At 38.5% G+C, this 137495-nt stretch overlaps 5 protein-coding genes across 6 annotated transcripts; 2 read left to right on the forward strand and 3 right to left on the reverse strand.

Annotated features, from left to right (window-relative positions):
* Positions 1-38555: 38555 nt before the first annotated feature.
* Positions 38556-39916, reverse strand: LOC128856118 (superoxide dismutase [Cu-Zn]). The gene is made up of 3 exons (XM_054091516.1): positions 39299-39916; positions 39016-39234; positions 38556-38964 (listed from the first exon to the last, which is right to left on the reverse strand). The coding sequence occupies exons 1-3, from the start codon at positions 39554-39556 to the stop codon at positions 38653-38655; spliced, it is 789 nt and encodes a 262-aa protein (XP_053947491.1). The 5' UTR covers positions 39557-39916; the 3' UTR covers positions 38556-38652.
* Positions 39917-46284: 6368 nt separating this feature from the next.
* On the forward strand, positions 46285-58431 carry LOC128861130 (sodium-coupled monocarboxylate transporter 1). Its single transcript, XM_054099048.1, has 16 exons — positions 46285-46832; positions 51796-51955; positions 54432-54497; positions 54590-54641; positions 54716-54783; positions 54863-55017; positions 55085-55715; positions 55783-55961; positions 56025-56271; positions 56488-56553; positions 56624-56675; positions 56741-56808; positions 56873-57027; positions 57152-57401; positions 57466-58019; positions 58076-58431. The coding sequence occupies exons 1-16, from the start codon at positions 46537-46539 to the stop codon at positions 58347-58349; spliced, it is 3273 nt and encodes a 1090-aa protein (XP_053955023.1). The 5' UTR covers positions 46285-46536; the 3' UTR covers positions 58350-58431.
* Positions 58432-62225: 3794 nt separating this feature from the next.
* Positions 62226-64229, forward strand: LOC128856123 (uncharacterized). Its single transcript, XM_054091530.1, has 3 exons — positions 62226-62951; positions 63025-63148; positions 63208-64229. The coding sequence occupies exons 1-3, from the start codon at positions 62493-62495 to the stop codon at positions 63810-63812; spliced, it is 1188 nt and encodes a 395-aa protein (XP_053947505.1). The 5' UTR covers positions 62226-62492; the 3' UTR covers positions 63813-64229.
* A 5708-nt stretch (positions 64230-69937) lies between these two features.
* LOC128861424 (cardioacceleratory peptide receptor) lies at positions 69938-108471 on the reverse strand. Its single transcript, XM_054099564.1, has 5 exons — positions 107564-108471; positions 72957-73092; positions 72656-72853; positions 72040-72586; positions 69938-71954 (listed from the first exon to the last, which is right to left on the reverse strand). Exons 1-5 carry the CDS (start codon positions 108392-108394, stop codon positions 71732-71734), a joined length of 1935 nt encoding a protein of 644 aa, XP_053955539.1. The 5' UTR covers positions 108395-108471; the 3' UTR covers positions 69938-71731.
* A 23493-nt stretch (positions 108472-131964) lies between these two features.
* On the reverse strand, positions 131965-133998 carry LOC128856131 (uncharacterized). Of its 2 annotated transcripts, none has more exons than XM_054091539.1 (3): positions 133124-133998; positions 132948-133071; positions 131965-132891 (listed from the first exon to the last, which is right to left on the reverse strand). In XM_054091539.1, the coding sequence occupies exons 1-3, from the start codon at positions 133724-133726 to the stop codon at positions 132311-132313; spliced, it is 1308 nt and encodes a 435-aa protein (XP_053947514.1). In that variant the 5' UTR covers positions 133727-133998; the 3' UTR covers positions 131965-132310. The 2 variants fall into 2 exon arrangements, with proteins under 2 accessions (XP_053947514.1, XP_053947513.1); XM_054091538.1 differs by having other exon boundaries at positions 131966-132894.
* Between the last annotated feature and the right edge of the window lie 3497 nt (positions 133999-137495).

A 137495-nucleotide genomic window follows, 5' to 3' on the forward strand; every position in this document is an offset into this window, starting at 1 on the left:
ACACTCTCAACACATTGTATTGTGCTTTTGTTAGATCAAAATTAGAGTATGCCGCTGTTATTTGGAGACCGTACCAAATAGGTCTGTCTAATCGGATTGAGAGAGTTCAGAAAGTCTTTCTTCGTTTTGCGCTCCGATCTTTAAACTTTTCTGAACCTGTACCATCGTACCGCTCTCGATGTTTATTGATTGACTTAAAACCACTTGATAGCAGACGATCTATTCTATCGTGCTCATTTATTATTCGTATCATTCCTGGATCTATTGATTGTCCTTCTCTTTTAAGTAAAATTCAATTTAATACACCGAATATGAGGCTTCGAAAGTACGAAACCTTTAAAATTGGCTTCTCGAGAACCAACTGCGGGGTGAATGCTTCGATTCCTAGGGCATGTGCAGATTTAGATATGTTTTTCAATTCTTATGGTGCTGATTTTACATGGCCGTATGGCATCTTAGTCAATCATCTTAAATCGTTCTTTTCTTAGTAATTACTAAACTATTGTACATTATCAATATAGTCTGTAAGAATGTATCCATTCAAAGACAATAAATAAATAAATAAATAAATAAATAAAATAAAAAAATAATAAAAGGCGTAATTTTGGCTAGCGACTCCAGTATACTCAAGCAAAAAGAATATACCTACGGCTTGTCAGAAAAAATGGTAAGAAGATGCTCCATGGTTGTGACAATATCTTTTTATAGTACGAAAATACAAGCTCGTATATGTATGTGTAAATAGTATAATGATAATAAGGTAACAGTAATTTAACTTTATACACACCATATGTGAATTTTCAATGCGGAACTGTGGAAAAGAAAAACGAATATAACAGTCAAACCAAGCAGGTGCTGCTAAAAGGAATTTTTGGTAGCGATATGCACATCTAGCATCCCCTCTAAGGATTTTAACAAAAACGATGATAAGCGAATTGGACTGAAGTCCTCCGGTTTCGTATGTGTGGTTTTCGCTCCTTTGGGAATGAATACCACTTTTACTTCTGCCTATTTCTTGGGGATATAATTGAGTCGTATCGCTGCCTCAAAAATTAAGGCGAGTGTAGGTGTAATCACATCTTTTGTATGTTGCAAATCAGCGGTGATGAATCCATCTGGTCCTGGTGATTTTTAAGGTTTGAAGTTGTAAATGGCAAATTTTATGTTACCCTCCGTTATAAAACCTATTGGGGGACTCTCGTGTAAACTATAGGGTGAGTTCTACTATCGTTGCACAGACTACGTGGAAAGTGTGTCTGCATTAGTAATTCTAGTGTTTCTTCACTGCTGGTTGTCCAGTCGCCATTCTCTTTTATGAGGTAGTTAGGGTCGCTGAGACCTGTTGATACTACTTTCCGGAGTCTATTGGTCTCCGAAACAATCTCTATCTTTTGACAGAAGTCTCTCCAAGACGCTGTTTTTGCTGACCAATTTGTATTCTCCATTGCTCAAACCGCAAACCCGATCTTTTACGACCCCTGGTTCTTGGATGAGCATGATATCCTTCTTTCTCTTGTGAAGAATCTTACTGTGGTGAAGATTGATTTGTACAATCCTCACCATCGCTCGTGTTCGTTATTGAAGGCAACCAGCCACGGCTTGGTCTTCGTTTTCTTCATCGACACATCTTAAGGCCTGTACGAATTTTGAAAGCATTGTTAGATTATACATTGAGAGTTTAACGGCATATTTTAAACACAGCAAATACTTTTTATGCGCATATTTTTGGTTGCTCTGGTTATAAGTAAGTAACTTTTCAAAGGCACCGCAAATGTGATAAATCCAAAGAATACAAAAACTCTTCATCAACTTCTGGAAACGGATTCGTACTCCAAGTTAATATGCAAAATTGTGTATTGGGGTTGCAAAATATGTGCTTAAATGATATGAGTTTCAAATATTTCTATTCTTTGCCTTTAAATTTAAAAACTGGGTGCAACGACTTTTCCCTCTAGGCTAGCGTTAGAGAATATACTTACATGCATACATATGCACACTTGTATTTATGTTTATTCAAATAAATTCTGTATTAGTTGAGCGTCTCAGGAAAAACAAAAAGGCACATAATAGCCGCCCTTGTATTCTCATACCGACATATGCACATGTTAGATAACTCTGATGAATTTAATATTAATTTTTTTGCAAAGTTTTTTTGTCTGCTGTCAGTCGGAGCTTTCGAAACAATTCTCACCACATTCTGTTGATCTATTTAGACATTTTTTCGTTGGTTTTCCTTATTGTTTTTGCTATTGTTGCAACTGCAATGATTAATGGAAACTGAACTTAATAGGCAGTCTCCGACACTTCCACATGATTGCATTTTGTAATTTTCGCATATATATTTTATTTTTGCAAATTGTCTTCCTTCCCTTTGCGTGCTATGCACATTGAGTTCAATCACTCCTTTGACGCACATTTTCACGTATGTGTGAGTTTGACTCTATTTTATATCTATACTTGTGCATACATGTATGTGTGCATTCACTAGTTTTCGCATTTTATAACAATTTCGTAACAATGCACTGCTTGTGATTTATTGTCTGAAATGTTTCGCGCACAATAGTGACAAGTTTTCACTGACTTCTGGAGAATTTACCAGCTCAGCTTTTGCGGGCTGCCAGAAGCACTTGACTCAATACTTCATTCTGCTATGCTGCTACCGAGTAGACTAAAATGGTAGCAGAAATATTATAAATGAAGCTGCACATATGGATATTTAAACGGGAATACATACAAACATACGCACAAACATATAACAATTGGCAAACTGTACGCCTCATTTGGCTTAGGTCAAACTTAAAGAAGTCCGAATTTTCGCTTATAACTTCACAATTCACCATATTGTATTATAAATGAAGCTGCACATATGGATATTTAAACGGGAATACATACAAACATACGCACAAACATATAACAATTGGCAAACTGTACGTCTCATTTGGCTTAGGTCAAACTTAAAGAAGTCCGAATTTTCGCTTATAACTTCACAATTCACCATATTGTAGTTGTTTACCAACTATTGCAAATTGCTAATAAGTATTTGGTGAAACTGACGAGACCTGATTTAAACATGTATGTGTATATGCACATATTTAGCCATGCAAAATGTCGGAAAATGTGCTATATCAGTGAAACAGATTTGAAGATATTTACGGACCAGTCATTCGCAGTGCTGCTCAGTGATGGTTGAATGAATACTGATTAACCCTAGAACACACACCCCGAAAATACCACGTAAACACACACCCGGGATACGTTTGTACCCGGGACCTTATTTTGCGGTTTTTTTAATGCTTATTCAACCGATTTCTATGATTTTTTTTGAAATGTATATTTTAATATATAACAAGTATTTTGTCTTTTGTTTCATTCGAATATTCCTACTGGTTCCAGCGATATGGGTAAATAAAGTCAGGACACGCAACAGTGGATTTTTGTTTTTGTTGTTGTCCTGATAAATGCAAAACAAAATAATATAATTTATAATAATATACTTGTAGAGTAACAACGAATACACATTTTGGTTTTTATTTCATTGAAATATTCTACCTGGTTCAAAAGATATGTGCAAGATATGGGTGCGTAGGTAGCAAATACACTGGTATAACTGGTTTTTGTATTTTATATGCAGCTGCAAGGGTTGTTTTCACACGAGGTGTTGTTATAAATGCTGCCTGTTGATATTTTCATTATTGTTTTGGTGCTCAAAAGTGTAAGAAGTGAAAATATAAGAAAATAAATATAACTGAAACTATAAATAACTGGATACGAAATGACTTCAAGAAGAAACGAATATTTATCAAGTGCAGCATATAGAAGGTAAAAAATGTAAAATAAGCAACAATGTAAACATATACTAATTTTTTTTATTATGCAGGCTAACTGAGGAACAGCGAGAATCATATATACAATCTTTATTTGATGAAATTTGTGACGATGACGCTCCCTATGACTTTGACTCAGAAGATGAAGAAGAAATTCAATTCAATGACATTGAAATTGCTGATGACGATGCTGAAGTTTCGCAAAGTGCCGCAGAAGTATTACCTGATTATGCGGACTATGAGGATGATGAAGAAGACGATGAAGAAGAAGAAGTAGAAGAAAATAATAATGCTAGTGGTGAAAAATTTGTTGCACGTGATGGTACTGGGTGGATAAAAGAACCAAATGTAAGTCGTCAGGTACTCAGACAAAATATTATAAGAGAACGTTCTGGACCAGCTAGATGCACCGAAATGTTGTCAATAGAGCAAACATTCAAATGTTTCATGAACGTTGAAATGGCTGATATAATTATGCGCCACACAAATAAGTTAGCAAAAGAAACTTATAATGCTTACAACAATGCGCATCCAAACACAACTCCTAAGTCATGGACGCCTGTGTCAATAACAGAGCTGTATGCATTTTTTGGCATACTTATTATGACTGGTGCGAACCATAGCAATGGAGAACATGTTCGAGATTTATGGAGCGTCAAAAACTATCCTTTATATCGCGCCACAATGGGAGTCAACCGTTTCTGTTCGATATTGCGGTTCCTAAGATTTGACGATAAAAACACTCGTGCAACACGCTTACTAACTGATAAAGCAGCACCGATCAGTGAGTTGTGGACGATGATGAACAATAATCTTGCTGCACATTACAAGCCCAGCTCATGCTTGACGATTGATGAACAATTATTTCCTTACCGTGAACGCACACGGTTTACGCAGTACATACCGTCAAAACCTGCTAAATATGGTGTCAAGGTTTGGTGGATTTGCGATGCCTCAAATGCATATCCACTGCCACTGGCCAAGCAGAAACTGGTAGGGAAACGAACCAAGGCGAACGAGTGGTGAAGGATTTGTCTGCCAAATACCAAGGAAGTGGCCGAAACATTACAATGGACAATTTTTTTACGACCTTGCCAGTTGCAGAACTGCTTCTCACCAGGAAACTCACGATCGTTGGAACTTTGCGCAAATACAAATCATATATTCCTTAAGAAATGAAGCAGAACAAAACAGGATAATTGGTTCAACGACATTTGGCTTCAAAAATAATGTGACAATGTGCTCTTATGTTCCCAAAAAAAATAAAGCAGTAATTTTGCTTTCGACCATGCATAATGATGCTGAAATAGCTGACAGTGGGAAACCTGAAATAATTGAATATTATAATCGTACCAAAGGTGGTGTTGATCGAATGGACCAAATGTTTGCGGAATATCCAACACAAAGGCAAACAAAACGATGGCCACTAGCGATGTTCTTCAACATGTTGGACATTACAGCTCTTGCAGCCTACATTGTCAACGATTTGAATAACCCTATGTTGCCTTGGAGAACAAACAACAAGCGTAAGCAGACCCTGTGCAGCTTGGCTGAAGCATTGTGTATGCCCATTATTGAAGCCAGAGCCATAAATCGTCAAGTGACGCGAAATTTTTCGACTAAAATTGCTATTGAAGCATTTTTCAACCGACCGCTGGAATCAATGGTGTCAACAGCAGCATCAACATCTGCCGCAGCGCGTACGCCAAAACCTGTGTCCGGGGATCTTGCTATTTATGTTACGCACAAGAGGAAAAACGCCGTAGAAAAATCAAAAAAAAGCTGTGCGCCAAATGTAAAAAGCCAATGTGTCTTGAACATTCGGTCACATCAACAAATTGCTCTATTTGCCATGATTTTCCTTAGATATAAGATGCATTTTTATAATTTTTATAATAAAAGACAATAAAATAATGTGTGAAATGAATATTTTTAATTTTTCAAATAAAAAAATAATATAAAAAATGGTTTTTTTTTATTATTATGAGGATTTTTACTATTGTGTGTGTTTACGTATATAATGTGTTTGGAAGGCTGTAGCTCCTGAACCAATGGTCCGATCTGGTTCAAATTTTGAATCTGAACTCAAAACTAAATAATCTTCCTAGATCCGAAGTTAGCGGTATAGAGGTATAGCGGTTCAAAAGTTACAACACTTCAAAGTTGAAGTGGATACATTTGTACCCGGGTGTGTGTTCTAGGGTTAAGTATGTATTAAACTTTCCTTCGATTGCAAATATCAGAATTGCTCATACTTGTAGTAGTGCGCAGGGAAGTGATTGCTCGCTTAATAAATGAAAGCATGCGAAGAAGAAGAAAACTGGCAATACAGTAGACGAGACGAAAACAAGTCTTGCTTTTGGCGATCGAATGTTTATTTTTCCGAATATTTTCCTAAAGTGTGTATGGGTAGCGAAAGTTTCCTAAAGAATTGTAGAAAATGTTGATTATTGCTGTGGATAATAATAGGTCTATTTATAAGTTCGTGCGGTTTTACAACAGATGGCGTAACTTGATTATTATTCCATCGATCCACATTTCCAAACATTCATTGGAGAGCTACTGTCGTAAGGCACAAACGTCAGTATAAGTTTTTTATTTGAAGCGTAAACAACAATATTTTTACCACACTTGAAAATGTCGAATTTCGTGCCAAATAATGTGTTTTTGCGGGGAATTCTTCTTCATTATTTTAATATGAAGAAAAAAGCAGCCGAAAGTCATCGTATCTTGGTGGAAGTTTATGGTGAGCATGCTCTATCTGAGCGAACGTGCCAGAAGTGGTTTGCACGCTTTAAAAGTGGTGATTTTGGCTTGGAAGGCGAAGAACGCGAGGGTGCGCCGCCAAAGTTCATGGATACCGAATTGGAGGAATTGCTCGATCAAGATCCGGCTCAAACGCAAGAAGAGGTTGCAAAAACTTTGGGAGTTGATCAATCAACCATTTCCAAACGTTTAAAAGCCATGGGAATGATCCGAAAGGTAGGCCATTGGGTGCCGTATGAATTGAAGCCAAGAGACGTTGAACGCCGTTTTATGGCATGCGAACAACTGCTTCAACGGCACAAAAGAAAGGGTTTTTTGCATCGAATTGTGACTGGCGATGAAAAGTGGGTCCATTACGACAATCCAAAACGTCGGGCAACGTATGGATACCCTGGCCATGCTTCAACATCGACGTCGGCGCAGAATATTCATGGCCTGAAGGTTATGCTGTGTATCTGGTGGGACCAGCTGGGTGTTGTGTATTATGAGCTACTGAAACCGAATGAAACGATTACGGGGGATGTCTACCGACGACAATTGATGCGTTTGAGCCGAGCACTGCGAGAAAAACGGCCGCAATACGCCGATAGACACGACAAAGTTATTTTGCAACATGACAATGCTCGGCCACATGTTGCACAAGTGGTCAAAACATACTTAGAAACGCTCAAATGGGATGTCCTACCCCACCCGCCGTATAGTCCAGACCTTGCGCCATCCGATTACTATCTCTTCCGATCGATGCAACATGGCCTGGCTGACCAGCACTTCCGTAATTACGATGAAGTCAAAAAATGGATCGATTCGTGGATTGCGGCAAAACCGACCGAATTTTTCACAAAGGGAATCCGTGAATTGCCAGAAAGATGGGAAAAAGTAGTAGTAAGCGATGGACAATATTTTGAATATTAAATTTGTAACCATTTTACGTCAATAAAGTTTCAAATTTCGAAAAAAAACCGCACGAACTTATCCATAGTCCTATTAAGTTATTTTAAAAACTCATTTTTAATAAATGCGAACGCGTGTTAAGGCAAACGATTGTATAAAGTAATAATATTATAATAACCTCTCACTCAAAATGTATAGAATTTATGTAATTTATTGCGTATTAGATTACCGCCGCAGGACGCTTGTGCGAGGCACTATGGCATGAGATCGATACCCAGTGCGGATACTAAACATCAAAAGTTTTTCTAACAGCGGCCGTCTGTGCAGACAAGACAAGCAAGCCTTGGAGTGTTTTATTGCGTTGAGGGAGGCTATCACTAACAGCCGCTTGTAGGCCGCTGTAGGTTGTTCGTAGAACAACACTACGACACACAACACAAATTAGAAACAAAACTTGGCCTAAACACCTTTCAACGCTGTATCCGACAAGCTTTTCATATTATTGCGTAGTTTAGTAGTTATTCACAAAGGTATATATAATTTGTAATAAACAGATGAGAGGCCTAAAGGCCTTTAAAAATTAAGGTCCGTGAACTATTTTTGTTGCGTTTTCAGTGTAATTCTTTATGTCTAATATCTAAAATAACTTTGCTCACGCAATGGAATCAGGATAGATATGAAAATATGCATTAGACACCTTGACAGACATTTGCTTGTGCTTATTTCAATTGACGACTTTTATTTTTTACTGGAACAAAAACTTTTCTCCGTTTGTTATTGCTCAAAATGTTTTTCTATGCTGTGCTCAACAAAGAGAAGTAAACCTACGTCTGCATTGAGCAGGACAATGACACAGAAGGTGCAATATTGTCTATTCCTCTTCCTCATCTAGACAACTTCTGCAGAAGTCATGTGTTTCCACATCCATCCTCTGGACGTGCCTACCTCTTAGGCAGTGCGCCGTTATGACTGAAATCTGTGTACTAAGACTGTGTTTATTTGGCTTAGCAGAATGGTTGCGATTGGCGTTGAGAGTCGGTCACAATTGTGGGGCGATTCTATAGGTGGTTTCATTACTCCATCTTTCGTTCGCTGGTCCTACGATTTTCTCAAAGATAAGTAGCTAACATGTTTGTAAAGTATGCCTTTGTCATTGTCTATGTAAACTATCTTTTTCTGCTCAATTTAATTTTGTGATAACGATATTTTTGTAGTATGTTAGTTGGTTGGTTAAAGTGGTGATTCTTCCAGAATCCAACTAGCGCTTTCGCACCATTTTGTTACCACATCCTCGTTACCAACTTGTTTAGCGGTTATTTACAGCATAATTATATTCAGTCTGTGCGGTTTAAGAACCTTATTAAGTTGTTGACGTCTAAGCCTGACAGTTGTTCGAAACTTTCGAAGAGGGGGGTGGCCCAGGGTTAACATTCTGTCCTTCCATAGGGCAGGGCATTCACAGAGGAAATGGAAGATTGTTTCCTTTTCCTCCGGTTGTTTACAACTGTTACAGTATGCATTGTGAGCCATTTTGGCTGCTTGTTCTCCGATAGACCAAAAGCCAGTTATGTCTGTTGTTAGTCTCCAGGCATCCCGTCGTTTCATGTTTATCAATGTTGACAATTGCTTAAGGTTGTAGGTCGGCCATAACGTTCCGCTGATTTTGAATTTCGTTTGGTCTCTCCATCTACAATCTGCGATTCGGAGGTATTTTAAGGAAATTGCACTCTTGACTGTACCTAGTGGGGTGAATACCGATTGTGGAAGAGCCACTTTATCTGGTTTTTCGTTAACTTCATTGTTCCGATGTCCCGGGACTAAGATTAAAGGAACTTTATGGTTTCCACTTAAGATGGTGAGGCTATTCCATCTTTGTTCCACCACTTTAGAGGTTGTTGTAGCTGAAGCCGGTACCTTCATTGCAGCTTGGCTATCCGAAAGAATGGCGATATTGCCATTAAAAGAGAAGTCTCGATTAGAAGTCTGCAGGCTTCCCCAATTGCCAATATTTCCTGTGATAATATATATATACCAGCTCCAACATCACAGTCCTTTTTACTGCCATCTGCATAGACTATAGTGTCGAAGTTGTTTTGAGAGAATCCCTTAATCCATTCTTCCTTAGATGGAAAGAGAGTGGTAAAATTCCTATTGAATGTTACCGTCGGGACGATGTAATCAGTCCTCACCGAGGTTAACTGAGTTTGTCTGAATAATAGACTGGCATGACCGTACGTTTTTTCTTTCCAGCGACCCGCTTCATTTAACCTAAATGTATTCATAGTTGCCGTCTTCTTAATATGTAGGTCTATTGGAATAACGTGTGTCAGTGCATTGAGAGCCATTCTAGGATATCTTTGTATTCTGCCGAGTAATTTGGTATTGTACTCTCTCCCTAGAGCGTTCCACCAAACTACCGAACCATACCATAAAATAGGTCGTATAACCGCCTTCTACAGCCATAATGTATGATATGCTTAGCTTGAAGATTAACTGTGCGTAGAAAATAAATCTAATGATCCCAGAAATATGCGGTCTAAAAGTAAATAAAAGTAAAAAAAATACATAAAAACAGAATAGCTTGTGAAATGTCTTGTACATGTTTTGCAGTACGTATTGGTATACACTGTAATGAGGTAATGACGATGAATTCGATTATAAGGCTTAATACAAAACAAAAAACTCATATAGGAATTGAATTTGCACTAAAAAGGCTTTGTTTGCCCTCTTTTTCCTACCTCGCTTCCAGATACCTTCAACGTGCATACCTACAAATATAATATTAAAGAAAACGTATGAGCTCAAACCCATATTCTAGAAGTGTACAAATATTTTGAGGTGAACGTATAACCGAACTTTTCAAAACTTCCAAGCAAATAAGTTTTCATTTACAGCAGGCAAAAGGAACTGTCACATAATTCCACCAAGGCAAAATAAAGATAGTGGACATAAGTTGGGAAAAAGAATTAACAAGACACCATTCCCTTTGGTCCGTTTTTACATTCATATATACGTGTAAGTACATATGTATTAGGGTGTCCGTTACTTACCAATTTGATTATTTTTTTTGCGACGCCCCCTAAACTTTTAGTTTTCCGTCTAAGAAAAATTATCAGATCAAAATCAGCTCTTAATATTCAGAATAAACCTTGCCCCAAACACGATATATTATATTTGCCATATAAATTACAAGGGATTTTGCTACTTTTTGGAATAAACTTTTTTTTTCTCTGGTATGCTAATTTACAGCTATGAAAAACACATATTCTGATGGCAATTTTAACTCTCTACAAAAAAGATCTTTTTTTTCGATAAATTGACTCCTTTAAAAGTTAATCGAAGTTAAAGTTGAACTGTGTGTAAATTTCAGACATTTTCACTTTTGCAGCGAAATTATTATTGTTGTAGTAAACTTCTCACGTTTATATAAAAAAAAAATCAATGGACCAGAGCCAAGTAAAAATTATTCAAACATTTTTCCATTTATAGTATCTAATCAACTAATATTTCTGAAAAAAATCATCAATTTTTGTCCATTGCTATGAAATGTCTTTTTCAATTATTTTTAAAAGCATTTCTGCCAACATATGGTTGTCTTTTTCTTGCACATGCGCCCTCAAGCATATTTAGTACTTTACACACAGTTCAACTTTAACTTCGATTAACTTTTAAAGGAGTCAATTTATCGAAAAATTTTAAAAGATCTTTTGTAGAGAGTTAAAATTGCCATCAGAATATGTGTTTTTCAGAGCTGTAAATTAGCATACTAGAGAAAAAAAAGTTTATTCCAAAAAGTAGCAAAATCCCTTGTAATTTATATGGCAAATATAATATATCGTGTTTGGGGCAAGGTTTATTCTGAATATTAAGAGCTGATTTTGATCTGATAATTTTTCTTAGACGGAAAACTAAAAGCTTAGGGGGCGTCGCCAGAAAAATAATCAAATTGGTAAATAACGGACACCCTAATATGTATGTATGTTGATCCATTTGCTGAAGTAGTGCAGCAGTGACATTCGTGGCATGCGACACTCAATTATTGTATTTGTGGGCGTCGGAATAATATAAAAGCCGAAAGGAAGGCCTTAGGGGTAAACGGAGCCAGTCAATTGCGCCGCGCTTGTCTTTTTCTTAAAATATTCTTTTATTATGAATTGAGTCAGCAAAATTTTCCAGATAATATAAAAAGCACTACAAAGAAATTAATGAAGGTGACAGGAAGATTGTATACAAAGAAGAAACTGGGGTACAATGATGTTGTAGAAAATGCGCTGGTGAATCGATATATTGTACATACGTACGTACGTATGTATGTATATGCGCCCTTTTGACATTTTCTTTTCAAAAAATTCAATAAAAATATTGTATATATTCAGGGATATATTTGGAATTAAAATATTCAAGTAATCAGAGTTCACTTACATACATATATATTTGAATGTATACACACATACATCGAGGACACTGTACCCGAAACAAGAGAGCGTACAAAGAGCGTACAAGAGTATTAATGTTCTTGTATGCCACTTCCTTTCGTAAGAACCTTAAAATTATTCATTATTATTCGATGGACAGCTGGATGGAAACGAAAATTCCTTTTATGGGGAAAACGGGTATAATTGTGAGTGGTCTTGGTAAACAGGGACCTCATATATGAGCTTATATCAGTCTCTGTCGTTGTGCAGTGGTTTGGGAGTAGGATTTCTCACAAGGGTATTCAATCTGTCCTTGGCCACTCTCATCATCCCTGACAAGTGGAAAGCAGGGAGAGTGGTCCTACTACTGAAACCTGGGAAACCCACCAACCAAGGGGAATCTTATAGCCCGATAACTCTCCTTTCCCCACTAGTGAAGACACTTGGAGCCCTGCTACTCCCACTCTTTACGAAACATCTGGCCCCAGCCCCACATCAGCATGGTTTCCGACAAGTGCATAGCACCACCACTGCAATCACCGTCATAAACGCCCAGGTAAACCGCGGGCTTAACCAAAACCGCCCCTGCGAGAGGACTGTCCTAGTAGCGTTGGGCTTGTAGAAGGCTTTCGACACAGTCTGCCATTCCACGCTACTAGAGGACATTTATCAGTCGACACTCCCGCCAGGGCTGAAGAGGTGGTCCCCCAACTATCTGAGCGGTCGTCACTCGTCAGTGATTTTTCGTGACCATACATCTAAACAGAGGCAGATTAAGCAAGGTGCTCCGCAGAGTGGTGTCCGTTCACCCTTGCTGTTCAACTTCTATGACTCGAAACTCCCCCAACCTCCAGAGGGAGTCTCCCTGGTCTCATACTCTGACAACTGCACGATAATGGCTTCGGGCAATGACATCGATGGCCTGTGCTCCAAAGTGAACAACTAGCTCACTGACCTTTCTCGCTTTTTCACTGCAAGGAATCTTCAACTTTCCCCCACTAAGTCCACGGCGACCCTCTTTACCAGCTACACAAAGGAGGTCAAACTGCTTCTCAAGGTAAAAGTCGTTGACACACCAATTCCGACGGTAAACAATCCCAAAATTTTGGGTGTAACCTTCGACAGTTTGCTCTCCTTCTCTGCACACACAACAACCGCAATTGCCACTAAAGTCCAAAATCGCAAAAGGTCCTCAAATCGCTTGCCGGAGGACTTGGGTCAAAGGCAAACAATTGTTGCTATCGACATTTAATGCAATTGGCCGTCCGGTTCTGAACTATGCTGCGCCTGTCTGGTCGCCTAGATCCAGTGACAGTGACCAGTGGATAAAGCTCCAGACATGCCAAAACACTGCCATTCGGACAGCGACGGGCTGCCTCCTGATGTCCTCAATACAACACCTTCACACCGAGGCTAATATGCTACCTGCTATGGAGCATAACAAACTGCTCAGGAAGCAGTTCCTGTTAGGGTGATACCGTGGGTTTCAACCTTGTAGACACCTGCTTGAGCCAGAGCCGCCTCCCAGGCACGTTCGGAGACACCTACTACACTACACCGACGAGATCCAGGGCAAAACAAACTCCTACTGGACCAGACAGTGTTTAGACAGACATTAAACGACATTCACCGGGAGACCGTCACCACCTTTTTAAGCTCCCGTCCAGTGAATGCCGTAATCGAGTCCAACCACCACCTATAGCAGATGAAGAGCTCCAGCTTCCCCAGACACTGGCACAATTACGTTATGGATATTGTAGCAGGTTAAACTCCTACTTATCCAGAATTGACCCCGACATACCAAACATGTGTCCGGCATGTGAAGGCACCCCGCACAACACTAACCACCTTTTCACATGCCCTTTAAAACCCACTCACCTAACACACCTCTCCCTCTGGACTCAACCTGTCGAAACAGCATGTTTCCTGGGCCTCACTTTAGATGAGTCTTACGAAGATGACCGATGATATACTCTACACAGACGGGGCTTCTATTATTGCTACAACAACAACAACCGCAAAGGGTTAAACAAATACAGTTGAGTTTATGCCTGAGAGTAAGTCCCGTTAAAGATCTTTGCATCACTCGTTTTTAAAATTTGAGATAGTACTTTTTGCATTAAATCACACACTTACATGAAATTGGGTGGTGCTATGCTTGTTTTACAATTTTTTTTATATAAAACCATTTCTGTTCTTAAGATCCTTTCCTACACGAAATTTAGTAAATTTTTCTGCACTAGTAAATAAATGCCACGTTACGGGCATATTAAATGCTTCATGTTGTTGATGAAGTTCAGCAGTTGTTTAATATGAAGGCCTGCTATATCAGCAGGCGTAGGAAAGAAATGGAAGCCAAGATGATAGTGAGGTGATTTATCCTCCATGCAGCTGACTCAAAAAGGACTCGAAATAATGCCGAGGCTCACAGCATACAAACCTCGCAGACAGTGCCCGATGCGTGGATGCGTTTACAATCCACGAAATTCTTGCTGAGATTTTGTTAAGTTCAGAAGATCACTCGAGCGTTTCCGATCTACACGTGGAGGAGTTATAGTTTTAAATAAGCTTTGCGTCAGTGACAACAAAATCTCAGGTTGCAAACGTCCGATTCAAGTAATACTAAGTCGAAATCTTAAATTGTAAGCAAAGTCTTTTAAATACAGTGTTTTTCAATTGTCTTTCAATATTGTAGGCTATTATTGTATATTTGTGACATACTCGGAAAATTTATGGGTTATACACGCATTAAGACTTAAATAATTTTATGGTAATGTGCAGATTCTATCAAAGTAGTTGCTATACACCATTGGCAATAACCGATTTGTGTTTTTATTCTAATTTTTTGCAGTCAAGGCCAAATCTGTGGTTAAATAATCCATCTAAATTTGAGTATTTTTGTACAGAATTAAGTACAATATTTTGTTTACCAAAACTATAAAATGCTGAGCCAGAGATTCTCAATGGATATTTTGGTACACATCCTCATGTTATCCTGTAGCCATGCATACTTACGTAAATGTACATACATATATATGTATGTATGTGTGTATATACAACTGTGTAGTAGTACTTTGTGTTTTATGGAAACAATAGCAGTTTTATTAAAGGGGAGGATCCTCAAAATGTGAGTATTATAAAAGTGTCAATACTTCCCTTAAAAACAGTTTTTATTACATAACTGCCTGCATTTAGAAAAACTGAGTGGCCGTTGCATGGCCTCCATTCTGATTAATATAAACAAACATATTTATACGCGCACAAGTACTTACTTTCAGTAGATTAACGTTATACATACCTACTAATTTGAATATTCGATATGCTAACTAGTTTTGGAGTTTTTGTTTTGAATGATTTAATTAATTCCAATTTGTCAGCCTAATCTGTGCGCGCTCTCCGCTCAAAAAGTAACGGTATATTGCCAATATTTTTTTATTAAATACATTCACAAGTTTAATTTGCATACGCCGTACAGCGAAAGTGGTAAAAAAATGGCTTCTACTTTTGGTCATAAATTCTAATAAAAACATCTAAAGTTTTGGGCTTCATTCAGGGATTTCGAAGTTCAATCCGAATACAAAATTTCGTTTCCATTTGGATAACAACTTTGTTTGCCTACAAAAAGACTGCCTACTAAAATCGCTGGATCCTCTTATATGCATAAATACACACAAAGGTTTGTGGTTTGCTGTCAGAACTCGTTAAATCAAAGCTTAGCATTTTGGGAGTATCTCAAGGGTTATTCCCATTCAGTGGAAAAGTGTACATGGAGTATTGTCAAACAAAATACTGTTAAAACATTAAGTAAAGCAGTACAATGTGAATTAACATATTCGGTTGGCTTTGTATTTCTTTTGTCTAGTAGAAATATACATACATACATACATTTATAAGTAATATTTATTCATATGCAAAGGCGTATGCGAGTACACAAACAGAAATTCGTTTTTATGTTTTCCATGCCGTGCAGCGGTGATTAAAATAATTGTTTTTGGGCAACAGGATATATCTGATAAGGGAATCGCGCGCAATAAAAGAATACAACAAATATAATTATAACTTTCATACAATTGGCTAACATTCACCAGCAAATACATACATACGCACGTATGCTTATTTACATAGGTGTAGCAAAAGGCGTAGTCCAGTGGTCGCCAACCTTTTCCATGTGTTGAGCTACTTTCAAGATTTTGAAATAAACAGCGAGCTACTTGAACAAGCCAACATAAATTAAATAATACACAGTTATATTCGACATACAATACATGTATTTATTTTACTATTGTAATATACGTTCTATATATAATAAACTTATGACTTATAGTGCTTATACTTATGCATAACTACATCCATGTTCACACCTATCAATCGTAACAAAATTTTTTGCAGTCATAATGGCAAATCACAAGCGACTTAAAAAACAACAAAACAGTAATAGTACATTATTATATAAATAAAATATGGGCAGATAAAAAGAGCATATTTAATGAGAAGGTTGACATTCTGACTCATCTATAATTTTTTTAATATTTGCAGTATAATTTGATACAGTCATTCGAATACAGTTATCCAAATGTATATCTGTAAGACGATTGCTGTATTTATTTTTAATAAATTTCATATTGGAAAAAGAAGATTCACACAAATAAGTTGAACTGAATAACGGTTTCACTTTCAACGCAACACGACATAAAACTGAATACTTATCTTTACTTACTAAAGTCCATATACATTTTGTATTTGAACCTAAAGATTTTAAAGTCAAGTCACTTTGAAAAGCAATCAGTTCCATTTCTGTCACAGCAATGTCTTCGCCAAAGTTGTACATAACACAAGTTGCAAACTGTTGTATATCAATGTCCATGAAGGGTGAAACAACAAATTGCGTCACTAAAGCAATTTTGCTGAAATCCTTGAAACGATTTTTGAAGTTTTCCTTCAAGTTAGAAACTATTTCCATATGATATTTACTGTCATAGGGCTCTAATAGATTTTTGGATATCTTTTCGGAAAGAATAGGAAAATGCTTAGTATCGCGGTTTTTTAGGTTTTGTTCCTAAAATTCAAGTTTTGTAATAAATGCATTTATATTAGAAATCAATTCCGCTAATTCTTTATCCCTGCCTTGAAGCTACAAGGTAAGCTGATTTAATTTCTCTGTAATGTCCACAAGAAAACCAAAATCTCTGAGCCAAGTCGAATTTTCCAGTTCAGGAATCGGTTCATCGCGTTCTTTGAAAAATTGGAGTATAGCAGGCAGGACATCATTGAAACGTTTGAGCACTCGTCCTCTGCTTAACCATCGCATTTCAGAGTGAAGAAGTAGCTCTCCGTATTGACAGTCAATTTCATCAGCGAAGGTTTTAAATAATCTTCTTTGTAACGCTTGAGCTCTAATCTTGTTCACAATTTTCACCACCAGTTTCATAACGTTGTTCAAGTTTAGAAAATTTCCACATAATGCTTGCTGATGTATAATACAGAGGTAACTAAGAAATTGTGGAAAACTTTCATCCTTATGACATAGCGCCACGAGCCCCTTATCACAACCCACCATAGCTGGAGCACCGTCAGTTGTCAGGCCTACCATTTTTGATATTGGAATTTTCTCAGAAGAGATGAGATTTTTTAAATGAGAAAACAGCTCTAGCCCAGTAGTATGTCCTTTGAATGGAATAAACTTCAAAAGATCTTCTTTAATTGTAAAATCACTAAAAGCCATCCTGACAAATATGGCCATCTGTGAGGTGTCAACTACATCTGTTGATTCATCCAGTTGCAGTGAAAAATAAATACAGTTATCTAAGTCACTTCTTAACTGTAAAAAAATATCATTGCTTTCTCACCTCATCACTGTATTAACAGAAAGTTGCATAGATTTTATAGCAGACACTATTTCGTCTTTATTTCTAAAGTTGGCGAATAAAGATGATGTTTTATGATTTCCCCGTCTTCATAAGGTTTTTTCTTTTGTGCAATTATCTGGGAAACACGATAAGATGCTTCAGTTGCAGCCTTATTTTTGTCGATGGTTTTCAAAAATATTGACTGTTGTCCAATCAACTGGATTTTTAAATGTTTCAGTTTTTCTTTTCTGGTGGCAGAATTTAACGGGAATGCCTTCTCAAAATTCGAATGTATAGTTTTATGATGCCTCTCAATATTTCCTTGTTTAGGAACTGACACAGATGTATTACATAACAAACAAACACTTTTGCCTTTAACTTCTGTGAAGAAGTATTGTTCTTCCCATTCCGAATGGAAATGGTATGTCTTCGCCTTCTTACTACTGCTTGCCATAATGTTTCGAACTCTAACCCAACCGCTGCACGCAGAACGTTGATAATGCCGTTCAGTATTAAACTGAGCGCAATGTCGACGTGCATTGCGTATATATAAAGCCAAAAAATTCTCGAACACGCTAATCGGTTCCAGCCGATCCTAGAACGGAGACGCGACTTCGCATCGTGTTTGTCGGCGCGAAATCGCTTACCGCAGTGTTGCCGCTGTTTATCTATTTATTATGAAAATTTCTGAAATTTGCTAATACTGGTATGATTTTCAGACTTTTGGATTTTTTGCAACGTGAGCATCGCGAGCTACCAGAATTGCATTTGCGAGCTACCGGTAGCTCGCGATCGACGGGTTGGCGACCACTGGCATAGTCATTTACTCGCACCTATAGAGTTTTCCAATGTGTCCTAAAATGATGATTACAAAACTAAAAGACAGTGAATCATTACCAAGGACTATCTTAGGAATTTCCCTTCTATACTTTTCCATTAACTTCATTGTGGCACTGCTTTTAATTAAATTGGACGCCTTAAAGTGCTGCTGGAACACACTTGAACTCGCTCTCTTGTTCTTTAAATGTATTTAAATGTATGGACGCGAATGTACTTTTATTTAATTTGTGAGTCTCGTGGGATAATGTGCATATGTATGTATACACACACACATACTCCTATCAATATTTGGTCGTTTTAAATTCTCAACTATGTATAACAGAAAGTAATAATTTACGTACATGCGTGTGCAGCAAAAGGAAAACTCGTTTATGATTAGTTTTGGCATTTCCATTTAATTGAAATGCAAAATATGAAATTTATCATCTCTGGATATCGTTGTACTATAATCAACAAAGCTGAAGTAAATCATACAAAAAATGCCTGTAAACTCGAGATAAGGTGTTTGTTTATTCTCAATTAATATGCACTGTAATTTTCAAAGTAAACAGGGCTTTCTAAAAATGGACATTGAAAATTACAAGCGCCAAAAGATGGATCCGTGAGTGATGCTGTCGAAATATCTTTGCGTTGAATACCAAATTTGTTTAGTTCAAGAAGGTCTGATGGTTTCGTAAAACAGTCAAAATAATAATAATAAAATGAACTGTCAAAGAACACAATAATACTCGTAGATTAAAATGACTACAAAATTATAAAGTATAATACACACATACATATGTACATTTTTCCTTTAATTTTATTTATATCAGTAGTGGAGAGAAAGATGGCCGCCGTAGCGGAATGGGCGTGGCTACCATTCGGAATTCAGAGAGAACGTAGGTTCGAATCTCGGTCAAACACCAAAATGAAGACGAAGTTTTTTCTATAACGGTCGCCCCTCGGTAGTCAATGGCAAGCATCCAGGTGTATTTCTGCTATAAAAAAAAACTCCTCATAAAAAATATCTGCCGTTCGGAGTCGGCTTGAAACTGTAGGTCCATCCATTTGTGGAACAACATCCAGACACACACTACAAATAAGAGGAGGAGCTCGGCCAAACACCCAAAAAGGGTGTACGGGCCTATTATTTATTACTATTTTTTTACCAAATTCCAGGAGCTTTTCATAAGCGGTTTCAGATATGCTTTGTATTTTTCTATGGGCAGTGCCACGCTCCCTTCTCCGATACAGCGGCATTAATACTTGAATAATTTATGATCGGGGCATTTACACGTTCAAGTTTTGCCTTTCGAATTGACAGCTAGCAATTAGGTAGCCAATTTCATTTTCAAGATGACGTCATTGGGAAGGACGGTAAACTCTCGCTCTACTGAGAGTGAGAGTGATGCTTGTCAAAGCTGTTTATCGCGCTGAAAGAAAAATTGTATACAAGCAGATAGTGAATTTGCACAACTGTGAGTATATTGGAAATTGAAAGACAACTGCCTGAAAACCTGCCCGTTTAAAACTGAAGTTATTGAAGGGCACTTGACTGATGGAAATGCGTCTGAGGGCATTCAAATGTATATACAACATGTGTATGCAGATGTGAAGGTATAAGTATATGTGCTTGTTTTTAGATAATTTTGCAAATCCCTCTCAATATTTATTTAACCAAATGTTATTAGCACATGCGAACATTGTCATTACAACCGCAAATAACTGTATTATTTCTAAAGCAATATGTATTAGATGTAAAGCGATCAATAATGACATTTGCATATATTAATGTAAATACTTGCACAAGTCTACACACATAAACACCCCCCAAAAGGCAAATATTTGTCATGCCGGAATCGACGTACATACATGGCTTCGGCAGTGTGAGCCTTCTTTCCTGTCACATAATACTTAAAAATGAAGAGTTCTGACGAGTATCTATTCCGAAATGATTTGAATCTTTATGCTAATATTTAGAATCTTGTAATGCATACCTTTTTCCATCTACCGAAAACACTTTGTACTTCCAAATGGAATAAATTTCTCATGCCTACAACCTTTTCCCTAAGCTGTAACATTTGTTTTTAGAATTTACTGTCACATGAACACACACACATATGTGTGCATACCTACATATGTATGTATGTAAGTACATACAGAGACAGAAAACTCCGTCGGGAATCGTAGTCAAATACTAAAATAGCAAATTTCGCCCCACTCATTACGGTTAACTTTTAACTGATTGTAAAATCGTATTGGGCTCAATCAAATTAAATAAATGGTAGTTTTTCCATATATTTTCATATAATTTTTCATATACATACATACATAAATTCATATGTACGTACGCGGACAAAAAGTTTTAGAATTATGAAGGCTCTTCAACTTTTCATAAAATTATTAGTAATTGGTAAAATTATGGGTAGTTGATTGCATCTACATTGATTTCACCAAGGCCTTTGACGCTGTGTCACTACCTAGAATTCTTTTGTGTAAACTGGGCTCCTTTGGCTTTCACTCAATTTTTTTTTATGGTTAAAATCTAAGTGGAAGGAATGGTCCTGTTACAATTGAGGGTAAATCTTCTCCCCCTTTCATTGCTACCTCTGGGGTACTTCAGGGTATTATGGACTCCCTACTATTCCTCTTATTTATAATTGATATTAGTAGATGATTTTTGCCAGGCAGCTATTATATACAGATGACTTAAAAATATTTGCCTCAATAAGAAACCCAGAGGATGTGCTTAGGCGTCAGACTGACCTTAATGAACTTGTTTCTTGGTGAGCAAATTCATGTATATCTTTAAATTAAATTAATGTCGTGATATTTTACAACCATCGTATCATATTCTAATAATGTCCTCCAATCGATGGATGAGATTAAAGACGTTGGAGTAATTTTTTACTCTAATTTTTCATTCTCAAGTCATACAGTAACAGTTAAAATTCCTCGGACCTTTACACGATGAAATTACTGTTTACCGTTCTAGGTTGGAATATGCTTCATTTATTTGTAGACCTTATCATCAAACCTTAACACCTGTTTGCCACTCACTTTTTTATAAGTGATAAGAGAGCAAGAACATACATACAAATGCATAATTATGCCAGCAGCATTTTTCATAAAACTGAAAATTATAGTTGACGGATCGTTTATTTCAATTAATCCCGCGAACACTCAGTGGCATGAAAATGTGAGGATTGAAATGAAAATGTATCTAAAAGCATAAATGCCAACTGCTTTCGCGACTAAGTATAAAAAAAAAAAAATAAATAATTAGCGCGTACACTTCTGTTAGGTGTTTGGCCGAGCCCCTCCACCTATTTGTGGTGTGCGTCTTGATGTTGTTCCTCAAACTCTAATACACCTCACACTAAAATATAAAATATGCTGTTATAGAAACTTACAACTTTTTCAAATTATTAAAAAAAAATAATGAATCTTCAGAAGAACAAAATTATGAAAAATGCCTGAAAATTAATTAAGTAGAAATGTGACTTCATTGTACAACGTCAATACAGTTCCTAGTTCCAGTTATCTGGGCAAAACATGGAACTTGAATTAATTTCTTTTTAACAAATAATTATTTTTCAAATATTTCTTATACAGAAACTTACCTTTACGTTATTGGGTTAATTTATTGCTTTTACGAGCTCAAAAGGATTAATTAAAATTTGTTAAATCAAAACTAGCCCCGCCAAATTCAAATGGTTATCCGTTATTCTAAATGGAATATGAAAAGGCAACGATATCTTTAAGTTGAAAAATCGATAGAATAGTCATATTTCAAATAAGTTGGTTTTAAATTAAATAGGAAAAAGTATAAGCAGCTCACTTGGTGTGGCCTTAGCTCAGGGTGTATCCCATTGCCTTCGTATGTGGGGGGACACGTGGACTCTAGTCCAGCTTAAGTTTAATAACACACATATACGACAGCTCTGAGATAGACAATTTAGAATACGTATTTAATTATATAATTTGAAATTCCATTGCTCCAAAATATTTTTGACGTCCAAATGTTCACGCAATATTGGATGAATAATGCCCAAGTATGCCTCACGGTGTTTCTACGAAAAAGTTTCGCCCTTCTATGACGTTGTTTCTTTTGAGGTGGCACTAGTCGTTGAAAGTCCAAAAGTATGAGACTTGTCTTACAACTCACCCACTAAAAACCCATCCACAGCTCCGCTTCCCTCCCGCCCTCACTTCACAAGAGCACTTCTATGGTGTACGAATTGCTCAATGTTGCACTCAACGCTGTAAACAGGTATGTTTTTTCAGGCCAAGTGAGAAAACTTGCCTCCTTTGCCTTCATTGAGTGCGGCATTTAGAATCGTACGAAGAATATCCCCGCCGGACTACAATTATTTTAGAAGCGAACACGAAACAAGTAGAAGGAAGTGAAGATCTGGTAATATCAGTTCACGAGTTAATAGACACCCGAAAATATTCACGGTTTAATTTCAGTTTTTACATGGATGAATTCTTCAAAAAAATACAAAAACGTGTGCAAGGAAAAATGTTCTCGGTACAAACTTGAAAGAAATTGCAGAAAAGAAAATAGAGGATGCACCATAGGCAATTCAAAATGGTTGGACTGATAAAACGTGGACAAAAAAAATGTCTACAAGTGGTGTATTAGAGTGGCAGCTTTTATGCTAATTGTCACTCAGACAACACCTCCACCAGCACCACGATTATTGTTAAAACTTTCAAACTTTCATAAGAAATCCATTCTTTTTGCGTAACATTTTTGCGCAAATGGTTCAAAACTGTTTTATGGTAGATCTTTACCTCCTGGGCGATGCTACGACTATACAATGTGCATCATCAAGAATGCCTGAACGGAATTGCACCAATTAGCTGTTACAGTATCGGCGCCATAAAAACCATTCACAATTTCAGCGCCATTATCAAAGAAAAACTGTAAAATATACCAAATTTCCTCTTTGTTGGCTTCCATTGTTAACACCCTGTAACTTTACAACTGAATGGAACAAACAAAAAACAGCAAACAGTTTTCTTAGTGTGAAAGTGTGACAACGAGCATTTTTATTTTATTTGTTTGATCTACTATGAGATATCGATCACTAGAGGCATCTACCGAGAAAATAATGGATTTTTTTCCCCCAAACTAATATTTGCACTACTTTTGTCATATCTCAAACTTAAGTATCAACCCGCGCATTTGACTAATTTCTTTGATTCAAACAAACCGTTCAAAATCATTTAAATTATTTTATTAAATTCTATCCCGTTGAAGAAAAGAAAAATATAATAGCAGCGATTAAATTTTCAATAAAGTTAAGAAGGACCGGCCGCCGTAGCCGAAGGGGTCGGTGCATGACTAGCACTCGGCAGTATGTAGGTTCGAATCTCCGTGCATGAAACACCAAAATGATAGAAAAAGCTTTTTCTAATAGCTGTCACCTCTCGGCAGGCAATGGCAAACCTCCGAGTATATTTCTGCCATAGAAAGGAGCATAAAAAATATTTGCCGTTCGGAGTCGGCTTAAAGCTGTGTCAAGACTTCTTCTTCTTCTTAATTGGCGCTATAACCGCTTACGCGATTTTGGCCGAGTTTAACAAAGCGCGCCAGTCGTTTCTTTCTCGTGCTAACCGGCGCCAGTTGGACACACCAAGTGAAGCCAAGTCCTTCTCCACCTGATCCTTCCAACGCAGAGGAGGCCTTCCTCTTCCTCTGCTACCACCAGCTGGTACCGCATCGAATACTTTCAAAGCCGGAGCGTTTGTATCCATTTGGACGACATGACCCAGCCAACGTAGCCGCTGGATTTTTATTCGCTGCGCTATGTCTATGTCGTCGTAAAGCTCATACAGCTCATCGTTCCATCGTCTGCGATATTCGCCGTTGCCAATGTGCAAAGGTCCAAAAATCTTACGCAGAATCTTTCTCTCGAACACTCCAAGCGTCGCTTCATCGTATGTTGTCATCGTCCAAGCTTCTGCGCCATACGTTAGGACGGGCATGATGAGAGTCTTGTAGAGTGTTAGTTTTTTTTCGACGAGAGAGGACTTTACTGGTCAGTTGCCTACTTAGTCCAAAGTAGCACTTGTTGGCAAGAGAGATTCTACGTTGGATTTCAAGGCTGACATTGGTATCGGTGTTAATGCTGGTTCCTAAATAAACGAAGTCTTTTACAACCTCGAAGTTATAACTGTCAACAGTGACGTGGGTGCCGATACGCGAGTGCGCCGACTGTTTGTTTGAAGACAGGAGGTACTTCGTTTTGTCCTCGTTCACCACCAGACCTATTCGCTTTGCCTCTTTATCCAGTTTGGAGAAGGCAGAACTAACAGCACGATTGTTAAGGCCGATGATGTCGATATCATCGGCATACCCCAACAATTGTACGCTCTTATAAAATATTGTGCCTGAGCGATTAAGTTCTGCGGCTCGTACGATGCTCTCCAACATCAGGTTAAAAAATTCACACGACAGCGAGTCACCTTGTCTGAAACCTCGTTTGGTATCAAAGGGCTCGGAGAGGTCCTTCCCAATTCTGACGGCGCTGCTGGTGTTGAGCAACGTCATCTTACATAGCCTTATTAGTTTTGCGAGGATACCAAATTCAGACATCGCGGCATACAGGTAACTCCTTTTCGTACTGTCGAATGCAGCTTTGAAGTCGACAAAAAGATGGTGTGTGTCGATTCTCCTTTCATGGTTATTTTCCAAGATTTGGCGTATTGTGACGCACACCACAAATAAGAGGAGGAGCTCGGCCAAACACACAAAAAAGGTGCAAGCGCCAATTAATTATTTAGTTTTTAAGAAGTTTTCATAAAGATTCGTTTAACATTAGCCAAACTATACAACATAAGTACTAATATGTGTAATGAAATGCCAATTCGCGATTGTATATTATATATTTTGTGTTAATAAGAAGTCCCGAAAGCCTCATAAGCAAACAGAATTTTTTGCCAATAATATGAAGAACTCATAAGTGGCGCAATTATCCCCTTGCTTCGAGCTTAGTTTTGAATGAGGATATGTGCGCTTACTTAAATTGGTAAATGGATAAGGGCATGCATGTGTGGGTGGAGTATATAATAATTAACAGATTTTCGCATTCGCACAAGGCGAACAGAAATCACACTCTCGTGCAATCCCCATTAGGTCGTAATTCATAATTTCGAGGAAGATAACACATTTTTGCCAGCTAACTCATTGTCTTACTTTTCCGGTTTCTCTTTATATTCGAACTTGTATTTAAAAGTTACTTGAGCTTATAAATTAATCCAAAAGATGCTAAAACTCGGATGATCTTTAACATTGCGATTGATAAGCATTTTATGGCAAACCTATGGTGGCGCATTTTAATATTGTTAGCTGTACATTTTGAAATTCACAAAAGCCATGGTGAAATAAGGCTTGCTGACTTCTAAAACTACATTTCATATATTATACATACATACATATGTATTTATGCGGAAAAAGGTGCACACATACATACGTAAGTGTGGATGGGTATATTTGCATTTCAACTCTGAGAGGTTTAAAAGTAAACACAGAAATAGAAAAACGAAACCCCTTTGTACGTGATTTGCCTGCCAAATGCGTGACTACATAATTGCCATATGAATACATACGCACATACATACATACAAACCGTATTAAGATAACGAAGAAAAACTGAAATGTGGAATCTCAAACCGTCGGTTACGAAATGGTTTCGTAATGAACTCGCAAACGACAATTCGCATGCGAGAACGCTTGCCTAACGAAGCTGCAAAACTTCTACTCTACTCTTCCCTACCGAGAGGCCCGTGGTTGTAACTTCTTTGGTATGAAATAAATAGACCCTCGTAAATGTGAAAATGAGGTAACAGTTGACCCATTTAAATATGTTAATTTTTTAAGTTCGGCTTCCACATTGAAACATTTTATATTTTGATGCTTAAAATATTCTACATAAAACCAGACAAAAACAAAATCATTACCAGGTGCCGGCATCACGAAAAATAACGTTCTAGTAGTTTAAATATTGCATGCCTGGAAGTTTTCACCGAAAGTCGTGTGGGAATGCAGGTGTTGTGTATAAATCAATCAAATAAAGTTTTATATTTGAACTTTACCTAATTTAGCTTTACGAGGTGAATTTTTTCTTGTGTATGTACGCACTAATGTTTCTGTATTTATACTCGTGATTGTTTGCCCATTATAAGCACAGGTTTATGGTATTAGATTTGTACGTACATACATACATACATATGCACACATGTAAGTGATTGTGAGGAGTGCGTGAAAGTAGTACTTGTGTTCTTAAGTTGTGACAGTTATGAAGTTGTGAGCAATTTGTGACTGATTGCCCCCGTTAATTCGCACGTCAGCCGGCATGCGTATGCCCACCAAGGTCGGAAGATGTAAGTGGCATTTAGAAAAACACGACACCCAGTAGTAGGTGGGTGAAAGTATTTAAGCTGTGCACTGCAAAAATCGATGAATTTTTGTCGATGACGCAATGGGGGAAAAATAAAACAACTCGCGAAGAGTTTCTTTAGCAAAACAAGTTTGGATGTGATTTGTATAACAATTTTTAAAATCCAAATCACTTCATAAACGTATTAATCACAACGCATTGAACATCAGGGTTTTTTTTTATTTCTAAACCGTAACAGATGAAAGTTACCAATGAGTGTAGTGAATGCGGGATGCTGGTTTCTAGCTGAGCTGCATATAAACGAAAGTTTGTATATATTTGTATTGTATTGTATTAGTTTTTTTTCTCAATTTTGTATGAATGGACTATGGGGCAAAATTAATCACCCTATCGCAAGATTTATAATTTTTGCAAATGGCATCGTTCGTCAATCGATTTGGAGCTTGCGAAATAAACAGCTGCAGTGCACAAACAGACAAGCCATCGAGCGCGTAAAGGTCAAAATAAAGTTTTCCATCACTCAAAATCTTTTTTTTTCTTATTTAGTAAAAGCGCTATTCAAAAACAAAACTGAAGACTAATTTTTCGTCACGGGCTTTCACAAAAAGTCTGTACAAGCAATTTCTTTGTCTGTTCGTAGAACCATACCCAACTGCCCTGAAACTGGTTGTACAGTATTTTTGATAATAATAGCATTAAGCCGGTACAACTTCGCAGAAGGAAGAACGTTCTTTCGCAAGAGCAATAAAAAAAAATTCAAAATTTTCAACAATAATTTCGTGCCAATTCATTTAATATTGACACTTTCGGTATATTTCGGTATTGAAGAAAACATGAATGGACATTTAACGTTGGCAATATCATTAACTATATTTGTATATATGTATGTATATATGTATTTACACGACCTTCCTACTCCTTGTCCGTTTACGTCAAATACAAAGTGTGGGAAAATTTAAAAGTTGATTATCTCTTTTAGCTTTAAAAAAACTTGTTTTTTATAATTAATGTCTTTGTTACCATGGACTGAGCTTAATTTTTACAAATAATTTATTCTTCTGTATTACAATTAAATATGGTATACTTTAAAAGTCCCGCTCAAGAATACGAATTTTTACAAATAATTATAAATTCGCAGAATTAGTTTTTACTTTGCCCCTTTGCCCCCTTAAGAAAAAAAAACTATCAACATGGCCTGAGCCATTCCAAACTAAAATATTTCGCATGACTTGGTCTTCGGAGCATGTATGTATGTACATATATGTTGACCCCACATGGAAAGGGAAAACTCATTCATCATCTGTTTACTTGCGAGCGGTCACAAACTGCTCACACAACAGCTAAGACTTTGAAGTGAATAAAGAACACTTCCAAAGAAAATATAAATGCAACTAAAATTTGACGAGTCGTATGTAAAGAGTACGCAAACTCAGTTGTCCTAGGTTTAAGGAATAGAAGAGAAAAATAAAAAAGAGAACAAGAGCATTTTCCACTGTAAAGCTCACTGTGACCTGAGTTGTGCACGAAAATTTCCATTAATTGCCTGGAAGAAATTAGCACAAAGAGAGTCGCTTGCTTTTTCCAGCGCTTTTTCGTTTGCTCATTTGCTCTACATGCGAGAGTACACATATCGCCATGCACACAAACATGCACAAAGCAGAGCCTGCATGCAATAATGCGCGCAATATTGGGTTGTTAACACAAGTGCTCTCTCCTAGTTCGCTCCGTGGTTCTCTGCGTTTCTCTTTTTATGTTTTCTTTGAAGCTCCTCCAATGCCCTATGTTTAGAATCAGAAAGTATTTCTTTGAGGGTGTTTTAGCCTTTTTCAAAACAGGGTAACACAGGAAAGCTCGTTGCCGCTCAAAGTGTCCACCTTCTGTGGCATCCAGCTCCGAACGCCAACTCAAAACGATGGCTCCTTCTGCCCGGGTAAGCGGTGGCGCTCGCAACAGAACTGAAATTTAATTACAATCGATTAACACTTAAAATCGACAACCAATTTATATTTAGGCAAATTAGTTTGTTTAGGTCTGGGCTTGGTAAGCTAAGGCGCAATTATGTCCGATGCCCTGATTTGTTTAATTGTATGCATCTATGTGTGCTGGTAGACCTGATTATTCTGCGAATCTAGAAATAGTTGGTTTTAGTTGACTATAAAGTGCTACGAATTTTTCCATTCGATGTTGTTACTATTTTAAGGTGTCTAGCTTTAGGACTCAAATATTAGAGAGGACATTGAACGCTGCTTGTACCCTTTACTACCTATTAGCTACAACTCTCATCACAGCTCTTATTTCTTAGCTTTTGTAAACATATGTACATATGTATGTATGTACAGGAATGTAGGCATCATTAGAGCTTCTTTGAAGTAGACGCTGCAGGCCACTTCTGAGTTGCCATATACATCGAAGCTTCGGTCGTCACTTGATGAATATTTTGCAACACACAGCCTTCTGCACACAGGTGAACTGGTGAGTCTACCGCAGCTAAATGCACGTCAGTATACTTATATATGTATGTACATACGTACATATGTTGCAGTTCAAGAGGTCAAACTGCCCTGTAGGAAAGGTTCATGTATGGTCACTTCGCCTGGAATATTTTTCCTTTAGGAACTGAATACTGCAGGTTACGGAAGCAAATAGGCCGTCATCCTTCGTTAACCGAAAAACGTGCGTTCTTATTCAAAGCTTTCTGATGTTTTAGTCTTTTTATGAATAATACAATATATATTTCTTTTAATTTTGATTTTAAATTAACCAAACATAAAAACAAAATCCATTGTGAACAGGTTCTTTTTAGTACGGATTTGAATCAGGTAATCGCCAAAACGAAATAAGTTGGCGTTGATGTACAAAAAATAAGAATGCTGTTCCAGGGTTAATAAAATGTGGATGCTATACAGATATTATACAAAATATAATATCATATTGGACCACAACCATCCAATGTATATAGCCAAACTCTTATATTTCATATGCAGATAGCTTGAAGCGATTTTATTTGTATAATTTGCCGACCTTCTTTAGAAGAAAAACAAATAAAAATTGTTTGCCTTGACTTAAGGCATGATTAGGTTAGATTAGCAAAGGGCTTTTTCTACTCAGTTTTTGGGAACACACGAAAAGTAGGTTGCACAGGAACTTTTAAGTTTTCTGTTTTTCTGGAAATTTCTACCAAGCTATTCAAGTCTTGCACTGTGACATTATTAGGTTAAGTTAAGCCCAAGGCAGAGGTGCCATAACCTTAACTTAATGTCATGATTTAGTGTCGGCAAAATAAATTAACATCAGATTCACTTTTCGCCTTTTACATTTCCTCATCTTGCGTATTTACCGTCGGCATTTTGCATGTACTCGTACGTATTCTTAACCTTTGGAATTCAAAAACAATATACATTCATAGGCGCGGTCTATGGTACAAGAAAAACAATTCCATTCATAAGTGCAAGCTCACATTCATTCATAAAACGAGTACACAACATCTCCTCCTGAATGCCTGAGGCGTCAAGATGCCAATTTCTCTCAACGATGACAAAAATTCGAAATCTAAAATTGAAGAAATCATTGACGGGCACTGCCAATATTTGGTGAATCGTGAATTTTTGTCATGTCGAATGCGCCCAGTCCCGTATATTTCTTGAGCATTTTTAACGAATTGCATTATTTTTGCTGTGGCAAGTGCGCCAAATTTAACCCACTTTAACCAGAAAAAATCATGATTCCATAAGCTTCGCAGAGAAATATTGAAATTCATTTTCTCGAGAAGCGATGGGCAGTCAATCAAATCAAAAACGAAAGTGAGGGAAAGAATATCTTTCCAATATCAAGCTTTCTGGACATGTTCAAGCCTACTGATATGACAGGCATAATACGGTCTCCAAATAAAGAGGGCGTATTCCAGCTTCGAAAAACCAGAGAGGTACATACATATATAGAGCAACTTTAGATTATAAGGATTAGTGCATACATATGCAACCTTTGATATTAATTTGATTTGGTTGATGGAATTTAATATTGTAACGGAAGAACGATTATTACTTTTCATTAAATAGGTTTGTATTGAGAATATTTTTTATTTCATTGAATATATAATGAATAATGTTATAACTTTAAAAAATTAAGTATTATTAAATGTATTAAAGTTGTAGATATAAAAAACACTAAAAATTCTTCTTATCTAATGTAGGAAATCATATTGATAATCAAATATATAACTAACAATGGAGTATAAAAAATTATTTGTAACATCAAATGTAATTTTATTTCAGCTCTACCTCTGTTATTTTCCATCTCTTGCTTTTAAATGGTGGTGAACATTAACAAAAAGTTGCTGAGGTGTATTTCTTCTGGACAAGCTTGTAAAATAAAATATCCCATTAAAAGCTCAGAAATGTGTACAGATGGCGCTGAGAGCACATTGGCAAGGTCAGCAACCAAAGCATTCATCCGCTAGGTGGCGGCGACGAACTTAGGCAAATCTACGGTAAATTGAAATTCGTTAGTTATATCGCAGAACTTAACCGCCGAGGAATAGCGTCTTGGTGAGATACACGGATTGGTACGTAAAGCATTTCGTTCACATTCCGAAAAACGTACATTTGCCAGAAAAAGTATCCGTACACAAAGAAATGAAAGCAACATATTAAGAAATTGATTGTAAAAAACTAAATAAAATATTTAAAACTTTTATGAGAAATGTTTAGTCAGCAATTTCTATACATTTTTTCCTAAGTACATCTTTAAAAATTAGATTTTATCAAACAAAAACAAAAAACTTCACTTCGACGAAACAGAAAAAAGATTGGTACATTGCAATATTTGCATAACAAAAAAAAATGTGTTAGTAACCTTTCCGCCTGGGGGCCTCCGCAGGCCGATTTGGCATGGAATGGACCAATTTAGAAGTTTCCCTTTGGTAATTTTACTCCATGTATTAATTATTACGTTTTTAAGCATTTTCTTGGAATTTATGCTGTGCTGATGGATACTGCGCTCCAGTAAATCCCACAAATGCTCAATGGGATTGAGGTGTGGGGATTGGCAGAGCTTAAGGGGTTATATACCTTAAAATCAAAATAAATTTTATTTCTTTATCGTAAAGTACAATCCCTTGAGAACATTTTCCAAAAATTTCATAGAGATCTGAGCAATAGATCGAAAGTTACAGCGTTTTAAATTGTGCGTCGTCACGTCCTGAGCGTACGGCCTCATGCGGCGCTTGAAACTTTAAACGCGATTATCTCAAAAACGTGTTTTTCCAAAAATGCTTTTGCGGTGGACGCGATTGCAAAAAAAGTATTCAACCGATTTTTATAATTTTTTTTTTAAATTGTTCGTAATTGATGTCGCCTCTTAGTGAACTATCAACTTTTTATGTATAAATTTTTATTTTGCAGATATGAATTTTTTAATGCCAATTTTAGGACTGTAGAAGTGGAGTTTTTTAAAAACATGTTCCTATTTTCACAAAAATCAAAATATTTAATATATTGATCGTTCACTAAGAAGATATAACCCTATACTAATGAAATCTTTTCGATTTTTTGATTTCAGTTGACTTGGTGGACTTGAATCGCGTCCACCGCAAGCCTCTTCCAAAAAAAGGGTCTTGGGGGAAAACGCCATAACTCCGCCATTTTTAAATATTTTTACACAAACAAAGCCTTTTTTTTTTTCTTTAAACATTGTAATATCCAATAATAAAAACTTTTATACAATAAAATTATTGCTACATATCTTTAAAAAAAACCCAACTTTCGCTAATTTCACCGGACCACAAGGTATATAACCCCTTAACATTATATGCCGAATGCTTGGGATCATCATCATGCTGAAAGCGGAAATATCCACCAAGCTCAAACTTTTGAAGGTACCGCTGTACGCTCTTACGCCACACTAGTTTTCTTCCTTTAATGCCAAATATGCAATATTTGCTTTCATCCAAAAATATAACACGTTTCCAAAATCAAAATGCTGGAGGCTTGTTAACATATTCGTTTGCAAAATCCATGCATTTTTTCTGTAGATTTCGGATATGTACGGTTTTTGACGTGCTAAAGTCCGCCATACCCACCATTTTTAAGTATATTACGTACAGTATCGTCGTGCACATGCTTGCCAAAGGAATTTGAAATGTTTTTTTTTTTCATATTTGAGAAGCCGTAATTCGGGGATTATTTTTCACTGATTCGTTTTTCACATACGGTCAGCTTGGTAGGTCGACCAGAACGTGGCTTTGACACAATTGAACCAGTTGTACTACATGTTTGCTCGACAAACTGCATAGAAGACTGATTGGCCTTCATTTCTAAGTTTCGGGATAATTTTTCTCTCGCCAACGCTAATTTCCTTAGTTTTGAGGGCCATGGTTATTTCTGGTACAAAAAAACCTTGAAAATAACTCCAAAGCAAAATCAATTACAAACTGAAATAAAACCGTTATTGCGTATTAATATGCCACTGCATACTGCGGGAAATTCCTGTTTTCATGTGTATGGAAACTTTCTCTGCTTCGTTGAAATGAAATTTTTTGTTTTCCATATGAAAAAATTAATTTACTTAGTACTTAGGTAAAAATGTATAGAAATTGTAGAAAAATTACTAAGCACTTCTTACAAAAGTTTAAAATGTTTCAGTTTTTTTACAATGAATTTCTTAATTTGTTGCTTTCATTTCTTTGTGTACGGATACTTTTTCTGGCAAGTGTATAAATATTTCTAAGAATGGCTTGAAATAATTCATTTAAACATAAGATAAAACCAAGAATAGAAATTGAAAAGTGAATGTTTTAAAAAATACCTGAGCAAAGTTCATAAATTAAACCTTTTATGTTAATATTCTTGGACAAAAACAGTATACGATACCATAGATCGGCACTTTGCATTACTAGTAAAATTATCTAAATTTTTTCAGTAATCACTGATAATCTACCGATCGCTTTAACTAAAGTCAAGTGCTGCGGGAATACTCTAGTTTCTCTACTTTTCACTTGTTAACCATTACACTATAAAACAGAAATAAATTACACAAAATTTTCGACGAAGACCGAACCGTTCTTAAGTAAATGAAGGCATTGTAATGAAAGTGATCAGGGAAAATATAGTACCGCAAAAAGTACCCTTATGGGCACCGTAATCGATAAAAGATGCCCATATATGGTAGCCAACGCATCGTTCTTAAGTATTTTTCACCGGCTGTAAGCATAAATGTACATATGTACAAGATTCAGTATATTTACACGTGGATATAGGTACAGTGCACTCGCGATAACTCGAACTAATTAAAACAGGCGCTGTTCGATTTATCGAATTTGTTCGACTTATCAATTGAGTGTGCTATGTTAAAAAAACAGTCATCGATATCGATTTTTCGATCGATTGTTGAAAATGGAAGCCAGTAGAAAATTTCTGTAGTATAGTTTCGTTATACGAATCACATTTTGGTCCATTGGCTGGATCAATGGTGTCACATTCGGCGGCATTCCATAAAATTAAACCATCCTCGGACTTTAATTCGATTTCGTTGGGATGTGATGGGGCATTATCAATTAGAAGAAGAGCCTTCTCAGGTAGTCCCCCATCTTTCAAATATTTTCTTACCTAAATATTAAAGTCATTTAACTTGGTTAAAAAAATTGTTTTAATGAATCTGGATTTTACCTGCGGCACGAACGAATTATGAAACCAGTCTTTGAAAATCGCCGAAGTCATCCAGGCTGATTTGGAATTTTTGTACTCCACCGGACAGTTAAAATTTTTGAAAACACGAGGATTTCTTGCTTTGTCAATAACGAGAAGTTTAAGCTTATGGTTGCCGGTAGCGTTAGTGCAAGCCATAAATTGCCTTATCTTTCTTTTTTATAAGACTTATGGTGGACTTGGCTACCCCATATTCCTTCGCTAGAGAAGTAACACTACGTCCACGTTTAATTTTGTTAAGGACTTCAGCCCTCTCTTTTAATGTTAAACACTTCAACCTTTTACAATCCATTACTCACGTGCACTGATACACTACAAATGACAAATTTAAAGCAATTTGGTCAATGCAAGATGTTGTTCCCAGAAAACTAACGGGATATTAACGCCGAAATATTCATATGGACTATACACTAGTATACATATAATTTATATACATATACTATTACATATGTATCTATGTACAAAATGTACATGTTTGAAAAGAATGTGTGTACAAATAAATTTGTTTTTTTGTTCGAGTTATAGCGCTTTCTTATTGTTCGAGTTACAAAGAAGTCAATAGGGGAAAAAATGTGTTCGAGTTAGCACGTCGTTCGACTTAGCGGCTATTCGAGTTACCGCGAGTGCACTGTATTTATTTTGAATACATAAATGAAATTTCAAATCGTTCTTGATTAACATCGAAATTTATTTAATTAATAAAAGTACTTGTACTTTCATTTATATGCCTTTAACCGATCTGGAAATATGTATGCGCAGCCAGTGCCTATAAGCGGAATTTTCATATAAGTACTTCCTGCCTGTAAGCATCGAAATTTGTGCTTTTCAGATAGTGCTTATATCCAAGTAATGCTGTATTTGTAAAGCGCTTAATAAATAGTGCAGTGCCCATGTATGATTCACACAAACATACGTACTATGCATGAATATATGAATGGCGTGCCCAAAATCGCACGACAAAAGCATACTACTGTGTGTTTGTGCATGTGAATATGTGTGTGTGTGTGACATTAAAAGAGTTATCATTCATAAAGCCAATTGGTAGGAATCAAATCAGGAACTATTTGCTTTACATATGGACGCCCACACGAAAACACTCGGCTATGACGCTCTGCACTCATTCATGAGGATTCTTTCTTTCTGTTGTACAATAAAAATGACGTCTTTCTTGGTTTTGCATTAACTTGACGGGTCAGTTAATACTTTGAATACTCTTGAATATGTATTTATATATGTATAAACATACATATATACTCACATACATACATGCATACGTTGCGATTTCTGCCCTCTCCGTGAGATTCAAAGCGTACGGTGAACTCGACATGTTTCAGAAACGCTCATATATTTACATACATACATATATATTTTACGATACATTTTATTTTAGTGAGTCGTCGCTGTTCATATAAGTTTGCCAACCGGGTTGCTAAGTTTGCGAGTAGTGAGCAAAACAATTTGAATCCAACGTTGCACTACTTTATTTTCATTTTGACGAACTGTAAAAGTATGCTGGAGGGTCAAGAGACAAACGTTCCGCTCCTTATCACATGTCGCTCAAAATTTTATGTAATTCTATTCCTCTTTATTGGCGCGATAACAGCTTAAACGCCCCAGACCTTTCTTTCTCGTGCTAACCGACGCCAATTGGACACACCAAGTAAAGCCAAGTCCTTCTCTACCTGATCTTTTCAACGCAGAGGAGGCCTTCCTCTTCCTCTGCTACCACTAGCTGGTACCGCATCAAATACTTTCAAAGCCGGAACGTTTGTACCAATTTGGACGACATGACCCAACCATCGTATCCGCTGGATCTTTATTCGCTGCACTATATCTATATCGTCGTAACCCTCATACAGCTCATCGTTCCATCGCCTGCGATATTCGCCGGGCATGAAAATATGATTAGCTTGAAAGTATGCAATATATAATAAAAAACATACCTTCTTATTTTTGGCAGATTGGCAGAAACCTCTAAACAAAGTCACTTGCTCTTCGCTAAAGTGTCGTGGCTTCCATGTACAAATTTTTCGGTTGTCGAGCAGCGGAATTCAATAGCGAGCAGAGAGCGGCAATAATAAATAGTGTTTAAGTTCTTTGCTCCAGGTTCCAGCAGGTTGGATTCTAGGACAGTTGGACTATACAGATATTATATAAATACTTTCGAAAATAAGATAAGCTCCGTCCTGTGAGAGCTAACAGATATGTAGCTCATATCAACAGCCCATTTGACAACCAAGTTTGTGCTTCCCTATATCAGATCAGAAGAATTGTTCAAAAACCCTCTCTTAAAAATAAGCATCAGGTGATCCAGCTCTTCCAGAAAGGTTGTTTGATTTCTGTTAAATCGATTTCGGACCCATTTTTTCCGCCTCCGGCAGAACGTTATTAAAGAACCTTATCCCTCATATTAACAAAGGGGCCTACTGAAAAGTCTTTCCGAAAATAAATATTCTTGCTTTTAACAAATGGGGTCAGAGCAGATCTTTCTGATCTGCTGAGACTGTAAAAGCTGGCCTCAAGGAATCCTTTTTTTATATAAAATTCAAGGTCTGAAAAGCTCTCACCCGTCTTGGTTATAAAGGTCACTCTTACTTTTCTCCAAAGTCAGGGATGTTGTCCATTTAGGGCCAAACTAACGGCAATACACCAACAGTAAGACATTGTTCAATCCTGGTGACTAGAAGGTCCTATGAGACTCAGGAACTAGCTTGGGTCTCTCAAAATCATTAACATCTCTCTGGGTTTCCTTCATTACGGTTAGGAAAATTCTGCGTAAGATTTTTGGACCTTTGAGATTCTGCGTAAGATTTTTGGACCTTTGCATGTTGGCAACAGCGAATATCGCAGACGATGGAAAGATGAGCTGTATGAGCTTTACGACGACATAGACATAGCGCAGCGAATAAAGATCCAGCGGCTACGTTGGCTGGGTCATGTCGTCCGAATGGATACAAACGCTCCGGCTTTGAAAGTATTCGATGCGGTACCAGCTGGTGGTAGCAGAGGAAGAGGGCGGCCTCCTCTGCGTTGGAAAGATCAGGTGGAGAAGGACTTGGCTTCACTTGGTGTGTCCAACTGGCGCCGGTTAGCACGAGAAAGAAACGACTGGCGCGCTTTGTTAAACTCGGCCACAATCGCGTAAGCGGTTATAGCGCCAATTAAGAAGAAGGTTAGGAAAATTTGAACGATGGCCGACGCTATAAGCTCCTATTCTACCCTGAACTTCGCTAAATGCCTTTCAGGGTTCTAGGAACTGTTCCTCCTCTTCGAATTTCTGCCAGCCGCGCTTAGCATCTCTCTATATATTAAAGCTCGGTGTCGAGCTATGAATTGTGATAGTAAACCTTTGAATGGATGTAGTGTATTATCCTACTTTCTCATTCCGTTGTCATTTTAATAATCAAATATATGTATTTTGTTCAGCCTGATTGCTGAATCTATCCCAAAGAGAATCCTGGAAAGACTTTTGTGGAAATATTGAAGAAAACTCTGAAGGAAATCGATTACAGAAAATATTACCGAAAAGTCCATCCGCCTTGCTTAAATTACTTTTAAAAGCCAAATGGCGTTTGGATCTCTTGCTTGGCGCCCTAATGAATTACCTGGATACACAGAGAACCTTGGCTCCGACACTCTTAACTTGGGCACCTGGAAACTTAAAGTTTTTTCAATACGTGCGAGTTGAATCGACAATGTTAATGCTCCTGTTCCATTACTTCAAGAGGCATTTTAGTCCCCCGAATCAAGTGCGATACCAAATGTCCGGCTAAAGAATGTCGCTTCAGTAGCATCTACCTGAAAATCGTAACGAATATTTTTTTTTGAAGAAGAAACACTCCATTTTAATTACAAATTTTACTTTAAATCATCAAGAAATACAAAATCACAACAAAAGCTTGCAAAGATTGTTTTTATTTACACTCTCACACCCATTTTGTGTTATTTTTATATCTTTAGACAATTAAGCTGATTTTTCTTTACATCTGTGGTGGCGTTGTTGGCGTCGTTGTGGGCGTCTTTGTGGCCGATGTTGTGCTTGTAATACTTATAACGCCACATGCAATCGCCGGGCCCACAGAGTTCTCCTCATTCTGATAGGCCAGGGGATCAGGCAAGGCTTGCAGTGAACTGGAGAATACTTCCGCATTAAGTGCCGTATTTAAATCGATAGGCTTCTCGTGAACAACAATCGAACGCCCTATTATCCCATTGAAACCGAACAAATTCAGATATACACTGCGAAAAGCCGCCGATATGCTACCATCCTCTTTGGTTTCAATGTTGCCGATCTGTAAGGCAATATTAAATGTGGAATTCATATCACATAAATTTGTGCTCACGAAATTATTAGGAAATTGTCCGCCGGTGGATTTACAGCCCTCGCTTATGTCCCCATATGTATGTATATGCAGCGCATGTTTGCCTGGTGCCAATCCAGTAATGTTAATTGTCACTTTGAGATCGCTATTGTAGGGCATTTGCTGAAATGTAATCATTCCGCTTACGGCGGATTCACCTTCTATTGAAATTTTTGCGGATGCTTGCCAATGTGTTACAACCTGTATTAAAATCTATTTATGAATAAATTTTCTAAATTTTCGCAAAAGGATTTGTACTACTCACGCTGACATAATTGTATCCAAAATACAGTGGATGATGAATCAATTCGCCACCCAGAGGCACCGTCATTCGCTCAAAACGTTTTACCTGAGTACCTGAGACAACCTTCACCACCTCTGCAGCCGCTTTATTAGAGTACGAATTATTGATAGTGGGACGTGCCCGGATTTCTGTTGCTTGATTGGACGCAACTGCGAAGGGGTTGACGCAGATTGTGAACAGTAAAAAAATGTGCCAAAGTAGTCGAATGATGTGTGCCATATTATACAAAATTGTTTAATTAATTTTGACAAGCTAGCAAGCAACCGGTGTGTAAAATTGCCGACTAACAACTGAATTGACAAACATTAAACTTTAAACTAGTACGTCCATCAATGATGATGACTTCGACACGGTTTTCACGCTGATTGATTCAGTTAAATGCAGCAGGGGGTATTTGTTTTCAGACCGCCGATTTAACAGAAGGCAGTTCCCTACATAAATATGTACATTCATACATACATATGTATGGGAGGTTAGTGTGTAAAAAAATATAAATATTTTTTTATACCTAATGATTGCAGAAATGTGGTGCGTTCTGCGACACGAATGGCCTATTGTTTGTTTGACACGCAACGTTTGTCAGGCTTGCACAGATACTACTTTATGTGTACGCAAATATTTGCAGGCACTACTATTTATTTTAGATTAGTATGAGTACGGCTATAAATATGTGGATTTCAATAAAGCATTTGGCATACGTCACTAGAACAGTGGCCGGCTCAGTTCTCTTTTTGTTAAATTTAATGCAAATCCATTTGGTTTTAAATGCTTTTTTATAATGCTTTGATAATTGAAATGCCTAAATAAAAAGCGAAAGTAAGTGTTTTACTGGCTCAGAGGAGAACTACACTGCGAGATGAAGAGAGTTTGTTAAATGTTAAATGAGAGAGAGAGAGAAAAGCTTGACACTACAGTATGTTTTCAATTGAAAGAAATATTGTGGGTATTTATTGTACAATACAACAAAAACGAAATACTGAAAGTTGTTTGCTGTGAAAAAGATTTTGAAATGCCTTTATAGAAAAATTACTGTTGCGTATTCTTTTAATTATACAAATACTCATTAAAAGAATACTCAACAGTAATTTTTCTATAAAGGCATTTTCAAAATCTTTTAATTATACAAATACTCATTTAAAGCTGATGCCCTAGCCGCTAATGCTTTTTATTTCATTGTGATTGTAATTCATTACTGTTCCAATTTTTAAATAAAAAAAAAAAAAATACGCATTTTTGCTATGCATCTGAAGCACAGTTGTGCAGTCACCTGCTGACATATAAACAATTAAAAAGAGAAAGAATTCGTCTTGACAACTGCATGTGAGCTGGAGTGTAAAATGTTTGCTTCTGCATTAAAATAATAATTCAATATGCAGTCGAACTTCCATAACTCGAACTAAATCGAGTGGCAATAGGTTTCGAAGCAATATTCACTCAATTTTAGTTCCATAACTCGAACTTCCCTAACTCGAAATTCTCCATAACGCGAATCAACATTCTTATTGAAAGAATGCTTGTCTAAAATATTAAACAAAAATAATATTCTATAACTCTTCATCTATCTTCAAAAGTCGAACATTTTCTTTCAATAATACTGATTCGCGTTAGAGAAATTTGACTGCATATTCATTTAGTAATATTTTTACGTCAACAATACTCAGCGAAGAGCTACACGTTTTTAATTTTAGCCTACAAATGTTAGATAAAATGTTTTCAAATGAAACTCTGAGCAAATACTATGAAACGGGTTTCACATTTTTAGTGATTGGCTTACAGGGTTAATTATTTACGAACTTCAAATGTAAGAGACATTGGACTAAAACTCTATTTCTGTGTGTATTTTCTGTCGACTGTAAGGAAAGCTCACTGCTGCTATATTCTCTTCGTTTGTATGTTAAGCCTTTATCAACAGTTGTTGCGCAACATGTGGATTGTTATCAACAATTAGCTTCATATGTAACTACATACATATGGTCAGGCAAACATATTGTACATAAACACTTATTTAATGACATATATTGTACAAAAGTGTGCATTAAAAAATATTCAGTATACAATATATAAATTTCTGTTGATATTAACGGATTCAGTATACAACATATAAATTTGTGTTGATATTAACGTAATAATAGGCTCGCATGTAATTAGATTATCTACTTTTTCGAGCTTAACACCCAATCCGTAATTAAAATGCATACTCGTATATAATAATCTCAGTTATAAAATAAACAAGTTTTTGCTGTGCAACCCTGTGTTTTCTGTGTTATCGGTAATTATTATTTGGCGTTTTGACTTCAGAAACACACATACATATGAACAATTTTTATAATTGTTTCTCTTGTAAATATATTCTTCTGCAGCTATTGCCAATTTGTTCTTAAATGTTCAAAATTGTGAAACTTTACGAAGCCTTAAAGACCCGCCATTCGATTCTCCAAATAAAACCTGGACTGGAAAATTGTATAAATAAGTAAGTAAAATTAAATTAAAATGCCTTGTGTGTTTGAATATCCTTCTAGAATTTGTTTTATTTCAAATGCATTGGGGAAATTCGATCAATCTCCTGGGATTTTATCGCTTCGGGAAGCAATGCCTCATATAAACACTTACTTCTATGCATACACGAGTATGCAGATGGAGACTAAGACTTTCCCTACAAAGCCGTTTCAGTAACTGGCAGCTGGATTGGCAAGCGCTATGCCAATTATTAATGCGAACACAGATAGCCATTTCCATAGAATTTCACATCAAACCATCCTTACTACCTAAACGGCATATAAGATACTAAATACATTTATTACAGTAGCGAGCTTGGTGGTCATCTGTACACACAAACATATGTGAAAAATAATGCATATTGTAATGATAATCCTTAAACATATAGTGCTGATCTGCATGCCTCCCACTTAATACAACAAAGAATACCTAAGTGTTTTACATTTGATTGCCAGATAAGCGATGTGAAGATAAGACCTGCTACTCTATTTTATTGTTCAAAGAAAAATTGTGTTTTTATTAAAAAACAATCTGATTAACGTCATTAAGTCATTTGCCAGCTGATAAGGGGCCACATACGCATATGAGATAAGCTGCAGCTCAAAGCAACGATAACCAGACTAGACGATATAAATAAAATAATTCTTAGATGATAATTTGCCCTTCGGGGGCGGCGTAAAACTGCACAAATTTGGGCTAAACTCTTTTGCATTTATGTATTTATTTTAATTAGCATTAATTTGATTTAATAAAAGAAATATATTTTATTGGGTTTTTTGCGTACAATCGATAAATGATTAGATTTAAAATTCCATGTTGCGTATTGTCCCAACCTTGTCATTTATGTTACGGAAGTTGCAAGAACGCATTTGGCAGTTTGCTGGTGACACCAATAACAGAATTAAATTGGAATGCTTTTGCAGTACTTAACGTCAAGTACATTTTAAGTGTCGAGTGGAATGCCAACACCACCGCTGTGAACGCATTAAGGGGTTATATACCTTGTGTTTTTCAAAAAAATCAAAATAAATTTTATTTCTTTATCGTAAAATACAATCCCTTGAGAACATTTTCCAAAAATTTCATAGAGATCTGAGCAATAGATCGAAAGTTACAGCGTTTTAAATTGTGCGTCGTCACGTCCTGAGCGTACGGCCTCATGCGGCGCTTGAAACTTTAAACGCGATTATCTCAAAAACGTGTTTTTCCAAAAATGCTTTTGCGGTGGACGCGATTGCAAAAAAAGTATTCAACCGATTTTTATAATTTTTTTTTTAAATTGTTCGTAATTGATGTCGCCTCTTAGTGAACTATCAACTTTTTATGTATAAATTTTTATTTTGCAGATATGAATTTTTTAATGCCAATTTTAGGACTGTAGAAGTGGAGTTTTTTAAAAACATGTTCCTATTTTCACAAAAATCAAAATATTTAATATATTGATCGTTCACTAAGAAGATATAACCCTATACTAATGAAATCTTTTCAATTTTTTGATTTCAGTTGACTTGGTGGACTTGAATCGCGTCCACCGCAAGCCTCTTCCAAAAAAAGGATCTTGGGGGAAAACGCCATAACTCCGCCATTTTTAAATATTTTTACACAAACAAAGCCTTTTTTTTTCTTTAAACATTGTAATATCCAATAATAAAAACTTTTATACAATAAAATTATTGCTACATATCTTTAAAAAAAAACCCAACTTTCGCTAATTTCACCGGACCACAAGGTATATAACCCCTTAATAGAAGTGTGGGGCTGTGATTCTGAGAGAGGCGAAAGTCTCAACCACACGATGAGCTCGCTTGGCATTCTTCCGCGGATGACTACGATATGGTGTCATGCTATGGTACATACATACCATTCAATATGTACAATATCATTCGGTATATGCCCAAGTAAGCTAACTTGTTTTCAGTACAAATACAAAAATTAGAAAAAATGCAGAGCTTCCATGGCTTAAACTTCGTTTTACATTTAAAATTGTATTGAATGTGTAATGTCAACATTTATATCTATAAATACATATATAATTGGCGCGTACACCCTTTTTTTGGGTGTTTGGCCGAGCTCCTCCTCCTATTTGTGGTGTGCGAATGGAGGGACCTACATGGCTGGAATACACTCGGAAGTTTGCCATTGCTTGCCGAGGGGCGACCGCTATTAAAAAAATGTTTTTTTTAATTTTGGTGTTTCACCGAGATTCGAACCTGCGTTCTCTCTGTGAATTCCGAATGGTAGTAACGCATCAACCCATTCGGCTGCGGCGGCCGCGGCATTTGGTACGACAATATCTGATTAGGCGTCCCTTGTAGTGTTTGCGAGAAAGATTCTGCGGAAGACTTTTGCATGCACGTTGGCGACGGCGAATATCGCAGGCGATGGAACGATGAGCTGTATGAGATTTATGACGAAATAGATGCAAACAGGTGCTAACAGAGGAAGGTAAGGGCCTTCTATGCGTTGGAAAGATCAGGTGGACAAGGACTCGGTTTCACTTGGTATGCCCAACTGGCGTCGGTTAACACGAGAAAGAAAGGACTGGGACGCTTTTTTAAACTTGGTCGAAATCACGTAAGCAGTTATCGCGCCAATCAAGCAGAAGCGTGAGTTCCATTATAAAGGATGGTTAAATTTTAAGGGCCGAAGTTGAATGTAAACCATACCTAAATTTCAAGTTTTTTTCTGCATTTCATTTGGCATTTTTCAATTTCAGACTAACTCAATTTGAACCATTGAAAGATACGCAATCAAGCAATGCGTTAAAGTTATTCAGGTTTATTATGAAAACGGGCGTTCAAATCAAAATGCATATCGCGCACTTCGTGAAGAAAATCATCTTCAGTGATGAGGCATATTTTCACCTCAGTGGATTCGTCAATAAGCAGAATTGCCGCATTTGGGCGAATGATAAACCAATGCACCCACAAAGAGTGACTGTTTGGTGCGGTTTGTGGGCTGGCGGCATCATTGGGCCGTAATTTTTCCAAAATGAGGCCGGTCAGGTAGTTACTGTGAATAGTGTTCGCTACATAAAGTACATAAAACATAAACATACAGGGTTTCCGGTGTAATGATAAAAGTTTATTTCAATAATCAAGAAGACAAGTGCGGATTTTATTTTGTAAAAATTATTTCTTCTAAATGTTGACCGTTACGTCGGTCAGACTCTTTGAATTTGGTCTTCATAATCCATTTACCTCGCGAAAGATATTTTTTTAGTGCTGAGATGATCGCCGATTTTGTTTCATAGACTTTACTTTTGAGGTAGCCCCCAAAAAAAAGTCCATAGGGGTAAGATTGCGTGACCTGTGTGGCCAGGATACGATATGCCCTCGATACGTCTTATCAGCTTGTTAGGGAAAAAATCATGCAGTATTACCATGGTTTCTCTGGGTCCCGGTCAAGGGCTCTTTGCCACCGAACTTGTTACCTGATACCTTCGCACACATGAACGAATCAAATCTTCACCTGGGGCATCACGTAAACGTCGAATTTCGTAAAGTGAACAAAATCTACGACGAGCAGGTACACTCGAATAATTGGCCTTGAAATACGTTTCGATTGCGAATGTGCGTTATTCACCCGTCCACTGCGACACCGTGATAACCAGCACGAATAACAAAGCGAACACCTCCCCTTTTCGCTCATACATGCAGTGGTTAGGTGAAACTTTAAAAATTAAGATTCTGGCTCCGGGCACTCATACATCTTAGTTCTTAAGCTTAGTTTAGTTTTTAGTGCTAGGCTCCCAAGCAACGTTCGTGCTTTCAATAAAATGCTGAATGAAACATTCAAAATGGCGTTTCATTAACTTAAAATCATAACTCGTGTATGCGCGCACCATTTGATGGAAATGCACCAATGGCATAGTTCTTACAAACTTAACCGTAATCTATTAATTTAATTAGTTGATATTTTTTGTGTACGATGACTTGGAAAAAATTGTAAATGCAACTCCCATTAAATATCTTGTTTAATTATATTAATCAAATTTTACAATTTGCAATTTAACACGAAATTAAAAAAAATTTTTTTGCATGCCATTTGTATACGTAGCTGCTATCCGTATTTGGATAGCAATTTACAGTTGGTGTTTCTGCTTCTGGTAGTGAGAAAACCAAGCGTCATGCGAGTGTCCACACAAGCATTCTCAGTTGTCGAATGACGTACTTCCATACCCGGCAGCAGCCACAGCGGGTTAAAGCACACACGAGGAGTGCATTGACAAACATTCGGTGTAATAAAGCGCCTTTATGCGAGTAGTAACCAGAACACGGGAGTGATGGTTTGTCGTACTCAATGCGATTGAAATCGTTAAATCTTTTGTAGTTTGTTTTATCACAATTAATTTATATGTGCCATATTATGTGCATATACAAATGCACCTAAAAATAAATAAGCTAATTATTTTTTAGATCAACCTACATCTTTGTTCCTTAGTTAGTTACGCTGTCGGCGATTTAGTTTATGCTGTACATTCCTTTGGGTTGGGTGCGTCTTATGCGTACCACATAAATTTTTGTCAAATTATAAGCACATTAAATCGAAAAGCATATAAAAATTGTATTCAGTTTAGTGAGAATGCCTGAGACATATTCAACTCAGACATCAGTGTGAAGTGAAGGCACAGAAGAATTTGAAATACCACTGCAACTCTCGGTTCATACACCTTAAGCGTCGATCGCAAAGCAGCTAAAATTATGGATGCAACAGAATCAATATTATCCACATACGACACAAAAGATGACATATCGACGACAGTACATCCCATGAATGTGGCGGAACTAAGCTCCTCACTACAGCGATTCGGCATCGTTGACTATTTTGTGTTTGTGCTTATGTTGGCGGTGTGTGCTGTGATTGGATTCTATTTCGGGTTTATCGAGAAGAAAAGGAAAACTGGCTCAGAACAGCGTAGAGGATCGGAGGCATTAGACTACTTGGTGGGTGGCAGGAAAATGAAAGTGCTTCCAGTGTCTTTGTCGCTAGTCGCCAGGTAATACCCTACTCTATAGGCACAAACTAACATCCACAAACGTTTGGAATGTAGATATTTGCTGAAAGTTAACACCTATTAACATTTATTAATACAGTTAATATTAAAGGAAATAAAAAATGAAAAGTTTTGTTTATCGATTTGAATAGAATACTCGTAGAATAGAATAGAATAGAACAGATCGACGAGGAAAAGCTAAATATGGATTAATTTTGGTATCTAAAAACAATACCTTTGCCAATTTACATCAATCCCTTCGGCTACGGCGGCCGTCACATAGCAGAAAATATGTATTTGAGAAAGTTGGTTCAGAGATTAAGTGACCGCCAATATAAATGTGGTATTATTTTTCCCATAAAATGCCATTAATATTAAAATATTTATAACACATTTATAACATATTCATGGAGTTGCGTCTTCTTTTCCAAACTGTTGTATTCCAACCAGTCAAAAGTGCAGCATTTTCTACACTACACAAAAAGGGAGGATGCCGCCGCTGCCCGCTGATTTTAGTCTATATTTTATATCGAAGTGAATCCTTCAGTTTTATTATATTATATTCGAAATAAATACATTAGGCGGGGTAAATTTTTTCCCACCTCCTTTCTAACACTTACAGATCCTATTCGGGTGATCTATTTAGAGGTAACGGATTTTAAATTGAAATAAAACTACGAGAATTCGAATTGATTACACAATTTTTATTATTTTTGTGTAGAATCATTCATGACATTTATTTTTAATCTAAGATAAGTCCTAAACCTTATTTTAGTTTAACTGCGACGTAATTCGGCCATCCGTAAACACCAATTTTGAGTGACTCGCTACTCGCTGGAGAACTTCCGTCGGTATCTCGCCAATGACTATAGTAATTTTGGCTTCCAATGCTTCAATCGAAGCTAGTTTATCCACAAATAAAAGTCTCTTCAACGCAAATACGTCAATTTTGTTTATTGACGTAGCCATTAAGCCAAAAATGAGCCTCATCGCTGAACTCAATAAGTTGGCCTGAGTGTGCGATGTACGATATAGGATTTTTGTAATACAGTTGTACGATTTGTAAACGTTGTTAAGGTGTAAACCTTTTCATGATCAATGTCAATGAATATGAAAAGAGTTACGTATTTACTTTGACAATAGTCACGCGTGATCTGTCCAAAAAACCCAATTGCGAAAAGTACCTAAAATCTGATCACCCTTTACAAAAATTATAAATTATAATTATTAAATTATAATTTAAAAGTCTAGGCCTTGCTCTAAAGTCGATTTCTTGGAAGACGAATTGAGTTTTTCCAAAACAGTTACTTTATTTTTCGCGATTTTGACAAGTCTGACGTCAGACCCCTTACCAATACAAAACAAATAGCAATTACAATTTTCTTGAAAATTCAGTGATTGGCTTGGTAATATTGTGACTTGTGGGGTTTAAATTAAACCAACTAACTAAAACGAAGTGACATGTGTTAAACTGTTTTTTGGGGAAGACTCCGTGGCAAGAAAGTGTGAGTGTGCGTATAATTTCTTGTGTTTGGTTATTTCCACTGCTTTCGCCTACTTTTCCTCTTCACCAACAAGTAATCCCCCATCCTTTTGTTTGTTTATTCATGGGCTCTGACGACACATCGAATTCGGAAGGTGCAACCTGGTATTCTATCAACCTTGGATTTCTAGCAAAGCAAATTTTAACAGAGGCTATCTTCAGTTAATAATAACTAAAGTATTATGCATGTTGTTTTTATAATGGAAACTTGTACCAGGGTATCCCAAAATGGTGCTACAAAGGAAATTATTGTAATTGTTTAATATTCTAATAAGAAGACCGCGTAGATTTTTCTTTATGTGGAAACTAAACTAAAACTTGCAAAGAAATAAAAAAAACAATTCAATTTTACAATATGTCACAAATTTGCTTAAAAAGTTTTTTTACAATTAACAACGTATTTACAATTATTTTGATTTAAGCTCCTTTTTATTTTCAACATGAGGGTTTTTTTCTATTTTCAATCTTTATAGCCATCTATCTCTCATCCTCCCTATTTTCTTATAAAAAAATATAGTTTCTTTCAAAATTTGGGCGCTGGAAATTTATTTTAGTATGTTGAATGTTTTAGTATTTTTTTAAAGAACACTGTGTTGTTGCGTATAACTTGACCCGACCTTTTCCCATAAGAAGTAAGCAACTTTTTCGCAAAATTTTGGTAAAGTCGCCGTGCAATGAGGAGACAATTTTGCTTCGAGAAAGAAAACACTATTAGTTTAATAAAAACTTATTGATATTTCTATATATAAAAGAAACAAATTCTATTAAATAAAATGTTTTCGGTCCGTGGCAAGCAAAAGAGATTGGAAAAAACATATTTTATAAAACTTATAGAAACATATAATCAAATTTTACAGACTTAAGCTATTAAGTCATACGACCACTGAATTTATTAAATCTTCCATTGCACACATTTGATAAGCGGATGGCCTGGATCGAGCTCAAGAGTGCTTTTTAATATTTAACAAAATTGTTTACAGAAAAATGCATTCAGCTATTATTATTATTAGTTTTTATTTGGAATTGGAACTAAAAATTCGCACAAGAACAAGAAATAATTCTGAAGCCACCGCTAACTAATCTGCACTAATAGGTTCAGAATCAACATCTCTAATTAAATATCGGTACTTCTGATTACATTTTTTTTAAATAATCACGTTTGTAACGTAATTTCGTTTTATTTGTTTTATAAGAAATTAAATAACACGGAATGTAATTGATAAAAAATGTCGTGGTTATCCCAATGTCTGCACAGATAGAGTCCCAATTCGTGTACATGAAAAACGCGAAATACCAAATGTGTTTGTATAATTTCGAATTCCCAACACGTCGCAAAAATTTGATTGCTTCTTCTATGCACATCCGATAAATATACATACATATATATATATGTACGCGAGGAGCAATGGAAGAAGGCCGCAAATTTTCATAAACCCAAAAGCGAAAGAGAAATTTAAATTGCGCCTGCTAACAGAGGTGGCGATGCTAATGGCTGGTGAGTATTGGTGGGTGATTTTAAAAATATCAAATTGCGTGAAATTGTTCAGACTTAGTTAAGATCAACGTACGCCAAATAAATTCAATTGAGTTTGTGTTGCTCATAAACGCTTTAAATATCGGTATATTACCCAAAGGTGCCCTTGCCAAGTGTGATTTTGCATGGTATATCAGCTAACAGTTTGAAGATAGCAGTTCGACGAATCGATAATAACATCGGCATGACTCACCTATTTGATATTTTTCATATAAATGTACAAATATGAATTACTCTCTATGGACTTTTTCAAAGCGTGCTAGATTTTATATGTACGAGGACTCTTATGCAATATTCGATTTGTCGAATTCATAAGCCAGACAGAAGCGGATTATACTCGTATTGTATGCAAATTTTAATAAAAGAATTATCTTCAGAAAATGCTTAAAGCGTTATTTGTGCATGGATATAAATACACACGTATGTATGTACATATGTACATATATGTTCGTATATACTTGTATATTTACTTAGTGATGTTAGTATGCTGTTATTTGCGTAGACATACATACACATTGCAATTTGTTCATTCACAACACATTGCAATTCGCGGTTTCAATTGAAATTCCACAGGAAGCTTTGCGAAAGCACAAAGTTGTCAATTGATTCTACTCACTAAACAATTCCCAATTTAACTTCAATCATCGTACATCGAACTAAACACATTAGACCGTTTAACCATCCCTTTTCAACTTACCGCACGTATCTTTTATACTTAGAGCAGTCCCAAAACGCCCATCCGTCCATCGAATTCAAGGTCAACTCACCGGTTTAATGGAATTTATTGTACATTTCGAATGTCTGCTGCTATTTTTGTCCTGCCACCTTGATCAAAAAGTTCCCGGAATTTATTCAGAGAATTCAAAAACCAAGTTTATTCCTCAAAAGTGTGTTACCGCTTTCAAAGTACTCCACATCAACTGCAATGCATTTATGCCAGCGCTTGATTCTGCTCTTGAAACATTTGTGGAACTTTATTTTCGGTATAGCCATCAGAGCCGTCTTCGGATTTTCCATTACTTCCTTTCAGCTGTTAAAACGTGTCGTCTATAGTAGGTGCCATACCGGGTGAATCCGATGGCTGTTAGATGATATTCGCTTCATTCTTGGTCAAAAATTCGCGGATAATGCCGGTATTTTGCAGAGCACTGTGAGTCGGTGCGTTATCATAGTGCAAAATGCACGAGTTATTTTCCCACAAGTCCTTTCGATATTGGCAAATTGCTTCACGCAAACGTCTCGTAACGCCAAAGTAATAGTCGTTATTAACTGTCTAGCCTGGCAAAATTTCGTGGTGTACAATACCGTTGTAACCCATACAAACTGTGAGTATCGCTTTGTTTTTTGAATGACAAGGACGTTTTTTTTGGTCTTGGTTCATTCAGAGTTCTCCACTCACTCGTTTGATGTCTAGTAATGATGCGAAATAGAAATGCGATGAAATAGAACTCAAATCAGTCGACTTAGAGCGTCACCCGGCGGTTATTCCGGGAGCTTTTTGATCAGGGTGGTGCATACATATGTATGCACAGTCGTGTGTAAACTTAGTCTGCTACTTTTTAAGAGAATAACAATAATAACGAAATGCCTAACGGCCCAACGGCAGAGCGTAATGCGTTTGCTGTAGACATCGTTTTCGTTGCGGTCTTTGATTACCACCAGACTGATTTGCACAAAGTTTTAAGATGTTTATATTTTATATTATATATTAGTCCTAATAATAAACTTTGGCTTGGCGGTGTAAATGATTGCTTCAAAATGTAAGAACATCTGCAAAAACACATTACTACAACTTAATTTAGCCATGTGGCAATAAGGCGATGTGTGTAGCTCGAATTGTAAGTGCACGCTTAGATGTTTCACTTTAACACCAAATTTTGTAATTTTAGCTTTGTCTCAGGAATTTCGCTGCTTGGAACATCAACCGAAATATATGTATATGGCACTCAGTACGCCTTCATTCTCTTCACATTGCTGATATCCGGAATAATTTCGTGGTATGTGTTCCTGCCGGTATTTTGCAATCTCCAACTAACTTCAACGTATGAGGTAAGTTTTCATCTAGAAACACGAAATTTCATTAGGCTTCATAGAAACATCATCTGAAAATATCTTAAAGGAAAAATTCATTTTAATTTTCTAACTAAATAACTTTAAAAGAGAACACTTTCAGAATGAGCTTTAATTTATCTTATACAGTTAAATATCATTGGCAGAACCGTTTCTTTACAGTAATTTTTCAAACTATGTCAAATGGTCTTTCAAGGTGGCCGGCTGTGAATCATTAGATTATCTAACCTCAATCCTTGTTTTTCAACAAGCGACTTTCGAGTGATTTCTTGAACCACCCAATAGTGTGGCCTACTGTGACAATTTTATACACCACCGTTCCTATGAAAACATTTCTAATGTTAATAAAGCAAAATATGTTTGTTGCTGTACACAGCATTTACGTCTAAGTTTTAAGTAATAAAGTTATCAATGCTTATGAGTTTCCATGTTATAACACATGGGCTGAAAAGTCTCGGGCCTGACAAAGAAAATACTTTTTTTGTCCAAAATTAGCTTTATTCATCAACGTAACTTCCATCAAGACAGGCCTCAGTTTCAGCGACAACCTCTTCATTCGATCGAAATTTCTTACCGGTGAGCATTGTTTTATGTCTGCGAACAGCCAGTAGTTGCTGGGAGCCAAATCTGGAGATCTGGCATTGTTCAAAATCATCAAGACTTTCTTGTATTTGGTCCACAGTGAGCAAACACGGCACCCACTTTGAACCGAGCTTTCTCATAATCAAATGCTAATCCAATATAAAGCCAATATCTTCTCGATGCCAGCTAATAGACCTCTCACAATAGGTTCGTTCCGCCCATTTGCGCAACGTATTTGACAGACGTGACGTATAAAACGTACGTTGTGCTACAATGACGGTACTGCCGCATACAAACACAGAAAAAAAAATTGTGAAATTTTCAAATTATTTTCATTGTGTATAAATCGATTTTTGTCAAGCTGTGTAGTCAAGCTTTTATCGAAAAGAGAAGGGACAATTCCAATGACTCAATTAATTTAATTTCCATTTATTTTCTCCATTTAATTTGATATAATAAAAGGTACAGTCTATAAAAATTTGCGCGATGCAAAATTGTTCTAAAGTTGTCATTTTCGCCGCACTTGCCTACCGCATAAGTAGAAAGTTGTCAGTTTTTGCGCGTTCCAGCACGGCGTACGGCATGTAAGTGGCGCTTTCGACTCAAATACAAATAACACTGTGCGACAGTGATTTTATACTTTTATGGAGACCTAGTACAACTTGTAGGTACAGTAAAACTAAGAAAAATGGTATAGGAGAAATTTCCAATACACCCCCAAAATCTCGTTTTATGGCCATAAAACCGTTTTTCAGTAGGTTGATGTGAAGAATCACTCCTAACTTCGCCAATTTCCATCCGATTTCGAATTTGTTTATTTAGTTCGAAAAAACAAAAACAAACCTTTTTGACAGTGTGTTGACAATTTTTCTGAAATGACAACTGACGAGTTGTAAAAAAAAAAAAAAAATCTTAAAACTCAGACAACTCTATTAATTTTAATTTAATTACAGTCAAATATAGCTCATTCGTCGTAAAATTAAATTTGCTATAACAGTAGTGTACTAAAAAAAATCCTCAATATCGGATAATATCGTAAAAATTATGTCATAGTTGAAAAAATAGAGAAAAAATAAAAAAATTCCAAATACTTCCGCCTACAGTCTCGTCAGTTGCCATTTCAGAAAAATTGTCAACACGCTGTCAAAAAGGCTTGTTTTTGTTTTTTCGAACTAAAAAAACAAATTCGAGATCGGATGGAAATTGGCGAAGTTAGGACTGAAAAACGGTTTTATGGCCATAAAACGAGATTTTGGGGGTGTATTGGAAATTTCTCCTATACCATTTTGTTTACTTTTTCTATAGCCACGAGTTGTGCTAGGTCTCCATAAAAGTATATTTAATTTTTTTTTTGTCACACAGTGTAATTTATTTTGGTGTCAATCAAATCCGTTGGCGTAACAAACGAAACGGACCCATTGTGACAGGCCTATAACTCACGCAACTTCACTTTTCGGCCATTTAAAACGATTTTGGGGATTTTGTGGGCTTTTTTGAGGTTTTCTTTTGAAGTCAGCAAACCATTGTTTTATTGTTGTTTTCGATGAAAGTATTGCTTTACTTGAACGGTATTTTTCCCATCAAGAAGCATTGCAAAATAACAAAAGCAGCGTCACTCTTAGCACAATAACTCAGGAACTAATTAATAGAATATCCTGAAATTTTAACAACTGTTTTTTCAAAGTCAGGGGAATCAATAAGGTGGTGAATGCAATAAAACTAGTGCCATCTATGAGTTAGGGACTTTTAAGCCCATGTTTTACCTGAAATAATACTAATTCAACTCTCTTCCCGTCGTATAATAAATCAACTGATGCTTTTTTATTGTCGATTTAGACAAAATTTTTGAATACCAATTACATACATTTTACAGTATCTGGAAATACGCTTTGATAAAAGTGTTCGTTTGCTTGGCTCTGTGCTCTTCAGTATTGGAACGGTAAGTGCCCCCAAACTCTGGAACCCAGGGTTGGATTTTTCATTCTACGTCTCTCTTATACATTTCTCCTTCCTCATTTTTTACACCCGTAGATATTCTGGTTACCTATTGTCATTTATGTTCCTGCATTGGCTTTCAATCAAGGTGAGTTCCGCCACCTAGATCCTAAGCCCAGCCCTACATGATAAGCACCGCAACTATTTTTCGTGTTATTGCAGTTACGGGTGTGAATATCCATGTTGTTACCCCTGTGGTGTGTGTTGTTTGTATTTTTTACACGTGTGTGGTAGGTAGTAAGAAATAAGGCTTGATAAGCTCATCCAATTCAAGAGGTTATGTTAATTTTCATGATTTAATTGACTTAGGGTGGGTTGAAAGCTGTAGTGTGGACGGATGTCCTCCAAACAGTGGTTATGGTGGGATCCATAATATTGGTAATCATAAAGGGCACTGCAGATGTTGGAGGGTTAGCTATAGTTTGGCAACGCAACCTAGAAGGAAGTCGTATAGAAGTTCCTGAGTAAGTGTTCTGACTCATGATTGATGAAATTTATCTCTATGTATTTCTATTCCGGCAAAAAATTTAGAATGACTTGGGATCCTGCAGTTCGAGTATCAATGCTATCAATTCTCGTAGGATCTACTTTGTACTATACACAAAATACAGCTGGAAATCAAGTAATTATGCAACGATATCTCTCTCTTCCTGGAATGAAGGAGGTTAAAGGAGCATTGATATGGTTTAACATTGGTATAATTGTGCTTACTGGCGCTTGTTTTTATAATGGATTACTAATCTATGCCACTTACCACGATTGCGATCCATTAAGTACAAAGTTAGCTAAAGCGAAGGATCAGTTGGTGCCGCTTTTGGTAATGGATACTTTAGGGGTATTTCCTGGAATGCCAGGACTATTTGTGGCGGGAGTTTTCAGTGCTGCACTTAGTTCACTGTCGACTGGTCTGAATTCATTAGCGGCAGTTATACTTGAGGACTACATTAAACCCTTTAGAAAAACTCCTTTGACCGAACGCCAAATTGCATTTGTCATGCGGCTTTCAGTGGTGTTGATGGGAGTCCTGTGTGTGATTTTAGTTTTTGTTGTTGAGCGGATGGGAACAGTATTGCAATTAACAATGACTCTCGCATCGATAACTAGTGGCCCATTGCTAGGCCTTTTTATTATTGGATTGATGCTGCCTTGGATCAATGGAAAGGTAGTAGAATTTTTTCATATTAATATCGTCTCATTAACTGTTTTGCCGTATATCTGTATATTCGTAGAGTGCATTGGTGGGAAGTATTGCATCGACCTGCGTAGTTACCTGGATCTGCCTCCGGGCTCAATTAGCAATCGCCGAAGGCGAGATACAATACGCTGAAAAGCCAGTCGCCACAGATGGTTGTAAATATATTTTTGACAATTCCAAAATGCCTACGAATACAGGACCTATTGAAAAGGGGCAAGTTTTGTTGTAAAATTGTTGAAATTGTACCATTACCATTAAAAAAATATTCTATTTTAGCTCAATGAGTACGTTGCAATATATTTACCATATGACCTTTATGCTTTATGTGGCAGTAGGTGCTCTCCTGACGATCATATGTGCTTGTTTGGTTACACCCTTTTTAGGACACAATGACCCCAGAAAAATGAAAGATGAACTTTTTTCTCCATTTTTGAGAAAATTCCTAAGACGCGCAAAGTATCTTAAAGTGCAGCAGCCAAACGAAGAGATTCCTATAAATATTTTGAAAATTAAGAGTTCTCTTTAAAAATAGAATAGTAAAAAAATGAATTTTGAAAAAACTGGTTTTGAACTTAATAAGCTTATTTTTTAATAAAGTGCTTCCGTACATATATTTTTGTAAAATAATGATAAATCAAAAAAAAGAAAATGGCCTACTACTTCTTTCTTAAAATATAAGTAGCTGCTTCCAGTATTAAGTAATATTTATAATTTCTTATTACTTTCAATTCTGCACTAGTACTTTGAAATGCGGTTTGGCCGTGAGGTGCGCTATTTTGGATCCGTCTTATTTATCGTAGGAATGGTGAGTTAGTAAACGTTTTAGCTTCAATTTTGTGCTTCTCATAATTATGGATTAATTTCGTCTACCGTAGGTACTTTGGTTGCCTGTTGCCGTGTATGTGCCAGCATTGACTTTTAATCAAGGTGAGACTAGACTGAAAAAATTTCCAAAAAAATAATTATAAATTCTTAATTCATTACTTTTTCAGTATCTGGCGTCGATACGCATATTATAACGCCGATAGTGTGTCTGATTTGCACCTTTTACACTTGTGTGGTGAGTTCTTACCTGATAACGGTTTAAATTTTCCTTCACCTAACCAGCCTCATATTCTGTGAAGGGCGGTTTGAAAGCCGTAATCTGGACAGACGTTATACAGAGCTTTATTATGTACGGATCAATACTGGCTATTTGCATTAAAGGAACCCTCGACATTGGCGGCTTGGACGTGGTTTGGCAACGCAATATTGAAAGCGGTCGCTTAAATGCACCAGAGTAAGTGAAAAAGCATTCCTTAATATTCTAAAAATTATCGCCTTGTTTGTTAGAATTAAGAATATACATCCATACGCATCATAATTTTTTGAAGCACTTCTTAATTGACTCTCCAATGAAATAGCTGGACCTGGGATCCTACAGTACGTTTGTCAATGTTGGCTGTATTTGTTGGCGGTTCGCTTCATAAGATCCAATCCTCTGCGGTCAATCAGATTTGCATTCAACGCTACCTTTCCTTACCATCCTTCAAAGCAGCAAAGCAGACAGTGGTTTTGTTCAATATTTTGTTAATATTTTTGATGCTGTTTTGTTGTTATATGGGATTATTAGCCTTTGCCAGCTACTACGATTGTGATCCACTTAGTACAAAGGTTAGTACCTTATGGAGATTGGCATTAGAATGTCTGCCTTGTTAATGTTCCTTTTGAATTATAGCTCGCATCAGCAAGCGATCAGCTGCCCACTTTGCTGGTAATGAAGACGGTCGGAGATATACCAGGGTTACCGGGCCTATTCGTGGCGGGAGTTTTCAGTGCTGCATTAAGCTCTTTATCTACTGGTTTAAATTCTTTGGCGTGCGTTATTTCTCAAGATGTCATTGGTTCATTTCTGAAGAGTCCGCTAAACGAACGCCAGACGGCAACACTATTGCGCTTGATCGTGTTTGTGTTTGGTGTCTCCTGTATAGGGTTGGTGTATGTTGTTGAGAAGCTTGGTATGGTTTTACAATTAGCCACAATGACGGGTGCTGTAACTATGGGCCCACTCCTAGCTGTATATACTATGGGAGTTGTAGTGCCGTGGATCAATGGAAGGAGCGCCCTCACAGGATGTGCGGCAGGGTTTCTTGTTCTAAGTTGGATATGTGCTAATGCACAGATCGCCCAAATGAAGGGCGAAATTGCATATCCTAAAATGCCTGTCTCCGTAGATGGGTGCAAATATCAATTTGACAATGAAACGGCTTGGCACATTATCCATGACTACAAGTGAGTTGTTCACTCTGCAATTAATGAGACTGTAATAGCTGTAATTGAATTTGCAGGCCATCCACTGCGGATCAGCGAAATATATTTCACCTGTCCTTCTTATGGTATTCTGCCTTAGGTGCAGGCATCTCGATTGTCGTAGCAGCCATTGCAACCCGAATATTTGGCACAACAAATTTGGACGAACTGGATCCAGCTTTGGTCTCGCCTTTTATGCGACGTTTCTTACCAGAGCGGCAGCAAAAAGAATATTTTAGTGTTAGCTTAGAAGACTTTTTTAATGATAAATGTGGAAATGAGCTTTGCCAAAATAGTGCAGACAAAAAATAGTTTCAGTTTGTTTCATTAAATTTACGTCTGAAATCATTTTTCTTCTATTAATTAAATAAAAATTATGCTAATTTTAGCTTACGACGTTGACGATATGTGAATGAGGTTTGGTTTTTATTATTGAAGCCTTATATGCAACTTTAGCGGCAGAGTACTGTTGTTACTCTTGTTTGTGGTAGCCCGATAAGCAGCCCGAACAATGTATGTATGATAACAAAGAACTCCTAAAATAATGACAATTTTAAAGAGACTTTGGCCTCCATTGATTGCAGTCTGTTCATTCTACATACATTATTATGGTGAGCACCAAGACAGATTCCTGCTCGGATACCACCCAAGGTGTGATGACATTTGGTTATTTGGTGGAGTTTTAGATAAAAGGCCTCAACGATAGAGGGAGCGATCCAATCAGCTTTTTTATAGATGTTTGCATTTTTATTAAGTTCTTCAAAGTGCTCCTCCTGGTAGGCTGCTACTAGCTCTCTTAACATGAATTACTACTTCAAATCACCGCATGACGAACATAAGAAATTATTAAGAGACGCAGTCATACTTACATATAAGTATATGTACATATGTATGTATACATTTTGGATGCTTTAATATTCCAGTTATCCTAGGCACGGGCTCGCCTAATATAACACGGAGCGTCTGTTTTATACAATGCTAGGTGTACTCACAACCATAATTGGGCCTCTGACACAACAGGCAAATCAGCGATCTGGAACTGTGGAACAAATAGATCTCAACTGATGAGCGTGAAGGGAGCCCGCGGATTTGTACGTGCGCGCGTTGAGGGTACATACATTTACAGCTGCTATCTACCTCCCAGCTTAACCCTGCTGGAAGCAACAGGTATCCTAGAGAACCTCGCCCAGGATGTAAAGGAGCATAAACCTGTCATCGTAGCCGGTGATTTCAACGCTTGGGCTGTTAACTGGGGATGTCCACGGACAAACCCTAGAGGTCAAGCCCTTCTAGAAGCGTTTTCCATGCTAGATATAGCCTTGATGAATATAGGAAATCAACAGACGTACCAAAAAGCGGGAACGGGATCTATAATCGACCTGTTCTAGTCTTGTTCGCTACACGAAATGGTTCCTCAGCCAGCATTACACCCGGAGCGATCACCTCGCAATAATCTGTGAAATAAGGCGGCATGGCGAAGAAAGGTTCCCAAATAACTACGAAACGAGGTATAAAGTCAAAACAATGGAGGCTGAGGTTATTGAGATCATGCTCGCAGATGTAACTCTTACGGGGGATGCATCTGAAAAGACTACGCAAACCATGAAACACTTAACGGAAGCATGCGATGCAGCCATGTCCAAAACTAGGCCCAACAGGCACAACAGCGAACCTGTCTACAGGTGGACAGCAGACATTGCAGAATTACGCAGCGAATGTAAAAGAGCCAGGCGAGCCTACCAAAGATCCAGGGGTAGGGACAGTTTCCGAGAAAACCAGATCCAATATAAGCAAAGAAGAAAAGCGCTAAAAAAGGCAATTAAAAATAGTAAACGCCGGTGTTTCCTCCAGCTATGCGACGATTCCGATAATGATCCTTGGGGCCTTGGATACAGGCTTGTTATGAAAAAACTGAAAGTATTTAAGCCACTTCCAACAACATGCCCAGCTACTCTACGTAATGTGGTAGAAACACTGTTCCCCGTGCAAGACACTATACGAGACTACGAATTGGTAAGACTCGGTGAAGGCGACCAAAATGTGCAGTTAACAAACAAAGAAGAACTCCTGATGAGCATAAAACGGATAAAAAATAATAAAGCTCCAGGCCCGGATGGAATCCCCAACGAGGCCTTAAAAGTAGCAATCCACAGTCGTACCGACATTTTTGTAGATCTCTACAATACATGTCTAAAGGAAGGTACATTTCCAACCCAGTGGAAGCTGCAGAAACTGGTTTTAATTCCAAAAGGATCTAAGCTTGCGGAAGATCCTTCAGGCTACCGCCCCCTGTGCATGCTCGACACCGCAGGGAAAATCCTGGAACGCCTGATCGCAAAGCGCCTGGAGGCTGCTATAGAGGATGTAGGCGGCTTATCACCCCGACAATTTGGATTCCGGAAAGCCCGTTCAACCACTGATGCTGTATCTGCAGTCAAAACCATTGTACAGAAGGCGATTGAAGGTACTCGATGGCTATACGGTACCAAGGAGTACTGCTTAATTGCGACGCTGGACGTTAAGAATGCCTTCAATACGGGGAATTGGAGCAAAATTCTAATCGCGCTGGATAGTTTCCACATTCCAATGTACATTCGTAGGATTGTCGCCAGTTACCTTTCCGACAGAACCCTGCGTTATAAAACCGATGCTGGTGTAAAAGAGTACAAAATAACTGGCGGAGTTCCACAAGGCTCAGTCCTCGGCCCTTTGTTATGGAACGTTATGTACGATGGAGTTCTGCGTCTCAATCTACCTCTAGGGTCACAAATTGTAGGATTTGCTGACGACATAGCTGTTGTGGTCGTGGCTAAATCACTCCATCAAGCCGAAGAAGCATGCACCCAAGCTGTTGGCATGGTAAAGGAATGGTTGTGCAACAGTGGTCTAACTCTTGCGGACCATTAAACCGAATTAGTACTAATTAGCAGCAGGTAGGTTGTGGAGTCGGCCAACATAATGGTGGGCGATCATGGCATAAGATCGAAGCCATTCATTAAGTACCTGGGAGTAATAATCGACTGTAGGCTTAATTTCAAGGAGCACTTGGCGTACGCGAGCAGCAGGGCAGCAGAAGCAGTAACTGCGCTAACACGAATAATGATGAACATCAGAGGTCCTAGGCAAAACTGTAGGAGACTACTCAACTCTGTTGTCTCATCGATTATGCTGTATGCAGCTCCAGCATTTGCGGAAGCCACAAATTGCACCTCATATGTGAAGTGCATGAAATCAGTGTACCGATTAAGTGCCCTCAGAGTGTGCTGCGCGTTTCGCACGGTATCGGAAGACGTCATTATGGTTATAGCAGGAACAGAGTATGCTGAAATATACCAAAAAAAAAGCTACTTCAGAACGGGTGATAATACGCAAGATAGCAAGAGAGCGTAGCTTGCGTTCATGGCAGGAGAAATGGAGCTTGTCCCCCAACGGACGCTGGACGTACCGTTTGATTCCCACAATTTCCAAATGGGTTAACCGTGAACATGGACAGTTAGATTACTACCTGACCCAAATACTGACGGGACATGGGTGCTTTAAATCCTACTTATATAGGTTTAAGCAAGAAGACGACCCGTACTGTTCTCATTGTGCACCAGCTGTAGAAGACGCAGAACATGTTTTCTTTGTCTGTCCGCGATTTGTGTTCGAAAGGGAGGAATTAAGCACTAGGGTAGGGAAGCCAATTTCGGCTGATAACCTAGTGGATATTATGTTAGAGTCAGAAGAATATTGGTCCGCTGTATGTAATATGGCAAAAATAGTAATCTCCAAACTGCGTCGCGCTGAACAACAGCCCAGATCTTCATGAAGAGGCAATAGGCCGCTCCCCCTCCCGTGAAGTACTACTTAACGGTTGTCCCGCGAGAGGGAAACAGAACTGGGGTGGGGTTTTAGTGGGTGAGCCGAAAGACAAGTTTCACACTTTTCGGCTTTCAATGCTTTGTGCCACCTCCATAAAAAAAAAAAAAAAAAAAAAACAACCATAATTAACAGAGGTTTGCATAATACAGATCACTGATAGAAATTACATACTTTATCGATATTTTAAAGCTTCATGCCTGCAGAAGGCTTTAAACCCAGCACCTACTGTTGATGTGCCACTCACTCGCACTCGGCTATGGTCATTATCAAGTTTGTTTATATTTTTATTCACCTGGTTTCTGCCGAATGCTTCATGGCCAAACATCAGTCTCTGTTTCATTGGAAGTTGTTGTCAGTACTTAACTAACAAAATATTTTCTGTTTTATCCATAGTCGCAGCTTACTGTCAATGTAAAATGTCTAAATCAGTTTTGGATTATTAAAACTTTCTTGTGAAAATATACCAAATATTTCGATACTTTGCTTTCGAGCCTCCTTAGTCAGGACTCACGTTTCTCCGCCAACAACCGAAATTGCAAACTGTCTAATCCAAATAAAATATAAGTGTACAAATTTGAATATTCAAAAATAATGAGTTGTTTCGCGCGTCAATCGGAATGTGGCTGCTGTTCGTCTTGCAACGTTCATCGAAATCGGCCTGGCAGCGATTGTTTTCCCACGCGATTGGTTCCAGATATGCAGATCCCCTCCAAAAAACCCAAGTGTAGATCGTCCCCGATCAAGCCTACGATATCTAAGACCAATAACAAACGGGCACCGCAACTCAAAAATGAAAAGCGGATAAATTTTCCATTTGACAGCGAGCACAGCATAGATTCTAAAGGAAAACAAAAATGCCAGTGTGATCCGAAACAGACAAAAAACAAGCAAAATTTCCAATACCAGGATTTAAAGAAGCGTATGGAGGTAATAAGCGAGGAAGCAGAAAACGATTCTGATGGCGACGAACAATTTGGGAGTAAAAGCGTCCAAAACTCGTGCGCCGACTTCCTCAATATTGTGCATGACACTGTGCTGGAGACGGTGCAGGTAAGAGGGAATATTGGGCTGCAGATGCCTAATCCTTGCATAATACCCAACTTTTGTCTGCTTCACCTTGCAGAGCTCCGTCGAAGGCATGATGCGTAATTATTTTGCGCAAACCGCGGAAAAGATCGAAACGTTGTGTTCGCAGATGATGAGAAATGAATGCTTGCTAAGCAAAATGTATTTGGATGTTCTAGATAGTGAGCCCCAGCATTCTATTAACTTGAGATAGAAATTATATTTCGACGTTCTCTTGCAGAACTGGAACAGCAGAACGAAAAAAGTTTGCAGCAGTTTAAATGTTTGTGCCAGTTTATTGTCGAAACGCAGAAAGAAGCCAGCGAGGAGCGCGTACAGAATCAGAAATGCTGTTGTCCGAATTGTGGAACCACCGAGGAGGTTTTTGTATCATTGGCTAGAGAAAAGGCGTTGTCGGGGGGGCGTCATCTCTCCGACAAAGGTGCTGGTAATGGCTATCGCAACTTCAGCCGTAACGGGGGTGGCAATGTGCGAAGTGAACAAAATCTAAGGCATCATCGAGACTTTGATAACGAACCAAAAACTCATCTCTCTCTTACAAGCTGCACAAATTCATTATCACAACTCAAGTCTAAAACGGGTGTTATGCCAACTAGTTGTACTAGTATGAGCAATAAAGATATTCCTCGAAATATAAGGCGGTTAAGTACATATTCAGATTCGGGTCAATTTTGGAACTGCAATAACCGCCGAAGTCCTCAACAATCAAGGGTCGATGAAAATTGCAAAATATATCAAAATGAAAATCGAATGGAAGAGGGCAAATACGGCAATGTGAAAAGGGAACTGAGCGACACAATAGTGTCAAAGAGGGTGCAAATGTAAAAGCAATATAAGATTTTTCTTTGTGGTTGTGTTATCAAAGATACAGACCTTTTCTCAAGTTACTTTTTTGAGCAGCTTACTTGAGCAAAAGTCCGCGCCTTTCGATTTGGTGAAAGAAACACATAATTTTAAACCCTGAAATTTAATAAAGGTTGAAATATTCGCCTTTATGCAAAGTAGGGGCTGCTGCTTCTAAGCCTTAAGAGATGAAAATGTCCAAAAAGTCCAACTTATACCCTCATACTTGCGCTTGTACGACATTTTTATCCATTACGGTTTAGAAAAAAAGATGCTGATCCTTACATAAATGCATTTATGAAGCCCGTAAATATTAAACTACGCCAAGCCCGAAAATATAAATAAAGATTCGTCCTCTGTATTTCTACAAATTGATAAAGTGGACTTCATTTTCGATTTTTGCAATAAGAAACTATTTGATTTCTATTCCTGCGCTAACCAATTTGGCTTTTAATTTGAAAGTTAACAGCATTTGTATACACAGATTATGTTTTTAAAGCTCTATTCAAATCTGAATGAAGGAAGGTTTTTCATTTGTTACGCAATTTATAAAGCAGCTCAAGGTATTGCACAGCGCCGGTGTACACCAGCTTTCGACTTTAAATTAATGTGCCAACATTTGCTACGAAACGTACCATCGCAAAGGCCAAGCATCCAAGTTGGTACTGTTTAATGGCTCAGGGCAGTAGATTCTATGAAGTGAACATTTGCTAATTGCACCGGCATTACTGAGTTTTTTCTTGTTATTTTTGAATTTATCACGAATTTTCGAAACAATATTCTCTCTGATTTTCGGATAGTGACGTGAAACTGGTGCAAGTTTCAATACAAGGCAATGCAATTATTAACAGTCGGCTAATTTATTTAGCGCTTAATATAGGGTTTTCCAAACAGAGGTGTTATTTTGATATTCGGATCGGATGTTTATTTCATTATAAAGAGGAAGGTATGCCGTTAGTGGAAAATAACATCAGGCAAATGACCACCACGAACACGCTTACAGAACAATATCCTTTTCCATAAACGAATTGCATAGTGGTTGCCCTATGCCCTCGACCGCCTTATGAATTTCATCTTTGAGGTCTTGAATCGACCCTGGGCTGTTGGCGTAGACCTTCTCTTTCACATGGCCCCAAGGAAAAAAATCACAAGGTGTTAAATCACAAGAACTCGGTGGTCAATTGTGATCGCCTTTTCGAGAGATAACACGGGTCGGAAACTTTTCCCGTAAAAGATCAATGGTTTCGTTGCTTGTGTGGCACGTAGCGCTGTCTTGTTGAAAATAAACGTTATCCAGATCAATACCATCCAATTCTGGCCATAAAAAATCGTTAATCATCTCTCGATAGCGATAGATAACACCTGTTATTGGAAAACCCTCTATTACGTTTCTTTTTTTTAAAGAACACGTAACAAAATGGGCTTATTCTTGCCACTCAATAATTGCTGCTCAGATACTCACTTGCGTAGCGAACAAATGTGGTGAAGCGAACGGTTTGGCGAATACTCCCAAAATTAGCATCATGAGTGGTGAATGAACTTATCGCTGGGCTCATGTCGTTGCCATTTAAGAAAACGAATTAGTTCATCCTCATTTGACATTTGTGTCATTTATACATAAAAATTTGTATACTTATACGAATTGACATTTCAACAGCGGAAATATTTTATAACGGCGATCTTCCGACCGCAGTGTAAGTATTTAGTGCAGATAACCGATTCAAAGAACCACGAAAGTTTTTAAGCAAATTATGATTTTTATATTGTAAATGCATTTTGTAGATTCATAGTGAACTTTCGGCTAAGTAAGAACACATTTATATTTATGCTGGACAAAATTTGAGACAAATTTCATTGCCGCTAGTCATCATCCATAACGCCAATGTTAAAATTTTGTTGAGCGAAACGATTTTTTACACACAGTTAGAGTTGGGTTTCGGGAATTTCCCGACGGGAATTCTCGGGAAATTCTCGATATTTTTCCATCCCGAATCTCGAGAATTGAAATTTTTAGCATTTCGGGAAATCCCGAATCTCGAGAATGTTTCAAGATTTCTCGAGAAATCCATTTTTTTTTTTAATTTTTGTTGTCAAATATTAAGAGAAAAAACAATTCTTTCAAAAGTAAAAGAATACACATACATGTGATTAATACCTGGAAACACCAAACTGTAACGGCCATTATGTTACAAGGAATCGCACACTACATACTGTTTCGCAGAATCACATACAATTCACACCATAGTTTCAATTGCTATGCGAAAAGCCACAACAGTATAACTGTTCCATTTGTTTGTTTGTTTGTTTTTTTTTGTTTTAGGGTGACTACAGAGTAAATGCTAGATGCGTTGCTATGCTATGTCGAGGGAAAGCACTGTAACATCAAGCTAATGAAGTTTAGTTGTATGTGTTTCTTATATGTAGCAGCAGTTAAGCAATTAGGAATGCTTTGAAAATAGTCAAGCACTTTCAATTTGTTCGCAGACTGCACAGACGACGTTTGTAAATTTATTTTTTGTAGTGAGCGGGTGCATTTCATTTTGTGGTACCTGATTAAGTATAAATTATACACCGTATAATAAAATATTTTGTGGTCCAAATATTACTTATTTTTAAGTTTTGAATCGACGTATCGTTGACTGTGAGTACCGGTTAGTTACTTCCTTTAAAAAACAAAATTTAAAACAAATTTTGAATTTTTAGCATTAAAAATCATGAGTTCAGAATACGAATACGACCAAGTGTGGCAGCTTTTCAAGCGATTTGACGACGAAGCAACATGTTTGAAATGCAATAAAAACATTAAATGTAAGTCGTCGTCAACATCTGGACTTCACCGTCACATGGAGAGGATACACAACATGAAGCGAAGGGAACATGAGGCTCCAAAAGAACAGCCACCAGCCAAGAAGACCCGAACTCTTCACAACTTTTTCAATACTTTTTCCTCGCCTGAATCGCTTGAACAAATTGTTGCAAAATTGGCTGCAAAAAATGGAGTTCCAATAAACGCGATAACAAAAAGTGAGTTCATTCGTAATAGTATCAGCCGCTTAGGATTTCATCTTCCAAAGTGTCACAAAGCTGTTCTGGGTTTGGTTATGAAGTACTGCACGAAAATGAAAAGCGATTTGAAGATCAAAATTGAAAATTTTAAATCTGTACAGCGTAAGTTCAGCTTGAGCATCGACGAGTGGACAAGCGTGCGAAACCGACGTTACATGAACATCCATATATATTATGACGATGGACAATCTGACAACCTTGGCCTGGTTCGCATTCAGGAATCATGTCCCGCTGAAAAAGTATATGAGCTCGTAAATGCAAAGCTTTCAGCTGGCAACCAACAACGTCGATGAAGAAGATATGGCGAAACAGCTTGAAAAATACGTTCAGCAATGCTCAAAACCGAAAGCAGACATTGCGCAACATGCGGCGAACCAGATGTTTTCGTCGCTTAGAAACGAGCTAAAACTATATGAAAAAACTGGAGAGAAAACACAAAATGTTGAAAGACTGATCGGGGCTTTTAACACTGTTAAGCCAACATCGACTCAAAATGAGAGGAATTTTTCTACAGCGGGTCCAAAAAGCGTACGCGATTGTCAGACGAAGCCATTGACAGTCTGTGTTTTTTAAAACACCATTTTGGGAAATAATGTTTACAATCACTTTTTCCCCCTATTTTAATAAGTATAATCTTGAATTATTTTTGTTTTGAATTTTTTTGTAATTATTTTTGTTTCACTTTTTTGTTTGCAATAATTGAAATAGTCATATTTTCAAATATTTTTTTATGTAGTTTATACTTTAATAAAAATAAATAAAAATAATATTTTATGAAATTCATTGCTCTTACACTGGTTTTAGATTTTTTTTTTTAATTTTTTGGAATTTTTCCCGAATTTTCGAGAATTCTCGAGAAATCTCAAAAATTATTTTCGGGAAATCCCGCATCTCGAGAATTGAAATTTTCGTTATTTCGGGAAATCCCGATTCTCGAGATTGGGATTTTCTCGGGAAATACCCAACTCTACACACAGTTACCAACAAACTGAGCAGAATGAATTTCAATTGGGTCTTGCTCAACCCAGAGTTTCGCTTACTTTAAAGTAAATTTTGGAAAGCGAAATTTTTAATGCTTACAAAGATAAATTACCAAAGAAGAGAAGTCACAAGCAAAGATCAAATATTTAACCAGTATATTTATGTACAGTCTGTGTCAGAAGAAAATAAGCAGTTTTTTTTTCTTGTAACTTCAATATTCGTTCTGTTTTTTACTGCAAAAGAGTCCTACTCAAGGGCTACGTCGCCAGTGCTAACCGAGGTTAGTGTCGTTCGAAACTTTTCCGTAAACACAACTAAATAAAAATGAGTGAGAAGTACGCGAAGCGTTTTGAGGCGGTATTTTTATACACGCATTCGAAAGGGCCGAAATTATTTTACGCCGCGGCTGCAATAGTAATTAAAAAATCAAAAAGTTTGTTGCGATGTGGAATCAGCGGTATAAGGTGTACAAAAATGGTTATGACTTTTCCGAGCGTGGCTTGACTACGCCAAGCACGATCAGTTCTTGCTAAAAAGGCAATAAATGTGAATATTAACACCATCGAATGTCGACTGAAGGAGGCGAACATATCCTACCGTCCCACATCATCAAAACCACTACTCTCAGAAGAACACATTGAGAAACAACATAACAAGAAAATGGCGTGACAGTCCCCAGACGTCAACCCCATTGAAAATGTGTGGGGAACAATGAAAACGCATCTTGCCGGAAGGCCAGTCCATGATTTAAAACAACTGTGATCAAGTTCGCAAAATCTAATCCTGTTTGTCGACGAGCTACGAAGAAAAGCTGGTTCAAAGCAAGAAGAACATGCCAGGCTATACTCGACAACGATGAAAACTACACGGCTTATTGAGTAATTGCGACTCGTAGTTTTTACATACTTCCATGTAAAAAAATTTTAAATACTCATATGCCTTTTATAAGTAGGTAGGGAGCGCCGTTTTGATACCATTATTGGACCTGCAACAGGCAGATATCTACAGCCAGCCAGAGCTGTTGATATAATGGAGAAGATTGATGGGATTTAGGTTGGCCAGTTTAAAGGAGATAGATAAATTGGCTAATTTAGAGAAAACCGCTGCTTCGACTCCCGATTCCATTTTGGAACGGTCAGTGAAGACAGAGGTGCAGATTTTGGAAAGATTGCCCTAGCACGACCCTCAAACTCTAGTTTGCGGATACAGAGATCTGTTCGAAGTTTGGAGAAATTCGGTGTTAACTGCCCGAAAATGCTGCCATGTCCCCTGAGAGATTGCCTCCAGAGGCCAACCTCCTTTATATTCTCTTTATACCCCCTTTTATACTTCAAGAATAACCGCGGTTCCTTTCTTCTGACACAGACTGTATATAGATAAGATTACAGTGTACTTACATGGTTTCCATTATTTCAATGCGAACAGAGTAAGCAGTAGCAAAATTTTGACAGTAATAGCGAATCGAGTTTAGTTTTTTCGCCAATGGCAATACAGAAAATTAATTTTCAACACTTGTTCACCATTTTCGACACTCGTTCGGAAATATATTCGGAGGCTTGCCATTGCCGATCGAGGGCCGACCGCTACTAGAAAAAACTGTTGTTATCATTTTGCTGGTTCATGCACGGGGATTTGAACCTACGCACTCCCGAATGGTGGTCACTCACCAGTCCTTCGGGCTACGGCGGCCGCATAGTAATTAAGGGCCTAATGATTATGATATTTTGATAAAAAAAAACTATTCTGCTGTCTTTTCTTCGAAAATCACAAATTTTGCTGATGCTGCTTTTGCAAAGTTTTACGCGGCGATACATCAAAGTTCGAATTACTCGAACGCTTGCCATTTGCATAGCTACAACATTTTTACATCAAACATAATGCCTCGCCATATTGCAAATGTTTCATACGATTTCACATACAAAATTTGTAGTCCGCATTCCTGGATAAAGATTTTGCTTAGCAATTCCTCGCGCGTTCTCCAAATGAAAAAGAAAATACAAATATAATTCTGTGAGCCCATTCTTTATTTATTCGTAGAATTATACTAAACGTTACTTTAATAATAAATATATATATATACTCGTAATTTATCAGTGTCATCTTATATACATTTTTCACATTTACATTTTCCAAAAATTCTGACAAATTTGGCATAAAGAAAAATATTTGGTATATTGTTCTAAGCATTAATTCTTATTTCTTATTTCTAAAGCAATAAGCTTAGTGTGCGGCAAAAACCTATTATTTGCACTCTTACTTACAGATGTCTTGACTTTCTGATGGCTTTTGATATTCCTTATTTTAAATTTAATAAAAATTTACAAAAAATGTTATACAGGCTGATTATGCATGAGTGTGAGTGTATGGGTGCGTGTAAAGCCTAGCAATGTTGCTTCCTCTTACAATATTATTCAAAGTATTTTGAACTTTTGCTGCTTTTTCTTTACAAATTGTGGTTACTGTACCTTGAGATTTGGTTTAGTCTTTTAAATTCTTCATAACCACATCATCGCTTGCCGCAAGATTGTTGCAAGTATTGGAAACTGTAAACAAATTAAAGTTTATAAGAGCTACAAGAACTTCTAAGATTTCCTTAAACGAAACGCTTTTATTTAACACTTAGGTTATTATGAAGCTAGTTTTCCAAATATATAAATAGAAAAAAAACTAAAAATAGCTCAAACTTTACTCTTTACCCTTAAAAAGTTTTTATTGTAGGGCACCGAATATAGAACCTTACGCTGAACACTCACAGTGTTACGGACATAGTCGAAAGATCGTAAATTTCATCATAAAGTCAGTGCAGTTGATCATTCCATTTTTTACCGTGGAAGTCGCCCATTTGGGAAGGGACGCAGACTGCTCTGAAAAACATGCGAGTATTCATGCCTCAATTATCGGCCTTTCAGCGAACGAGTACAAGGTGACCCCGCAAGCGTCTGGAATGTGAACTATCGATTTTTTTGTTACCTTGACAGCGTTCAGAAAATGGGTCACTTTCGCTTTAAATACGGTTGGTTGAAGATTTGAGGAGGATTTTTTAGATTAAGCTCATTTCCATTTCATCGGATATCTTAACCAAAAGATCCCCGTATTTGGGGATCGGAGACCCCACATCGTCATGGAGATGCCGATGCACCCACAACGATTGACTATTTGGTGTGGATTTTGGTCTGGCGGTATTACTGAATCTTTTTTTCCGAAAATGCGACAGAAACTGCCGTTATAGTCAATAGTGAGCATCACTGCGCCATGCTAACCGATTTTTTAATTGCTCATTTTATTGGTTTCCACGTGAGGGCACTGTGTGCATCTGAGAAAAGGCAGTTGTGGAAGTCATTTGAACGAAATTTTGTTCCATGCTTAATGCCAACTTCCAACAAAATAATTAATTTCCAAATGCCAGACAGCCTGTACAATGGAGGAAGGACGAATAGTCTAAACTTGAGAAACAAATTTTAATATATTTTATATCGGCGGTTTTATTTTGGTGATTTTCTGTTAACTTTTGCTCTCAAATTCCATCACTACGTTCCTGTTCAGGCACCAGAGTGGCGCTAATCGAGTTCATGTTCTGGCCGCAGCGTTATTAAGCTCACACTAATACATACACATAATGTAAATATAGTATTTTAGATTAGAAATACAGTACGTATATACAAACATATATATCTTATAAGAAAACCCAACTGATTGAAGCTGAAGTTATTTACATTTAAAATGGAAATGAAATAGTTACCTACATACATGCAAACATACGCAACTATGAATAAAATTCTTATCTTACGTAGGATTTCATACATTTAAAATACATTTTTTTTCTGGATGGTTTCTATTTATCAACACTGCAGTTATCACACTTCTGATACGGCTAGCGGTTCTTTTGACCTTTCGCATATTACCACACGGGCCGCTGCTTTGTTGGATCGCCGTGAAACGGTTAACGAAGTGGTTAGCGTTCGCATTGAATCGCAGCTGTGATGAAGACGTCGACTCACGGTGCTGCAACGCCTTTGTGTGGAATTGCTCAGATAAGTGCGGCAACAACATGCAAACCATTTGAAAGGTGGAAAACGGCTGGGGAAACAATAGCATTTATTTTCGAAATATATAAATCAGTTATATTATTCTGAAATTAATAATTATCGGATGCAGTACCAACCTGAGCGTCCGAAAGACTTGCGAAGAGAAGAGGCAATATATCAGTGGATTAGCTGCAGAATTTAAGGGTGCCAAACTTTGTATAAATGTTGCTATGGCAATGTTTGTTTGAGTTTGCGGAATACGTCCAAACACTTGCAGCAAATCGAAGATAATATACGGCGACCAGCACAATATAAATACAATCACAATCACAAAAGTCATTTTGACAGTTTTTACTTTGGCACGGGGTATTATTCCGCGCGAGCTTGCTCTTCTGGTTGTTGGATTGTTATAGCCAGTTCGTTCTGTTGGGATAAATATAGAGCCCTTCGCCCAAATGGTCTTTACGATAATCGCGTAGCAGGTGGTGATAATCAATGCCGGCACAACGAATAGTGAGGCAGACACTAAGCACATGTAAATTTGCCATGCTTTCGGTGATCCCAACTCGATCCAGCATTGCATTTGTCCTTGTACAAGCTTCTCTTCATACAGCATCAAAATGGGTAGTGAAAAAATAGCCGAAACCGCCCATGCCGCTGTGACAAGATGCTTCGCCCTGCGCCCTGTAAGAAAGTGCAAATGGAGAGTTAAAATGTATTTACAAACTGCGTATTGCTTCCAATAGGACTGACATGATTTAGAGAAGTTCATTGGATGTGTGATGGCATCGTAGCGATCGATACTCATTGCAACAAGCACATATGTGGACGAGTAGGTTACGCATACTTGGGAGAAGCGAATGATCTTGCAGGCGATATTGCCGGCTCGCCACGAAATCGTTATGCGCCAGATAATGTCGGTAAGCACATGCAGCAGGCCGACAGAAAGATCTTAATTGGAATGAAACACAAATTATGTATCAAATATGGAATTGAATTGAACAATACATACATACCATGCACGAAACAAATGTATGGGCCCACACATTCTTACCTGCGATTGCTAGCTGCTTAATGAAGTAATTCATTCGTGATTTTCGATTTTTATTTACAAACATCACGAAAAGCACGGCAGAGTTTCCAAGCACGATCACTGTGAATAGTATCCAAAGAACTGCAAACTGTTCAGTCTGAAAGCAGAAATGAGAAAGAAAAATTCTCTAAATAAATAATACAAAACATAAGCACACATAAATGCGCAAGTACGAGTTCCAAATTGGAAACAAATTTGTTCAGTATTCCTTGTTTAATAGTAACTTCAAAAAATCCTGACATCTCTCGATAAAAAGTTCACTTCAGACTTCTTCCGAGCAAAAAAATAATCAGAGCAACCTTAGAAATCACTGTCGGAAAGAGGACACACCAAATACTCCTCGTGCTGAAAAATTCATGTTTCTGAGTATGTCGAAAATAATAGAGATTGCAGTGTACGCGGATGAGCTTATTACTTTGGTCCTAGAAAAAATCAATGGTCAATGAAAATCTGCAATCTGTAAGCGCCCCATCCAAGTGGACACGAGACAACGACATGGGAGTCCTTCCTGCCAAAACATAACTGAGCCATAATTCCATAACTTAATGACACAAATCAAAAATAGTAGAAATATTTCAAATTTCAGGAAGTTGTTGTCTACTTTAAACTTATCTGAAAAAGAAATATTAGTTAACGGAGCAGAATAAGCGCAACTCGTGCATGAGTTTGAGCTTGAAAAATACGGATGCCATGCAGTGAGAGCAGTCCGCCCAACACTTCAGGCCGCGTAAGAGCATAGAACATTCAACCAACGCATCTACAGGCATATATTCGTTTCTTTCTAAGCAAACGAAGCAAAACTCTATACCACAATAGTTTATTTTCTTACGTTACTTGACCTCATCATGTTGGTCTCCTTGACGTGGGGATGAGGCTTAAGTGGTGGTCTGACCCCTATATCATGGGGGCCAACCCAAGACGAACTAAGAGGGAAGCTCCATATGCGGATTGGCTAGCCACCCATTCGCTTTACGGCGTACCTGGTGGCCATCCAATCACCATGCGGAAGTAACTGTGGCCTTGCCACGGCATGGGGCGCTGCCGTGGTGGACCGTTTTGAATTCCCTATTATATAAATACACCACTGCGCTCGCCTCGTCGAGCAGGTGGTCGTACGAAAAAGATGAATATGAATACAAGCGAAAATTCAAGCAACAAAACTTCCATTGCAGCGGGAGCAGGCTACAGCGGTCGTAATTCCACTGCCAAACACACACAGATGCAAAGTTAAGCGGAAAATTTAACAAAAAACAAAGTAGTAACAAAGCATAGTGCGAGAGAAATTTATTTAAACGTGTGAAATGAACGCGGAAGGTGAGAGTAATCTCTACAACTGGCAAAATGTCACTAACAAAAATTAAAAGCGTGCCAGCAATGAGTCTCCTGGCTTGTATTCACAAAAAAAATAAAAATATTAATACAGCCTAACCGATACGATCTTCTGAGTGATGATAATGATGATATTCCCGAAACTCGTGAGAGCAATATGGAAGCGAACGAAACAACAACACCCAACATTCCCAAACCACCACCACTGATAATCCCAGGAGTTGTAAATATAAGTGATGTGATAACATATATTTGTACCTTAATTCCTAAGAAAGAATTTAGTTATAAGTCACTTAAAGACGGACAAATCAGGCTTATTATAAATAACGTAGATTCTTATAGAAAAGTTGTAAAACAATTAGAAATTGGCAAGTTAAGTTATCATACCTATCAACTTAAACAAGAACGTTCCTATAAAGTAGTTTTAAAAGGTTTGCACTATTCTACTCCTATAGAAGATATCAAAAGTGAGATTACACAACTGCTACATAGCGTGCGAAACATATATAATGTCAAAAGTAGACTATCTAAACAGCATTTATCAATGTTTTTTGTTGACTTGGAGCCGAGCGCCAACAACAAAAAAATTTATGAGTTGAGACATTTAAATAACGCTATTATTAAAATAGAGCCTCCTAGACAAACAAATGACATGTTCCAATGCTACAGATGCCAAGAATTTGGGCATACTAAAACTTACTACAGAAAACCATTTAAATGTGTAAAATGTAGTCAAATGCACCCAACAGCTGAATGCAAAAAACCTAAAGATGTCTTGCCAACGTGTGTACACTGCCAACAACACCACACTGCTAATTACAAAGGCTGCATAGTTTATCAGCAGCTAACTAGAAATAAACCGACAGCTTCCAGCCATACGAAAGAGAGTGTAAACACAAATAAGCAAAACACTAGCAATGTTCCAGGTGACAATAACAACAACAAAGAGTCATATTCTAACATTTTGAAAGGTCGAAGCACAAACACTAATAGAAATACACAAATGGACAATATAGAGCGATTATTATTGAAGCAAATTGAACTAACAAACACTTTACTTAATACTAGCAAACCCGGCCCCCTTCGCTGGGCACACTAAAATAGAATAGATATTGTTTAGAACAGAAAATATATGAATTTCAAATTATTTATTTTTTTATTCTTTATTCAAGCGCTTTGGCATAAACAATATTTTTTGTTTTTCTATTTGTTTTTGAGTAAATATAAAATATAAATTGAAAATCAGGAAAAAATAAGATTGTTTTTAAATTTCAAATCCACGCATATGAATAACTAAAAAACAATCGTCTTTTTTCCTGATCATCCATGAATTTTTCGTTTCAATTTATATGTTTTATTAAGCATTGGAGCTTTTTTAACCATTATCCATTTATATTTTTCAAAAAAAAAAACGAAAAAAAATTTTTTTTCCACGAACACATAATTTCATTCGGATTTCACATTAAATTCTCAAATTTCGTAAGAAATTATTCACTGTTCCAAAATCCACTCCAAAAAAATTCACAAACAATTTTTACATGTTGCACTTACGTTTTTTCCTTATGGCATCCAAATCAGAAAGAAATATTGACACATTCTAACTCACACTGTCAATTTGACAGTTCAGTTCCGCCCCAAGCGTTAAAACAGTAAGCGACATTATGGCTGGTTCAAAAGAACGCTGTACCCGTTGCCAGTGCTCCGAATTACAACCAAACTTTACGAAACCCATTTTCAATACTTACTTAACAATGTGTGTAAGTTTGGTTTAATTCGGTGCAAAGACACGGCGGGTTCACGTTTTGGCATATATTTCGAGACCCTAGTCATCAATAGGTATGAAAATTACCCCGTATTAAAGCACTTATCAACATACACAACCAAAGGTTACCCGGGTCCACGTTTTGACCTATATCTCGAGACCCCAGTCACGGAGCGGCATGAAAAATACTCTGTACTAAAGGATTCACCAACAGCTTTCATTTAATACCCATATTGTACATACACGTCCGAAGGTTACCCGGGTCCACGTTTTGACCTATATCTCGAGACCCTATCTACCAATAGGTATTCAAACTATACGGAAACCATCTTCAATACCTACTTAACAATGTGTGTAAGTTTGGTTTAATTCGCTTCAAAGACACGGCGGGTCCACGTTTTGGCATATATTTCCAGACCCTAGTCATCAATAGGTATGAAAATTACCCCGTATTAAAGCACTTATCAACAGCTTTCATTTGATACCCATATTGTACATACACAACCAAAGGTTACCCGGGTCCACGTTTTGACCTATATCTCGAGACCCCAGTCACGGAGCGGCATGAAAAATACTCTGTACTAAAGCATTCTCCAGGATGGTTCCATGTGTAGAAGTCCACGCAAGTGGGGAAAGTTACTGATCGCCATTCACTTGGGAGTGGCCAGGACGATTCTTCTACATATGGTTCAAGCAGCTCACAACGGCCGGGATTAGCCCACGTATCCTCTGGGTAGCTCCCGAATACCCGTTCGGGAGTGAGCTAACGTGAGAAGGCGAAGCATTCCAGGATAGCTGGTTGTGCGCTGGGTTTGGGACCCGCCACTTAAAAATCCCCCCCCAATGCAAAGAATTACAAAGCCTCGGATGAGAACTGCCTTTACTGATGACGACCCCTGCAAACGAAATAAGGAATATGATTTGAGGGCATGCACCTGGAATGTCCGGTCCCTTAATGGGGAAGGTGCCTCTGCCCGGCTGGTTGATGTCCTCGTGAGAGTAAAGGCTGACATCACTGCCATCCAAGAGATGCGATGGACGGGGCAAGGTAAGAAAACCATAGGACCTTGCGACGTCTACTACAGCTGCCATGTAAAGGAGCGCAAATTCGGTGTCGGATTTATTGTGGGAGAGAGACTTCGTCGCCAAGTACTGTCGTTCACTCCGGTGGACGAGCGTCTCGCAATAATCCGCATCAAAGCGCGATTTTTTAACATCTCGCTAATTTGCGCCCACGCCCCGACGGAAGAGAAGGACGATGCGACCAAAGATTCCTTCTATGAGCGCTTGGAACGTTCCTATGAGCGCTGCCCCCGCCACGACATAAAAATCGTGCTTGGCGACTTCAACGCCAGGGTGGGCAAGGAGGGAATTTTTGGTCCCACAGTCGGAAAATTCAGCCTGCACAACGAAACATCCGGTAACGGACAGAGGCTGATCGACTTCGCCGGGGCCCGAAACATGGTAGTCTGCAGCACCAGATTCCAGCATAAAAAGATACACCAAGCTACCTGGCTGTCTCCTGATCGAAAAACGCGAAACCAGATCGATCATGTTGTGATAGATGGAAGACACGCTTCTAGTGTATTAGATGTACGTACGATCCGAGGGCCCAACATCGACTCGGATCATTACCTTGTTGCAGCCAAGCTGCGCACACGCCTCTGTGCAGCAAAAAACGTACATCTACCTACGCAAAGAATGTTCGACATCGAAAAGCTGCAATCACAACAGACAGCCAGAAGATTCCCCACTCGACTCTCACTCCTGCTCTCGGAGAGCACTGCCCAACAAACCGGCATGCGCGAGCAATGGAGCAACATTTCTCGTTCACTACGTACCGCCGCCGAAGAAGAAATCGGATTCCGGCGAGCCCGAAAAAACAATTGGTCCGACGAGCAATGTCATGCTGCCGCCGAAAGAAAGGATGCCGCCTATAGAGCCACGCTGCGATCGGGCGCAACGCGAGCCATGTGGGATCGCTACAGAGAGCTGAAAAAGGAAGAGAGACGTATTATCCGACAGAAGAAACGAGAGGCCGAAATACGTGAGTGCGAGGAGCTTGAGATGCTGGCCAACAGGAACAACGCCCGAAAATTTTACCAGAAAGTTCGGCGGCTTACAGAAGGTTTCAAGACCGGGGCGTTTTCCTGTAAGAACAAAGACGGCGATCTGGTGACTGACGTACAGAGCAATCTTAAATTATGGAGGGAACACTTCTCGAACCTGTTAAACGGTGACAGCTGCGCATGTCATAGAGAATGTGAAGATCCCGATACCCCAATCGTTGACGACGGAATTGTCGTTCCGTTACCCGACCATGACGAGGCAATATCACGGCTAAAAAACAACAAAGCCGCGGGCGCCGACGGACTGCCGGCTGAGCTATTCAAACATGGCGGCGAGGAGCTGGTAAGGTGCATGCATCAGCTCCTATGCAAAATATGGTCGGATGAAAGCATGCCTGCCGATTGGAATTTGAGTGTGCTCTGCCCAATCCATAAGAAGGGCGATCCTGCAATTTGTGCTAATTACCGCGGGATTAGTCTTCTAAATATCGCCTATAAGGTTCTAGCGAGCGTATTGTGTGAAAGGCTGAAGCCCACCGTCAACCAACTGATTGGACCTTATCAGTGTGGCTTCAGACCTGGAAAGTCCACCATTGACCAAATATTCTCAATACGCCAAATCCTGGAAAAGACCCATGAAAGGAGAATCGACACACACCATCTTTTCGTCGACTTCAAAGCTGCATTCGACAGTACGGAAAGGAGTTACCTGTATGCCGCTATGTCTGAATTTGGTATCCCCACAAAACTAATACGGCTATGTAAGATGACGTTGCTCAACACCAGCAGCGCCGTCAGAATTGGGAAGGACCTCTCCGAGCCGTTTGATACCAAACGAGGTTTCAGACAGGGTGACTCGCTGTCGTGTGACTTCTTTAACCTGATGTTGGAGAGCATCGTACGAGCCGCAGAACTTAATCGCTCAGGCACAATTTTTTATAAGAGCGTACAATTGCTGGCGTATGCCGATGATATTGACATCATCGGCCTTAACAACCGCGCTGTTAGTTCTGCCTTCTCCAAACTGGATAAAGAGGCAAAGCGAATGGGTTTGGTGGTGAACGAGGACAAAACGAAGTACCTCCTGTCTTCAAACAAACAGTCGGCGCACTCGCGTATCGGCGCCCACGTCACTGTTGGCAGTTATAATTTTGAGGTTGTAAAAGACTTCGTGTATTTAGGAACCAGCATTAACACCGATAACAATGTCAGCCTTGAAATCCAACGTAGAATCTCTCTTGCCAACAAGTGTTACTTTGGACTAAGTAGGCAATTGAGCAGTAAAGTCCTCTCTCGACGAACAAAACTAACACTCTACAAGACTCTCATCATGCCCGTCCTAACGAATGGCGCAGAAGCTTGGACGATGACAACATCCGATGAAGCGACGCTTGGAGTGTTCGAGAGAAAGATTCTGCGTAAGATTTTTGGACCTTTGCACGTTGGCAATGGCGAATATCGTAGACGATGGAACGACGAGCTGTATGAGCTTTACGACGACATAGACATAGCGCAGCGAATAAAGATCCAGCGGCTTCGTTGGCTGGGTCATGTCGTCCGAATGGATACAAACGCTCCGGCTTTGAAAGTATTCGATGCGCTACCAGCTGGTGGTAGCAGAGGAAGAGGAAGGCCTCCTCTGCGTTGGAAAGATCAGGTGGAGAAGGACTTGGCTTCACTTGGTGTGTCCAATTGGCGCCGGTTAGCACGAGAGAGAAACGACTGGCGCGCTTTGTTAATCTCGGCCAAAATCGCGTAAGCGGTTATCGCGCCAATTAAGAAGAAGAAAGCATTCTCCAACAGCTTCAATTTGATATCCATATTGTACAAACACATTCTAGGGTCCACGTTTTGGTCTCTATCTCGAGACCCCAGTCACGGAGCGGATGGAAATACTCTGAACTAAAGCATTCACCAACAGTTTCCATTTGATACCCATATTGTACATACACATCCGAAGGTTACCCGGGTCCACGTTTTGAACTATATCTCGAGACCCTATCTACCAATAGGTATCCAAACTATACGGAAACCATCTTCAATACCTCCTTAACAATGTGTGTAAGTTTGGTTTAATTCGGTGCAAAGACACGGCGGGTCCACGTTTTGGCATATATTTCGAGACCCTAGTCATCAATAGGTATGAAAATTACCCCGTATTAAAGCACTTATCAACAGCTTTCATTTGATACCCATATTGTACATACACAACCAAAGGTTACCCGGGTCCACGTTTTGACCTATATCTCGAGACCCCAGTCGCGGAGCGGCATGAAAAATACTCTGTACTAAAGCATTCACCAACAGCTTCAATTTGATATCCATATTGTACAAAAACATTCTAGGGTCCACGTTTTGGTCTCTATCTCGAGACCCTAGTCACGGAGCGGCATGAAAAATACTCTGGACTAAAGCATTCACCAACAGCTTCCATTTGGTACCCATATTGTACATACACATCCGAAGGTTACCCGGGTCCACGTTTTGACCTATATCTCGAGCCCTATTTTCAAAATAAAATGTAATCCATGTTACTCGTGGATGATGTAGCTTTCGAATGGTGAAAGAATTTTTAAAATCGGTCCAGTAGTTTTTGAGCCTATTCATTACAACCAAACAAACAAACAAACAAACAAAGTTTTCCTCTTTATAATATTAGTATAGTGATGTCTTTACTTATTGAGAAACTATGCAAATAGATCTCAGAATAGCAATATGGAATGCCAATGGCTTATCCCGTCACACACAGGAAACTGAAGTATTTTTAAATGATAATTTTATTGACATCATGCTAGTTTCAGAGACACATTTTACAAGGAGAACTTATTTTAATATAAAAAATTATGATATTGTTGCCACTAACCATCCTAGTAACAGGGCTCATGCTGGTTGTGCTGTATTAGTAAAATCAAACATAAAGTATGATGTACTAGAGCCAACCAAAACGAATTCAATACAAGCCGCTGGGATTAAAATAAAATGCAATATTATTGACATACACATTTATGCATTATATTCGCCTCCCAGGCATAGCATTACAACACCTGAATACGACACTTTTTTCAATACTCTTGGTACAAGATTTCTGGTAGGGGGTGACTACAACGCCAAACATACGTGGTGGGGATCACGTATCCCAAACCCGAAGGGAAGAGAGCTTTAAAGTGCTTAGTTAAAAAGAACTACAAAACGTTATCTACTGGAGAGCCTACTTATTGGCCAAGTGATCCATTGAAATCTCTCGATCTACTGGACTTTGCTGTATATAATGGTATCCAAACTCTTCTACTGGACATTGCTAGCTCTGAAGAACTAAGCTCAGATCACTCTCCAGTTATTATTAGCTACAGTAGCACTGTTAACACCAAACAACGAAAGTACCACATACTGAATAACGAGAGTCAAATTCGTAATTTTCAAGACAGGTTAATGCAAAAATTGTACTTAACATGGCAATCAAAACCCCGAGTGAACTCGACAATGCTGTTGAAAGTTTATCTGCTTTGATACATGATGCAGCTCTTGCCTCTACACCTAAAAAAATAACAACGATAGTCGACATACCTCTGTTCATGTTTCTGCAGAAATCAGACGCTTAATTCAACAAAAGAGACGATTACGAAAGAAATGGCAAACTAGTAGAAATCCAAGAGATAAAACAGTTCTAAATAAAGCCACTAGTGAACTCAAAGACAAATTGAAAGACTTTAGAAATAAATCGATCTCAAGCTACATTCAAAACCTTAATGACAATAATAATGATGATTATAAAATATGGAGGGCAACAAAGTACCTAAAACACCCAAAGAAGAGAAGTGTACCTATTAAAGATTGCAATGATAGATGGTGCAGAACAGATAAGAGCAAAGCTGATGCTTTTGCAAAGCATCTAGAAAAAACTTTCACAGCCTTTAACAGCAGTAACAATAACGACTCTGACGTTCTTCAATTTCTCGATGTCCCGTGCCAACTATCGTTGCCAATTAAGCATATTACACCTGCAGAAATTCGGACCGAAATAGAAAACTTAAGTAAAAATAAATCACCAGGCTATGATAAAATTGATTCTAAAGTAGCAAAGTGTTTACGAAAAAAAGGCATTATGCTGCTGACACATATTTACAACGCTATATTAAGATTAAACCATTTTCCTACACAATGGAAATGCGCGGAAATTTTGAAGTTATGATTCCCGAGCCAAATAAGCCTGAAAATGAAGTAACGTCTTGCAGACCAATAAGTTTACTGACACTTTTCTCTAAAATATTTGAGAGAATATTTTTACGGAGAATATCGCCAACTTTAAGACAACATAATATAATACCTGAATATCAATTTAGTTTTCGCCGACACCATGGAACTCCCGAACAATGCCACCGAGTGGTTAACTTCATTGTTGATTCTTTCGAGAGAAAGGAGTATTGTTCAACTGTCTTTTTGGATATCCAACAAGCATTTGACAAAGTTTGGCATCATGGTCTTTTATACAAATTGAACAAAATTTTCCCCTCACAGATATATTTAAGGCCGGCGGGCCAATTAGATGCCCTAAATTCAGTAGTTTTCGCGAAGCGTTGTAGGATGAGAAAAAAAAAACAATTAGCCAAATGAAGTTTTGGGGATAGTTTAATATATATTTGAACTAAAAAAAAAAATTTTTTACAATCTCCAACAATATATTGTAAGCCGAGTTATCAATAGATTCCCAGAGCGCCTTGCCACTGAAGTATCCAACTTCTGTACAAGATACAACTTGCAATTTTCATCTGAAAACAAAAAAAAAAAAGATTATTAATTTTGATGTAATTATCTTCGATGTGAACTAAGAAAATTGGGAGAAACACGTAAAATTCGAATTTTTGGGGAAGGTAGAAAAAAAAGTGGGTTTTCAAGGAAAAAAAAAACTCTTCAACTGGGTAAAAAAGTCGCTTAAAAAAGTTTTTGGATGTTTTTTTTAGTTCACATAGAAGAGAAAACAATACTGAAGATAACGCATTTTGAATGAAATGGATAGCTCGTTTAGTTTTTTTGCAACCGTGTACATAAATTAGGTAAAATCGTGAAAATGAAAAGCCGAGAAAACGCGCTTCAAAGTTGTCGATAAGCGCACGGTTGCTCGACGCCGCACTACGCTCGGCTCTGTAGCTCTGCAAATACTTGGAATTTAACTCTGAAAATTTGTGTCTCATGTTCTTGAATATCTAAGCTATTGATTTCAGGAAAAAAAAAATCGACTTTTTTGACCTTTTAATTGGCCCGCCGGCCTTAATTCTAAAATCGTATCTTATCATTTTACGTGAAAGTGAAAGATGAAACATCTAGCATTGCATACATCAAAGCTGGGGTACCTCAAGGAAGCGTACTCGGTCCAGTTCTTTATACTATTTTCACATCAGATATGCCAGTAACTGAAAATATACTTATTGCAACATATGCTGATGATATCGCTTTTCTTGCATCAAGTTATTCTCCAACCGAATCTACCTCACTAGTACAAATTGCATTGAATTACTTGCAGGTCTGGTTAGACTGCTGGAAGATTAAAGTTAATACCAACAAATCTGTACATGTTTTATTTACACTACGGCGAAATGACTGTCCTGACTTGCAGATCAATGGAAACATTATTCCTAAATGTAACAGTGTAAAATATTTAGGTTTACACCTAGACAAGCGATTAACATGGAAGTGTCATATACAAGCTAAAGCTAACCAATTAAAAATTAAAACAAGAAAACTTTATTGGTTACTTGGACCTAAGTCACCACTTTACCTTGAAACCAAATTATTATTATACAAAGCCAGTATGGACATATGGCGTACAACTTTGGGGAATAGCCTCTAATTCTAATATAGAAATCTTACAAAGATATTAGTCGAAAACCCTTCGATTGATAACGAGTGCACCCTGGTTCATTACCAATAAAGCCATTCATTCAGACTTACATATTCCTTTCATAAAAACTGAGATTAAAAGATTCAGTACAGCATATTTGCAAAGGATCAGCTATCATGAAAACCCGCTTGCAATAACTCTCTTAGATGAAACCAATGAAATAATAAGACTGAAAAGACAACATGTTTTAGATCTCCCATTTCGTACCTAATCACTATTTATTAATAAGTTTACAACATATTCACATAACGTTATCACATGTATAGCCTTAACTTAGTATAAATATATGTATTACATATAAGTATATTATATTATTATTGTTTTCACTGGAGATCAATAATACATGTCAAATAACCACAATGTTATATAATTTGCTTATTGTTCTTAGAATAGTAAAAAAAAACAAAAAGAACGCTCTTCAGCGCGGAGGTGCCGTTGTCTACGAAGACTCAGACCACGAAAGCGTCGGGAGCACTAACACAGCTGAGGAAGAGGCTCTTCTGCGTTCTCCGGCTGGGTCCAATGGTGCAGCTTCGGATAGCAAGATCAGGCCAAGGATCAAGCCTGATAAAGAGAAGCTGAAGGCCAAAGCCCGATAGAAGGCCACGGTCAAAGTTTGTGACCGATTTGGCAGCAAGTCCAACCTGACGAAGCAAGAGGAGGAACGGTTGGCTTGGGCCAGAGAGGAGATCAAAAATGGCCGGGCCTTCTACGCAGCAAAGCCAATGTTCGCAGCCTCCAATCCGAAGTATGCGAACAAAATCGAAGAAGAGCTAGCCATCAGGAGGCTGCGTTCTGCGGATAGTGAGGCCTCAGTGCTATCGAAAAAGCAAAAGCACAGGCACGAGATGGCTAAACCGAAAAACGGAGACGAAAGACCTACGACGTCGAAAGCAGCGGCAGCAGCAGTGAAATTGCCAAGAGGCACCTCATAGTGGCACTCACTGACCGTAGCGACCAGCTGGGGCGAATGCCACAGGAACGGTGGAAGGTAGTTGAAATGAAGCTACCGGAAGCCCTGTTTACGAAAATGGACGCAGAGCCGAACGCACCCATGCCAGCATTCGACGGAGCAGGGTGGTTCAGCGGCGTCAAAATTATAAAATTTAAGGATGGCCCCTCGCTTACATGGCTAAAGGAAGCGGTAAAAACGCTTCACGGCCTGTGGGAGGGGGCATCACTGGAAATTGTTGATCGCAGCTGCATTCCCTCAATACCGAAGGGAAAGGTTTTCATTCCGCGAGTGGTAGAACCAGAATATGCACTGCGTGTACCTTCGCCTCAAAAAGCACAACCCGGCAGATGACAATCACAACACGCTCGCTGCGGGGGAGGTGGAAAAGGATCTCGGTATAGAAGAGATCCTGGAAGCCTCCCTCAATATACAGGAAGTGGAGAAGGGTGACTTGAAGGTAGTATCCAACTCCGAGAAGGTACTGAGGTCAGATGCTGAAAGCCCTTCAGATAAACCTCCACAAAAGTAAGAACGCCTCAGCCGAGCTCCTGCTCAACATAGAGGGAGTCGGCTACGATGTGGCTCTAGTCCAGGAACCATCGATAGTATCGGGCAACAAAGTCTCCGGTGTAAAGTCACACTACTACAACATATACATTCCGGTTGCAAAAAATAAGGTAAGAACAGCGATAATGGTCAAAAAAAGTATATGTTCTTATATTGATCATAATCTCTCTTCAGACGATCTGACAGTGGTGGCGCTGGAGGGCTGCAAGGATGAGACGTTACTCTTTGGGTCTTGCTATATGCCACATGATGAGGAAGCACCACAGATGCAACTTCGGAAGCTGGTAGAAACAGCTGCCAGAAAGAAGCATGCGCTGGTGGTAGGAACGGACACAAGCGCACATCACACGGTCTGGGGTAGTGCAGATATAAACGACCGAGGTGAATCACTATTTCCCTATATTCTTCAGAGTAGCTTAGAAATAGCTAACAGAGGTGAAGAACCACACGTCGCGCTTGAGAAAGGGGTTGTATTGTTCGCAACTACTCTTGTCAAAGCCTTTAAAAGATCCTGCCCTCCAACACGTTATAGACGCAAGGTGAAGCCTCCTTGGTGGAACAGGGAATTAGAAGCACAAAGGCGTAGAGTACATGAATTCTATAGGTTAGCCAAAGTTGCTGACAATGAGTTCTGTTGGAAAGAGTCTAAGGATCTACTAAAAGTAGGTATACATCAAAGAGATACGTAAAGCCAAGAGAGAATCTTGGAAAGACTTCTGTAGCAGTATGGAAGACACTAACGATATGGCTAGACTTAGGAAACTGTTATTCAAGAATCCGTCTATGCCAAGAACAATACGAAAAATTAACGGGGAGTGGGCTGACAGCTGTGAGGATTTTCTAGAAGACCTAGTCAGCACACATTTTCCAGGGTGTGCGTACACTGCAGATCTCGAACCTAGAGGAGATATTGAGCACGAAATCCCGACGAACGTAATTACAACCAACAAAATAGAATGGGCTATACAAAGTTTCGGCCCATATAAATCGCAATGACTGGATGGAATCTTCCCAGCCATGCTCCAAAAGGTAAGCCATCTTGTGATACCATGGTTAAGAACGATATTCAGGGGATGCCTGAGGTTCAGCTACGTTCATGTATTGTGGAGAGAAGCGAGAGTTGTGTTTATTTCAAGCAGGAAAAAGCAACCCTCTATACTCAAAGGAATACAGGCCCATTAGTCTGACCTCATTTCTCTTGAAAACTTTAGAGAAGATTCTAGACACATACATTAGAGACACAATTGCGCCGGACGAATTATCCGAGGCGCAGCATGCTTACACTAAAGGCAGATCTACTGAAACTGCACTTCACTCACTTGTACTAAACATAGAAAAGGCGTTAGAAAATAAGGAGTATGCTCTAGGAGTATTTATTGATATATCAGGGGCCTTTAACAACGTGACAAAAGATGCTATTTTAAATAGCATAGAGTTACTTAATGTGCAACCCGCGGTTTATCTATGGATAAGGCAGCTATTAGCTAGCAGAAAGATAAGAGCGGAGTGGAACGATGCAAGCGTCACCAAATATGTATACAGAGGTACTCCGCAAGGTGGGGTACTATCGCCGCTATTATGGTTACTTGTAGCAAATGAAATGCTTAAAAAACTTGACGGAGGGGCACCAAAACTAGTGGCATATACCGATGACATAGCTATAGTAGTTACGGGAAAGTACCTGGACACCATCAGTAATGTGATGAACAACACTCTCAAAACGATACACCAATGGGCATCTCGCGCAGGGCTAGGGATAAACGCGGGGAAAACGGACATGGTACTTTTTACCAGGAAGTACAAAGTTCCGGCGTGGAACCTCCCGAAACTAGGCAACAACGAACTACTTCTCAAGGATTAGGCGAGGTACCTCGGAGTAATACTGGACAGCAAATTGCTGTGGAAGCACAACGTTGAGGAGAGGGTGAAAAAGACCAGTAATGCGTTGTACGCATGTAAAAGAATGCTGGGCATTACTTGGGGTCTATCTGATGCATTGGTGCTACACAGCAGTAGTTAGACCGATATTGCTGTATGGAGCCTTAGTATGGTGGACTGCGACAAGAAAACAGACATACTTAATGCCACTGGAAAGGATTGAACGACTCGCTGCTCTGTGCATAACAGGAGCGATGAAAACCACTCCAACGGCGGCGCTGGAAATAATACTCAGCATGCCACCTATTGACCTCATGTCGGAAAACCTGGCAGCGAAATCCGCGAGGAGGCTAATGGCTGCGGGGGTATTCACCTGCAGAACCTTCGGTCACAGCTCAATAAGAAAGTAGAGCTCAGGTGGCACGGACTACATGACTCCGTACTTTAATTGGAAGAGAAGGTTTCGCACTACAATTGAAGAGGAGGGATGGCACAAAGGCATGAAGCCTGGTCATAGAACTTTTCACATCTATATAGATGGCTCTAAAACTCTAGACGGAGGGGAGCGGGTATTTACTGCTCAAAACTAGGAATAAGGCAGCCTATCAAGCTGCCAGACCACAGCAGTATTTTTCAAGCGGAAGTTTTTGCTGTGGGGAAAGCCGCGGAGCTAGCCTACACTAGAACAAGAAATAACTCAACAATTAATATATACGTGGATAGTCAAGCAGCAATAAGGGCAATAAGCTCATATTGTATTAAGTACAAAAATGTTCGACGGAGCAGGGAGGCCATAGAAAGGCTAGCCGGAAACAGTAGGCTGCATATCTACTGGGTACCTGGTCACAAAGGCATTATGGGGAACGAAATAGTAGATGAGATAGCAAAAAGTGCTGTTAGACTACTTTTTGAGCAAGAGAATGACATACTAAAACTGCTAAACACAATATACAACGAAATGGACGACCACATGAAAAGGCAAGTGGAAGCTAGGTGGACTAACCTGACCACATGCAAAACAGCTAAAGTCATGTGTAGAGCTAACGGCAAAAAACTGACTAAATTCGTACGAAAGGAATGCAGAACTATCATAGGTATGCTAACAGGTCATAATCTATTGGCTGCACATGCGTACAAGATAGGGATTACTAACACTGACAAATGCAGAAAATGCAAAGAGGATGTTGAGGAAACTTTAGAACACCTTCTGTGCATTTGTCTGGCATTATCAAAAACGTGACTAAGATGCTTGGAAGCCCCACTGTTTGAGGGTCTGGAAGACGTCTCAAAAGCGGAGCTCTCAATCCTACTCAGATTCGCCAAAAGCGCTGACATCCTACATGATATCTACTTGAGGTATTCATAGAGGTCGGTCTCCATCTGGTATCGCTAGGCACCAAAAGGTCTATGCATGGCTTATTGCCAACCAGGCTAACCTAACCTAACCTTACGTTACTTGAGCTTTTGAAACCTGGGAGATGCGTAAGGCGGAAAATGAATCCGACGCCGCATTTTTGGACCGGTGCTAGACCAAGTCAACTATCACCTACGTTTCAAAGGTGAATCACTAACTCCACTAAATTACTTCCAAATCGTCGACTACATCAAGCTTCAGCGTCTTAAGTGGGCTGGATCTGTTCTGAGGATGACCCCAAACGAAATTGCAAAAAAGATTTATAATAGTAAGCTCTGTGTGCCTACAGTTTATGACGACACCAAGATATTTGGACCGGCACGCCAACAATGATGGTGATATTTGAAACGCACTACTGCTAAGAACGCCATTAGGTTTATGGTGTCTAACAGAATTCGGATGACATACAAAGGCCATCGAAGAGATTGAACAGGTTGAACATATTAGCTGTGTTTTTCAGATTTTTGACCTGATTCTTTTTGATCTTTCTCCTAGAGTAACCAATGACGAAATTCAAATCTCTATTCACTGTAATATTTCTCAAACCAAGATTTTTAAAATATAAAGCATTTACCATATTACCGCCATATTCGGAACGTCTCCTTTCTGGAGAGGATACAGTTCAAGGATAGCTGGGCTTGCCAAATGAAGGGGATGACTTAATGTGTCTAGGGATGGGATTGAAGGCGTTGTCGAAAGGCGAAATCTCGTTTTTACTCTAAATCTGTTATATAAAAGGATACTATAAACTATGTATGTACACATGGCCCTACCCCGTTAAGTGCATTACGAAAAAATTTGGTTTTTTACAAGTATGAGTATCTTCGCGAAGGCTACTAAGTTTATTTGGAGAAGAAGGGGATGGATCGAGTTATTAAAAGGAGGATCGAAGATAGTAAAAATATGATACAGAGAAAAGTGGATATTCTATTGTATCCTTGGGTAACATAAATTATATTCCACTGAGCCTAATGCATTGAACTTTTGGCATAAGATGCACGATATCACAGTTTTCATGAGTTTCAGGGGCAGTTTTAAGCTGACTCCGAACGGCAGATATTTTGAGTGAGGAGCCTTTTCATGGCAGAAATACACTCGGAGGTTTGCCATTGCCTGCCGAGGGGCGACAACACTTTTTCTATTATTTGATGTTCATGCACGGAGTTTCGAACCTACGCACTTCCGAATGCTAGTTAAGGCACCCATTCGGCTACGGCGTCCGCCTACAAGATTCACTTAAGTAGGTATTTTTTTATTGTGGGGATATTCTAAAGATTTTGAACTGTTCACATTGGTTTAAGAAGAGAACAGGCACTACAATGGGCCGTGAGCCTGAGTGTGTAGTGAGAGTGTGTAAAATAATCAAAAATTTATTCAACGTTGAATATTCATTATTAAAATAAAATTTTAATTTCACTTTTTTTTAAATTTACGTTAACATTTTTTTCTAGGCTTCTCTTCAGATAGTAGAGGTATTCATAATAAGGCGAGTCAACTGTGCTTAAATATAGCTTCGTTTTATTTATAAAAGAAATAGTTACATTTGTATAATGACAATGTAGAAGATGCGAAATGGGGCATGCTAGACTCGTTCTGTGTGAATCTAATTCGAGTACGCGTATTTTTAATTCTTTTGTAATTTTCTATTAATTAAGTTGAGTGAAATCGGTGAATTCCAATTTGGGACAGTGCAAATGAATTATTAAGCATATCAAACGCAATATCAAACGCTTTTAACTAAAGCTTTTATGCAGCATCCAATTTTTCAGGGGAAGTGTGTGCTATCGCAGATATGTATGTGTAAATACGTACTTATTCTCAAACAGAAAGGTCACTGTGAAATTCCAAAGCCTTTAGTGTTTTAATTCCATGACTTAATGAAATTAGTGCTGCAGAATGCCACGCGTGTACCCATGCAAGTGCATGGAAGCATACATTATCCGATTCACCCACATTATTCGCCTGCATACGCATACATGCACACTTAGATGTGTGTGTATATGAAATATTTGTTTTCGTTCAAGTGTTCACGGCAATATCAGCACGGACTCGTCCATATTATAAGCGAGAAAATGATTGCTGATGGCACTTGGCAAATTGACTTGGCCTAATTTCTGGTTCGGGCAAGAACTGCATCAAAAGGATCCTTTCAGACTCACAATAATATGTGTGTGCATGACTTTGTATGTGCAGACACACATCCATTTTACCAATTGTAACGGACAATTAGTCCAAAGTGAACCGATAAACTCTCAATTAAATATCTTTAGAAGGTGAGCCTAAAACGAAAAGTAAAATAACTCTAAACACACACATACCTACATACATACACATGATTTAATTTTAATTTTCCTAATTGTGATTGTGTCCTTGATTTAAGAATAGCGATTGTTCACCCTGGCCTTTGCACGGTCAATAAGCTTATTTCTAGTATTTATTATATTTCAAATCAGTGGCGCTGCACAAAAGTAGAAATGTACTCATAAGATACTCGCAGCCAACTCCCACTTTACTGTGCTTATTATTAGGATAATAAAGAAAGTGAAACAATAAGGCAGTCGCTGAGGGCGAGGACGCAAATAAACCAACGTGTCGAGACAACAGATTGCGCCAGCACTTTTGTAGGTTTTGAATAGATGTAACCATGACAACCAAATCATTGTGACAGCTTTTCAAGTCTGCATTGCTGTCCGCCTAAAAATGGTTTAAATAGCACGTTAATAAAAGCGAAATCTGTCTGCCGCAAAAGTCAAAGAATCCCAAAGGAGATGACAAGAAAACCTACATAAAGGGTGTATTTTACGTTCTTATACTTACATACCTACATACATTCGCATAGTGTAAAAATTCATGCATATGCATATTACTCGTTCAAGTGCCATTTTTTATCAGATTCACATATACATACATAGGTATTTACAGCGCGTTGCTCGTGAGTGCACAAAACTCAGGCGAATTCGTTGGTTAGCCCATTTTACCCGTAGTTGCATGGTGACCGAGCTTGGTTTACTGGGTTTGGGTTAATAATTTAGTATTAATATTATTTTTATTATCCAACTCGTCTTTGATGTTGATTTTTATGATTTTTCTTCTTTCTGCCTTTGTTTGCTAAGGCAACCGAAAATTTAATGCAAAGTAAAATAATGATATCTGAGGATTTAAAAACAAAAGAAATAAGGGAAATAAGAACAAGGACTTATAAGGAGTACGGATGTTGAAAATTACAGTTTTTGTCGCCTTAAAATTGCGCACGATTCACAGGCTTATCGGCTGAGAAATACAAATTCCAGACTTTGGCTTAAGTCGAAAAATATCTTTAAGAGGAATTTGTGTACTGAACTACAATAAGTAAATACTGCCTTGGAATGAGATATTACGAACAAATTCTGTTTACGAAATTATGAAGAACAATTTTAGGTAGTCTGGTTGTTACAAAAGTTTTATCAGTTGATCAGATTAAGTTAAAAAGCACGTGTGGTCTTTTTCAACCTGAAATTTGAATATGAATATAATAAATACAGTTTGGCCAACGGAAGCGTGACCGACAAAACTCAAGCTTAAAATCCCACTAAAAAAATTAAATGCTGCTAAATGGTGTATCCTTTGCGCAATGCACGCTGTGCAATTTGTTAGTTTTGTGAAAAATTCAGAAAGCGTGCGTTTTTTTTTTTAAATGAGTTCCGCGTATGAAAAACGATTTCAAGTACTGTTCCTATGTGCACACCCTAGGTTAGGTTGATATGGTTGCCCAGGGAATGGGCACACTTGGACGAAGAAAGATTCGTCCTTTGTGATGCCATTATGAAGGGGGTGAGGCGGGAGAGAAAGACCGATGGGATGCAGGGAGAGGGCGGGGAGAGGTGGTGCTGGGATGGATAGGAGCGTGCGGATTACGAACGATGACTATGTTTGCGTCGACCGCTTTATGCTGCTGATGAAATTCATCAGATTTTTAGTGGCAAAGAAGTAGGAGCCAAGATGCCTAGATCTTAGCCCCGCCAGAGCAGGGCAGCTAAGGAGAAGGTGCTGAGATGATTCCACCTCATCCTCCATACATCCAGCGCAAAAAGGATTAGAGAGCTGATATTTTGTCAGCCTCAGAAGATCGCCCGAGCGCCTCCGGTCCACACGTGGCCAGAACGATTTCGCGACCTTACACGTTTGTGTACTTGGCCAGTGCTCGCTGAGAGAAAGAATGACCGGAAGATTTTTGTACAGTGCAGTGAATAAAGATCCAGCGGCAACGGTGTCTGAGTCATGTCATCCGAATGGATACAAACGCTCCGACTCTGAAAGTATAATATAATGCGGTACCAGCTGGTGGTAGCAGAGGAAGAGGAAGGCTTTTTCTGCGTTGGAAAGATCAGCCGGACAAGTACTTGGTTTCACTTGGTATGTCCAACTGGCGCCGGTTAGCTCTAGAAAGAAACGACTTTGTGAAACTCGGCCAAAATCGCTTAAGCGGTTATCGCGCCAATCAAGAATAAGAAGAAGTGCACCAAATTTCATTAAAATATTTTAACTGTTGCGGGAATTATCGTGCGCACGACGGAAGGAAGGGCTTAGCTCCAACGATTCCTCTCCCCATGCTGAGCATTTTGGTATATGTTTATATGTCTATACGTCGCTCGCACGTACGGTCGTTATGTGCACAAAACTATAATAGCCTTGTGCACAAGTGCGCGCCGGTGTATAAAGATGTTCGTGTGTATGTACGTATGCCCTCGCTTCTTTGAATCAGTGTCAAAATAATAATGTTGATTAGCATTAGCCATCGATTGCTTTTTAACCTACATTTTAATTCCCACTAGTATGAACACGCGCAAATAACCCAACATTTAACTCCAGAGGGAACAACGAGAAATAGAGGTCACGCACGCCACGGTGTAACTTAAAATAATGTTAGGGGAAGGATAGGCGCCTTAAGAGCACTTCCTATTAAAATTAGTATACCATTAAATAGTACTTAATATATATTTTTGTAGAGAATCTTTTATGGACGTTTCGGGATATACCAAAGCATCCAAAATTTTAAGTTAATTTTTCTCAAAAAGTCTTATTTTAAAGATGTGTAACTACAAACTGAAACCAGAGAAAAAGTATGGCAAATATCCTGGCGAAACCTTAGTAGGGAGAAGGGGATGGATGTCACGCATAAACATTCTCGGTCAAAGCGGTCGCAAATGACCGATAGTAGCTTCCACAATACCAGTTAATGCTACATTTAAATAACGGCGGAATATGCCCTGAACTTTCCTCTAGGTAATTTCCTTATTAACCGAAATGTAAAAGTATGCGTAATGTAGTGATATGCCAGGGCTCGCTTAAGTTGCGGCACCAGCATGGTGCCATAAATTTATTAAGACATTTGCTTTTTACCATTTTGTCTAGTTTTATGGAAATAATAATGTCAAAGATAATGTTGCGTAGCAGAACTGATCTATTATTCTTTTTCATTTGAGTGAGCTGCGGTCACTCTGTGGGCTTTGCTGCCAATGACATTGAAAGAGGTTTGTTTTTTTGCAAGAAAATGGGTCATTACTTCCTTTTGTGCGCATTTTCTTTTTAAGAGTACAAGCTGTTGACTGAAGGAAAATGCCAGATGAAAAGCGCAAAACATTTTAATAAGTACAGTAGAAGCCCGATAAGTACAATTGGAAAATTTCAGCAATGATTGCACTTAGCGAAAAATTGCACTTTTGCGAATTTCTCCTGTGGATCGAGGAATACCTAGGGAAACATGTTTTAACTCTATTAAATGCAATTAATGAGCTCAAGAGGTCGATATTCAAGAAAAATGAACACATATTTATTGAAATTAATACAAAGAGATCAATGCGGAAGGACATATAAGTGTGTGCTCCAAAATTCAATTATTTTTTTTGGAAAAACTTTGTTATTTTCGATTGCGTTTTCTCGTAACACTTTTCAAGTGCTTTTGATCGGATATCATGCAAACAAGCGATCTGATTGAATGACAGTACATCGTTCTGTTCACCCCATTTCAAAATTGTGTTGACACAGCCAAAAATCGATTCATACTGGACTTTTTCGGTTGTTTCTTCTTGAGTAGTATCTTCGGGTTCATTGGATTCACTATCACCTTCATCTATTCCTAATTCCAAAACCCAATTGCGGATTTCATCTGTGTCTGCTTCACCCACATAGTTTTCGACCATCTCATTTAACCGTTGTAATCCTCCAAGAAGAAGGGGGTCGTCAATTTCGATATCCAATGGCATATCGTCTGGATTAGATTCAATAATCGCGTCGACTGTTGGGCTTGTACCCAATACGCTTTTCCAACATTTAGCGATCGTTTCAGGGAGCAATTTCCCCCATGCTTGGCTCAACATGATCACGGCGGTTTTCAAATCAATTTTCTTCAATAGTTCATGTAATGAAGAATCTTTTTCACTAATCTTATGGTTTCCATTAGCAATGTTTTGTATTGAATTTTTGTCAAGTTAATAACACCTTGATCCATTGGCTGTAAAATCGCTGTGCAATTGGCCGGAAAATACATCACTTCGATCTCACCACAAACTAATTCTTCTTCGGGCGAATGAGATGGGGCTTGATCCAGCAAGAGTAATGCTTTGGGTGGAACATCATTTTCTTTGGCGAATTTTTTCACTTCTTCGACAAAATTATCAAAGAACCACTTTTTGAAAATATCCCGCGTTATCCAAGCAGTCTTGTTGCTAGCATAACTCACCGGTAGACGAAAATTTTTAAAACAACGCGGATTTATAGATTTGCTGATCGTTAATGGTTTTATTTTGTGGCTGCCATTACCATTTGCACACAAAAGAACACTGATTTGCTCTTTTGAAACTTTGTTGCCTGGAGCACTCTTTTCATCTTTCGAAACGTAGGTTTTATTTGGCAAAAGTTTCCAAAAGAGCCCCGTTTCATCAGCATTATATATTTGTGATGTTACATATCCTTTTTCAGCGGTTTTCGCCGTCAATTTTTCCTTAAATGGCTCAATGGCTTCTGGATCACAAGATAATAATTCACCAGTCACAGTCAAATAGCGAAGTCCGAAGCGTTTCTTGAATCCCGAAAACCATCCATCACTTGCATTGAATTGTTCTCCATCATTTTTTATTTCATCAAATATTTTTAATGCTTTGCTTTTCAATATCAAGCTAGAAACAGGAGCATTTCGTCGCCGCTGATTCATGAAAAACTGGTACAAACGCTTCTCGAGCTCTGGATGATTGCCAAACCGCAAAATTTTCCGTTTATTTCCAAGTGAAAATGAATTGTATGCATTTTCTTTTAATGAACGGGATTGTTTTTTTATTCGGCAAATCGTTGCGCAATCAACTTTGTATTCGAATACAAGATCGCGTTGTTTAACGCCTTTTTCAATTTTTTGGAGAATCTCATCTCTTTCTTTCAATGTAAGAAAATGTAGATTCTTTTTCACTTTTCCCATGATTTTATTTGATGAAAGCAAAAAAAAATGATTCAAACTCCGAACGATTGTTTTACTCTCAATAACCAGCTTGAAACTAACGCGTGTTGAATGTCACAAACGATTCGATGCCATATTTTATGATATCAGCGCTACAATTTTACAATTATTTGTAAAAATCAAAAATCACAAAGCGTGAGAACAGAGTTTTTGGTCGCAATAATTCCGAGAACCATAACTGTGCATAGCTATAAAGCTATGTATTCGCGCGTGATGAACGCAAATACGTTGCCGTATTAAGTAAACAATTCCTTCGAACATGAATTCTTTTGCGCCCGAAAATTGCAATTTTTTATTGCTCTTTTCGAGTTTTCTATGGACTCAAAATTGAATTGTACTTTCCGCGAAATTGCAGTTATCGGTATTGCACTTATCGGGCTTCTAGTGTACTTACTTATATATGTATATGCAATATGTGTACATACCCTAGGACGCGTTGTTGTTGTGTGCAGGAACTACCCAGTTGGAAAACAAAAAAATTTAACAATCAAAACAAAATCTATTTAACCATTATTTTAAAATATGAAAATATATGGTGCTGGATGGTACTTAAACGATAGTAATAGGTATCATTACGCTATGGGAGAAAGGGCAACTGGTTTCCAAAGGGAATTTTTTGCCCTTTTGAAAGTAGCAGAATGGATAATTGAGAAAAGATGGAGCGGGAAACAGATTGTAGTCTTTAGTAGCAGTCAGGCTGCACTAAAGCCTGAAAAGCAAAGCAAACCTCAAAGATTGTGCTGCTTGATTCTGTTGCAAGATGATGAATTGGCCAACTGCAGATTAGCGGTTACCCCACAGGGACCAGAGCAAATAATCGGAATCAGTTATGCAGGAATCATGAATTGGATTAGCGATCTTGAATGCAATTTACATAAAGCGCCGATGGCCCAGCCTAGCACACTGCAAAACTGCAAAGTATTTTGTGATGAGGCCGTACAGAAAACTTTCGAACTTTCTTCTATACCTTGGGAGAAGAGACGTTCGGTTGATGGTCGGTATTATTACAGGATACAACCCATGTGGTCAGCATATGACCACCATTGGAAGCATTGAGGACCCGATTTGCCTGTCTTGGTTAGAAGAGGCGGATAGCACTGGGAATTTTCTTTGTGAGTGTGCTGCACTCGTTAGAGAAAGGCTACGAGTTTTGGGTTCCGATGTCATGAGAGTTTGTAATATTTGTTCTCCCAAACTGGAGGATATTTTTAGATTTGCTAAAGAATCTGGGCTAGCTATCTCTGTCTGACTATCCACACTTTTACTTTCCAGGGCTTTAAAAAAAATGGAGCGTTTTATATTAGTAGCCTGAGTGTTTTAGAAGTTACCAATCTTTCTTGGTTCTTGGTTCGCCCTCTCTCAAAGTTCAATATCAAACAAATTCCATTCTTTAAGGGCAATTTTTAAATCTATCCATTCAAATTCATTATTTTTGAGTAAAGGTTTTGCGCAAATTTCATAATTTCAACGGCCTGGCTTGCAGTTTCGCCTTTATCAAAAAAACCTGTAAAATGTACCAACATTATTTTTGCTGACTTCCGTTTTAACACCTTGTAACTCACAAACTTCATTTTTGCTAACGGGTCTTTGTTAAAGAAAAAATTTTATTCTTCAACTGTTGCTCGATGATTTTTCGTAAAGTGCAAAACAACTAAGAGGCTAATTCGTCTTAAGTAAAAATATCAAGATTTGAGATTGATTAATTGGTTGTAAGGTACTATTGGAAGTCCGAGATTCCAAAATTAACCCTTCGTGTACTGTGCCCCATTATTTATTTGCAGACATCTTCCCGCTGCCTGTGCAGATCATTGACATCCATGCCGATAATTAATTACATCATGAAAAGCATTGTCGTCGCGAATTCCGAGTGGTAAATGGCAGAGGATAACTAAGAATGGCAGAAGCAGTTGTGTGTACATATAAACAAGGATGTGGGTTATGATGTGGTTGACACCATTTCACGGCGACGATAATGTCAAATGGCAATGATATGTACAAAAACAATAATACTAACAATGAAGAGAAGAAAACTTAATAACATCAGAGAAGATGGCAACATGCGAGCAGTATTGAAATACCATTTCTGTCTATGTACATATGTATGTATGTATTAAATTTGTATCGCACTTGTTTCTGGGTCATGGCTATTAAATCTGCAGCAGATGCCAAACATTTGGCAAATATCTTCATTTTAACATCATAATGAAGTAGGAAGAAATATTGTCAAACTATGAAAAATAATTATCTATAAAGTCCTAAACCCCACAGAGGATATTAGTTATTTGCCAACTTACGATACAATTGATACATACCATTCTACATACATACCATTCTAATTACATACATACATACTTACATAAGTAGGAAACTAAGCGGCGGATCAGCCAAATTGATTATTCACCCCTAATCTCTTTATATCCTTTATTGAGCCAAACATTTGGTATCAAATGTCCCATCAAGTAAACATTGCATAATGTCAAAGTTCTTGTAAACATTTACATACATACAATCTACGGAATTAGGATGCTAAAGAAAAGAATCAGTCAATGTATTTTGCAACCTTTGTGAGACAAGTAAATATTTATATTTGTACACTGAACCAAAAAAGTACAAAAAATTACGTAAAACCAAGTTTTTTGCTTTCAACTTTCAACTGAATAGACAAATTTAAATATTCACTATTCTAAAATTGTCATAAAATTTTATTACCGAGAAACCCGATAGCAATTTTTGCCGTATCTGAGCGCAAGGGAAGCAATATTTCAGAGTTTGGAGCTACATCTTAGCGGAAAAATCATATGGAAAACATGCATGATTTCATGTAGGCAAGTCCAACTTGGCTATTATTCGAGTGCTTTGTGATAGACAATATTTCTGTCTTCCGTCTTCAGCAAAAATGGACAAATGTTTTGGTTGCTCGACTCACGAGCACGCAATGTGAAGAACAGGGAGCTTCCAGATTCAAACCGCACATTTCACGTCATTGTTCTTAAGTTTTGTTAACGGTCATAGCGAAAGCAAGACGGATGCGAAACTGCAGTTGTTTCAAATCAAATGTCATACCGGTGGAAATATAGGGAATGCGTGGTATGAGCACATCTTTTCATTGGAGCTTCCATTATGAATAGTTGTTTTGCTGACATTCGGTATATTTTCTGCTGGCGAGTCTTGCTCCATTCCGCAAGCGTTACCCAATTAGTAAATGTCATTAGCCAACGGCATTCGCCAATAGTACCGCGTGAGTGAATGCGTCAGCCGAATAAAATTTTGGACGACAGTAATGAATTGACATGTTCAGTTTTTTCACATAGGGCAAAAACTGGAACAACAGCTAGATTTTCGTTCAGTATCTGTCGTGAATTAGACTCTTCGTCAGTTTTGAAGATGAACACTCAGATGAACAACATTAGGATGGCAGCCATAGTATGTCCGGATACTAAAAAACTCCTCCTCGTTTGGAGCCGTTGCCCACACTGGAACCGCTTTCGCATTACTCCTGCATGGCGTTCCAGCTCCTTCATTACAAGGTCTATGCTTGGGTGCCTGCGTCCAGGTCCCTCTTTTTCATCCGGTGGTAACGAATGCATTCTTTTTTCCGGTGTATAATGGTATAAGTAAATCTGTATCTGTGTATGCATGTAAACCACACTCTTGTTGTTCTGTTGCCACGACCAAGGCAACTAAAGCTAGGGAACCAAAGGGCCTGATGCATCTGTTAAAGAACAATGGAGGCCATCCCTTGTAGTTTGCCACATTCCTAACAAGTAATCTTTACGACCAAACATATGTACATAAAAATATATATATACACTAATACATATCAACTTCACACGAAATGTACATCTTTATGCAAATTGCTAGGCTTTTTATATTTTATCTCATTTTATTTTATTCTGGTACACCTGTACACGCATATGTGGATGTGTTTGCACACTATTCGCTCCGCTTAGAGGAGATTTTCTCGTTTCCAGTGAAATCAATAGATAAAGATTTGAACATTGAACAAATTGATTGGAAGCCAAGTGGCTAAGGTTTTTGATACATCATGCAACACAATGCTTACAAAGTCCTAAAGTATTTGAACACTTCCTATCTCTCTAATATCTTGATAGGCTGGGTTCATTGACAAATTACGACATCTTTTCATTTCGAATACCTTTTTTGCGATATTCGTACACTTTTTTTCGGTTTTGTGATGGTGATTGCCACTTTCACAAAATCGATGTAATTGATAAAGAAAAAGAAATTGGAAGCGTGGAGAAAGCAATTTGATGATTTCACTAAACTTCTATGCAGTAAATATGTGTATGTGTGAGTATTTTCCTCTTAAAGTGAAGGAATGTAAGTAACTTTGCCGAAAATGTCGAAATACGAATGTATCAACACAAGTACCATAAACACGTCAGAGAGTAGTTAATTTCAAAGAATGAAACGTAATATGGTATTTGCAACATTTTCGAGATAGAGAAGGGTAACATGGAATCTATGTGACTTTATATAATTTTAATTAGCTGTACTCGACCACGCTTTGCTGTGGCTAAGTCTGGTTAAATAGAAATGAATGGGAATAATGAAAAGGAAACGAAGATGCTTCTGAAGTTTAGTTTCACAATGTTTGTGGGTATATAATTGGCGCGTACATCCTTTGCTGGGTGTTTGGTGAGATCGTCCTACAACTTGTGGAGGGCATCTAAGGTGATTCCAGAAGTGGAGGGACCTGCAGTTGTACGCAAACCAGCAGCGTTCTCAAATGTTGCACATGCCAACGAATACCATTTCACAATTATTTATATGGATTTAATCCTACTGACTCATTTGCCCACTGTAGGGTGGAAATATGATTCTTATATGACTGCGACTACCGCTTGCTTTCCTAGAGAAATTTTATGCAATTATAAGTACATAAATAGTATATTTTATTGTGCTCGCCTACTAGTAGATACAGCTGAGTACTTCTATGTACAGCGTCCGGCTCTCGACCACTCGCTTAGCTAATGCACGGACATCAACTGTCTGATAGTTGACTAAATGGTACTCCACAGTATTGTTTATAAGCGCGTGGAAGCATTTTGCCGAGAGTAAACGCGAAAAAAGAAAATCAGTAATGGATTTCAAACGTAATAGTGTGATTGCATTATATTTGGCTGGAAAATCACGACCAGCGATTATTCGTGAGCTCGAGCACCTTAAAGTAAATAAAGTCTTTGTTTGTCGCACCATTACTCGTTAAAAGTGATACTGGTAGCATCGCGAAACGTAATGGAGGTGGTCATCAAAAGACTGCAGCGTCACGTGAAATGGTGAAGAAAGTGAAGAAGCGACTTGAGTGAAATCTCCGATGATGTGTCAATCAGATGGCGAAAGAACTGAAAATATCTGACCGTAGCATCCGCCGCATACTGAAAAATGATCTCAGGCTCACCAAAGCAGCAACAAGTCAGACTTGAGAGAGCGAAGAGTTGCTTCGCTTGGCCGAAAGTGGTCAATTTCCGAACATTGACGAGAACATTTTTCAAGGTGAGCAATTCGTTAACTCCCAAAACGATAGGGTTTATCTAACCGACCGTTCATACGAGAACTTGAGTCATCGATTGGCCACCAGGAGGCAGCACCCGCCACAGGTAATGGTTTGGGCCGCTGTAACCGCAGATCGGCGCTCGGCAATCGTTTTCATCGGGCCTGGCGTCAAGGTAAATGTGAAATATTATCGGGAAAGTTTTCTGGAGGTTTTTTGAAGCAGTGGGCAGACATTCCTTTTGGTGGCAGACTATGAACGTTTCAATAGGACTCGACACCGTCTCACAAAGCTCGAGTGAACCAAGAATGGCTAAGAACATTGCTCTGAAATTCACCAAACACGAATCCGATGGATTCTTTGAGCCATCTTAGAGTGCAAGGCCCGAACTAAAAGATTCATCAGTCTCGAGGCGCTGAAAAAAGCTATTGTCCGCGAGTGGGTTAAAATACCTGCAAGTTACATTCGGGCAGCTTTCGATTTGTTTCTGGACGGTCTCAAGACCATAGTCAAGGCAAAAGCTGGTCATATCGAGCAAAAGTAAATTAATTCTTAATTTTGTATTATTTTCACATATTTTTTACTTTGATTTGTATAAAAGTAATTTTCCAAACTAAATTGATGGCCTTTTTAATTGGTTACACTTCGAGTGCCGGACTCTATATTTGTATGTTTATTAATAGGAGGAGCTCGGCGAAACACCTGTTAGAGGAAAGCGAAACTTTTCGACTCATTTCACTCGCATATTGTTTTTGAGTACGAATTTTATGTAAAGAGTGATTGATTGATTGTTGTTTTCTGATATATTTTGATAACTCATAATTGCTAGTTACGTTTTCGGTCTTTTAGTTAGATTTCTTCGCATGAAATAAAATACTTTGAACAAAGAATGTAAGCTAATGAGCTTCGGCATTGTCAGTTATTGATATTTAGTATATGACTATTATAAGTATTTATTGCTTCCTGGAGGAAAATTTAAAATCTTGTTACTTTCTCAGCCATAGAGCAGATTCACCAGCGAAATGTCCAGCAGGGTGTTCAGCATTTGTGCCATCTCTTCAGTGACCGCCCGAGTGGTATAGTGTGGATTATTCTGCCGTCCATCACCTTTAAATAACATATCTCTCTTATTTCGTCCGTAAGGTTTTCATTTCGACAGTGCTAATGTATTGCTGGTTTATGGAAGTGTCTGCTCTTGCCTTATATTTCCTATCTCGCTTTCAATGTTCATGCATTTATTCTTCCATATCGCCGATCTTAGGCAGTAAGATAGTGCTGCTGCTTTTTTTGTCACAGTCTTCATCTGTTTCCTTATATCCTTTGTGAACCCAAGTATGGGAGGAGCTCTGCCAAGTACCTAACCAAAGTGTACGCGCCAATTATTTATTTATTTTTTTAATTCTGATGGTGTGGAATTTATTGACGAGCTTTCAATTACCAGATAGGTCACTCGCACCTCATCTGCTTGCCATAATGACAATTTTCAAAATAAATAAAGAGTGTAAATTAAAATGGGTTTGGTATAAAGTATCTGTTGTAAAATCAAACATAACAGAAATATTTGGATAAAACGTTTACAAATCAGTAAAAAGAACTTTGCAGACCCATACAGATTGCTACGTTTTTTTTCTGAGAATGTTTTAAATTTTCATGAAAACTTGCTTTGACGCATCTTTAGCAAATAATAATAAACAACAAAGTTGTAGTAGTTGTGAACTGTGTAGGACACGTTTCTCTTTTTATTTGTTGTATACCATACAGAAATTTGTTGTTATATGAAGCTTTTTCATAATAGAAATGCCATAGCGATAATACTTTTTGAGGATACCCACAATCTGCCATGACGAGATTTCTCGTGTTAGTCTCTTTTCTCCAAAAATTATCTGTTCTAACGGTAATTGTTAAATATTACAAAGCATTTTGGCAAAAACTATAATATTTTTGATAAATTGTGCTCTTCTCAATGCTTAAATAGTGTATCATCATTTCAACCCAAGCAAAAAAGTAACATACAACAAATTGTTTTTGAGAGAAGTTTCAAGAGATTTTCTCTTCTTCTTCTTAATTGGCGCGATAACCGCTTACGCGATTTTGGCCGAGCTTAACAAAGCGCGCCAGTCGTTTCTTTCTCGTGCTAACCGGCGCCAGTTGGACACACCAAGTGAAGCCAAGTCCTTCTCCACCTGATCCTTCCAACGCAGAGGAGGCCTTCCTCTTCCTCTGCTACCACCAGCTGGTACCGCATCGAATACTTTCAAAGCCGGAGCGTTTGTATCCATTTGGACGACATGACCCAGCCAACGTAGCCGCTGGATTTTTATTCGCTGCGCTATGTCTATGTCGTCGTAAAGCTCATACAGCTCATCGTTCCATCGTCTGCGATATTCGCCGTTGCCAATGTGCAAAGGTCCAAAAATCTTACGCAGAATCTTTCTCTCGAACACTCCAAGCGTCGCTTCATCGGATGTTGTCATCGTCCACGAGAGTCTTGTAGAGTGTTAGTTTTGTTCGTCGAGAGAGGACTTTACTGCTCAGGTGCCTACTTAGTTCAAAGTAGCACTTGTTGGCAAGTGAGATTCTACGTTGGATTTCAAGGCTGACATTGTTATCGGTGTTAATGCTGGTTCCTAAATAAACGAAGTATTTTACAACCTCGAAATTATAACTGTCTACAGTGACGTGAGTGCCGATACGCGAGTGCGCTGACTGTTTGTTTGAAGACAGGAGGTACTTCGTTTTGTCCTCGTTCACCACCAAACCCATTCGCTTTGCCTCTTTATCCAGTTTGGAGAAGGCAGAACTAACAGCGCGGTTGTTAAGGCCGATGATATCAATATCATCGGCATACGCCAACAATTGTACGCTCTTATAAAATATTGTGCCTGAGCGATTAAGTTCTGCGGCTCGTACGATGCTCTCCAACATCAGGTTAAAGAAGTCACACGACAGCGAGTCACCCTGTCTGAAACCTCGTTTGGTATCAAACGGCTCGGAGAGGTCCTTCCCAATTCTGACGGCGCTGCTGGTGTTGAGCAACGTCATCTTACATAGCCTTATTAGTTTTGCGGGGACACCAAATTCAGACATAGCGGCATACAGGTAACTCCTTTCCGTACTGTCGAATGCAGCTTTGAAGTCGACGAAAAGATGGTGTGTGTCGATTCTCCTTTCATGGGTCTTTTCCAAGATTTGGCGTATTGTAAATATTTGGTCGATGGTAGACTTTCCAGGTCTGAAGCCACACTGATAAGGTCCAATCAGTTGGTTGACGGTGGGCTTCAGCCTTTCACACAATACGCTCGCTAGAACCTTATAGGCGATATTTAGAAGACTAATCCCGCGGTAATTGGCACAAATTGCAGGATCGCCCTTCTTATGGATTGGGCAGAGCACACTTAAATTCCAATCGGCAGGCATGCTTTCATCCGACCATATTTTGCATAGGAGTTGATGCATGCACCTTACCAGCTCCTCGCCGCCATGTTTGAATAGCTCAGCCGGCAGTCCGTCGGCGCCCGCGGCTTTGTTGTTCTTTAGCCGTGATATTGCTATTCTCACCTCGTCATGGTCGGGTAACGGAACGATAATTCCGTCGTCAACGATTGGGGTATCGGGATCTTCACTTTCCCTATGACATGCGCAGCTGTCACTGTTTAACAGGTTCGAGAAGTGTTCCCTCCATAATTTAAGATTGCTCTGTACGTCAGTCACCAGATCACCGTCTTTGTTCTTACAGGAAAACGCCCCGGTCTTAAAACCTTCTGTAAGCCGCCGAACTTTCTGGTAGAATTTTCGGGCGTTGTTCCTATTGGCCAGCATCTCAAGCTCCTCGCACTCACGTATTTCGGCCTCACGTTTCTTCTGTCGGATAATACGTCTCTCTTCCTTTTTCAGCTCTCTGTAGCGATCCCACATGGCTCGCGTTGCGCCCTATCGCAGCGTGGCTCTATAGGCGGCATCTTTTCTTTCGGCGGCAGCATGACATTTATCGTCGTACCAATTGTTTTTTCGGGCTCGCCGGAATCCGATTTCTTCTTCGGCGGCGGTACGTAGGGAACGAGATATGTTGCTCCATTGCTCGCGCATGCCGGTGTGTTGGGCAGTGCTCTCCGAGAGCAGGAGTGAGAGTCGAGTGGCGAATCTTCTGGCTGTCTGTTGTGATTGCAGCTTTTCGATGTCGAACATTCTTTGCGTAGGTAGATGTACGTTTTTTGCTGCACAGAGGCGTGTGCGCAATTTGACTGCAACAAGGTAATGATCCGAGTCGATGTTGGCTCCTCGGATCGTACGTACATCTAATACACTTGTCTTCCATCTATCACAACATGATCGATCTGGTTTCGCGTTTTTCGATCAGGGGACAGCCAGGTAGCTTGGTGTATCTTTTTATGCTGGAATCTGGTGCTGCAGACTACCATGTTTCGGGCCCCGGCGAAGTCGATCAGCCTCTGTCCGTTGCCGGATGTTTCGTTGTGCAGGCTGAATTTTCCGACTGTGGGACCAAAAATTCCCTCCTTGCCCACCCTGGCGTTGAAGTCGCCAAGCACGATTTTTATGTCGTGGCGGGGGCAGCGCTCATAGGAACGTTCCAAGCGCTCATAGAAAGAATCCTTGGCCGCATCGTCCTTCTCTTCCGTCGGGGCGTGGGCGCAAATTAGCGAGATGTTAAAAAATCGCGCTTTGATGCGGATTATTGCGAGACGCTCGTCCACCGGAGTGAACGACAGTACTTGGCGACGAAGTCTCTCTCCCACAACAAATCCGACACCGAATTTGCGCTCCTTTACATGGCAGCTGTAGTAGACGTCGCAAGGTCCTATGTTTTTCTTACCTTGCCCCGTCCATCGCATCTCTTGGATGGCAGTGATGTCAGCCTTTACTCTCACGAGGACATCAACCAGCCGCTGGGATGCTTCGCCTTCTCACGTTAGCTCACTCCCGAACGGGTGTTCGGAAGCTACGTGGGCTAATCCCGGACGTTGTGAGCTGCTTGAACCATATGTAGAAGAATCGTCCTGGCCACTCCCAAGTGAATGGCGATCAGTAACTTTCCCCACTTGCGTGGACTTCTACACATGGAACCATCCTCCCAAGAGATTTTACTGCTTCTATAAATGAAAGTAACAAAAACGCTGTCGTTATTGATCAGACTAAGCGTTCTTCAAGAACGTTCTTCCGCCTGGGCGATAATCAGGTGACATAAATGGGCATATACTGAAAGCAATTCCTTGCCTTGGTAAAAGAAAAATTTTCCAACACAGGCAACTCGACTCCGTGCGATGTTTATTATAAAAAAGAGTAAAATAAAAGAAGGGAACTTGCTTTTAAAGATATCGCATCCTGAGGAATTATTCAACTTAAAAGCATTTTATATAGTGGATACTCCTAATAAGCTTAATAAATTTGTGGCATTCATTTTTTATTTTCACACGGAAAAATCTCCGGGTTTGAGTAAACCTGCGGGAAATAAAATGCGGTCATTTAAGTGTTAAGCACTTAGCTGTTTACGTTTTGTATAATTTAGGGAGAAATCCCACTGTTCCTAATTTGTATGAATGAAATTACGGCGCCTGCTGTGCCGAGGTTGTATTTACACGCATAACAAAAACATTAATAAATAGCAGATTATGGCATGCACGCATTTATGAGTGCGTAGAAAAAAACATTTGTACGCACCTACAAAATTTCGTTACTCACCTCATAGAAATAGAACGAGTTTAGCTTGTCGTTTGTCGCATTCAAAACATCACCATTCTCGATCGTCACCGCTGGTGATCCTAAAACGGTCGGCAGCACATCCTCCGGAACTTCACTGCTCCTATTTAGAGACGTCGTAAAATTTTTCTCAATCAAATTTGGTTTGGATTCATACGATGGCATGGACAATGTCATAGTCAAAGCTGTAGGAGCAAGGACGTCGTGCAATACGGCAGGTATGAAATACGAGTAAGTAAAGTTGTTTGCCACTATTACATCGCCACTAAAACTATAGTTGTCGCTCGCTCTTGCGTAATTGAAATCATTAACAAAGTCATTTGGGCTGTCGAAGGCAGTGGTAAGAGTAGCACTTATGTTGGGTTTAGTTGCTACTAAACTATTCGTAATTGATTGCTGCGGCATACGCTCGTAGGCCAACACAGTTGGATGGCTTGTGACAGAGGCCTGGGCATTTATTCTTCTGGCCATCATGCGGCCTACCGCCAGTAGTTTCGACCTCTCTACTTGCTTTATCGCTTCTTCACCACAAATGCACGAAAGAGATGATAATTTATGGGAAACTTTGTGCCCAGTGGAAGGCTGACATGTGCTTCCACTCTTTTGCTGTGACCACTTGCCGTGAGCTATAGTTTGACATTTATTATCCAGATCTTGGGCTATTAATTCATGCCCTTTCCTGCTATCATGGAGGGATACGGCGAAAAAAAGAATAAGGTTTTTGTTATCGTAGCATTTATGCGCCCATTTGTCTTTAAAGCCGCACGTGTGGATGTTGACCTCCGCGTACAAAAAACCGAATAAAAGGCGCATTGTACCATATCCGAGCAATCATTTAGGAACCTGCACAGCTTTGCCGAGATTGAAAGAACTTTCGAGCAAATTGTTAATGGCACATCTGTGAATTACAAAAATATACTTCCTTTACATATTACAGTGCATTCATTCATATGTTTATAGGTGTGTATGTTTATTAAGGTGCGCTACGAAAATTCATTAAAAGTGACAGAAGCTCAGTTGTTGGCTTTCTTCGCATCGAGTTTGGAAGTGGATCGTTTCAACAAAAATTCCATTCCCAGCTATTAGTTATTAAGCACAATTCATCATTATGCGCAGTCCAACTAAATCTTGCATATTGACTAGAACACTTAAGTGGTTCATTTCAATAAATGTAATAGATAAATATTTCGAATACATTTTCGGGATTTGCGTTGTGAATGTTTTCAAATCTAGTAGAATACTTATATGTAAATGTAATTCTGCGACATATTCGTACATAAGCTACCGTTTTTCCGAGTGCTATCCTCTTTTTTGATATCAAAAGTGGATGCAGCTCAGTTTTCTAAAATACCACATTAAAAGAAAAATGTGGAAATATATTATATCGATAGGAGCGATGAGCGTGGTGTACACTTTCAACTGATGCTGACAAAATGTATGTAAACGAGTATATTTAGCTTAGTTTTATCAAGGGTGAATTTTCATATTTTTTAATTTCATTTCTATAAGGAGTGATTTTTTTTGAGCAATAAAGGCAATGGGGTCAGTAGTCAGCCTCTAAAAGAAGGCGAGGTGGATTTTTTTATCTGATTTGGATGATGAAATAATTGATTTTAATGGCGATGATAGTGTCTAAGACCGGGGCGTTTTCCTGTAAGAACAAAGACGGCGAACTGGTGACTGACATCCAGAGCAATCTTAAATTATGGAGGGAACACTTCTCGAACCTAATAAACATTGATAGCTGCGCATGTCACAGAGAATGTGAAGATCCCGATACCCCAATCGACGATGACGGAATTGACGTTCCGCTACCCGACCATGACGAGGTGAGAAAAGCGATAACGCGGCTAAAGAACAACAAAGCCGCGGACGCCAACGGACTGCCGGCTAAGATATTCAAACACGACGGTGAGGAGCTGGTAAGGTGCATGCATCAGCTCCTATGCAAAATATGGTCGGACGAAAGCATGCCTGCCGATTGGAAGTTAAGTGTGCTCTGCCCAATCCATAAGAAGGCCGATCCTGCAATCTGTGCCAATTACCGCGGGATTAGTCCTCTAAATATCGCCTATAAGGTTCTAGCGAGCGTATTGTGTGAAAGGCTGAAGCCCACCGTCAACCAACTGATTGGACCTTATCAGTGTTGCTTTAGACCTGGAAAGTCTACCATCGACCAAATATTTACAATACGCCAAATCTTGGAAAAGACCCACGAAAGGAGAATCGACACACACCATCTTTTCGTCGATTTCAAAGCTGCATTCGACAGTACAAAGAGGAGTCATCTGTACGCCGCGATGTCTGAATTTGGTATCCCCACAAAACGAATACGGCTTTGCAAGATGACGTTGCTCAACACCAGCAGCGCCGTCAAAATTGGGAAGGACCTCTCCGAGCCGTTTGATACCAAACGAGGTCTCAGACAGGGTGACTCGCTGTCGTGTGACATCTTTAATCTGATGTTGGAGAGCAACGTACGAGTCGCAGAACTTAATCGTTCTGTTAGTTCTGCCTTCTCCAAACTGGAGAAGGAGGCAAAGCGAATGGGTCTGGTAGTGAACGAGGACAAAATGAAGTACCTCCTGTCTTCAAACAAACAGTCAGCGCACTCGCGTATCGGCACCCACGTCACTGTTGACAGTTAAAATTTCGAGGTTGTAATATAAAAAAACTTCGTTTATTTAGGAACCACCATTAACACCGATAAGAATTTCAGTCTTGAAATCCAACGTAGAATCTCTCTTGCCAGCAAGTGCTACTTTGAACTAAGTAGGCAACTGAGTAGTAAAGTCCTCTCTCAACAAACAAAACTAACACTCTACAAGACTCTCATCATGCCCGTCCTAACGTATGGTGCAGAAGCTTGGACGATGACAACATCCGATGAAGCAACGCTTGCAGTGTTCGAGAGAAAGATTATGCGTAAGATTTTTGGACCTTTGCACATTGGCAACGGCGAATATCGCAGACGATGGAACGATGAGCTGTATGAGCTTTACGACGACATAGACATAGCGCAGCGAATAAAAATCCAGCGGCTACGTTGGCTGGGACATGTCATCCGAATGGATCACACGCTCCGGCTTTGAAAGTATTCGATGCGGTACCAGCTGGTGGTAGTAGAGGAAGAGGAAGGCCTCCTCTGCGTTGGAAGGATCAGGTGGAGAAGGACTTAGCTTCACCGGTTAGCACGAGAAAGAAACGACTGGCGCGCTTTGTCAAACTCGGCCAAAATCGCTTAAGCGGTTATCGCGCCAATTAAGAAGAAGAGTGTCCCAGACTTGTCAATATATGGTGTACCTTTTCTCTTACGTAGACTGTATATTCAAAACTACTACGAACTACACACGGGTCAATTTCATCCAGTCATTTTTTAGATCTGCATAAATTCGGTGCGCACCAACTGCTTGAATTCGAAGAGTGAAATCGGCGTTGCTAAAATTCAGCTAACGGTATATTTGTAGGTGTTAGAAATAAACAAACTACAACCCATCAAATATTCTGTGGGGTGACTCACATCCCAGTGTCTCTTCCGAAGGTTAAAATTGATTATAGTTTTTTTCACAAAACGCTGCAAAAAACGATTGTTGTACTACTCACGAAACAATGAACGCAAAGGAGCTTAATTTGCCACTTATCAACTTGCCGGTATTAATTAAGATGCCTCAAAGTTCTTTGTTTTAGTGAAGCTATTTGAAGAATTGTGTAGTACGCATTTTGTATGTTTGTTTTTTAAAGGATGTTGTGCAAAAAAGATGCGAGCATCATAAATAGTAGAAATCGCCAGTCAAATAAAAGTTACTTTATGATACAGGGCTGGGCTCAAACTTTTACGGTACAAAATTCTGTATTCGAAATTATGGCTGTTAAAATTCTGTGTTGTAAAATTCTGCTTGAAAATTTTTTTATTGGTGTATTACAGAACGCTGTATCGTAAAAATTCCGCTTTGTAAAATTCTGTATTAATAATTCCGTGAACCTTACGGATAATGAGGAGAAATGCACACCCCTTCTCATTATTCGTACGGTTCTCAGAATATTGCAAAGCAGAATTTTTGCAATGTAGCACATTGCAATTTGAAGTACATACATCACTTCGCAGTAAGGAATTGTGACAGGTAGAATGTTATAATACAGAATACACCATAAGAATTTAGTGCTTACAGCGCACATATCGATATTAAACATTGACACCTCCTATCTGCCTCGATTGACATATAGAATGCGCGTTACCACAACGTTGACTGGCGGAAGTGGTGAATGAATTGAAATCCAAGTAGCAGTGGTTATTTACAGCACAACTATATCCAGTCTGTGCGGCTTAAGAACCTTATAAGGATGTTGACGTCTTAGCCAGACAGTTCCTTGAGACTTTCAGTGATTTGTCTAGAGCTGATATTTTCTATTTCCATAAGGCAGAGCAAAAATCACTTCGCAGAGAAAATGGAAGATTGTTTCTTTTTTTCAGGTTGCTTACAACTGGGACAGTGTGTCTTGTGGGAAATGATTGGCTGCTTGCACTCCGACAGACCAAAAGCTAGTTATGACTGCTGTGGGACGCTTGGAGACTCATGTTTATCAATGATTGCGTTTGTTTGAGGTTGTAGGTGGCCATAACGCTTTGGTAATTTGCGTGTCGTTTGGTCTCTCCATCTATAATTCGCAATTCGAATGTATTTTGAGGAGATTGCATTTTTAATTGCACCCTGTAGTGTGAATACCGATTCCGCAAGGGCGTTATTCATGGCAGATTTTCCCTTGCTTTTCCTTAACTTTAATGTTGGGATGTCTCGCGACCCAGATTAGGGTAACTTTATGGTTTTCACTCAAGGTGGTGAGGCTATACCTACTTTGTTCCTCCACTTTAGAGGTTGTTGTAGCTGAAGCCAGTGCCTGGATTGCAGCTTGGCTATCCGAAATAGTAGCGATATTGCCCTTAAAAGAGAAACCTTTGATTAGTAACATGCAAGCTTCCCCAATTGTAAGTACTTCCGCCTGGAAAACACTGCAAACAGTAGGAAGACGCACAGATTTTTCCATTCCTTCTGAGATGGGAAAAGAGTGGTAAAGTTCCTATTGAATGTTACCGTCACGATGATGTAATCAATCCTCTCCGAGGCGTACTGAGTTTTTTTGCAATAATAGACTGGCATGACCATACATTTCTTCTTCAGTGACCTGTTTCATTTAACCTAAATTCACTCACGGTTGCCATCTTCTTGATATACAGATCAGAGCCCTACGAAACAATTTGCCTTCACATTAAATCGAGCCTAAGGCGTCTTAAGAGATTATACTTACATATACATATGCATATATAATTGGCCTTAGGCCCTTTTTGGGTATTTGGCCGAGCTGTTCTTCCTATTTGTGGCGTGCCAGTTGATGTTGTTCCACAAATTCAGCTCTTTTCAATTTTTTAACTCTTTTGGTGTTATGGTAATTCTTTCAAGTTCTTTTTTTGTGCACATCATAAATAAATATTTTTTTTGAAAGCAATATAAAAGAAAATGGCGGCTGTAGAACTATTCTTCAGTGAAGCCAATGCTAGTATTAAGAAGCTAAAGCTACTAATTAATATAATAGTGTAAACTACCTTTTTATCGACTCGACCCAGTGTTTAGAATCGACTACAAACTAGTCCAAAAGGGATATATAATAAACGTCACTGTCACATTTTATTTACCACAGGGAATGAAGAAATATGATGGGTAAATACCTATTAACCGTGACGCTGAGAAAATCTGCATGTGGAAATTTCAAAAAATTCCAGACAGTTGGAGCCATAGGTAAAAACAACAATTGGGACTGTGACAACGCAGACATTAGATTGGAGGAACATTTGCAAAATAAAACGTTACGCGTAGCTGAAACAAATTCATGCTATGTATTATACAAATATGAATACATTTATGCTTATATATACATATACATATGTATATATGTATATATTCGGTTGCTCAGTACTAACCTATGTACGTATGTAATTAAATTATACTGCGAAGTGAACATTCCACGAGCAGAGACAGATTAAAGGCCGAAAATGGTTTCCTAACTCCCGACAATGATTGTGCGTTTAGGTAAAATTTTGTATGATCTCAAAAGTTATTTTCATATGCAGATATGTACATACATATGTTAATCCTTAATCTTCAGCGCAGCAAATTCGTACTACACCTATCAATTAAATATATTTTGAAGATACAGACTGGCATACATACCTATATATATAAGCTCACCTAAATATGCATGCGTATGCAGTCCACCAACCTTTTGCTGTCACATAACAAGCAGCAATCATAAATTTGATATATTTTATATAATATTTTATTTTATTTATTTACCTCAGCCTTCAGAAAATTATCTTACAGACTAATTCACTAACTTAAATATGGTAAACCAGTCAAGCTTAAATTGTACAATATTTTCATTGATGTTAGTAACGTGACAATAATTGTTACACAATCGCGCTGATCGCACAAGAGGTTCATTAAATGAATAATTAATGGTATTATTAGAAATGTTAAACAAACGAGTAATCTTTAGACAATAAAATGAAGTACGGCTTCGAAATTGGCTTAATAACTCCTTGCAATCAATATTACCATTAATGTTTTTATTGACAAAGACTATTGGGATATACAAGTATATTCGCTTATCATCCCATGACTGTCAACCAAGTAATTTACGTCGACTTTTATAAGGGGCGGAATAATCTTCCAGCCCGCTTGAAACCACGCTATTTTTGTGAAAATTGTCTGTACCTTTCGATTTTTCTCAAATAAACCACGTAGTGTGGGCTCCATATTATTGAACAAACAACAACAAAAAACATTTCAAATGCTTTGGATATCACATAATCAATATACTGTCAGGTCTCTATTTACGCTTATTATTTTTATGCGATTTTGAAGTTGTGCGGTTTGTATTTCATCGAAAAATTTCTTGGACAAACACACATATAAGCTTGTTTAGGATGCCCGCGTCTAGACAGTCTCCAAAAATCGTGGAATGCTCAAAGCTCACACCATTTGACACCATTATCAGATAGCGATAGTGATTAAAAAATGTTACTTTTCGATAAAATAAAATGAATTAAGTTTGAATTGAAGTTTATTTTCAGCTTTTAAACGAATGTCTTTCAGACATCCGGAGTCATTTATTAAGCAATATATTTTTTTTAATTTCTGCAAACTTTTTTATGCGGTTTTAAGTTAATTTTAACTCGTTGTTTTGGCTGTTTGTTCTTACAGTATTTCGTGAATGAGAGTTTAGTATCAAAAGTAACACCAAGATCCTGCCTTCCGACTTACGATGCAGTTGTTTAATTTGTAGTTCACAGAAATGAAATTTGGCTTGCTGGTAAATGTTAAAATAAAAAATTAATTGACGTTCAGAAATAAAGCGATCGTTTATAAAGAGTGTCAATTGTAGAGTCTCTTGCGGCATGCACTGACTAGGATTTTAGACGCAATAGGTCCAGTTTTCCCGAGTAGTTTCCTACCTTTCAAGAAACTGGCGAAGAACTTCACCAACTTGTTGGCTTTATCTCCGTTTCTAAACTCCACCTCCGCTCATTAAGGATCTACCTCTTCGTCGGTTTCCTTGTGAATTGCAATCAATTGCAGGGCAAGTGATGCCACTTGATTCTCGTCTAAGAATGTGTCCAAGATATCCCCATTTCCTTTTCAGGACTTTGGAGTTTAGTTGGTCCTACTCCATAGACTGCTATATAGTACGGGGTTGGCTAAGAAAATATTTGGTCCGTAGCGATTAGAGCAGAACTGACTTGGTGTTAGAATTGAACATTTTTATCTTGGTGTTTCGCGTGATTATAGACGAGTACCAGATGTTGTTAAGGAAATCTAAAAAAGTTTGTGTACCAATAATGATGATATTTTCATGAGGGGTCACTTAACTGGTGCACAAAATATGCTTTTAAAAATAAGTATTGAATTCCTGAGCAAGACAACAACGACTTAAATCGATAACGAGTTTTCTCTGACAAATAGTTTACCAGAGCATCGGCCAAAGTATGCTTTCAGAGGAATGGTTCTTCATAGTTGCTGGAATGTGGGTCAATGTGTTGTTCTTAGTCCTGCCATAAGTTTTGTTACAAGTTAAGTCCGTAATAGATATGAAATTATAATACTTTTTTTAATAAAATTAGTTTTATTTAATCATGTAAATATTATATAATATTAAAAAAGAACTTTAAATTTTTATTCGAAATGGTCACCATTTGCTTTAACAAAAGCCTTTAAACGGTTAGGCCATTCAGCTATTGCAGCACGCACGGTTTCCATGGTTATTCACGTCACTGTTCGAACCAAAGATTGTTTGAGGCTCTCAAAATTTCTCTAAGGCTTTCTGCAAGCCATGTTCTCCAATTCTGACCACGAACTGTAGTCAGACCTGTAGTCCGGACTTCCAGTCTGCCAATCTTCTGCGGCTATGAACCCAGGAATTTAGTTTTTTAGCCACGACCGGGTGGTTTTTGCCTTATGGGCTGGTGCGAAACCTTGCTGGAAGATCCAACGCTCTCCATTGAAGAGAGTACTGTTCAAATGCTTCACCACACCTTCCTAGACATCCTCCTGGTACACTTTTGCCCCGGTCTCAACCCCTTTTTCGCAGAAATAAAGAGATCTAACGCCTTTATAAGACACTCACCACCAAACGATTACGGGACGGGATAGTGGTCACGCTGAACACTTGGAACAACATATCTTGAGTTATTAGAAGTTGTAGCATAAATTTTGTCGTTTTGCCTATTAAAAACTTCAACAGTCAAAATTTTCTTATCTGTGAAAATAATATTTTCATGGCCGTTGGCCGCGTGCCACCGAAGAAGCTGCTTGCATCTGTCGAATCAAATTTTCTTTAAGCGCATTGTCAAAAAATGATCTGCTGGGCGATGGAAGGCTTTCATGTAGAGATCATCTCTAATTAGTCTTGACATGGATCTGATTGATACATTCTTGATACATTTTCTGGTTTCTAAGGCATTTCTGCGAATTCTTTCTCGAATGGTTTTTATGGCTTCACTGGTTCGAGCTACGTGAGGACGACCACACTTCTTTTTCTGTCTGCCACTTCAGACGTTTGGGAAAAACGATTGATCGCGCGATAAGCAAACGTTCTTGAAGTATTATGTTTCTTCAGCAATTCGTAAATCTCACTTGCGCTTTTACCACACTTTTCCTTAGCTCCCCACTCCATTGTTAATGAGTGACATCTGCCTCGAAATTGAGTATAATTTATGAGTAAACAATAGATATGAAAAAAGTAAAAATAACGCAACTTTTTTCTGTGAATTTGTTCTCACCGTATGCATTGTAAAAGTTGTGACAGAATTTATGGCAAGACTAAGTACATACTTATACTCCACATGTTTCGATTTTCTGTAAAGAAAATTATTATATTATTATTATCCTTATACCCGTGAAATTACTTCTTGTCGACATAAAAATTCTCCGAAATTTCAATTCTTTGTCAAAAATTTATTTCGTATTTAAACGTACAAAATATGCCAAGAACTTTTAAAACATAGGTATGTACATACATACAGTGATGAACTTAAGTCTACGTACGGAAACATATTTTCTTATTTCCCAGAAGGTATACAAGAAACTGTTGGTGTAGTTTTTTCGGCCGCGCAAAGAGGTGTAAGGGAAATCGACCACAATCCGCGAATTAGTGCTCCGAAATTGATCCAACATTATCATTAAGACATCCGGAGAAAGTATTCATCCAAAAACTATTAAGAGATAGATTAAGAATAGCGGATATTTCAGCAGGACTCCATGTAAAAGGCCTCTGATTTTAGAAAAAAATCGTCGCCTTTGACTTGAGCTTTCACGGGTACATATTGGAAAGGGTCTAAAGTCTAATTTACTGATAAACCCAAATTAATATAGTGTTTTTCAGTAAGAGCGCTTCAACTTTTGAACTTTTTGAATAAAACACAAACGGTTTGACTTTTTTAACTAATTTTATTTTTATTATCGAGTTTGAACATATACATTTGAGTATGAAATTCGATTTCGTTTGCATGACCCCCGCGTGCACGTTTTACGAAGTCCAATCGTTGAACCCAATTTTCGACCACTCTTTTGCATAAATCGGCCGAAATTCCAGCAATTTCGCGTTCAATATTGGCTCTGAGCTCACAAATCGTCGCCGGCTTGTTACTGTAGACCAATGACTTCACATAACCCCAAAACGGGACGGCTTGTTAAATGGACCGTAAAATGGCCGTAATGCTCTTAAAGTAGCAGCAACAGAACGATTATTTTCATAAAAAATTTGCACGATTTGCAATCGTTGCTCAAGTGTGTAGCGTTCCATGATGAAATGTATACTAATGAAGTTTACAAATGACAAGCGAAAAATAAAAAATGTTGCGTCGTTCGCCCTCCCTATCGGAAAAAAGTTGAAGCGCACCTATTGAATAACCCTATATAAATGCGGATATGGAAATGAAAAATTTAATACCTACTGCGTAATGCGCAATGTTTTGGGGAGCTATAGCTGCAGCTGGCGCTGGAAAGATGACTTCTATTGAAGGTACTATGGACTAGATGGTACTATACATAAATATAAAAGCATTTTTTTTTTTTTATAAAAGCATAGTGGAACAACATTTGAAGTCATCAATAGAATGTTTGGGTGCTGGGCAAAGTTGGGCTTCCCAACAAGCCAATGACCCTAAGTATAATGCACTAAATGTCAAAGAATGACTCTTATATTACGCACCCAGACAACTAAATACATCGCCGCATAGTTCCGGATTTAAATCTTATAGAGCATATTAGGGAGCTTTTGAGAGAAAAATTCGACGAAGTATAGTAATTGACCCAAAATCTATAAAGAAAGTGTTGATGGAGGCATGGAAACAAATAACGCAGGAAGAGCTTACTAAAAGTATTCATAAAGGATAGTTTTAAAATGAAAAAGTTTTTTTAAGTAGACTTTTGTCATACCGATTTTTTATTGTTTGGTTAATTTTTTTTGTTATAAAGCAAGTGAAATAATTTAGTTTTTGTAAATTTATGAATAAATATGACTTCCGAGAAAAACTACATCAACAGTTCCTTCAATTATTGTATACCCTCTGGGAAATAAGAAAATAGGCTGCTGTATGTAGACTTAAGTCCTTCACTGCATCTGTGATCTGTGTATGTATGCATTTAAATAAATGTACACAAGCACGAGTGAGCTCTGTAAATACCTTGAAAGGACTTATACTCGAAATAACTAAAAAAAAATAACAGGAAATGGTCTCGCCGGAACTAAGACAGAAAATGGTACAAAAAGTTAGCAAATAATAAAATAATACAATATAAAAAAATATTTTATGTAAGTAAGGTTGCAATATTATAAATGTTTGCCATTTATATTAAAACGTACATATATATGTACAAACATACATACAACATAAATATTAACTAAAAGATCCCTAGCCACAATGAAAACTGAATATTCATTCAATTTTAGCTTAAGTTAAGGACATTGCCAAAACAAAAAATGTTATTTGTGCACTAAAAAACTAGTTTACTCTAAAAATTCTAACTCATCAATTAAGTCGGTGTAATCGAGCACCGCGGAGTGGAGTGAAGTATTTTTTTAAAGCATACACAGCTGAATTATCCTTCCAATAAAAAAACAAAAACAAATGCATGAGTTGATTATAAATTATTGATGTTTGTAGGATGCAACTTTTCATGTTGTTTCACTGAACCTTTTCACTATATAAACTCGTGCCGTAATATTTCACGGTGGTTTAGAGAGCTTGAAGAGGTGGCGGCACTACCATTGACATGTTTTTGGCGCTTATGGTAATTTTGTGGCAGCGTTGAAGCACAAAAGCTCCCACAACGACACACATAACGTGAGTTGCGAAACATATTCCCACCGCTCTATTAATGGGTTTCTGAACGCTTTGCGATTTTGGCAGCTCTTATTGATGCTTCAACCTAATTCGTTGCGACAACCAAAGTCAATAAATGGGCTTTATAATTTATTACCTATGTTTTTGCCAATATCAGATAACGGTGTTAAGCTGATGAAAAGTTTAGAAACATAAATCTGTTTCTGCTATGAGCTACCACATGCAGCCAAGCGCGTATCTGAATAAAGAGGAGCTGGTGTTGCTTCAAAAGTTATCATCTTGCTTGCATAGGCAATCCTCTTCTATTACGAAATTATAAGTAGCAGGCGTTGATATGTTCAACGAGGCGCGATTACGCTGACTACTTCATAATAGGAGATTTAGTTACCCAGGTTCATTAGTTTTGGTATCTTCCGAAAATCCATTTGAGAGTGAGCTAATGTGAGAAGGCGAAGCATCCCAGGACATCTGATTGTGCGCTGTTTATTCTGATGACGTCTGCGAACGGACTAAGGACTGTGATTTGAGGGTATGCACCTGGAATGTCTGGCCCCTTAATGGGGAACGACTGGCTGATGCCCGTATGGGAGTAAGGGCTGCCGTCACTGCCATTCAAAGGATGCGATGGACGGGACAACGCAAGAAGAGCATTAGACCTTACGACGTCTACTACAGCTGCTATGTAAAGGATTTGTTGTGGGAGAGAGAATTTGTTGCCAAGTACTGTCGTTCACTCTGGCAATAATCCGGATCAAAGCGAGATTTTTCAACCTCTCGCTCATTTCCCCCTACGCTCCGACGGAAGAGAAGGACGATGCGACCAAAGATTTCTTCTATGCGCCCCTGGACCGTTCCTATGAACGCTGCCCACGCCATGAAAAGGAGTTGCCTATATGCCGCGATGTCTCAATTTGGTATCCCCGCATAACTAATACGGCTATGCAAGAGGACGTGGGAGGGTCCTCAGATTACGTTACTCGCTGTCGTGTGACTTCTTTAACCTAATGTTAGAAAAGATGATGCGAGCCGCATAACTTAATCGCTCAGGCACACTTTTTTATAATTGCGTACAAATGTATGCCGATGATATTCTTATCATCTGCCTTTTCCAGACTGAATAAAGAAGCAAAGCGAATGAGTCTGATGGTGGACGAGAACAAAACGAAGTACCTTCTGTCATGAAATAAATAGTCGGCGCATTCGCGTATCGGCACCCACGTCACCGTTGATAGTTATGATTTCGAGGTTGTAAGGACTTCGTCTATTTAGGAACCAGCTTTAACACCGATAATAATGTCAGCCTTGAATTCCAACGTAGAATCTCTTTTGCCAAAGAGTGCAACTTCGGATTAAGCAGGCAATTGAGTAATGAGGTCCTCTCTAGCCGAACAAAACGAATACTTTATAAGGCTCTCATCATACCCGTCCTATTGTATGACGCAGAAGCGTGGACGATAACAACATCCGATGAGGCGTCCCTTCGAGTGTTTGAGAGAGAGATTCTGCCGAAGATTTTTGGACCTTTGCCAGTTGGTGACGGTGAGTATCGCAGACGATGGAACGATGAGGTGTATGAGCTTTACGACGACATAGACATAGCGCAGCGAATAAAGATCCAGTGGTTACGTTTGCTGGATCACGTTATCTTAGTGGATATATGCAAATGCCAGGGGAAAGCAAATTGTTTGGTGGAAATCAGGAACTGCTCTTGAGAAACAGATTCTTGTTGGTACATTCAAACACGGCGGTGGAGGAGTTATGGTGTTGAGATGCATGACGGCAAGTGGTATTTGAACATTTGAAACAGAATGCCGAAAATCGTGGCTTATCAAGAACGTTTTAGTTCCAATAAGACAACGACTCCAAACACACAGCCGATAAGTTATGTTAAGCTTTGGTTCTTGTATAATGCTCCAAAACAGCTTAAAGCACTCGACAAGCAATAACTCGACATACGCTTAAAATTGTTAAGGAATACCTGCTATACCAAAGAACTAAAACCCTTGGTCACACATATCAGTCCCCAGGCCTTAATCCTGTCGAGCGTTTGTGGTCGCACCTTGATAGGAAAATCTGATATATCACCTTTTTTGAACAAATAGTCTTGATTGAAGGAGTTGAAGCATGAGGCGAAATCTCTCAGTAAAACCTTGTGCAGTCAACACTTGGGAGATAAAATAAAATAATCGAAATTTAAAAAATTAATACAAATTTAGTTCTCGCAGATACATTTCAACATAATGAGTTCCACTTACTTTTATGAAGTGTAAAATAGTCTGCATTTTTTGTTTGCTCTTTGCGCAGAATTAAAGTTGTGCTATGTAAACCTTGCAGTCTGAGTAAAATATTTTCATCTTTAGCAATAACTTAACGGAAATAAAAGCTTTAATGAATATAAACCACATTTCTATTTTTGACGTCCATCAAATCAAATTCCACCCTAATTTTCCATGAAGGCTTTCTGAAATGCTCTTCTTCGCAGAACTGATATTGAAATAGCTACAGTTCTTGCATAGCTTTTTCCTGCAATATCAAACTGAACAGATTCCCGAATGGCCCTTATATCGAAGAATTTGGATGCGATCGAAAGTGAAGTCAGGGAATCCACCAGTTTTATGTGCACTAATCTCAAGCCTAGGGCCCTAATTGCCACTTGACTATGAGAGTAGATATTTACTTCCAGGACAGTTATTAAATAAGCCAATCAGCTGCGTCTGCAGTCACACACTACAGTGCTTTGGTAGCCCGAATTTGAGCCTGATGGGAAACTTCTCGCAGGATGCACCTCTGCCAACCCTTCCATTCAACTTCGAGCCATCCGTAAACTGGTTCACCAGACACTCCGCTCCATCTTCTCTGGATGGAATGTGAGTGAAGAATATCCCGCTTGGACTAAGCGAGGGTGTACATTAATCAGTCGTCGTGGAGATGAACCCAAAGTTTCTAAAGATTCTTCAATGCTCGTAAATTGGTCAAGAAAAGGCCATGCCTCTGTCTGATTGCGGCACGTTCAGCGGCGGTTTGGCCTGCGATGCTTACAGGTTCCACATTTAGCATTGCGTTAAGGCCTAGAGTAGGAGTGGCTCGATATTATCAATAATCTTGTCTTTTTAATAGGCTGTACAAATCGACTGAAAACAGCGTCCTGGAAAATAAGGGCAAATATTATAGTATATTTCTGAATGGAGAAGCTTCTCGTAGCGAAATGTTTCTTACATAAACTAAAAGACAAGAAGTAAAAGATCTGATCGGGTAAAGTATTTTGTTGTAGGATCTCTTTTTTGAGTCTTTACGTACATACCCTTGCATGCGCACATACATATGTGAAATACATGTTGAGTCATTTGGTAAGAGAAAGCGCGACAAACGCGCGTGGCTGCGGAGGCTGGCATATAGAAACGTCAACCCAGACATAAGAAAACACGACGATGAAGATGACAGTGACGCCAATGGCGGCGAAATGGCACCGAACAATACACAATGCATTAAGAAACCATTTATGAATAACAACTCACGGGGATCTTTCACATATTTCAGTGCCAAGAGACGGCGCGCCATACTATTAATACATATGCATATGTATGTGTTTGAATATAAACAAATATATACCCATAAAAATTTGCTCAAGCATGAGTTTACATCTTGCAGTGAACCGGATAAGAACAAAATCATGCCATTTTGGGACAGTACCAGGGCAGGTTCACCGGCAAATATAGTACATCTGACTGCATTACTAGACACTGATGAGAACTTCAAATCCGAACAAAATAAGGATCTGGTTTTGAATGGACGAGTGTATTGAATATAGGTAAAATATTATTAAGTGGGTCTTAAATTTTATTCTTCTTACGGGCAATTGTGCAACAACTACATCTATTCGAACCAGTCTACAGACAGTTGCGCAATTAGTTTTATGAAACTAGTTTTTTATGAGAGTTCCCAAATATTTTCCCCATGGTATATTCACATGAGCTTGTTGCTGTTTATTGACAAAAGCAGCACAACAAAACCGCGTTGGCGTCAGGTGCACTTAGTAACATATTTGAAGGCACTGATTACTGTCTTCCCCGTTGCAACAAAGCGAAAATCAGCGGCGACAGTGATATCGCATCTACAACTCGATACTCTTTCTGCTAAAAGCTTTTTTTTTGCTACAGAATTGGATATCATTGTTGGAAAGCTATGAAAAAGGACAAAAAATGAAATGTGTAAAACTTCTCAAAACACTTTGCAGATGATGATAGGATTTCAAGATGTTTTAATAAAGCAGACTGGAGTATTTAAATGAAAAGCTGCTCAGTTTAAGATATTTGGTGGATTAAATAGGCAATTAAATATATAATTACTACTCAGCGGCGGAGTTTCTTTAAATTTGTTATGTTATTGTGAATTTAGAGACCATCTAATTAGTCGTGAGAGAAATTTTAATTTATGTGCTTTTAGATATCCATATCTTTGCCACTCCAGCGAGGCAATCAAAACATTTTTCAATTGGTTCTGTTTAGATTAAGCCAAGTCCGATAACCGAGCAAAAAGTCAATTTAAACTTGTTGGTTTTTGACATACCGACCACTCCCAAGCTAAATACACATAATTTGCCTTATATTTTAGGTATGCAACTTTTCATATTTAAAAATATTTGTTTTTCTTTTCAGAACTTAAATTAGTCATACCCAAACATTCGTGGTATGAAATGACCACAGAGTTCGGCATAACAAGAGTTAGTTTTGCCCTACAGAAATGCTTGCATGCACATCCACAATTCATTCATATTTTGTACATCGCGCTGGCAACACCGGCGCGTCCGCTTACCTGCAGTGCAGATGTGGATTAAAGTTAAACATTTAATAGCTGTACAGAACAAAAAAAACGCTTCGGAAGGCATAGAGTAAGCTATTCTGTATTCCAGTTTTCAAGTACATCAATCATCGGTTATTTACTTATACAACTCGTATGGACAAAGAAAAGTGCTAAAGTACACATGTGGAAACATTAATTTAAATTTAATTATAGAATCAGAATATTGCTACAATTTCAGGGTACCAGAAATGAAGAGAGGTGAAGAATTCTGGGCAAATATCAGGCCAGAGAAGTTCAAATAAACTTATCGAATTAGAGGTAAAATGTAAATTAAGGTAAAATGACTAAGGGGAAGACTGCAGTGGCCAAATGGGTTGATGCGTGACTAGTCCCGCGCATGAAACACCAATTAATAGAAAACGGGTTTACTTATAGCGGGCGTTCCTCGGCCGAAAATGGCAAACCGCCCAGTATATTTCTGCCTTTAAAGAGTTTCCTTTCCAATTCAAAAATAGTCAGACAAAGAACAACTTAATACAATACTTTAGCGCGCACGTCTGACTTCACTCTCATTTGGCTACCTGGCCATAGGAACATAGCAGAAAATGAGAAAGCTAATGAAGTGGCGAGACAGGGGGCATCCTATAAGGAATCCGAAGTGGTAGAAATAGTTTGGCTCCAAGGCGTCTACAAAAGGGAGATCTTCTCGCTATTCCAGAGGGGGCCCGTTGACAGATGGACTAACAAGGATACCTGCAATATAATTCGGGTGGCCATACAACAGTCTTTCTCTATCTGCGTGAGGCCCAAGTCTAAGTGCTCTAGGACATAGAGTGCTGGGAGAATTCTCGATGGTCGAAGTCAAATCAGGATATATCAAAATGGTGTATTTTGTGCTAATTGGGTCTGGGCTATGTCATTCAAACAACACCTCCACCTCCACCGCCGCCATGTCTACTTCGTTTCTTTTATGCTGTTACATACAACCGAGGGGCTATAAAAAGAAACTCAAAGATACTGATAATACCTTAAATGGGACACGTCCAGAAGTAGACAAACGCATACCATTCATTTTATTACATAGGTTAGGTTAGGTTGACTAGGCGCGCTCAGAGCCATCACATAGATCTATTGGCCCTAGGTGGTACCAGATGAAGGTAGAACTTTAAGTTTCTCTATAGTAGACATCTTGTAATAAGTCTACGTTTATTGGAAATCTACGTAAACTCTGAAGTTCTTACCCCGAGATACATTCCAACTTCTCATATTGTAGAGCGACTAAGCATTTCATTTGCGTTCTAGTTAATGCAGGGCACGAATATAGAAGGTTTTCTAAAGTTTCCCTCTTTTGCAGTTCATCGCAAAATCTGCAGTTATCATTGTTTGTGATCCCTATCTTTTATGCGTGTGCCGCTAGCAAATTGTGGCCTGTTAGTATATCTACGATAGTTCTGCTTTACTTGACAGGGCTAGTAAAAAAGTGGCGTAGTTATCTGCATTCTATTTACATAGAGGCAAGAGGCTAGATTGTTCCACCTCCTGTCTATCCGTCCTTTCATGTCCGCAACAATACCACTGCAGATAATCTTTAAGGGTTTTAATCTTTCGTTTTCTTGTTCAAACGGCATGTTAACAGCGCTCTTGGCAACCTCGTCTACAATTTCATTCCCTGCAATGTCCTTATGTACGGGTACCAATAGATGTTCAGTCTGTCTGCGACCAATCTCTCTCTGATCACCCCGCTTTTGAGAACATTTTTAGATGAAATTTCATATGAGTTTATTGCCCTTATCGCTGCTTGACTGTCAACGTATATATTTATTTTTGAGTTACTCAATGCCTTCTGATTGCTAATTCTGTAGCCTTTCCTACAGCAAAGACTTCTGGTTGAAAGATATTGCAATAGTCAACCAGTTTGAATGGCTGCCTGAAGCCTTGCTCGCCACAATAGATCTCTGCACCTACTACGTCCAAAATTTTTGAGCCGCCAGTAAATATATTAAGCGTATTGGGGCTAAGTTGCATTCCTCTTCTTCCATTATTGTTCGTTTTACTATTGTGATTTTTAATCAATTATCATTTACTTCAACATTGTCAAAATCCAAAAAAATGTGCGTGTAGCGTAGTACACATAACAGAAGTGAAGGCAGACAAAGAAAGAGGGAGAGACCCGAGAGAGAATGAGAGAGAGAGAGAGAGAGAAAGAATATATATCTAAATAAATTCACAACATTTGCAGAGAATACAAATAGACAAAATTTACAAAAAACGGAGAAAGGTCGACCGGTGTAGGTAAACGCCGGACACAAACCGTGGCAACAACGCGCACTACTCCGAGCGTTTATCACCCGCACAAACGCAGCGATTCCAGGACCACGGCAAAGGTACAAATTACCGCAAGGCAATACCAATAAATCCAACGCCAGAATGGATAGCACTTTATAGTACACACAAGCACTAGCAGGAAACGAAAATAAACGCCAAAAAGTAGGCACCAAAAATAAACGCCAAAAAAATTGGGACCAAAACACCCCAAGCAGTAGGCACCAAAAATATATTTCCTACAAGTTTGCACCAGCAAACAAGCGCCAAGTAGCAGCCAGTGTTATTTCTCACTAGAAATTAGCTCAGGAAAAATAGCCTAAAGTGTATTTAAGATATATATAGGGTTTTTCAGTAAGAGCGCTTCAACTTTTGAACTTTTTGAATAAAACACAAACGGTTTGACTTTTTTAACTAATTTTATTTTTATTATCGAGTTTGAACATATACATTTAAGTATGAAATTCGATTTCTTTTGCATGACCCCCGCGTGCACGTTTTACGAAGTCCAATCGTTGAACCCAATTTTCGACCACTCTTTTGCATAAATCGGCCGAAATTCCAGCAATTTCGCGTTCAATATTGGTTCTGAGCTCACAAATCGTCGCCGGCTTGTTACTGTAGACCAATGACTTCACATAACCCCAAAACGGGACGGCTTGTTAAATGGACCGTAAAATGGCCGTAATGCTCTTAAAGTAGCAGCAACAGAACGATTATTTTCATAAAAAATTTGCACGATTTGCAATCGTTGCTCAAGTGTGTAGCATTTCATGATGAAATGTATACTAATGAAGTTTACAAATGACAAGCGAAAAATAAAAAATATTGCGTCGTTCGCCCTCCCTATCGGAAAAAAGTTGAAGCGCACCTATTGAATAGCCCTATATAAGGTATAGTTCTCTCTCTACTTTTCCTCTACGTTATATCTTTTTTCTCTCTCGCGGAACGAAAATGCCCAAAACGTTGCATGGCTTTGAAATTTTACCCTCCATTCTCGCTCTTCCATCGACGCCTAAGAAGTTTCACTTCAAAAATTTAGATAAGTACGCGGAAATGGCCACAATCTCTTTTTCTATGCTGTGCCACAAATTCACCGCAATATAGATTAGATGAAAATTACTTACTTCCTCACTTGTATCTTAAATTCAAAACTTGTGACTCTATTTTTCTCAATACTTTGGTGTTTTGGGTAACGCAACTCTTGCAGTTAATGAGCGGATATTCAGGATGATTTTAAAGTTTTTTTATTTGCTCTTAAAACTACAATACTAACATCGTCAGAGAAATACAAAGAACTTTTCATAAGCTAATGGAGCAACGAATGCATACCAAAGAAGTCTCAATATCCAAAGTTTTACAATTTGTTGACTGACCGCATTTCAATTATTAGCTTCTGGTGAACGCAAAACATACATACTTATACAATGTAAGTAAATATGGTGTGTTTCTAACTAAATGAAGTTGTAGTTGACGTTTTGGTGCTCAAACTCAGAGTATAGTTCGACATTCTAACAAATAGTTCTTAGTGTCAGTATTTAACTATCACAAATAAACCAAATTTGTTCAAATATTCACAATGGTATGCAAAACATTAAGTTCCAAATGCCCAACTTTCAGTGACTCTGCAAAACAGTTGGAGTTGTACGGGTGTAGGCCAAGTCCCGATCTAATATTCACTAAGTTATGGCCTGACGATTTATTTATATTCTAAAATGGGGTTAATATTAAATAATCCTCAATTTTCAACCATTCAACACAATCGCAGACATGAACGCCACTTCGTTTACCTTCAGGGTGCTGCAAAATGGCATGAATGCCATCATTCCAATTTCAAAGCCTTTTATCACTTATCTAATTTAATAGAGCCATAAGCTTTTTATGTTATTAGTCGTTTAACGGTAATGACTTACTGATTCAGTAGGATATTTCTTATTTATATAATATTTATTTATGCTTACGCACCATATCATCCATTCATATTCAACACGGCTAAACTCAATATGAATAAAAACTATTTTAAATCGAGTTAGCAGTTGTATTGGAAATGAATACTTTTATATTTTTTCTACATCCGCAGAAATGTCAACTGTGGTTGAAATTTGTGCACTAACGATTTTGGATTTGTGCTGAAGCTCAAATCGGAATTCGGAGTATTTTGTGTACAAAATGGAGCAAAAGAAAATAAATAAATCCTCTAAACTTTACTTAGCCGCTAAAAATGACATATAGAGAACCACCTAACTGTATTTTTCATTTCGATTTTTTATTAATTTACATTAACTGAATAATCAAACTAAACTTTGAAGCTCTCAAATTTGTATCGACCAATAATTTTATTAAGAGCAATCAGTAATTTGTACTTTGTACTCATTACAGTAAAAAAAAGAAATAATACGATATTTTTACTAGCAAAGCTAATATCTGCTTAGTTTGATTTTTTATTTATTTTGATCTGCTGGTTTTGCCCGAGCTAGCGAAATAAATCTTATGTGTTTAGATAATTGCTGCTTCGAAGCTTACGTGCTATGATATTTTGTTGTTCTCAATTTGCTGATCTATTTATTTGCGATCGCCGCTTTTGTGGCATTAGAATTGTTAACACAAATGACTAAAGCAAAAAGGCGATTTAGAACAAAAAGATGCTCAAATGTGTTTCAACACTTTATATGCGTATGTATGCCGCTACTCGTATGTAAATATATATAATATAAATGCATGGGTGAACATTATTTAAATATTAAGAGATTAAAATTTAAAACGATCCAAAGCTCATATTTGTTTGCATGTGTAAATGATATACAGTAAATTGAAGTGATATCCAACTTACATTTGAATCTACTTAAAACAGTAAATGTATGGATAAGATATGGCACAATTGTGATATTGGAGGCCTGTAAGAGTACGTCATCAACTTGTTACCATTTTTTTTCGTATCTGTCTGTTCTCATATATTTGTATGTGTGTGCGTGCCAATGCGCAAATACAAATTCCGACTTATGTAATATTCTCACCGTTTCCTTATCACTACTTGTAAATAAACTGGTGTACCCAGTTTCTGAGCCATGTATTGTTGTAACTGCTGTGAGTAGTTGTTATGTCTTGTAACAGGTAGTGGCAACTTGCGCCAGCTACAACCATTCACACAGAATGCGCTCAGTGTATTACAGAGCCGCAAACACTTTTAAGCACAGTTTTGCAGCAGGCGGAATTTTTCATTATTCTGATGCTACTTTAAAAGTCGACAGACACAGTGAAGGACGCAAGCAACAATTCGAAGTATTACTGCTAACGGCACGTGTTGCAACGCTTTTGCTGCAAACAGACAATTATTTACATTGGTTTATTTAATTTTGTATCACAATACAAATACATTCAATGAGTTTAAATTTTACTGTTCACTTTTCGTTAGACCAATCGTAAGTCTGCCCTTAAGCAGAGTTCATAATTTTTTATCACTTGCAGTTGTTGCGCTTGGTTTTTGTGATAGAATCACCGAATACTTTTATGTATATGTGGCTCATGTCGACAATGTCATCTTAAGTTTCAATGCGCGGCTTATACGTTACGAAAAGTAAAACACAAACTGGTAATTGTTTAACTGAACGGACAAATCGAGCGAGTTACTTATTCGAATGACGACGGCAGACTAACAAATCATTGCATCGCTTTTGATGCTGGTGCCACTGCGGCAACAGCTCAACATACATATGTATTAGGTTTTGATGCTTCCAAACATGTTGCTGTCCTTTCAAAGAGAGAATTTCACACTGCAGCAACAAAAGTCAATCTCCGGCGCTCATTATGACAAGAGAGAATATCAATGCTTTTGGCGCGAAACAAATTTATTGATAAGCGCTATCTTTAAAATCATAACCTCTGCTGATGTTACGTATTTGTCGATGGCATACACATGTATTTATTTACGGCATTCGAAGCTACACAGCTATTAAGTAGATACGTACAATGAATAACCTTTATTAAAATTACTTGCCAGACCGTATACAGCTTTACCTAAGCACATTTACGTATGCGTCCTGTCCATTTGATTGAAAATTTATTGGGCTAAATATTTTCCCTTTTCATTTATTAACGGTGACATGAGTTAATTCAAAACTTAAATGGCAACAAATCTCTCAACATGCCGTTGCAGCATCATATCCACTTTCTGTGCAGAGCAGAAAGCTTTCGTTGAACGCCTCTGGTACTTACTTATGCATGTCTGCAAATGTAATGAAAGCATATTCTCTGTTCAAGGCGGTTTGCTGATGTTAAAGTAACGTCGCAAAGAGAAAACATATAAACCGGCATGAAATCAGTGACCGGCCGGCAGTTGTTATTTTCTCTCTGTAAAGCTCAGTTACCAGACTAGAAATATTTTTGAATGGACAAAATAACGGACAAAAATATGCTGGATAATAATTGGCGCCTCCTTCTGGATCATATTGAACACTGAACAAATCTACTTAGATGGATAAGGTGGAACTAACCACTCACATTGTTTCTTTAAATTGAAATAAAATATGAAGTGCTTAGATTTTCATTTCTCAACTCTGTATATTTCGAAATTCAGTATAATGGAGCCTCACCAAAGCTTGACTCAGTTTTACTTCCATATTCGGCCGCCGTAGCCGAATGGGTTGGTGCGTGACTACCATTCGGAATTCACAGAGAGAACGTAGGTTCGAATCACGGTGAAACACCAAAATTAAGAAAAACTTTTTTCTAATAGCGGTCATAGTAGGTCCCTCAATTTGTAGAACAACATCAAGACGCACATCACAAATAGGAGGAGGAGCTCGGCCAAATACCCAAAAAGGTGGATTGGATTGCTAACGTATTCTTCTTTAACATAGTTCAGTATTTTACTCACATTAATCCTTGATACCCTTTTCACTCCGCTCGGGAGCATACTGCTTCGACAAGACTCTGCCCATATACATGGTTCTGGGCTGTTGTTTTTGCGCCGTTCCATGTGAAGTTGGCATCTGCTAGTTTGCGCTGCATCGACCCTCGCGTGTTCCAGTTCCCCACATCGCGTCGTTGTTGACAGTGTTCGGTCAGAATATTAGGGTGTCCCACTTTCTGATTGAATTTGAAAATTATGCCATTGCAGTTTTACTTAAATAAACGGAGTTTCCGTTAATATTTATTATAGCAATTATGCATATGTCTTAAAATTCTGTGAATAATTTCTTTGTTTATATAAATTTGAATTTTTCGAATATTAGTGTCCCAGTTTCTTTTTGGCTCACTACATATATCGATGTAGATTTTCTATACCATATTTCTTATGCCCACCATTTGCCCAGTTTGTCAACAGATACAAAACTTTTGTTAAGGTTTTAGTAGAAATGAAAAAATTCAATTACAGTTTATTCCATAATAGCATGGAACCAAGAAAGTAAATATAAAATACATTCATATATGGGAAAAAAATTTAAATTATTTAAAAAGTAAAGAACTGAGAACGAGCACAATTTAGATCTAGGCTTAGAATACTTATATCTGAATAAAATTTAAAGATTTCCTGTGGGCACATCTCCCACAGTATTCCATATTCACATAAAATTTCTTGTACTGAATTTATTTTTAGATCATTTCCTTCTTCTTCTTGTTTGATTCTCCAGTATGTTTTGTTTTTCACATCATGCATATTTGGGCACAGGCACAACAGATACAGCTATACATTCGCCTACGGGCGATCGCCTTTAGGCGTCCCCACCTCCATTGCCCCCACGCGTTGTGTTGCAACTACGCATTGTTGTACCGCCATACTTACTGTGGTGCAAGTGTTCATCGCTACGTGGCGTCATGCCATCGGAGCTTATTTGAAACTCATCATCGTCTTCTTCGAAGGCGGGCTTGCTCATTTTCATGGCATCTTCTAAGCGAAAAATGTTACTTTTGGGCAAGGGCTGATCGTCGCATTTTAGTTCATTCATTTGAATTTGAGTGCAAAAGCGTTGAATGTGTTCCAATACTTCACGCATTCCCATCTCAGACGACTTTTGACTCATGCTGCGCTCCTCTGCTGCTGAGGGTGGCGTCTGAATGGGGTTCCGACAGGAACAAGCATTTTGCACTTTTTCACCTTCGTTGGTTGATGTGCTTTGTTTTGACCCGCCACCTCGTTTCTCCGGTGGCACTTCCGATGGAGTTGGTGCGGCACTTGGTTGGGTGCCCGACGAGGACGCAAGCATAGTATGGTGTTGGTAGAACATTTTGTCATACTCCGACTTCATGCACAGATATCTAAAATGGCGCGAGTTCTCCTCACCATAATGAACAACTTCTATAGTAGAGACATAATAAAAATAAAGAAATAATCTGCTAAATCTTGCTTACTGTTATTTATTTCAGTTTGTAGTTTCTTAAGTAATGAGTTTGTAGACTTCAGTTCCGCAGAAAAACGATCTACTTTTGCCGACAGCTCGCGAAAATTACGATTTAGTAGATCTGAGATGGATTTCTAAGGATAAAAAATTAGAAAGTGGCATTCTGATAATACTCCGGGCGCTTACTCCAATGGCATTTTCAACTGTTTGACGTATGAGTTCAAAAAACTCTTCAGTGTCATCGTCCTTATCGTCGTCGTGATTGTTGGCGTGATGATGGTGGTGATGATTAGAATGCTCTTGAATGCGTACATCTTTTTGGCGGTTACTATCTGCAAAGTTTACGTAATTCTTATTGTCGTACAGGTTGGGCACATTGTAAACTGCCGGTAACGGAACATAACTATTTTTTTCTGGTCGTGCGGTTTTAGCTTTAACACTGCTGCTGTGATCTTTCTTGGCATCGTCCGGCTTCATTACTTTCTCCTCCTTGCCGAAAAACTTATCTGATTTCATATTACTACTGGCCGGACGTGCACTCTTGCGACGACTTGTAGCCAAGCAGCTGGCTCCAATTGTGGCATTGTTGCCATTAAGAACTGCTGCGTTGCCAGATGTCAATTGACAGTTGGCATTGTAAGGCGTATTCGTGATAATATAATTTCCGTATTCCCCGCGGTCACGCGAATTCTTCGCCATATTGTTGCTCACTTGGGATTTAATCGTGTTCGCTTCAAATTTCGAAGTGTACAGCTCTTCGACAGACTTTCGTGATCGTTGCCGTACCATTTTGTTCGGATAATCTGTATGCTTCTAGTGGTTGAGGATTAAATGATGGTTTTTGTTGTTTTGAATCCTTTAGCTGAGGCGACACTGCGCAGAAAGCACGTTACTAAGACGATTTTGTTGCTATCCTGATTACTTGATAGCTAGGGAAGGGACGAGTGTAGGCGATAACAAAATTAGTATTTGAGGCTTTTCTAAATAAAAGTTTTTTTAATTTTTGACGAAAATATCAGTTTGCGTTTCTTTGAATTGTGCCCGAAAAATTAAATACACTGAAGTGGAGAACTCAAAGTATATATAGTACATGCCAGAAGAGTTATATATGTATACAGACATGGCTCACAGCGCCGGCTGAGATCAATGCATATAATGGGGAATTTCACTTGGAACTGTTAAAATATGTGGTATGTTTGTAATTCAGTTTCTTTAATTGTTATAGTGGAGGCTAGCATAGCAGAATGCCTTTGTGAGTGAGGGCTGGGGTTTGAAACCTACTGTCTGCTTGAAGCACCAAGTGAAAGGAAAGGTTTTTTCTAGTAGCGATCGGCAGGCAATGGCAAACCTCCGAATGTATTTCTGTCATGGAAAAGCTGCTCATAAAAAACATCCGCTGTTTGGCGGCGACATAAAATTGCAGGCCTCTCCATTTGTGGAATAAAATCAAGACGCACGTCACAAATAGGAGCAGGAGCTCGGCCAATCACCTAAAAGGGGTTTAAATTAGGGTGCATCCCTCTCCGTACGAGAGAGTCGATACTGTTTTTCCAAGAAATTGTAAAATGCATTGTATTTGGAGATGCACACCTTTGAAGCTTAAACTCCTCCTTTTTCCAGGCCGCCTAACGGAAGCACAGATAATGTGACATAGTACAGGGTGGCTGATGAAAGCCGCTACCAAAAAAAAATTGAATAACTTTTTTTCTTTTTAAGTTATCTGTTCCATTTTTGTTTTAATTTGCAGATTGATCTTTAAAATTTATTAAAATGGATAACTGGGATACGCAAACAAGAATTTGGATAGTCCGCCGCTATCACGCACTGGAGTCCGTAGTTTTGGTACAGAGAGAGTACAGGCGGATGTTTGGCGGCGATCCCCCGAACAGATGGACCATAATGAGACTGGTGAATAATTTTTCTGAGCAAGGAACAGTCGCAAGAAGGCCTTATCATCGAAACCCACCAGTTCGGACGGAGGAAACGATCGCTGCTGTAGCTGCAGCTATACAAAGCAATCCAAGGGTTTCAACAAGAAGCTTATCTGCTCAACTTGGTGTCAGCCGACAGTCTTTGCAAACAATAATGCACAAAGATTTAGACTTATTTCCCTACGAAATTCAAATGGTTAACAAACTGAATGCAGCAGACTTGCCGATTCGCTTGTAATTTTGCCAGAAGATCCTGCAAATGGTGGAAGAAGACCAAAACATGTTAAACTGCCTTTTCATGTCTGATGAGGCCCATTTCGATTTAAACGGGAATGTGAACAAACAAAATTGTCGAACATGGAGTACTTCTAACCCACAGATACTCCACGAGACGGAATTGCATCCTCTTCGCGTGACAGTGTGGTGTGCGGTTTCTTCACGCTGTATTGTAGGGCCTTATTTTTTTGAAGAAAATGGTCACACCGTTACGGTTACTGGAGACCGTTATTTGAAAATGCTGAAAGAATTTTTCTATCCAGAACTACGCCGAAAGAGAATTCCTTTCAACTCTGTGTGGTTTCAACAAGATGGGGCAACGTCTCACAAGATGCCGCACTTGTGTCAACGAGCATAGGGGGCATTTAAATTCAATTATTTTTAAAACTAGTTAAGCTACATTTAATAAAATTTAATGACCTTCAACTTGAAAAAAAAATAAATGAATTCCATACACTAAAAAAAAAGTTTTTTGAGTTTCTCAATGTAGTAAAATTCATCAGCCACCCTGTAAGTACTGTATAAAACGAGTATACTCGTATGCCGGGATACTGCATGCATATGTGTGCGTTCATACCCATGGCAGCATGAAGGTCGCGCTCCCCTGAGATCGGGCGACTAAGCTGGGCTCTAAGCTACCGTGGGGGTCGGCAGGTTGCGGATAGCCGGACGGCCTGTAGTAGCAGGTTAGTTGCGAATAAGTTCTAACAAATAAGCAGCCCCCGACAATGAGCGGCAGAAACGGAGGAAGCGGTCTAAAAGCTAGCTAATCCGAAGAAGTTCCTGTGACAAAGGCGAAACGACACCGCCTTTATAAAAATAAGTGTCCCCCTCACCATGCAAAGGCATGGTGAAAATACAAAAAACCAGAAGCGACTGACTCATATTGGGCGGCTCCCTGGTCAGCGTCTGTCCTTCATGTTAGGGGCGGCTGTTAATTTAATACGATCTACATTAAGACCGAGCCCAGTAAGGTCTTAATCATGGAATACTGGAATACGTTAGGACATATCGCCACGAGCTGACGACTGTATTATTCTGTTTCCCTAGTAAGCGGAGTGATATCTAGCTGAAACGGCATTCAGGCTAGTAATCCAGTTGCCCCCGCCCCGTTAAAATGATGGCAAGTTTCTAAGAACGCTCCATATCCTGTCGCCATTAAGTGTCGGCGTAGGTCTAGATGTAACATGGATAACGACTTATGAGTTGGGGCCCAATAAACTAGAAATGAATTCAAACCAAGCCAAAAAACAAACCACGGAAGGAAGTGAAGTTTCAAAAAAAATAGCATCAGAGGTACCAACAACTATTGCAGATGGCAATAACGGCAGCGGCGAAATGCTCAAAAACCCGTTCCAAAGGAGCTCAAGGTTGGCATATTCACCACCAGGCACGGAAAGAACCAGGTCGGCATCACCGTGCATGCAGCACTTTGGCTTCACGAAAGCGATGACGGCCGAAGAAATATATCGAGCCATCGGCGATAAAGTCAAAGAACTCGCCGAAATGATCGAGCTTCCGAAGAGGAACATAAACCAGCCAATGCGAGATTTGGTCACGTACATAACGGGCCTGCACAAAAAACTGGAGGGATCTATCCTTACGCCGGAAAACCTGGCGTTAAGAGGGGCACATAGGGAACCATCTACTGTCAAAGATGGATGTACCCAAACTTCGCCTCTTATAAAGCGTATAGAATCTACGCCAAAAAGGGCAATCGACAACGCCGCTGCAAGGAAAAGTCCTGCCAAAAGAAATAAAAATAATCGAGTCGATGCTTTGAGAAATACGCCAGTTAGAATGACAGAACACGTGCAAACCGAAAAATGGGAGATGGTTAAATCCAAGAAAACCCGGAAGGATTTAACACAAGCTACACCCAAATCAGATAAAAAGGCAGAAAGGAACGATGTAAGAAGAAACCGAAAACGGCAGAGGCCACCGCGGAAGGACGCGATAGTATTAAAAAGCGTTGGCAGCATATCATATGCGGAAATTCTGAAGCGGGTTAAGTCAGAGCCAAACCTAAAGGAGCTGAATAATGATATACAAGGGGTCAAAAAAACTGCCAAAGGGGAGTTACTTTTGGTGCTGGCAAAACCATCTGGCCCAAACACCCTGAAAATCCATAAAGCTGTTAAGGCGGCTTTAGGAGAAGCGGTAGAAGTCAGGGCTCTAACTGAGCTGCGGCAAGTGGAAATCCGAGGCCTTGATGAAATCACCACAAAAGAAGAAGTACATGAGGTGATAACAGAACACTTCAAGGAACTTGACGTACCTGCCTCAGCGATTCTGGGTCTACGAAAAGCATACGGAGGAACACAAACAGCGACACTAAGAGTAACGCCGGA

Source organism: Anastrepha ludens, chromosome 2 (genome assembly GCF_028408465.1).
Source record: "Anastrepha ludens isolate Willacy chromosome 2, idAnaLude1.1, whole genome shotgun sequence".
In the NCBI taxonomy this organism is placed as follows: Eukaryota; Metazoa; Arthropoda; class Insecta; order Diptera; family Tephritidae; genus Anastrepha; species Anastrepha ludens.

Coding starts and splice junctions, on each gene's coding strand:
- LOC128856118 (XM_054091516.1), bottom strand. CDS start 39,556: ATGGCACACATCATTCGACTACTTTGGCACATTTTTTTACTGTTCACA. Junction 39,235..39,298: donor TTGGATACAATTATGTCAGC/GTGAGTAGTACA, acceptor ATTTTAATACAG/GTTGTAACACATTGGCAAGC. Junction 38,965..39,015: donor GACAATTTCCTAATAATTTC/GTGAGCACAAAT, acceptor ATTGCCTTACAG/ATCGGCAACATTGAAACCAA.
- LOC128861130 (XM_054099048.1), top strand. CDS start 46,537: ATGGATGCAACAGAATCAATATTATCCACATACGACACAAAAGATGAC. Junction 55,018..55,084: donor AGTCGTATAGAAGTTCCTGA/GTAAGTGTTCTG, acceptor CAAAAAATTTAG/AATGACTTGGGATCCTGCAG. Junction 56,554..56,623: donor TCTTATTTATCGTAGGAATG/GTGAGTTAGTAA, acceptor CGTCTACCGTAG/GTACTTTGGTTGCCTGTTGC.
- LOC128856123 (XM_054091530.1), top strand. CDS start 62,493: ATGAGTTGTTTCGCGCGTCAATCGGAATGTGGCTGCTGTTCGTCTTGC. Junction 62,952..63,024: donor CTGTGCTGGAGACGGTGCAG/GTAAGAGGGAAT, acceptor TTCACCTTGCAG/AGCTCCGTCGAAGGCATGAT. Junction 63,149..63,207: donor GTATTTGGATGTTCTAGATA/GTGAGCCCCAGC, acceptor GTTCTCTTGCAG/AACTGGAACAGCAGAACGAA.
- LOC128861424 (XM_054099564.1), bottom strand. CDS start 108,394: ATGCGCCTTTTATTCGGTTTTTTGTACGCGGAGGTCAACATCCACACG. Junction 72,587..72,655: donor AATGAACTTCTCTAAATCAT/GTCAGTCCTATT, acceptor ACTTTCTTACAG/GGCGCAGGGCGAAGCATCTT. Junction 71,955..72,039: donor CAAGTCTTTCGGACGCTCAG/GTTGGTACTGCA, acceptor TTGTTTCCCCAG/CCGTTTTCCACCTTTCAAAT.
- LOC128856131 (XM_054091538.1), bottom strand. CDS start 133,726: ATGGTACGGCAACGATCACGAAAGTCTGTCGAAGAGCTGTACACTTCG. Junction 133,072..133,123: donor CAGTTGAAAATGCCATTGGA/GTAAGCGCCCGG, acceptor TTTTATCCTTAG/AAATCCATCTCAGATCTACT. Junction 132,895..132,947: donor ACAAACTGAAATAAATAACA/GTAAGCAAGATT, acceptor TCTCTACTATAG/AAGTTGTTCATTATGGTGAG.